This window comes from Papio anubis, chromosome 16 (assembly GCF_008728515.1).
Source record: "Papio anubis isolate 15944 chromosome 16, Panubis1.0, whole genome shotgun sequence".
NCBI classification, from domain to species: Eukaryota; Metazoa; Chordata; class Mammalia; order Primates; family Cercopithecidae; genus Papio; species Papio anubis.
Genome location: NC_044991.1, coordinates 7,755,411 through 7,897,872, shown reverse-complemented (window position 1 = coordinate 7,897,872; position 142,462 = coordinate 7,755,411). Strand labels below are relative to the sequence as shown.

Below are 142,462 nucleotides of genomic sequence, written 5' to 3'. Positions count from 1 at the left end.
GGTGTGCAGCCTCAAACACTGGTCCCGCTGTTTGTGAGATGTTGATGGGTGGGGACCAGTCTCTAGGCCTGAGCCTGCTCAGTGCCACCCAAGGCCACCTCAGCCACACCCCGATCATGCGGTTTTGTTCTCAGGGATAGCTCACTGCCTCTCACTTCCTTTTCTAGTATTAGCATCATCAGCGAGGGAAGCTGAAGAGTGGGGAGGCTGCTGGGCCTCCACAGTTTCCTAGAGAGGCTGCGCTCCCAACCGCTCCCCCAGCTGCTCCCCCGGCCACCTCCTGCCCGGCCCAGTTCCCCGCCAGCCACACTGTGGGGCTTGCTGCAGACGTTTCTCTGCTCTGAGAGAAGTCCATGAATCCCAGTGACTCTCCTGACACTGGCGGGGCCCTTGCGGGGGCTGCTGGGCAGTGGGCCCCAGGGACAGGGACTTTGTGACTGTGAGTCCCCATAGATGCCAGACCCCCACGCTTCCTTGTGTTTTGTTTGTTTGTTTTTTGTCTGAGCTGGAGTCTCATTCTGTCACCCAGGCTGGAGTGAAGTGGTGCAGTCTCGGCTCACTGCAGCCTCTGCCTCTCAGATTCAAGCGATGCTTGTGCCTCAGCCTCCCGAGTAGCTGGGATTACAGGCGGGTTGCCACCACGCTCGGCTAAATTTTTGGTGTTTTTAATAGAGACAAGGTTTCACCATCTTGGCCAGGTGCCTCAAGCCTGTAATCCCAGCACTTTGGGAGGCCGAGGCAGGCGGATCACCTGAGGTCAGGAGTTCAAGACCAGCCTGGCCAACATGGCAAAATCTCGTCTCTGCTAAAAATATGAAAATTAGCCAGGCATTGTGGCGTGAACCTATAATCCCAGCTACTCGGGAGGCTGAGGCAGGAGAATGGCTTGAACCTGGGAGGTGGAGGTTGCAGTGAGCCGAGATCGCACCATTGCACTCCAGCCTGAGCAACAAGGAGAGACTGAGAAAAAGGAAGGGAGGAAGGAAGGAAGGGAGAAAGGGAGGGAGGGATAAAATATTGATACAATGGCCAGGTGCAGTGGCTTACGCCTGTAATCCCACACTTTTAGGAGGCTGAGGCAGGAGGATTGCTTGAACCCAGGAGGTCGAAACCAGGCTGGGCAACATAGTTAGACACTTTCTCTGTCAAAAAAAAGAAAATAAAACAAGAAGAAAATACTGACGCAATGTTTAAAAAACAATAATGATAATTTTCTTTCTTTCTTTTTTTTTTTTTTTTTTTTTAGACAGAGTCTTGCTCTGTCACCCAGGCTGGAGTACAGTGGTGCGATCTTGGCTCATTGCAACCTCCACCTCCTGGGTTCAAGTGATTCTCCTGCCTCAGCTTTCACAGTAGCTGGAATTACAGGCATGCGTCACCACGCCCGGCTAATTTTTTTGTATTTTTAGTAGAACCAGCGTTTCACCATGTTGGTCAGGCTGGTCTTGAACTTCTGACCTCAAATGATCCGCCCACCTCGGACTCCCAAAGTGCTAGGATTACAGGTGTGAGCCACCATGCCCAGCCATTTTTCTTTTGTTGGTTTTTAAAGACTAGTCAAGTGCAGTAGTCAGAAGGGGGAAGGAGCTGGATCTGTAACTGACTGTGAAGAATCGATTGAGATAACTTGCTACCTTCGGACCAATAATAATTTTTAGCCAACCATGCTAGCGAAAGGCTGAATTATTCTTCTATTCTTTCAGTGGAAAATGATATTACAAAACTGGTTGTCTTTTCAAAAGATGATCTGAGAGTATTTAGGGGAGAAACGTAAAATACAAAGTACTGGCCGGGCGCGTTGGCTCACGCCTGTAATCCCAACACTTTGGGAGGCCGAGGTGGGTAGATCACCTGAGGTCAGGAGTTCGAGACCAGCCTGGCCAACATGGTGAAACTCCGTCTCTACTAAAAATACAAAAATTAGCCGGGCGTGGTGGTGAGCACCCGTAATCCTAGCTACTCGGGAGGCTGAGGCAGGAGAATTGCTTGAACTTGGGAAGTGGAGGTTGCAGTGAGCCAAGATCATGCTGCTGCACTCCAGCCTGGGTGACAGACTGAGACTCTATCTCAAACAAATAAACAAACAAAAAAGCATAAAGTACTTCAGGGGTGCATCAGGCAGTTCTCTAAGAGAAATATTATGTTAATTTATTGGATCTTATTATGCTTATGCTGCTTATTGGCTTTTTACATTTTTGCAGTTTGTTGTGATTTATTTACTTTGTAAAAATAGAGATGGGGTCTCGCTCTATTGCCCAGGCAGGTCTTGGACTCCTGGGCTCAAGTGATCCTCCCACCTCAGATTCCCAAAGTGCTGGGATTACAGTTGTGAGCCAGTGAGTGTGACCTATTTGCTCTTTTTTTTTTTTTTTTGAGATGGAGTCTCACTCTGTCGCCCAGGCTAGAGTGCAGTGGTACGATCTTGGCTCACTGCAACCTCTGCCCCCTGGGTTCAAGAGATTCTCCTGCCTCCTGAGTAGCTGGGATTACAGGCACGCACCACCATGCCCAGCTAATTTTTGTATTTTTAGTAGAGAGAGGGTTTCACCATGTTGTCCAGGCTGGTCTCATACACCCGACCTCAGGTGGTCTGCCCGCCTTGGCCTCCCAAAGTGCTGGGATTATAGGCATGAGCCACCGTGCCCGGCCCTATTTACTCTTAATATTCACTTTTATGCATAATTTTATAATCATAGTTTCCTGTTTTTCTCTACAAAGAGGCCCTGAGAATGCCACACATCTCCAGCGGTGTCTCATCTGGAGGTGGCCCTGCAGGCTGGGGCTGGCTTCCCTGGGCAATGGAGGGCATGCCAGGCCCCCCGGATCATGTGGGCTCCGTTGCCACCTCATTGGCAGTCACTGGAAGGGTTTGCTTTGACTCAGAGCCCAGGGCCTGATTCAATGCACGATGCAGTGGGGTACTGTCCATGAGCTGAAAAACCCCATCAACCCTGTGACCCGGGCCCGGTCAGCCTCGCTGAGGTGGACCCCGCCCCCTGCCCCCCACACCTGGCTGCAGGACTCACTCCCTACACCCCAGAGACACAGGGCAGGTGGGGAGGTGGGAGTGGACCCCCACTCTGCCTGCTCCCAGCTCCGCCACCTTCCAGTGCTTGACCTTGGGCACCGCCCCGTGCCTCAGTTTCCCCATTTATGAAAGCAAGGAATAATGTACCTGTCCCACAGAGCAGCTGTGAGGATGCACTGGACCAGTCATGGCTGCTGCTCTGTAAAGCTTGGTCAGTACATAGGGTGCCTGGGAGCTGCTCTTATTATCTGCTCTGCAAAGAGATGGGACTTTTTGGAAGGTTTTCTGGACAGATGTGGGGAGAACCGTGTTACACCCACCCACCGCCCCACGGGCCATGGGCCAGCTCCTCCATCGGCACCTGCCTGTCTCTCCAGAGCTCTGCTCTCGAATTTCTTTCTCTGTTTGGTCTCCTCTTCCCCTCGCATCTCCTCACTCATCTTCCTTCTGAAGGCAGAGAAAGGCTCTGGCATGTCCCACTCTCTGATGCTCCCACCCAAGCCCCCAAGGGCCTCTGATCACTCATGGGAGGACTCCAAACTTCTCTCCTGCACTTCATCCCCGACGCCCATATAACCCAGCCAGGCTCACCCAGCCCCCAGAGCCCATATAACCCAGCCAGGCTCACCCAGCCCCCAGCAGCCCACATGCTCTTAGCCAAGACTCACCCAGCCCCCAGCCCATACTCTTAGGCCAGGCTCACCCAGCCCCCAGCGCCCATATAACCCAGCAGGGCTCACCCAGCCCCCAGCGCCCATATAACCCGGCCAGGCTCACCAGCTGGCCTGCCTGGCCAGGCTCACCCAGCCCCCAGCGCCCATATAACCTGGCCAGGCTCACCCAGCCCCCAGCCCATATGACCCGGCCAGGCTCACCCAGCCCCCAGAACAAGTTTCCCCGCAAAAGCCGGGGACCTGGGCTCCTTTTGACCCCAGATAAGCCCTATCTTCTCCAGCTTCAGTTTCAGTTCATGAAACATGGGGGGAAGCACTCAGATCCCCCCAGTCCTCGGGAAAGGGCAGAAAGAGGTTCTGACACGGAAGTGGGAGGTGAACCCCAGGGAAGCGGATCAGAGCTGACAGGCCGGGGCTTTTCAGGATGGCCACATCACACCCCAAACACAACCGCCCAAACGGTTCATCATCCAGGTCCCCTGAAGAGCTCAGCTCTGGTTGGAGACTCCAAGAAACAGTGACCCGTGGTCCGAGCCAGTGCCCCAGTCCCCAGCCTGGGAGAAGAGCAGGGAGTCACGCAGAGGCCCCATGGCTTCTGATTGGTCAAGGCAGAGCCTGGGTGGGCAAGGAGGTCATCCTTGTGTGACCACGAGCTGGCTCCTTAATAGCTGGGAACCCTGTTATTCACGTGCCTCAGGTCCCGAGTCTCTGCCCCAATGTCGCTCATCAGAGAGGCCCTTCTCTGACCCCTTATAAAGTGCCATCTCTCCCATGCCTTCATCTTTCTTCCTGTCATCCGCAGGAAGACAAGCAATGATCCCGAGTCTTGAAGCAATGTGCCACAGAAGATGGCATATCCATGGGACCGACAGCTGGGCGTGGGGGGTCCCAGCCAGCAGAGAGGCAGCACTGGCCCCACCGCTGTCCCTCCTCCCCACCCCTGAGTTCCCACTGTACCAGGAGTGGGGTTGCTGCTCTCTGGCTCTGGCTCCTGCGTCCCTGCGGTGGAATTTCCTCCCTTCCCCACGGAGGAAGGGGCTCCCTCACCCTGCCCGCACCCCAAGTGGAGCCCAGGGATCCTTCCCTGTGTCCCCTACAAAGCCCAGCCCCTCCCGGGTGGGACTCTTGTGTGCGGTCTCCTCCCACCCCATTCTCTCTGTCAACCAAAGACCCATGCGTGTGACTTGAGGACGCAAGTGGTTTATGCTTCTGTTATAAAAACAGTCCCTGCCCCTTCCCACCCGGTTGTGCGTCCACAAGACTCCCATGCCCTTGTGTTTATTTTCCCAGTGTTTATGTTTCAGGTCAGTCTTTTCATGTCTGCCTTTTTATCCTTAAATAATGTGCTTACAAGGCCGGACGTGGTGGCTTACGCCTGCCATCCCAGCACTTTGGCAGACTGAGGTGGGCGGATCACTTGAGATCAGGAGTTCGAGATCAGCCTGGCCAACATGGTGAAACCCCATCTCTACTAAAAATACAAAAATTAGCCATACCCAGGTGGGAATGCTTGTAATCCCAGCTACTTGGGAGGCTGAGGTGGGAGTATCGCTTGAGCCAGGGAGGCAGAGGTTGCAGTGAGCCGAGATCTCACTACTCCAGCCTGGGCACTGCCACCTCGCCACTGTACTCCAGCCTGGGCAACAGAGTGCGACTCCATCTCAAAAAATAAATTAAAAAGGCTGGGTGCGGTGGTCAGGAGTTCGAGACCAGCTTGGCCAACATGGTGAAACCCCATCTCTACCAAAAATACAAAAATTAGCTGGGCATGGTGGCACACACCTGTAATCCCAGCAACTTGGGAGGCTGAGGCATGAGAATAGCTTGAACCCAGGATGCAGAGTTTGCAGTGGGCTGAGATCGAGCCACTGCCCTCCAGCCTGGGTGACAGAGCAAGACTCCATCTGAAAAATAAATAAATAAATACACACAAATAAATAAAAAAGTAATAAAGTACTTAGGTCGGGCATGGGGGCTTATGTCTATCATCCCAGCACTTTAGGGGGCTGAGGCAGGAGGATCTCTTGAGTCCAGGAGTTGGCAACACAGCAAGACCCCATCTCTACCCTATAATGTGCGGGCACTTCTCAACTTCTCAGTGTTGGACAGGGTCTCCTGATTCTCCGGAGGTGAAGGAGTTAATTCCCTCTCACACACAGAACCCCACAACTGTCCCCACCCCCGACATAATTTTGGTGAGACACATTCAGTATCTACGTTACTATGCGGGTGCAGCTCACGCTGAGCCGTGCAACAGCCTTGGGTTCTTTGTTTTCCCTGGAGGTCATCTGGTTCCCAGGCCGCCTGGGCCCCAGCTTCTTCCTGGGACTGTGACTTCACCTCTGCACTCTCCTTCCGCTGTGTAAACTGCCTCTCCACGTGTTCAGACACATCGGAAATTTCCTCCCGGAGCCTCCTGACCATCCCCTGTGACCTGGTGCCCTGGCCTCTGTCATCTGGCACCCACTCTCTCCTCTCAGTTGGCTCCTGCTGCCTGGGCCCCATCTTCCTCTATGTGGCTGCCCCACATTTTGCTCATGCCCACCCTCCAATACTTCTTCTTTTAAAAAAAATATATAATGAGGACCGGGCACGGTAGCTCATGCCTGTAATTCCAGCACTTCGGGAGGCCAAGGCGGGCGGATCACCTGACTTCAGGAGTTCGAGACCAGCCTGGCCAACATGGAGAAACCCCGTCTCTACTAAACATACACAAATTAACCGGTTGTGGTGGCGGGCACCTATAATTCCAGCTACTTGGGAGGCTGAGGCAGGAGAATCACTTGAACTCGGGAGGCAGAGGTTGCAGTGAGCCGAGATCACGCCATTGCATTCCAGCCTGGGTGACAAAGAGAGACTCTGTCTCAAAAAAAAAAAAAAAAAAGTGGGGTGTGTGTGTATATACACATAGTTTTTTCTTTTTTTTTGCCCATGGCATAGTCCAAGAGGTCTTGAGAACATGTTTCCCTCCATGGCCTTTTTAATTAATTAATTTTTAAATTTATTTTTGAGACACAGTCTTGCTGTTGCCCCGGCCGGAGTGCAGTGGTGAGATCTCGGCTCACTGCAACCTCCCAGGTTCATGAGCCTCCCAGGTTCATGCGATTCTCCTGCCTCAGCCTCCTGAGTAGCTGGGACTACAGGGGCACGCCACCATGCCCAGTTAATTTTTTCACCTTTTTAGTGGAGACAGGGTTTCACTATGTTGGCCAGACTGGGCTCGAACTCCTGACCTCAAGTGAGCTGCCTGCCTCAGCCTCCCAAAGTCCTGGGGCCATAAGCATGAGCCACCGCGCCCAGCCACCTGCTCCTATGTGAGAAAGGGGCTGCGAACAGTGGCTTAGACACCCTGTGCCACGTGCAGGGTTCATGCGTGTGGGACTCACGTCAGGAGCGACCAGCTGGATGGTTTTCCTGGGAGGATTGCTGATGTCACTAACTTGGGGTGTTTTGAGTTGCTTGGATTATTGGAAAAGGATGTTACAAGGCTGTACAGAGGGCAGCTGAGGGGGCAGACCAGGGTCTGGTGGAAGGCGAAGTGGCCCCCAAAGATGTCCCAGCCCTGATCCCTGGTAGCTGGGAAGTTGTTACAAGACAAAAGGAAATTTGCAGATATAATTAAGATTACGAACCTTAAAACAGGGAGGGAGATTATCGTAGATGTGGCTGGAATAGCAGGTCTGGTCCAGTCCCATGAGCCGTAAGAGCAGAGAAGGGCTTTCTCCGGTTGGAAGAGAGACCAGGCTGAATGGGAAGCCAGAGTTTCCAGGTGTGAGGACTGGACAGGCTGCTGCCGGCTCCAAGAGACGGGCCCACGGGCAAGGACAGAGACAGGCCTCTACTTGCTAAGGCTGGGCCCTGGCTGCCAGACAACCAGGGACCAGGGACTTCAGTCCCACAGCCACAGAAACCAGATCCCACTGACCACCAGCATGGACTCAGAAGGCAGCTCACATGCAGAACTTCCGGAAAGCAAACCCACCCAGCAGGCACCAGGCCCCCTCCAGCCACCCTCAGGCGTGCGGGGCTGCAGCTGGAGAGGGGCCCAGGGCCGGGCTCGGGCCTGTCAGACCCTCCCCTCCACAGTCCAAGTGACCTGGCCAGTGGCAGGACGGAGGCCTGAGAGGTGACGTCGTTCAGGGAACTGGGAGGGCTGGGGCGCTGGCTGAAGGTAATGGGTGTGTGTGAGAACCTGAATAGATGAGGGTGCGGTGGAGGCAGCGCCCTCTCCCATTGTTTACTGGGGTGTGACTTGAGCACCTCACAAGCACAAGCAGTGCCTCAGCCGCTTGCTCTGAGGGGCCGACCATGCCCACCAGCCTGCGGCCCGTGGCGGCTGGCCCACTGTGTGCTGGGCACCCTGAGCCCTGCGTTTCCAGTGGCTCCAACTCTTGCACAGGTGACCTGGTGGATGCTGCTGTCCTCCGTGTGAGGGAGGAAGCGAGGGAACTGTCATGGCCCACGAGCCTATTCGCCTCCAGAAGTGGCTCCCAACCCCAGGCTCCTTCCAGCAAACCCTTGGAAAGGTCATAGAGCCTGCCTGCCCCAGGCCTCGAGGGGAAGAGCGTGGGGGGCGGCAGGGTGGACAGGGCCCCTTGGGTCATTCCGAGGGTTCAGGTTCACCTGGGAGGGTCTGCCCTGCGGAGAGGTAGGAGCCCCTGTGGCAGGGGGAAGGGACCCTCAGGGCTCCTAGCCAGGGCCGGGGGAGTGGCTCAAGTCACGTGGAGACCGTGGGCTTGGGATGCTCAGGAGTCAGGGACCGGGAGGGTCTGCAGGCTCACTGGCTGCGGGTGGAAAGTGAGGGCCGTGAGAGTGGCCTGAGCAGCTTGGTGGGGGCCGCAGGGGCCGGGTGGGCCTGGGGTGAGGTGAGGAGGCGACAGGGGATGCAGCTGGAGTGCTGAGCTGCAGGGTTCCATTTGAGGGACACAGGTCCCATGGGAGTGTCCACTGGACTCAGGCGTCCAGGCAGTGATGCCTTGCGCTTGGCTCTAGCCCTGGCTGCCTGGACAAACGGGCCTTTCCAGGCAGGGCGTTGTGGTACAGACAAGGGCAGCCAACTGCGTGACAAAGAGGACAGCCACAGGGCAGCAGAGAGGAAGTGAGAGCTTGTGGGAGAGGTCATGTCTGGTATGGGAGCGAGCAGGGTCCCCACAACCCAGGAGTGGGCCTCAGGGCACAGGGCACAGGTGGGTTCACAGCCTGGCTGGGTGGCACCCTCTCTGCCCAGCGCCCCTGCAGGACCACAGCCGCCCTGGTGGGACCAGCACAGGTGCCCGGCAGAGAGAAGCAGAGGAGCCCCTGATGTCTGGCTGCCGTCGTCCGTCTGTCCATGCTGGGCTGCAGCTGGTGTGACCTCCACTGTGCTCTTGTTTTTGGCGAGACCAATGACTCAGGCAAGCAGAATGATAAGAACCACAAACAGGGAGCGCGGGCGGGAGTGGAAGGGAGCAGAAGGCACGTGGTCCTGTGTAAATCCATCCCGGGACGCAGTGCAAACAACGGTCTCCGAGCCCACGTAATCACGGAGAGCAGGACGTTCCGGGGTCAGTGGGGAGAGTCAGCTCCTTCCCGAGCCAAGCAGCAGCTGCATGGGGGAGGGTCGCAATTATTTGTTTTTGAGACAGTCTCTCCCTCTTGCCCGGGCTGGAGTGCAGAATTACAATCACAGCTCTCTGCAGTCTCAGCCTCCCAGGCTCAAGCAATCATCTGGCTTCAGCCTCCCAAGTAGTTGGGACTATAGGTGCACACTCCCATGCCCAGCTAATTTTTTTCCCCTGTTTTTCATAGAGATGGAGTCTTACTATGTTGTCCAGGCTGGTCTTAGACTTCTGGGCCTAAGGGATCCTCCTGCCTTGGCTTCCCAAAGTGCTGGGATTACAGGCAGGAGTTACCACGCTCAGCTAGGGAGGGTTGCAATTTTTATCTTTACTTTTTTGAGACGGAGTTTCACTCTGTCGCCCAGGCTAGAGTATAGTGAGTGGTATGATCTCAGCTCAGTGCAACCTCTGCCTCCCAGGTTCAAGCGATTCTCGTGCCTCAGTCTCCCGAGTAGTTGGGATTACAGGCGCCCACCACCATGCCCGGCTAATTTTTGTATTTTTAGTAGAGACGGGGTTTTGCCATGTGGCCCAGGCTGGTCTCAAACTCCTGAGCTCAAGCAACCCCCCTGCCTCGGCCTCCCAAAGTGCTGGGATTACAGGCGTGAGTCACCGTGCCCAGCTCTGAGGTAATTTCCTAATGCTGCAATTTAAGAGAGAATTTGTTCCTGGGAAAGGCTGTGTGTGTAAGACTCACCCCGTCTCCCACTTCTCTCTCTTTGCTGACCCGATTCCTCTTGGCACAGAGGTTCAGAAACATCCCCTAGCCCTCACTGGCTTCATCTCAAGAACAAAAGTACAATAAGCACCTTTTCCACGCACCACTGCCTGAGCCCTCAGTCCAGCCTTCACCAGTTTCCACCGGGTCCTTGGATTGTCGTTATCACCATTTTCTTTTTTAATCAATAGATGCAAAATGTGTTTTGTTAAACAAATATTAACTAACATCTTTCATATACGAAGCACTCATGCAAAATGATTACATAATAAAACACAAAAGCTGAAGGACGAATGGGCCAAGAACACACACTAAACACACACACACACATCCGCGCACTCAGGCAGGAGGAATGGGCCACCAGATGGGACCGGCCACCCGCCCTGCGGCTGAGGGAACCTGCCCAGCAGGGTCCGGCACTGGGCCCAGCGTCCTCCCTGAGCCACCTGTGGCTGCTGGGCCCTAAAAGCATCAGATGGAAAGCTCGGGACGGTGTCCCAGTGAGCCTGGGGTTGGACAGTGCTGGGGAAACCCATGTTCACACGTTCGGAGTTAGAGGGAGCCACCTAGGGCTGCCTTGCACTCACCCTCCATGTGAAATGGGAACATAATCTGCTGGGAGAGTTTCTGGAAGAGCGAATGACCACACAGCAACCGGCTGAGTCCAGGCCCCAGCCTGGAGCAGGCTCTCTCAGTGTGGGAAGTTTGTTGATGGTTTTTTTCTGAGACAGGGTCTCACTCTGTTGCCTAGGCTGGAGTGCGATGGCACAATCACAGCTCTTTGCAAGCTCTGCCTTTCTGAGCTCAAAGGATTCTCCTGCCTCAGCCTCCCATGTAGCTGGGACCACCGGCACGTGCCACCATGCCCAGCTAATGTTTGCATTTTTTGTAGAGACAAGGTCTCGCTATGTTGCCCAGGCTGGTCTTGAACCCCTGGGCTCAAGCGATCCGCCTGCCCCAGCCTCCCAAAGTGCTGGGATTACAGGTGTGAGCCACCGTGCCTGGCCCCAGTGTGGGAATTTCCTACGGACACTGCTACAGATGGGACTGTGACATCACCAACCCCATCTTCAATACTCCTATGTTGAAGATGGAATCCCCTGAGTGACTGTATTGGCGATAAGGTGTTAGAAGGCCACAGGGGAGGGCCCTTCCACAGGAAGAGGAAGAGATATGGGAGAGCTCTCTCTTCCCCTCTGCATACACGGAGGAAAGGCCATGCGGGAGGGGGGCCACCTACAAGCCCGGAAGAAAAGCCTCACCAGAAACCAACCGTGATGGCGCCTTCATCTTGGACTTCAGCCTCCAGAACTGAGAGAAAAGAGAAGTCTGTTGCTGAAGCCCCAGTCTGTGGGATCTTGTCATAGCAGCCTCCCCTCCGGGAGACTGACCTGCACATCTTCCCCTCCCGTCCCCTCCCCTCCCATCCCTTCTCCTAGTCTCCCCTCATCTCCCTTCCCTTCCCTTCTCTTCCCTTCCCTTCCCCTTCCCTTCCCTCCCCTCCCCAGGCACAGGCTACCTGAGGCTAGAAATGGGACAGGAGAATGGGGCGAGTGGGAGCAGCCTGTGAGATCCACCGGAGAGGCCTCAGTGGGGCTGAAAGAGGAGCAGAGGTGGGAGTGGGCACAGGGCCCTACATTTATAGGAAAACTCCAGTCTCCTGGCTTGGTTCAGCCGATCCTCTACCCCCAGACCATCAGCAGAGGCCCTCCGGCCCCTCTCATCTCATCTCCTAGGCACTCCAGCTGGCTAAACAACAGCCCTACTCCCAGAGCCGGGCCTTTGCACACACTGCCACCCCCATCCCTGCTCCTCCTGCTGTATTGTGGCAGCCTCTCCCCAAAATGCAACCCCAGGGCCCTGCCCTCAGAAGGCCTCCTGGACCGCCAAGCCCTTATGTGGTCCTGCTCTCCGTCCCTGTAGCCTCCATCCCTGCAGCCTGCACCCTAAGCCCAGCTCTACAAGGATCTGGAGGACAGGACACCACAGGTGACATAACAGAGCCTCCGGTGGCCCCACCCAGGCAGAGGCCTCGGGTCCTGTGGAAGGACAAGGTCCGGAGAGCAGCTCCCCCCCGGGAGGGAACCCTGGGGCAGCTGTGCCTGTCCCCTGTCTACCCCACCCCCCGCAGGGCTGACCCCAGCCTCTGTCACACACTTATCTACTCCTGCCGGCATTGCCTGGCAGCGGCGGGGAACCGGGCAGACACCAGCAGGCACCGTCTGTGTCCACTACACACTCCTGCTGATGTGGTGTGGTGAAGACAAGTCTGCCCAGAAACAACACCACGAGGCAGGGAGACCGGAGGTGGAGGGACCCTGGGGAGGGCGGCCCAGGCCCGGCGGGCACCCGCTTCTGCCGATGCCGCCCTCTGCGGCCTTCGGGCGTGGCTGTTGCTGCTGCTGCCCCTGCTGGAATCCCCAGTTCTAGCCATTCTCATTTCCGGGCCTCCAAGGTCATTCATCAAACATATTTGTCTCCACAATATCCAAGGTTTAATACTCTCTGTATTTGTTTCTAATTTTAGGCATCATAAAATTCTGAACTTGCTATGTAGAATATGAAATTCCTAATAGAAGATTGTTTATTAAAAAAGACTAGAGGCTGGTAGCGGTGGCTCATGCCTATAATCCTGCTAAGGGAGGCGAGGTGGTGAGGATCCACAAGGTCAGGAAGATCAGACCATCCTGGCTAATGCAATGAAACCCATCTGTACTAAAATACAGAAATTGGCTGGGGAGGTGGCCCGAGGGCCTGTAGTCCCAGCTACTGGAGAGCTGAGGCAGGAGAATGGGCGTGAACCGGGAGGCCCGGGCTTACAGTGAGCCGAGATCAAGCCACTGCACTCCAGCCTGAAGGCGACAAGCCGAGACTCATCTCAAAAAAAAAAAAAAAAAAAAAAAAAAAAAAAAGACTAGACTCTTAAAATTTTCTGGTAGGTACTCAAATATTTGTTGAATGAGTGAATGTAAGGACAACAGAATATAATAATTTGGGATCAGATTATTAGGCTGTCTAAAATTTACAATGAATCCAGTTCGGGGAAAAGCGTTATTCAGTGAAATAATTATATTGATTTAACCTCAACTTTAAAAGTCAATCATTGGGTCGGGCATGGTGGCTCATGCCTGTAATCCCTTTGGGAGGCCAAGGCAGTGGATCACCTGAGATCAGGAGTTCGAGACCAGCCTGACCAACACGGAAAAACCCCATCTCTACTGAAAATACAGAATTAGCCGGGCATCGTGACACATGCCTGTAATCCCAGCTACTTAGGAGGCTGAGGCAAGAGAATTGCTTGAACCCAGGAGGTGGAGGTTGCAATGAACCGAGGTTGCACCATTGCACTCCAGCCTGGGCAACAAGAGGGAAACTCTGTCTTAAAAAAAAAAAAAAAAAGTCAATCACTGTTCAACTATCGATGAATTTATCTAAATATTTTCTAATTTATATTATAGTTTCAGACTAGAAATTTTAGAAATAACAATTCTCAAATGTTTATATTATAATGAAAAAATATACTTCTGTTCAAAAACTGCCTTCTTGATATATTACTCATTCCTCCAGTTCGTGGCAGCAGCCGCTCCAGACAGCCTGCCACCGCTGCAGCAGGGAGGTGCCACCAGGACTACACACTGCATGGAGCTGGCAGGAGCCCTGCCCCTTCCGAGTTGCAAGCCTGCAACTTTTGCAGCCACCCAAGTTGTAACTGCAGATCTGAGTCTTCCTGTGGTCTTCCAGGGCAAGCAGGTAGGAGCCCTGCTCTCCCGGGTGCCACTGCAGCCACCGAAACTGTGTCCGCAGCTTCAGGCATCCCTCCACTCTTGGGGGCCTGGGAAGGCCCCCCTGCCCCCACTGCCTGGCTTCTCCCTGCTGTTGGCTGTCAACACCCACTCTGATCTCGGAGCAAAGTTGGGCTGAGCAGGGGCCATGAATGGCAGTGGGAGGCAGATTCCTGGGCAGAAGCCGGCGGGTACCCGATAAGACCCCACTTTCAGACCGGGGAGAGCCTGAAGGCTGAAGGCCGGGCTGCCAGATCCACAGACCAGAGTGGGGACTTGTGGTACCTTTTCTGGGTGCCCATGCACCAATCGGCATGCATTTCCTCCTCTCTGAGGTCCACAAACACCCCAGGTTCAACCAGAGCAAGGCAGAGGATGGAGAAGCAACCGGAGACTGGATGACCAGCTGCAGAGGAGCTACCCTCTCTGCTGAGAGCTGGGAAGTCAACAGGGACCTGCCTGCAGAGTGGAGCCACCCACTCCAGGGCCACCGGGGCCTCCTCTCTACAGAGAGCTGAACGCTGGAGGAGATGACCTGCCTACAGAGAGGAACTGCCCACTGTGGGCAGTTCCTCCGAGCTGTCCTAAGATTCAATAAAGCTTTTCTTTGTCTTGCTCACTCTCCATTTGTCTGTGTGCCTCATTCTTCCTGGACACAGGACAAGAACTCAGGCAAAGGTTGGGATTACAGGCGTGAGCCACTGCGCCCGGCCCAATACCTTGACTTTGCTGCAATGTATTCTACTTCCTGTATCATTTATTTTTATTTTTATTTTATTATTATTTTTTGAGACAGAGTCTCACTCTGTCCCCCAGGCTGGAGTACAGTGGTGCAATATTGGCTCACTGCAACCTCCGCCTCCTGAGTTCAAACAGTTCTCCTGCCTCAGCCTCCCAAGTAGCTGGGACTACAGGTACACGCCACCATGCCCAGCTAATTTTTGTGTTTTCAGTAGAGACTGGGTTTCGCCATGTTGGCCAGGATGGTCTTGAACTCCTGATCTCAAGTAATCCACCTGCCTTGGCCTCCCAAAGTGTTGAGATTACTGGCGTGAGCCACCATGCCTGGCCCAGTACCTTGACTTTGATGCAATGCATTCAACTTCCTGTATCATTTAAATGTAGTGGAATTGTTATGAAGATGAATGTTATACCTCTTAGTTTTCTGGATAATGTTCTCCATAAGTTTTATACGTTGACCACAATGCCAATTATAGTTAAAGGCAAGCTTGTTTCTCATAAACTATGTGACTTCAAGTTAATTACTTGGCTTCTTTGAGCCCCAGAGCCTGAATTTGTTATATGATAGGGTCAGAATCCTCTGTCTCTGAAATTCTTTTCAACTCTAGTTGTGGTCATTCTATATTTTAGTCAACGGTTAAATTATCCATAAAAATGACATATTTCTTCTAAAGCCAAAATAGAAAATCGGCCTCTTAAGAGCACCCTGGCCAGGCCGTGGCTCACACCTGTAATCCTGTGCACTTTGGGAGGCCAAGGCTGGTGGATCACCTGACGCCAGAAGCCCAAGACCAGCCTGGCCAGCATAAATAACTCCTGTCTCTACTAAAATACAAAAAATAAGCCAATTGTGGTGGCCTGCATTCTTGTGCAATCCCAGCTACCTCGAGGCTGAGGCAGGAGAATTGGCTTCTGAACCCAGGAGTGGAGTTTGCAGTGAGGTGAGATCGTGCCATTGCACTCCAGTCTGAGCAACAGGAGTGAAACTCCATCTCAAAATAAATAAATAAATAAATGCAGAAGGAATAATAAAATTAGAAAATTACTATTTTTTTCAAAACTTTTATGAAATGATGAACCTAAGTAATAATCACCAGTGTTTTGTTTTGTTTTGTTTTGAGATGGAGTCTCAATCTGTCGCCAGGCTGGAGTGCAGTGGTGCCACCTTGGCTCACTGCAACCTCCACCTCCTGGGTTCTAAGCAGTTCTCCTGCCTCAGCCTCCCAAGTAGCTGGGACTACAGGCGCATGCCACAACACCTAGCTTATTTTTATATTTTTAGTAGAGACAGGGTTTCACCATGTTATCCAGAATGGTCTTGATCTCTTTGGATCTTGGTGGATCTCTGCCCGGCCGGGCCTAAAAGTGCTGGGATTACAGACATACCACCAGGCCTGGCCAATCATCAGTGGTTTCTAAAACCACTGGGTGAAAGATAGATCTTATTACTGTATCTATTGATGAATCAGGCCAACCACATTGGAACCACATTTGATTAATTGATAACAAGACATTATGTGCCTCTTGATATGGTACCATAGGAAATATATAGAGGATAGAGTATACATATATAAAGTGGCTGGAAGCAGTGGCTCATGACTGTAATCCCAGCACTTTGGGAGGCCGGGCAGGATTGAGGTCAGAGTTCGAGACCAGCCTGGAAAGCCAGCATGGTGAAATTCCTGTCTATACTAAAAATATAAAAATTAGCTGGGGCCAGTGGTGCCACTTCGTAGACTCTGAAGCTGCAGCAGGAGAATCACTTCTGAATCTGGGGAGGCAGAGCCTGGCAGTGAGCCAAGATCATGTTGACTCCAGCCTGGGTGACAGAGCTGAGATAAGTTTTCAAAAAAAAAATAGAGTATATATATATAAAATATCCTTTTTTTTTGAGACGAGTCTCTGTCCCCTAGGCTGGAGGCAGTGGCCGGATCTCAGCTCACTGCAAGCTCCGGGCCTCGGGTTCACGCCATTCTCCTGCCTCAGCCTCCCGAGTAGCTGGGACTACAGGCACTTCAAGCACCTCACCGGCTAAGTTTTGTATTTTAGTAGAGACGGGTTTCACAAAGTAGCCAGATGGTCTCTGATCTCCCTGACCTCGGATCCGCCTGCCTCGGCCTCCCAAAGTGCTGGGATTACATTTGAGCCACCGCTACTCGCCTTAAAATATCCTTACCTAAATAAATAATTTTTTTTTTTTTGAGACGGAGTTTTTGGTTTTGTTGCCCGCTAGAATGCAATAGTGCGATCTCAGCTTGCCACAATCTCCACCTCCCGGGTTCAAGCAATTCTCCTGCCTCAGCCTCCCGAGTATCTAGGATTACAGGCACCTGCCACCACGCTTGACTAATTTTTGTGTTTTTAGTAGAGACGAGGTTTTACCATGTTGGCCAGGCTGGTCTCGAACTCTCATTCTCAGGTGATCCGCCCGCCTTGGCCTCCCAAAGTGCTGGGATTACCGGCGTGAGCCACCGCGTCCGGCCTAAATAAATACATTTTAAAAACAGAATCAGAAACACGCCTCTAAATCTTTTTTTTTTTTTTTTGAGACAGAATTTTGCTCTTGTTGCCCAGGCTGGAGTGCAGTGGCGCGATTTCAGCTCACCGCAACCTCTGTTTCCTGGGTTCAAGCAATTCTCCTGCTTCAGCCTCCCAAGTAGCTGGGATTACAGGCATGTGCCACCATACCCAGCTAATTTTGTATTTTTAGTAGAGACAGGGTTTCTCCATGTTGATCAGGCTGGTCTCGAACTCCCGACCTCAGGTGATCCACCACCCACCTCAGCCTCCCAAAGTGCTGGGATTAGAGGTGTGAGCCACTGGGCCCAGCAACAAGCCTCTAAATCTGACTATCAGTTTATAAGAAATACTATGCTGTATTCATTAAAATGAGAAAACTTAGTGAGTCTGACCTTAGTAAGCTTAGTGACAAGGTAGAACACTGTAAACTCTGCCAGGTACGGTCGCTCACACCTATAATCTCTCTCACACCTATAATCCCAGCACTCTGGGAGGCTAAGGTGGGAGGATCACCTGAGGTCAGGAGTTTGAAACCAGCCTGGCCAACATGGTGAAACCCCGTCTCTACTAAAAATGTAAAAATTAGTCAGGTGTGGTGGCAGGCGCCTGTAATCCCAGCTACTCGGGAGGCTGAGGCAGGAGAATTGCTTGAACCTGGGAGGTGGAGGTTGCAGTGAGCCGAGATTGCGCCCCCACACTCCAGCCTGGGCGACAGAGTGAAACTGCATCTCAAAAATCAAAACAAAACAAAAGAAAAAAACACACAAAAAACAAAAACATTGGCAGCTCTCACACCCTGCTGATAGCAATGCAAATTGTCCTACACAGTCTGAATCTGACGACACATACAAAATGGGAAAAATTATCCCCTTGCCACTAGATGGTGCTTACTGGCTTTGGAGTACTTTATCCTATATATTGTCTTCTGCTACATTGCTGCCTTCCTCTTTTCACTTCTGATGGATCACTGGAGGAAGGGGCTGGGCACTAGGGCTTAGAGCCTCCCAAAAATGCTGTAATCTGGATCCCAACAGCCATATCTGCTGTGGAACCATGTTGCCCCTGGGCACACATCTCTGAGAGTTTCTGTCTCCCCTAGCCACTTACATTATTCAGTTCCTTAGCAATATCTATCTGTGATACTGTGTTAAGGGTCTTTTTCTGAAGAATATATATTTTAATACATCTGATTAATTATTGCACATAACATCTGTGCTATTTAACTTTTCTCTTTATTATTATATTTATTTATTTATTTATTTTGAAACAAAGTCTTGCTCTGTTGCCCAGGCTGGAGTGCAGTGGCACAATCTTGGCTCACTGCAACCTCTGCCTCCTGGGTTCAAGTGATTCTCCTGCCTCAGCCTCCCAAGTAGCTGGGATTACAGGCATGCGCTACTAAGCCTGGTTAATTTTGTATTTTTAGTAGAGACAGGGTTTCTTCATGTTGGTCAGGCTGGTCTCGAACTCCTGACCTCAGGTGATCCGCCCACCTCAGCCTCCCAAAATGCTGGGATTATAGACATGAGCCACCACACCCCGCCTAGTGAAGCATTCTATTCAAAATATTCCTATTCTTTTTCAAAAATATTAATTACCCATCCCTGGGGTAATATCAGACTTCCCTGCCCCACAGAAATCAGGTTTGGAGACATACTTTGTTTTAGCCAATACTATATGGGCAGAAGTTATGTTTGTCACTTCTAAGCAGAAGCTTCAAGAGCCAGAATGTGACTTGCTGTGGGGTTTTTGGTTTGCTTTTCTCTTTCCCTGCTATGAGATCAGTCATGTTCTAGAGGCTGCTCCATCAGCTTGGGTCCCAACGTGAAAATATTGGCCCTCTGCAGTGGACATGAATGAGAGGTAAACCTTTATTTTTGTAAGCTGCTGAGACATTGGAGCCATTTGTTACTGCAGCATAATGTATTGTATCCTGACTGATATACTGGCCATTTCTTAAACATTCTTTCAGACTAGTCATGACCTCTATCAGGGTCTGCACATGCATGCCTGCCTAATAGTTAATGATACAAATAAACATTTTGTCTGGGTGATGTGGATTGGGTCTGTGTCCCCACCCAAGTCTCATGATCTGTTGTAATCCCCAGTGTTGGAGGTCGAGGTCGGGCTCAGGGGAAGGCCACTGGACATGGGGCAGAGTTCTCATGAATGGATTAGTACCATCCCTCTTGGTACTGGATAGTGAGTTCTCACGAGATCTGGCTGTTTAAAAGTGGATAACACCTCCTCTGTCTCTCTCTCAGTCCTGTGCCTGCCATGGAAGACTCGTACTCCCACTTGCCTTCTGCCTTCTACTTTGAAGCTCCTTGAGGCCTCCCCAGAAGCAGAAGCCACTATACTTTCTGTACAGCCTGCAGAACCATGAGCCAGTTAAAGCTCTTTTCCTTATAAATTACCCAGTCTCAGGTATTTCTTTATAGCAGTTCAAGAACTGATGAATACATTTGGGAAGGCTCCATTCCATGACTTTACTATTATTAGTTTTTTGAGACAGAGTTTCACTCTTGTTGCCCAGGCTGGAGTGCAGTGGTGCAATCTCGGCTCACTGCAACCTCCGCCTCCTGGGTTCAAGCAATTCTCCTGCCTTAGCCTCCTGAGTAGCTGAGATTACAGGTGCCCACCACCACGCCTGGCTAATTTTTGTATTTTTAGTAGAGACGGGGTTTCACCATATTGGTCAAGCTGGTCTCGAACTCCCGACCTCAGGTGATCCACCTGCCTCGGCCTCCCAAAGTGCTGGGATTACAGGCATGAGCCACCGCGCCCGGCCCATTGCATGACTTTTGGCAAAAAAACAGGTTCTGCCCCTGACTAAGGAAGCCAAAAAGAGCAGATATTTGCTCTCCTAGAGTCCTCACAGCTAGAGAAGTGCCACGTGACTCCTGTGCACTTCAGCTTGGGCGACAAAGTGAGACTCTGTCTCAAAAAAAAAGAAAAAAAAAATCAGAAAATAAAAAATGAGAGTCCATGAAAAGATTATTTCAAATTCATCATTGCCAGGAATTTAAATTGTTCTCCTCCATCTAGATTGTTGTGAAAACACATTACTATTATTTTCTTTTTTTTTTTTTCTTTTTCCCTGGTACGGGAGGAGGGAATAGAAAATCACTTCTATCCTACCTGTCTCTGTGCATTGACTCACACTCTGCTTTTTGGATCATTTTCTTTGGAAAAAGTTTCTCATAGTGTGTCTTGACTTTTTAAAAAGCTGTGTATTAAAAGCACTTAAACGCGGCCAGGCGAGGTCAGAGGCTGAGGCGGTGGATCACCTGAGGTCAGGAGTTCAAGACCAGCCTGAACAACATGGCAAAACCCTGTCTCTACTAAAAATACAAAAATCAGCCAGTTGTGGTGGCTCACACCTGTAGTTCCAGTTACTTGGGAGGCTGAGGCACAAGAATTTCTTGAACCCAGGAGACAGAAGTTGCAGTGAGCCAAGATCATGCCACTGCACTCCAGTCTGGGTGACGGAGTGAGACTGTGTCTCAAAAAACAAAAACAAAAAAAAGGACTTAAACACACTGACAGATACTGAAGAATGCAGAAAATGGTATGAATGTGAATATCTGCCTTTATACCGTGTACTAGTGGCAGCAAACCCAAACAAAACCGAAATGCCTTGTTTTGCTCACATTTGTTGAGTTTCAGATGTCAATTGGGAACTGCTTTGGCTTGTGTTTGCAGCTTTTCCTCTGTCGCCTCTTCCACCCTTAGCTTAATAGCAGCGATCCAGTCCTATTAAACCTGCGTTGGACTCATGCCACGACTGACTTGCTTTGGCTTTTCTAGTGCCGTATTTGCCTTGCCTACAATATCCTGCCTGCTATATCTGATTCCTTCTCTTAAGACCCATACTCAGGCCAGGTGCAGTGGCTCACTCCTGTATTCCCAGCACTTTGGGAGGCCAAGGTGAGCAGATCACCTAAGGTTAGTTCAAGACTAGCCTGGACAATATGGCAAAACCCCATCTCTACTGAAAATACAAAAATTAGCCAGACATGGTGGTGGGCGCCTGTCATCTCAGCTACTCGGGAGGCTGAGGCAGGAGAATCACTTGCGTCCGTGGCAGTGAGGCACCTTCTCTCCTGCATGGCCCCCTAACCCCCTGCTCTGTCATATGACAGATGCCCAAAGACCATGCTGCTTCTCCGCAGTCATCTGATGACACTGTGTTACCTGGCAGTGTCCCTTCCCCCGGTGCCAGTCTCACTAGCATGGCGGCACCTCAGGTTGGTGCCTCCTCCCCCTCTGCCCACTGCCCTCCTGTACTTACTATGGATTCTCCTCTCCTTTCACAGGCAGCTTGTTCCGTAATGCAAAGTGCTCCTCCTGGGACCGGGCTGGTGGAAGGCTCAGACTGGGCTTTTCTTGAGGTCTGGGGAGATGGAAGATTGTTGGAATGAGCTCAGGAGCTTGGCTCGCCCCGTCCTGGGTGATTGTTACCAGAAATTGAATATGTTTCTTCCCACACAGAATCACGATGTTGACACCGGCCTCAATCTCATGGATGAAACCAAGTGTCTCCTATCAGGGCAGCCGTCTCTAGGCCGAGGGAGTCAGGGAAGTCACTGCCCATGACCTTCTTTCCCATCGAGCCACCTGCACCCTTCACCCCTGTGTCTCCACCTCTAGGACTTTCTCATTGCCCGAGAGCCTGTGACAACTCTCCCAACAGCTCAATGGTCTTGTATGTGAAGTACCTCGGAAATTGAGGAGGGTGCGGGGGGAAGGAAAGTGTGACAGAAACCGAGGCAGGGATTCACGAGAGGGGAGATCCTGGGACCAGCCGATTTGCTGGGCAGTGTTGGGGAGGTCGCCTCTTCCCTGAGCCTTCTGCCTGGAAGCTGTTCACAGGGAGGAGCTGGACCGCGTGGCTGCTTGTACCATTTTATGCTGCTGCAGAAGCACCAGCTGAGAGTTGCTCGGGAGGGAGGGATGGTAGGGAGATAAGAACCATGAGAGACGCTGGCACAAAGGGGTTATGGGATGAAGGGTCCAAGTTAGGCAGAAAAGAAAATGTTGCTAGTTGATGGGGAAGAAAGGAAGTCAGAGGGCTTAGACGCCGGGGCACAGAACATCTCAGGCGCACGCTCCTCTCTCATAGTCAACAATATTTGTCAAACGGGAGGACCCTGCATCATCTGCTAACCTGAAGGGTCTGCAGGTGAGAGTTTCAGGGCCGTGGCCCAGTGTCCCTGCAGCCCAGCCCTCCAACCTCCTCCCAACCTCCTCCCACAGCGGGGACTGGGTGCCTCTCTGCCAGCTGAGACAGCCCACACAATCCCCAACCCTAATGATTGCTGCACCTGTCCCCGAAGTCCTCCTCTACCTCCTCCTCTCTGCATGCCTCTCAGGATGAGAGGCTGCGGGCACAGGAGGAGAAGACGCAGCGGGAGGAGGAGAGGCTGCAGAAACTGGACATAAGGCCGAGCTCTGGGGAGAGCCGGCGAAGGCACGCGTGCAAACCCTGGAGGCCACGCAGACCGAGCTTACCACCGTCAGCTGCGTGCTCTCCCAGAACCACGAGCTCGAGGAGCAGCTGGTCGAGCTGCAGAGCGGCTTTAAGGAGCTGGTGCTCAGCCCCACCTGGGGAGCCTCCCCCTCTCCCTGGCCCTCTGGGTCTTTGTTTCCCCACCTGTGAAATGGGGCGTGTAGTCCTCACATGAAATGGTACTTCTGAAGGCACCTGTGAGCCAGAGCCCTGCTCCGATGGCTGTGGGGGAGGAGGGATGGTTTTTCTCTAACTTGCCTCCACCCTTCCTGGTGCCGTGGGAGGCAGAAGGCAGACACCAAGTTCTGGGGTCTCCAGCTGCAGCGGGTGACCACTGATCGCTTCTCTCTGTCCAGAACAAGGAGAACATAGAGACAGCTGGTCTGCTGCAGTCAGAGCTGCATGGCAAGAAGGAGCTGCAGGAGAAGCTGGGCTGAAGGAGATGGTAACCCTGCCCCATCCAGGAGGTGGGTACCAGCCCCTGGGGAGGGGAGGTGTGAGGCCAGAGGCAGCTCCAGCGTGGGGGACAGTGACCCCAGAACCCTCCAGGGCAGGCCTGTGACTGTTTCTTGCTTCCTGTCCTCTGACTTTTAGAGGCAGGTAGCCCGGGGTCTGGACATCATCATACTGAATAGAGGCATGGAGCTGTCCGGTCATAGGGAAAGAGACAGTGGTATAAGAGGCTCCTTAGATTTGAACTGGATGCCGGCCTCAGCTCCACTGGTCACCATTCAACTACTTTGCATCTCTAAGTCTCGGTTTCATTAGCTTAAAAAGGAAGTTAGCATCTTCCTCGCAGCGGTGCTAAGGATTAAATGGGATAATACGTGGAAAACATTAGGCACGTCGCACACTTAACAGATGGTGGTTGGCTCCCTCTGCATTTCCACCAGTCTGGGGCCTACAGTTCAAATGGTGGGAAGAAGGCTGTGAGATCTGAGGCTGGGGAAGGAGGCATGGGCCTGTAGGCAAGGGAAGCAGTCACTGAGGCCTAGAGCCTGGGGCCAGGGGCCTGGGGAGGTGAGAGAGTCCCACAGAGCCCTTGCTACCTTATTTATGGGCCCAGAATCTGGAGGCCAGCCACCACCTGCCCTTACGCCCAGGGTCTTCCTGCAGGAAGAGCCTGGAGGCTCAGAGTCTGCAGCGAGACCAGTACCTGGGACACCTGTATTAGTAACCAAGGGCACTGACTTCCATCCAGCCCAGGCGTCTTCCATTCCGTCCCCCTGCCTCCCTCACTGGTCTGTGCCTCCGGAGTGCGGGCTGCCCCGCAGGCTCCCTCCAGGCTGAGTTCGTGGCCCTGCCCCGTCGTGGCCAGAGTCGGCTTCACAGGATGAGAGCCAGCTAAGCTCCAGGGACTTTCCAGGAAAAGTGTCCCTTGGAAACAATTTTAAGGCGAAAGGTGTCCCTTTTCACTGCTCCCAACAGTGCCCTAGTAATGGCTTGGCCCTTCCCCTCCCGAGCTCCACGGAGAGCACAACCAGCAGAGGAGACATTCCCTGTCATCCAGAAATGAGTCTGATTCCCAGCCGAGGGACGGCAGGACTGGTAAGAGACTGTCAGGCCACACGGCTGCCTGCACAGAACCCCAATGCTTGGCGGGGGACAGGAGGGGTGGCAGGAGCTGGCTGTCCACAGGCCGGGCGTGGCAGGGAGGCTCACTGGAGGCGGCACATTTTGGAGGGGGATGTCGGGGGACAGCGTTCTCTTGTAGTTGGACCACAAGACTCCACAAGGACAGCGCGGTGGCTGATTCCCAGCGCTAGAGGCGAGGCGGTCAGCCGTGTGTAGGTATGTCTGTATATGAGTGTTGATAGGTATTTATAGAGCAGGGTAGGGCCTACCACGGAGGCACAAGTTTTCCCCAGTGGTCACGCCTGGATGTGTCAGCTCACCATGACCGCAGACGAAGTCACAGATGAAGGGGGCTGGCTTTGGGGCTGGGGCAGCCACTGTTAAGTCACAGAACAACCGTCCAGGCAGGCTTGGAAAGGGAGGTCCCCGAGAAGAGGAGGGATCTGTTTAGAGGTCGAAGGGCCGGGGGCTCTCAGGAGGGGAAGGACTTGCCTGACCCGATCGATTAGCTGGCAGTTGGAGGAAAAGCAAAGAGAAAATGGGAGAGAAAAAAAAGAGGAGAGCTGGTAAGGCAAGTGCAGCACACGACCAGCCACGCCGCAGCAGTGGTGGGAGGGCCGGGGAGGGGAGGGTGCAGGTGCGGGTGTGGCAAGGTTCCTGGAAAGGAGAGGCTGGAAGAGAAAGGGGAGGTGATGGAGGGAGGAGCCGGACCTTCACAGGTAGCGCCTGGGGGCTGTAGCGGCCCTCCCCAACCCCACACATGCTGGCCTTTCCCACGGCACCCAGGCAGCGCACCCACAGTTCAGACCGATCTCAGTTCCCTCGGGCTTCCCTCTTCTCTGGTCACCCTGTCTTCCAACCCACTGGCTCAGGGCCAGCCCTCGCCTTGGAGAGCCCCATGCAACAGCCAACAGGCCTGCTAGAGAAAGAACACTGCTTTGAACCAGGAGGGTGAAGCTAAAAGGGGTCAGAAAGCCCAAGACCCTCTGAAAGGACCCTGGGGGAGGCAGGGAGGGAAGGCAGCCGGACGCCAGTGGCCATAGACTTGTAAGTCTAAGCGGGGAGCCTCAGCTGGTGGGGGGGGGGGGGGGGGGGGGCTGCAGGTGAGGCTGGGCCCTTCCTGCTGGGAAAAGCGGAAGAGTGAGAGTCAGTGGCTGGGGAAGTGGGCGGGCTCAGTGGGCAGAGCTCAGCCGGGCCAGCAGGCACTGTGCTCCCCTTGGCTGAATAGCATAGGCAGCTCCTTTGAGCAACAGGCCTAGGTACGTGAGCCCACTGGCTGGCTACGGTCCTTCTGCTGGGGCCAGGGACACTGCCTTCAGTCACATGCTAGTAGGTATGTCGGTACCAGGAGGGAGGCAAGACCCCATTTCTATAAAAAAAATAAATAAAGAAAGCTGGGCACAGTGGCTCACACCTGTAATCTTAGCACTTTAGGAGGTTGAGGCAGGTGGATCGCAAGGTCAGGAGTTTGAGACAAGCCTGGCCAACATGGTGAAACCCCATCTCTACTAAAAATAGAAACATTGGCTGGGCATGGTGGTGCGCACCTGTAATCCCAGCTACTCAGGAGGCTGAGGCAGGAGAATTGCTTGAATCCGGGAGGCGGAGGTTGCAGTGAGCCAAGATCGCACCATTGCACTCCAGCCTGGGCAACAAGAGCAAAACTCCGTCTCAAAAAATATAAAAAATAAAAGAAGGTAAATTAGCCCGGTGTGGTGGTGCACACCTGTGGTTCCAACTACTTAGGAGGCTGAGGCTCCTGCGGGCCATGATTGTGCCACTGCACTTCAGCCTGGGCAACAGAGCAAGGCCATGCCTCAAAAAACAAAACAAAACAAAACAGGAAAGACAAGGAGGAGGGAGATTACATCTTGCTTTTTTCCCCCTACACTTTAATTAAAATTCAGCATTTCTTTCCATGGTGAATGTTGCTGGGAACAAACCTCATTAGTGTTAGCAGCACCTGTTACCTTGTTACCAATAGAAATCAGATATTTTCATGTTAACTGCAGCTGTTGCAGACATCTTGAGATACCATTTTTGCTCATTACCTCAAAATTATGGTAATTAGACCCAACTCTGGATCTTGTCATTTAACATGCCAGTAAAACATATCATGTAATATCACAAATATTTTCATAAACTCTATTTCTATATGATTTATATCTATCACACTCCGTATTTTATTTCGTGCACTTAAAATAAAAATCTGAGGCCAGGCCAGGCGCGGTGGCTCACGCCTGTAATCCCAGCACTTTGGGAGGCTGAGGTGGGTGAATCACGAGGTCAGATCGAGACCATTCTGGCCAAGATGATGAAACCCCATCTCTACTAAAAATACAAAAATTAGCCCAGCATGGCGGTGGGCTCCTGTAATCCCAGCTACTCAGGAGGCTGAGGCCAGGAGAATCGCTTGATCCCAAGAGGCGGAGGTTGCAGTGAGCTGAGATCGCCCCATTGCATTCCAGCCTGGGCGACAAGAGGGAGACTCTGTCTCAAAGAAAATAAAAAGAATCCCAGCTCCCCTGCTTGTTGTTCCTGTGACTTCACTGTGTCTGTTTCTCCGTCTATAAAGACAGAAGAGAGAAAAGATACCTACCTGGTAGGTTTCGGCAATTCTAGAGCTAATCTGTGTGGTGTGGTGGCCAGGAGGCTCCGTGCACACGCAATCAGTATCAACAGCCATCATGATTCACCCACAGCTGCAAGTCATCCCCAGCACTGGGAAGTCCTCAGAACTCAAAGTCCCTGTCCTTAGCAGAATTTCCCTGTCCTAGGTTCTCATCTCTCAAGAGACTGCTTTTCCTATAGCGCATAGATGGTAAGTTATCCCACAAATGACTCTCTACTGCAGGTGCTCAGCCTGGCTTGCCTTTTCAGGAAGCAGGTTGAGGTTTCTCCAGAAAGCTGCTCAGAGGTAGTGTCTCTCCCGCTGTTGCGACGATGGCCGGCTGAACGTGCCCTAACCCAGCACTGACTCTCTTGCTTCTTTTGAGCCTGTGCAGCAGCCGTGTTCGTTGCCAAGTGCTGCCGGCAGAGCTTGGTGGCGGAACGCCAAAGTGTGTGTTTCAGTAAATGCTTGTTGCGTGCCCGCGTTAGTCTATGCACACTACATTTTCGTAGCCCCAAGTTATTTCATTAATAGGCCTGAACTAGTTCTATAATATTGGGGAGTGAAGAATGAATGATCCTATTTCTTTTTTCTCAGTTTGTCTTTCTCATTTTTCCACTGTGTCCTGTGCCTAGAATAGTGCTTGGCACAGGTAGATGCTTAGTAGCTATATTTTATTTTATTTTTTATTTTTATTTTTGAGACAGAGTCTTGTTTTATCGCCCACGCTGGAGTGCAGTGGCGTGATCTCGGCTCACTGTAACCTCCGCCTCCTGGGTTTAAGTGATTCTCCTGCCTCAGCCTCCTGAGTGGGACTACAGGCGCCCACCACCACGCCCAGCTACTTTTTGTAGTTTTTGTAGAGAGAGAGTTGTGCCATGTTGGCCAGGCTGAGCTGGGGCAATGCTCCTCCCACCTCATGGAGCCTCCACCCACCACGGCTGTTGGTTTCCCGTAATCCTAGGAACTCCCGCCCCGAGGGAGGCAGGATAGACAGCGCCTGTGTCCCACTCTGCTCATTTTCAGATGAGGAAACAGTCACCAAGGTCCCGTGCAAACTCCCCGCCCACCCAGCAGCCCACACCCCTTGCCTTGTTCCAGCTTCCCGCTCGCCAGCTGGCGTTCCTGGCAGCCAGCAGGTCCACCAGGGCTCCGCCTCGGCCAGGCTGGGGCCAGGGGCTGGGCCTCAGGGACTCTGCTGTTGGGGTTGTCCCAAGCTGGTGTAGATAGAAGCCCAGAGCTCAGCGGCACCTCAGGGCTGAGGGGCTCAGGCTGGTCCTTGGGTCCTGGGCTCTAGGCAGTCACCCAGGGTGTGTGCCTGAGGCCAATCAGGGTTGTGGGGAGGAAGGTCCCTGGCACTGCCACAGTCTGCAGGCCCCATGAGCCTGGTCCTGGGGTTGGGAAGGTGGGAGTCTCTGGCTCCAGGAGGCTGTCCCTGCCCTTAATCTCTGGCAGAGTGCCCATGGGAGGAGGGGGAGGAGCCTCAGCTCACTGTCCACAGGCCCCAGGCCGCCCTCCAGAGCTGGCTTCCAGGCTACAGTCCCTCCTGTCCACAGCTCCACTATGTCAGGACCACGAAAGGAGTGGGTGCTGCCAACAGGACAGAGGGCAGCGTGGGGCTGGGCCTCTGGGGCAGGTGGGGTGCTGCGTGGCCCACGGGTTCCTCCTCATCCTTGGAAACCTCATTGGTCCTGTCCCACAATGGAGGGGGCAGCTGGCTCTGGCTGTCCTAGCTGACTAGGAAGTCATTTTGGCTCCAGGGGCAGCAGGCGTCTGCGTGCCATCAACAGAAACCCTGGGCCAGGGCGGGCTGGAGAGCCCAAGGTCTGGAGCCTCTATAGGGGCGTCTTCCTCTGGCAGGAAATTGACCAGAGGGTTCCCAGGGGTCTGCTCTGAAGGTGGGGCTGGGAAGTGGTTGGCCTGGCTGGGCCAAGGGCTAGCGGACCAGGGTCCCAGTACCCCCTCCTCCTCAGCTGCAGGAGGCCCTGTGGCAGGCATGGGGCTGCCAGTGGAGGGCGCAGCAGGACGGCTGCGCAGTGGGGGTGTTCAGTCCCCTGTCCCTGCCAGGTCTAGATCAGGCCCGTTGAAGGGCCCATAGCACAGATCCTCATGGAGGTGAATGAAATTGTAGTCGTACTATAAGTTGTATACAAACATACGCCCCAGCGGGCCCAGCTCTGGGGCCTCCTCCTCAATGGCATTGCCATGCTGGCTGGTTCGGGTGATGAGGTGGGTGAAGGGCGTGGGGCCAAGAGGCACGGGATGAAGTCAGCCTCGCTGAAGAGCTCGTGGCTGGAGGAGCCGCTGCCTGAGTCTTCAGGGTCCAGTGTGTCCAGAGGCCGCCAACAGGGTGGCAGACAGCAGGTGACTGCGCTGGCTGGCTGCTGGGCCTCATCACAGGGACACTGGTATCATCGGTGCAGAGGACACTTCGGTGCTGAATGCTCTCCCCGCATGTCACTGAGCACTGCAGGGAAGCCAGGGGAGGGGCTCAGGCTGGGAGGCAGGCTGCCAGGGGACGCTGGGGCAAGGCTGGGTAACCTGTCCACTGCCCGATGTCAGAGCGGCAGAGACCCCAGCCAGCCCCCTCTTTGGCCGTGCCCAGCTCAAGGCCACGGCTGTGGCCACAGCTTGCCAGCAGCTTCCTGACCCTCAGGCTCTGGAGTCAGAGTCTGGACCTTGGAATCCCCCAGGCTCCCTCCCACCCATGGTACCAGGCAATAAAGGCTCCAGGAAGGCTGTCTACCTCCCTGCAGCCCAAGACCAAGGGTGGAACTGGAGGCGGGCCCCTTCCCATCCTGAGACCAGTTCCCCGCAGCCCAGGTGGCCCAGGGAACATGGTGGTTGCAAGGGGTTTCAGCAGGAGACTGGGGATGGTGTTCACAGGCGGGTGGCTCCAGGGGGCTCTGCTCATCCAGCCCCACACTGGGATGCAGAGCACTGCCCAGCGGGAGAGGCCCCTGCCCACCTGGCAAGGGCACACAGGTGGCATCAGCAGGCTCACCAGCAGGGAGGGCCAAGCCAGGCTCCCAGACCCTCAGGGTTTGGGCAGAGCTGGGACTGAGGCCAGTCGATGATTCTCTAGAGCTCCAAGCCCAGGTCGGTGTCCTGCCTCCAAAGCCTGGTTACACGGCACAGTCCCTCCACTCCCGCAACCCTCTCCTCAGGGGAACTGAGGGCGACTGGAGGCCTATTTCCACATCCAGGGACCCAAAGAGGAGGACCACAGGTGTCCAGGCTGGCCCAGGCTGGGGTAAGCAGCAACCCAGGGCTAGGACTTCAGCCTTAGGAAGAGTGAAAGCCCAGCTCCCTCTGCTCCTCTCCAGGGCCTCCGGGGACCCAGATGTAGGGGCCTGTGGCAGACCCAGTACATCTAGGGGTAGGGATTTGGTGGGTGTGTGCTTAGGGGAGACTGAGGGGCAGGGTGGAGACCAAGGGGCAGCAGGGAGCGGCATGGGGGGATACTGAGGGGCAGGGCAGAGACCGAGGGGCAGCGGGGAGGGGCATGGTGGGGAAACCGAGGGGCAGCAGGGAAGGGGAGGGGCAGTGGGGAGGGGCATGGAAGGCACATCATAGGTACCCTCAGCTAAGGCTCTGGGAGTGGGGAGTCAATCCCCTCCTTCCCTCCCAATTTTTTTTTTTTTTTTTTTTTTTTTTGGGGGACAGGGTCTTGCTCTGTCATCCAGGCTGCAGTGCAGTGTTGAGATCATAGCTCACTGCAGCCTTGACCTCCTGGGCTCAAGGGATCCTCCTGCTGCAGCCTCCCAAGTAGTTGGAATTACAGGCACATGCCATTGTACCTGGCTGAATTTTTTGTTTTTTTGGTAGAGGCAGGGTCTTGCTATGTTGTCCAGGTTGGTTTCAAATTCCTGGGCTCAGGCAATCCTCCTACCCCAGCCTCCCGAAGTGCTAGGATTACAGGTGTGAGCTGCCGCACCTGGCCCAACGTCATTTTCAACCAGGACACTCCACCTTGCTCCTGTGCTACGAACAACATCCCAATTCATCACAACTGCACATCAGGCCCCAAACGCACATTAAATCCATGTCCATCTACAGTTACCACAATTCAAATGTCCATCAATGTTATACCACAAACTCTGACTTACAATGACTTATTACCAAAGCTTTCAGGAAAAAATGTAGGCAACGCCATCCGCTGCAAGTGTTTATTCTATTTAGAAGTCTACAAATTTGAGCTTTTAAGAAAGATTCACAAAATATTCATTCAAAACCACATTTTTGGCTTATCAGATTTCAAATATATTTTACTGTGCTGAACAATATATTCTAATGCTGTCTAAAACACAGCTAAATTATTTTTCTTTATTCGTTTATACACATTCTGTAATTTTTGAAAAGCAAGGTTTAAAAATATTAACAAAACTACCCAATTACAATGACTGTTCTCCCATACATGGAACTATTCTCTGTAGCTGTATCTTCTTACCTCACTCCATTTTAATTCTGTATACCACATCGATTTATAAACACCCTTAGGGAGTTCTCATCTTCCATTTCTCATCAATTCAAACAGCAACACCTTTTACAAGATAACATTAATCCCCTTGGCAAGGCAGCTTACATTTGTTAAAAGCACTCACTGAAAAATATTTTTAAATTTATAGGTCATAGAAAATAATTTACAAAGAGACAGATGACTTCAAATATTATTTGGCAGTCACCTTACTATGTAGAAACATAAATGAAGCAACCTGTCACAGGAGACACCCGTCACTTTGGTCTTTTGAAGGACATGTGTGTGGTGAGCGTTGTTTCTGCAGGTCCATCTGGCATCTTTTGATTCTGGCAGCCCTGAGCCCACGTGTCACATGGAGACCTCTCCTCCTCCCCCACGTGAAGCCTCCTGGTTCAGGAGCAGGAGGAGCCGATGTCTCCAGGCCCTCAGTGTTGAAACCAAAGTTTCCAAGAAAATAAAGCAAGGATATATGTGGAGACGCCAAAGGAGGGTGTGGCAGGAAGGAACACGAAACAGAAATCACAGTAAAGCTCCTACTACATCAGAACTCAGAATTTCTCAAAAGAAATATTAAAAATCAGAAACATATACCATATGAAAAAGTAGCAAAACAATCCGCAAAACTATCTGGTCTTCACTGCCACCTGTTGCGTGGTCACTGGTTCATTTACAGAGGAATTTCTCCAGGAAATACATATCACGACTTCAGTATTAAGAACCATAGCGATCCTGAAGAGAGAACCAAAACGGAAGTTTACGACCATTCAGCAGCGATCCCTGACTCCTGCGCCCTGAATATTCAGCATCACCAAGACTGACACTGCAGCCGGTGTCGGGCATGTGACATGAACACTACACCGCGAGGGTGTGCTCATCTGGAAGCAGCCACTGCTGCAGCTTCAAGGCTGAGGGCAGGTGTGGGCTTCAGAAGCCAACAGGATTCACATCCTGTCTCTGGCATCCATGGCCACAGTCCCGGGATCGGGAGGCAGGGAGCAAAGTGTCTGGGAGGGAGGATGCTCAGTGGGCCGGAGGCTACTTGCTGAGCCCTCTGGGAAACAAGTGTGATGGGCAGGACAGAGGAACACACTTGGTGTTTGAAGCCCTGAAATTTCGGCTCAGCTGGTCATCTTGCAGAAGTGACCTAACCTGTGCCTCAATTCCTTCACCTGTAAAATGGGGATATAAAAGGGAGTCATCTCTAAAACGGGGATGACCATCTATAAAATAGGGATGTTACCTATATGGAGACTGATGTGGGCTTAGCTGACCTAAGGGACGTGAAAGAACTCTGTGAATTTTAACTTCAGAGTCAAATGAAAGGGAAGACTGTGCTATTCACAGTGTGAAAACAGCTACATCAAGAGTCCTGGGACTAAGGGAACTCTCCAGAACGGGAGGCACCTCCATGCCCTCCTTAACCTGCAGCCAGAGCAGCATCTGCCTGGGGCCAGGAACCCCCTTTAGAGGCACCACAGTCCACATGGTTCCAGTCCTACTTCCTTTAGCAGCGTCTTACATTAATAGAATCCTTCTTCAATGGCCTGATGTAAACAAGAAGGTACAAAGAAACGAGCCATTCATATCGTCAGAGATGGCCTCGACTCTTATGTGCAAGTATGTGCCATCCTTGGCTTATGTTTTCACTCGATAGAATGTGGTTTTAGAAAAACTTCTGATGACATGGAAATGCTCCTAACATCACAGAGAAAAAGCGAGATATAAAACCCTACATACAATATAATCCCTTTTTGATTTTAAAAAGATATGTATATCCTTTTTATCTATGAATAGAAAAATATCCTTAGAAATCTAGAGCTAAAAATATACCAAAATATTAAGAGGTTATCCCTGTGATGTGGCATTACAGATAATTTCAATTTTCTTAATACTTCTCTGTTCCAATCTAGGAAAAAAAAAACTGCATAATGGTCATGACAATTCTTCTAACAATTCCCAGAGAGTCATACATTAGAAAATATTAAATATAAAATTATAATTTCTGGTTTTCATAATGTCCTGGGTTATACTGTAGCAAACATATCGATCCAATAATATATAATTGAATTTTCCAGCAGTTGAAGATTGAAGTAGGTCTCATTTTCAAACTGCTGAATCTACTACCATCATAGCCAGTGAGCACCGCCCCATTCCACTGACCTGAATTGAAGTCACGACTCCATTAGCAAAGACGGAGAGTTTTCCAGCAACGGACCTCACTCCCTGCTTGAATTGCGCCATGTCGGGGGCGCTGGGCAGCACGTTGGACAGGCTGTAGTTCCCTGCACACACACAGAAGCTGGCTCATTACTGCCATGGCCATGGCTGCGGCAAACCCTGTGCCCAGAGTGCTCAACGGCTTCAGAGAACCTGGATGTCTCCCCTCCTGCCGCCTCACAAGGAGCCCAGCAGTGGGATGGAGACTCGGGCTGAGAGAATCCACATGAGAGAAGATGTAGTATGGGGGACTTAACACCACCATGAGTTCAAATCCTGGCACTGCCACTTCCAGGCTATGTGCCTCTGGAGAATTTAGTTCCTTGCTCTCTCTGGGCCCCTTTCCTCAAGGTGCTTAACATAGCCCTGGCAGGTAAGTACCCAGCAAAAGGCAGATGGGCTAACACGGATGGCCTCTTTCACATCGCCTCCTCCCTCTTTTGGTAACAGTACTCCTCCCTTCCTCCGGGAACCACCTCTCCCTTCTACCCTGTCCACAGGCATGGGCTCATGACTCAGGCCTGACCAATCAGAGCCTTCCCTGGGATGCACGTATCCTCAAATGAGAGGAGCCATTTGCTTGTTCTGGGGTTACTGGCAGGGACGAAGCAAAGCAGCAGCCATCTGTGACTAGGACTGCCCCTCCCACTCGCTTGGGGGATGGAGGAAGCTTGTTTCCTCCCCCGGGAGGTGAGCCACATGGATACATCACTGATGCTCTCTGACTGTGACTTAGAAGCTAAGCTCCACTGCCAGTCTTCCCAGGTACAGAAGTTGACACTTCCACCCTCTCTGCTAGGACCGGTGTTAGTGGGTTACTGTTGCTTAAGTTTTGGTTGCCCTGACATAAACATCACCATAATTGCTACCAATGTGGGTGAAGTTCATCAGGGTTATCACACATAAAGGAGGTCTGACCACACTCCTAGAGCTGACAATCAGGGGTTCATAAACTTCTGTGTCACAATTGTAATAAGACGCTGCAGGGGCTCAGTGAGCTGAACGCAAACCCTGCAGGTCCTCAGGAGTAGCCACACCTAGCTATGCCCTAAGCCCCACATGACACCACCTGTTCCTTACAAAACAGAAACCCACCGGACACAGTGGCTCACGCCTGTAATCCCAGCACTTTGGGAGGCTGAGGTGGGTGGATCACTTGAGGTCAGGAGTTCCAAGACCAGCCTGGCCAACATGGTGAAACCCCATCTCTACTAAAAATACAAAAAATTAGCTGGGCATGGTGGCGGGCACCTGTAACCCTAGCTACTCAGGAGGCTGAGGCAGGAGAATCACTTGAACTGGGGAGGTGGAGGTTGCAGTGAGCCAAGATTGTGCCACCCCACTACAGCCTGGGTGACAGAGTGAGACCCCATCTCAAAAACAAAAACAAAATAGAAATCCTTGGTCAAGTCCCTCTCTGAGAACAAAACAGAACTGACAAGTTACCCTGCAATGTGTCCCTTGGAAGAGACACTGCATTTGCCCACAGCACTGTTCTCATGCCTACCACAGATGCAGGTCCTGCCATCTCCATCACCAGCTGACTGTGTAAAATCTTGTAGGCCTTCGCCAATGACAGAGTGGAATTCCAACACAGTGACGGGACTGGGGTGCTGTGTCTCCTCTGAGGGCTGCCTGGGCAGGCTGGAGGGGCCAGGTGGCCATGGTCAAAGACAGCCCTAGTGTGCTCAGGTTACACAATGAGCTCCAGGAAATGACAGCTCCAGCCACCTGCTCAGGAAAAGCGTCCTTGACCCAGGGAATCTCTCGTCCCTATCTGTTCTCAGAACACCCACAGTGAGTACTGAGGACACCACCACAGACCCGCTTTTCCACAGCTCACCACCTACTAAGGAAAGCAGACAATTAACTGATAACACCACTAAAGTGTGACCTGTGTCATGTGGAAGGGACACAGAGCAAACTCAGGTGAACAGCTTGGAGGTGGCTGCAGGGGTCCAGGTGCATGGGGCGGTACCTGAGCCTGAGCAGGTAGCAGTGGGGATCGAGAGGGAACGGGCTGAGCGTCCTCAGGAGGCAGGTGTCAAGAGACACACTGACGCCGAGGCAGGCTGGGAGGCAGGCGGATTAAGGATATTTCCCAGGTTTCTGCTTGAGCAGCCAGGAAGAAGACAGCGGCTCCCCTCTCTGAGACAAAGGGGACGCTGAGCTACACAGTGGTCCGTGGTTGCGGCAAATGCCCTGGATGAGTCAGGACAGGACAGGTGACGCTGAGCTAACAACCACCCACAACTGATGTTCGCTGTGCCCAGTGCAGGTGGGCAGGGGGTTCTGCACATCACAGCCACTTGCGGTCCAAGCCCACGGGGCCACCTAATTCCAGCTTCCTTGCCTACTATGACAAGGAACGAAACATGGCAACATGCACACAGCTCTCAAGGCTTGTGCTGGAGGCGGAACACATCACCACTGCAGCCTGGCACTGGCCATGGGACACGGGAGGTAGTGGGAGGCGTGTTCCTATGCTGGCCGGCGGGCAGGCGCTCAGACTCAGCAAGCTCCTGGGGTCATTCATCATCCCTCCACCCATTCATCCTCAAACACCTGCAGAGGGCTTCCTCTGCCAGGCTCTGTCAGGTGCCAAGGGCACAGAAAGGAGAACTGACGGTCCGCTGGGGGAGATGGTCATCACATGGTCTTGCCCTCGGTGTAAGGCACAAGAGTGGTGCAGGGGGCACTAACCAGGCCCCCAGGGTAAATACGGGTTGGGGGGCTGTCTGGGGGAATGGGGAAGAAAAGCATTCTGGGCTGGGGGCTCCACAGGCTCAACACCGCTGGAGCGAGTCACAGCAATAAATCATGAGAAACGAGGCTGGAAAGGCCAATGGAACCATGGTCCTGGAGGTGAGTATTGGGTGGGGAGCTGTGCTTCAAGCTCTCGAGGGCAGGATTTTCAGCACGGATGACTGTGTTTCAAAACATCATTGTGGGAGGAGTGAGGAGAGGGGTGAGCAGCAGCCAAGACCGGAGCAGGAGGACCAAGCAGGGGGTTGTGGCCACGCTTCAGGTCTGGGGTCACCCAGGAGAGACTCCGATCATATGGGTCTATGGTGGGACGAGGGAGGTGGAAGGTTCCAGGACAACTCCCAGGCTCCTCAAAATAAGATTTTTTTTTTTTTTGGACAGAGTCTTGTTCTGTCGCCCAGGCTGGAGTGCAGTGGCACAATCTCAGTTCACTGCAAGCTCCACCTCCTGGGTTCACGCCATTCTCCTGCCTCAGCCTCCCGAGTAGCTGGGACTACACGTGCCCGCCACCACATTCGGCTTTTTTTTTTTTTTTTAAATTTTTTAGTAGAGACGGGGTTTCACTGTGTTAGCCGGGATGGATGGTCTCAATCTCCCCACCTTGTGATCCATCTGCCTCAGGTTCCCAAAATGCTGGGATTACAGGTGTGAGCCACCGCGCCCGGCCCAAAATAATAATTTTTTTTTCTTTTCTTTGAGACGGAGTCTCGCTCTGTTGCCCAGGCTGGAGTGCAGTGGTGCGATCTTGGCTCACTGCAAGCTCCGCCTCCCAGGTTCACGCCATTCTCCTGCCTCAGTCTCCGGAGTTGCTGGGACTACAGGCGCCCGCCACCACGCCCAGCTAATTTTTTGTATTTTTAGTAGAGATGGGGTTTCACCGTGTTGGCTAGGATGGTCTCGATCTCCTGTCCTCATGATCTGCCCACCTCAGCCTCCCAAAGTGCTGGGATTACAGGCGTGAGCCACCGCGCCCGGCCCAAAATAAGAATTTTTAAAGGAATACCATGTTCTAATCTCTCTGCTTCGTGGAGACAAATGAAGAGAAAAAGTAATTCCAAGATTATAAGAACAAGTTTGGGCATTGTTTGTTTGTTTGAGACAGGGACTCACTCTGTTGCCCAGGTTGGAGTACAGTGGTGTGATCACGGCTCACTACAGCCTCAATCTTTTGGGCTCAAGTGATCCTCCTGTCTTAGCCTCCTGAGCAATTGGCACTACAGGCGTGAACCATCACACCTAGCTAATTTTTCTATTTTTTAAATTTTTTATAGAGATGGGGGTCCCACTATGTTTTCCAGGCTGGTCTGGAACTCCTGGGCTCAAGCAATCCTACTTTGGCCTCCCGAAGTGTTGGGATTACAGGTGGGGTATCACTGTGCCTAGCCAAACAATGAGTTTAACAACAAAAACTGCTCCAATGGCTACTTCTCAGATAGGCGTAACAGATGCCACTTTGCTAAATACATGCCACTCTGGTTTAACTGAATCTCTGTTGGCAATGCCACTGCACAGCTATACTGTCTGACAAGCACATGTGGCAATAACCAAACCGGACTGCCTGACTGCGGACTGAGGGTAGTGCTTTTGAGGCCACACTCCCAGATCCTGGGCCGGAGCAAGGAGAAAAGGAGACAGTGGTCAAGGGACCCCGCAAACAACCTGCCACTTGACCCCACGATGCACACAAGGAAGGGTGCAGGTGTCTGCACTGCCACGCAGACGTGCTCTCATTCAAACAATCAGAATTGGCTTTCTGGAAAGAGACAAGCTGAGGGGACAGCTGGGTTTGAAGCTTTTTGTTGTATCCTGGCTCTCACACGCTGCCTCCACTCTGTCATCTGGTGTCTGAGTGCCTCACACCTGCCCGAGGCAGTGCCCAGTTGATGGCAGTCCCCCAGCTCCAATGACCCTGTCCTATGGGTGTGGCCACAGGGACTGCTGCTGTGCCAGGTCAGGTTGGCTGCGGGCGCTTACATGTGCTTCCCACTCAATCCTTCAGCTACAGTGAAATAGAGTGCCTGTAAGAACGGCCACAGGGTTCCTGAGCTAGACACAGCCCCGGAAAGTAGCTTACCTCACCAGAAGCATTTCAAATGTGGAAATTAAGATAAGGAATACAGAATGGCTTCTTTTTTCTTTCTTTCTTTTTTTTTTTGATACAAGGCCTGGCTCTATTGCCCAGGCTGGAGTGCAGTGGCACGATCTCAGATCACTGCAACCTCTGCCTCCCGGCCTCAAGTCATCCTCCCACCTTAGCCTCCGGAGTAGCTGGGACTACAGGCATGCACCACCACGCCTGGCTAATTTCTGTATTTTTTGTAGAGACACAGTTTTGCCATGTTGCCCAGGCTGGTCTGGAACTCCTGAGCTCAAGTGATGCATCCTCCTCAGCCTCTCAAAGTGCTGGATTACAGAGGTGAGGCAACATGCAGAATAGTGTCTTTTTTCTTTTCTTTTTTTCTTTCTTTCTTTTTTTTTTTTTTTTTGAAACAGAATCTCATTCTATTGCCCAGGCTGGAGTGCAGTGGTGCAATCTCGGCCACTGCAACTTCCCCCTCCAGGGTTCAAGCAATTCTTGTGCCTCAGCCTCCTGAGCGGCTGGGATTACAGGCACCTACCACCATGCCTGGCTATTTTATTTATTTATTTTTTTGAGACGGAGTCTTGCTCTGTCGCCAGGCTGGAGTGTAGTGGTACGATCTCGGCGCACTGCAACCCCCGCCTCCCAGGTTCAAGCAATTCTCCTGCCTCAGCCTCCCAAGTAGCTGGGACTACAGGCACGTGCCACCACGCCCAGCTAATTTTTGTATTTTTAGTAGAGATGGGGTTTCACCATGTTGGCCAGGCTGGTCTCGATCTCTTGACCTCATGATCCACCCGCCTCGGCCTCCCAAAGTGCTGGGATTATAGGCGTGAGCCACTGTGACCGGCCTAATTTTTGTATTTTTAGAAGGGATGGGGTTTCACCATGTTAGCCAGGCTGATCTTGAACTCCCGACCTCAGGTGATTCACCTACCTCGGCGTCCCAAAGTGTTGGGATTATAGGTGTGAGTCACCGTGCCTTGCCCAGAACAAGTTTTAAGAACTTGTTTTCTTAAAACAAACTTTTAGTTCAATAACAAAGTATTAAAGACAAAATAAAAGAAAAAAATTTTATAAAAGAAAACAAGCTTTACGGAGGCAGAACACATAAAGCTCTTTGTTGAAATATGCTCTAAATAATGAAAAATAAACATTTAATAAAAGTTGCTGGTGCCTGTAATCCCAGCTTCTTGGGAGGCTGAGGAGGGAGGTTTGCTTAAGGCCCAGAGTTTGAGACCAGCCTGGGCAACACAGTGAGACCCCAGTGGGGGCAGGGGGGTGAAGGTTTCTGGGTGGCCTCTCACCCCAGGGTGCACCTTACAATGACCACGAGGTGCCAGGGATCAGGGTTGGTTTGGCACCTACACAGGCTCAAGAAAATTTAATGGATCTTTGTTCTCTGAAAGGGAACAGGAAAGTAAACACAGGCTGGCCACTATTTTGTTTCAGTAACTGGAAAGGCTGCTCTCATTTGATCTCCAATTTTTTTTTTTTTTAAAACAAACAATGCTTCAGAGAAAAACTTCTACTGACTTAAATTACAAAAACATTCATTGCAGGGAGTCGGGGGACTGAATAATGCAGGTCTCTGGACTGGCCTGCTGGCTGTGCCAGGGCCCCTACAAGGCGACCCAGCACTGACCTGTGGGGGCAGCAAGGCTGGGGTTGCTGGAGGCCTCCAAAGGTGGCTGGAGAGCCTCTCTGCCAGGGATGGTCACAAAACGAAGTTGCCCTGACAAAAGGCCAGGATACTGAAAGTCTGGAGATGGAACAAGCCAATGAGCCTCACCTGCCCCCACCAAGACTCACTGCCAGGAAATGCCCAGTCAGCAAGTAACTGCCTGAGGGAAACGCGCCCCTCTGCTGAGTCTGGGGTGAGGCACAGGGTGTGCTGTTGCCCAGAGAGTGGCTCGTGGGAGCCGCAGCCCTGGCTGCCCACCCCCAGGCACTGCCACACCCTCACTGGCAGTGGATGTGCTGGGGCTTGTCCACTCTGGCCATGGCCTCTGGCTCCTTGGTATGCCTGGCTCTCTGCCAGCACAACCCTTGGCTCACTTGGTGCCACCTGGCTAGGTGTGCTCCCTCCACCGCAGCACAGCAACTTGGTAGTGCCCACTGCACCCCGAGGGCCACAGTGTGTCTCTGTAACATTCCCAAACCGCAACCCAGAATGTCCCTGACACTCAGACCTTCTCTGTCGAGCTATTTCTCTTTGGACTCTGAAAACAGCTGTTCTCTGTGGCTGTAAGGCCAAGTGTTTGCCCAGGTTGGTCACCTAGAGCCACACCCAGTTCCTCTAGGCCTAGAAATGAGGGGTGCTGAGGGTGCCAGGCCTGGAATGCCTGGCTCCTGAGAGTCCTCCCTCCCCTTGGCTCTCCTGTTGATAAATGGGTTCCTGAAATGACCTCAGAGGACGCTGCCCCTTTCATGTTAACCACAGGGCCCCCTCCTCCCCACTGTGGCTTGGCAGAGGCCTTTGTAGGGTACTCTTGCAAGGCATCCCTCAGTCAGGGGGATATGGAAGTTGAAGCAGAGGGGCCGGCGCTCTGAAGCCCACCACTGGGCTCCCAGGCTGCCCCATCCTAGGTCATCCCAGCCCTGGGAGGACCAGACACCTCTTTGCTGGGGTCTGAACCCTGAAGACGGATACGGGAGACAGGCAATTCCCCTCCGCTTGCTCACTCCCAAAGTTGTGTTCTGTCTTCTCTGGAAGACAGATGCTGGTAGAGCCACATGCTTCTCTCTGCCTCTGCCCACCCCTGGGGCCTGCTGTGTGCCAGACACTTGGTGGCACTTCATATTTCTCATTTAAGCCTCATGAAAACCTTGAGAGGTAGTTTTATCCACCCACGTTACGGAGAAGGAGACTGAGGCTAAAGGCGCCATGACATACTCAAGGACTCACAGCTAGAGGGTGGTTAGGATCACATGGGAGCCCAGGGCTGTCCACCTCTAAGGCTAAGACACCACATGGTATTTCATAGCACATCCGCACTCAGCTAGAAAACATTCCTCTATGACAGTGTTTAGAAGGATGATTGCCAGGCAATGTTGGGGATGATGCTTTAATTTCATGACTTCGTCTCCTCACATGTGAAGCCTGGAATAGTAACTTCTACTCTACCTGACTTACGGCAGAGATCAGAGCATCAAATAATGGTTGCTAAAATATCTTGGAAACAGTCCTATCTAGATGAAATGTGTTCATACCATAGGCATGACAGAGACCAGCTCTTGTTCAGTGACCCCCTACCTGATGCCTGCTTCCTCTGCTCCTCGAACAGATCAGCCGAGCTTATGGAGGAACTCGCCGACAGCCTCTCTAGGCGGGCCCTGGTCTCATACTAGAGAAGACAAGGAAAAGGAAACGTTAGGCTCCAAAGATCGTGGGCAGTTTTGCAAGAAGAATCACCGAAGAGCTGTCATTTCAAAGTGTTTGTCCCCCAGGCTCTCTCTCTCCAACAGTTACTGAATGCCACTGCCAAGGCCGGGTCCTGCGGGACAGCACAAAGCTCATGTTCTGCATGGGAAGCAGGTCACAGGCCAACCGATCAACATACAGCACCTCAGCCAAGACGGCCAGTGCGGAGGCAGTCAGAGGGAGGGAGGGAGAGCAGCATCTCTCTCCTGCTGCTGCTTCTAGCCAGCGGTCAGCAAAGGCCACTCTAAGAGGCTCTTTTCCAAGCCCCATGACACTATTTTAAAACTGAACTTGAATGTCAACTTTGAAGCAAGGCAGATATTATGGACCGTGGGAAAAGCGAGGGGCAATTCTACTTTTGAAACGATGGCAAAAAGTTTGAACTTCTGCAAAATACATTCAGCACATTTTAGGGAACCATCGTCCAAACAGTCAGAGGCACACTAGCCATTCAGGATGAGAGGGAACATGTAAACCTCCCCACTTCCACGTGAGTCTTACAGCTTAGCAAGACTTCACTCTGATGAGTTCATTAACATTTCTTTTTTTTTTTTTGGAGACAGAGTCTCACTCTGTCACCCAGGCTGGAATGCAGTGATGTGATCTTGGCTCACTGTAACCTCTGCTTCTGGGTTCAAGTGATTCTCTGCCTCAGCCTCCCAAGGAGCTGGACTACAGGCGCGCACCACCACACCCAGCTAATTTTTGTATTTTTTGTAGAGATGGAGTTTCGTCATGTTGGCCAGGCTGGTCTCGAACTCCTGGCCTCAAGTGATCCACCTGCCTCAGCCTCCGAAAGTGCTAGGATTAAGGTGTGAGCTACAGTGCCTGGCCAAGTTCATTAACATTTCTGAGAAAAGCCAACAACCTGAAAATAAATATATGCACTCCCCAGAAACATATCTGGCCAGGCATGGTGGTTCACGCCTGTAATCCTAGCACTTTGGGAAGCCAAGGCAGGCAGATCACCTGAGGTCAGGAGTTCAAGACCAGCCTAGCCAATATGGTGAAACCTCATCTCTACTAAAAATACAAAAATTAGCCAGGTGTAGTGGTGCATGCCTGTAGTCCCAGCTACTTGGGAGGCTGAAGCAGGAGAATTGCTTGAACCTGGGAGGTGGAGGTTGCAGTGAGCTGAAATTGTGCCACTGCACTCCAGCCTGGGTGACAGGGAGGCCCCGTCTCAAAAAAAAAAAAAAAAAAAAAAAGAAACATATCTATGTGCTTTATTTCACTATGTTTAAAAGTTATTAAGTAAACTACAGCTGCATCAACAATTGTTTGAAATACATTCAAAAGATACTGGATAATGGCTATTCAAAACACCGAGAGAGGAATAAGAGAACTGTGAGGTAAGTCCTTGTCTTGTAAACACTCCTCTTGCTGAGGCGGCAAGCACACGATCAGTTACACAGACCTGGGTTCAAGTCCCGACTCCAGCACTTTCAGGCTGGAGGGCATCTGGCAGCCTGAGTCTAGCTCACTCAGGATCTCCTCCCCAGTGCCCACACCCACACTTCTTTCCTGCATTATGGGGCACCCAAAGAAACTCTCTGGACCCTTACATCAGCCTGGGCTTGTCTTCCAAAGTACATATCTGATGAAATGGCCTTGACATTGCCAAACTTCTTCTGGGCCTCATCTGTATTTTCAACTGGCTCATAATCTGGCTTGCGGCGAGCAGTAGGTCTGCAATTAAAAACAGCCAACATTAGGTTAACTAATTTGAGGTGAAGCAAATGTGTTTCATACTCATTTTATTTTTTAAAATGCCAACAGCAGTAAATTTTGTAAAAGGATTTTAGGCCATTTTTAAAAGCCTGAAAATTCTAATAAAAAAAAAAAAAGAATATCCAAATGATACAACATTTGAAGGAATTTCTGTTTAAAATGGGGTCTGTTGTTTCACATTTCAGATCAACTGGTAAACATTGACTACATTGTTTGGAATGTCCATAGGACACTGCTCTTTTTACATTGTATAGGATATAAAATGTCCCAGTTACCTGGGACAATTTCAAGTCACACCTGTTGTCCCAACATATTAGTAGTGCCCCTTTGCATTCTCACAAGTTCTCTGGTTGGAAAATAAATTCATTCATAATCACCAAAAACTGGAGACAGTCCTTCACTAGGTGAATGGATAAACTTGGCAATTAAGAGGAATGAACACAAGAATGAATGAGTCTTGACCAAGTGTACTAAGAAAAGTTAAACCAGAGTAGGAAGGCCAATTGCTACATGACTCCACTTTTATGACATCTGGGAAAGGCAAAATTGTAAGGCCAGAAAACAGACCTGGGGTGACCAGGGGCCAGGGGCAGGGGACGGGGGACTACAAAGAGCATGGGGAAAATTTGGGGGTGACGGGAACTGTTCTGTTCCTTGGTTTTGGTGGTAATTACATGAACGTATGTGCTTGTCAGAACAGTAAGTTTAAAAAGATGAATTTTACTATATGTAAATAATATCTTAAAATTGGGGGAAAAAAGGCCGGGTGCGGTGGCTCATGCCTGTAATCCCAGCACTTTGGGAGGCTGAGACGGGCGGATCATGAGGTCAGGAGATTGAGACCATCCTGGCTAACACAGCGAAACCCCATCTCTCCTAAAAATACCAAAAAATTAGCCAGGCATGGTGGCCAGCACCTGTAGTCCCAGCTACTTGGGAGGCTGAGGCAGGAGAATGATGTGCACCCTGGAGGCAGAGCTTGCAGTGAGCCGAGATTGAGCCACTGCACTCCAGCCTGGGCGACAGAGTGAGACTCAATCTAAAAAACAAAAAATTGGGGAAAAAGGTGAAATCTTCCTGGCCTAGGCCACCCCTGACCCATGGATCAGAATCTTCAGGGAAAAGGCCTCCAACACACACTTTTATTTCAAGGTCCACAGAGGATTCTGATGTGCACCTCCTATTTAGAATCTGTAATTTAAAATCAAAACAGGCCACGCATGGTGGCTCACACCTGTAATCCCAGCACTTTGGGAGGCCGAGGCAGGCAGATCCATTTGAGGTCAGGAGTTTGAGACCAGCCTGCCCAACATGGTGAGACCCTATCTCTACTAAAAATACAAAAATTACCCCAGCATGATGGTGCGCACCTGTAGTCCCAGCTACTCGGGAGGCTGAGGCAGGAGAATTGCTTGAACCTGGGAGACAGAGGCTGCAGTAAGCTGAGATTGCACCACTGTACTCCAGCCTGGGCAACAGAGTGAGACTCCGTCTCAAAAAAAAAAAAAAAAAAATCAAAACAATATTCCTGAAATAGTAGAACAAAATCAGTCACTAGTCTTACAAAAGGTTTCAAAAGGTTTTCTTTTTTGAGTGGGGACAAGGTCTTATTCTGTTGACCAGGCTGGAGTACAGTGGCACGATCATAGCTCACTGCAGCCTTGTATTCCTGGGCTCAAGTGATCCTTCGACCTCGGCCTCTTAAAGTGCTGGGATTATGGGAATGAGCCTCCGTGCCCAGGCCCTTACAAAGGTTTTCATGTCATCATGTTATCAGCAATTTTTTCCCAGAAATGCATGGATTCACTACTACAACCCCACAGTTTTGCATTCATACCTGTCTGAATAGCCTGTGGTTTTCAGAATGGTTTCAGTATCTTTGCTGGTCTCTTTTTTCCAGTAGGAATCTGAACTGTCATCCCAGCTAGAGAAAGAACTGCTCCTTAACTCCACTGCCTCGTCAAAGTACCTGTGTGAACAAGAGTACAACAGTGACTTTGGAGGTCCTTGCTGACACTCGTTCTGGGCCCTCTCACTTCCACGGACGTGGGGGATGCCTCCTTGAAGTTAATGGCAGTCACGTTATTAGGTCTAGCCAATGAGACAGGAGCAGACGCGAGGTGTGTCATTTCCAAGGCCTTTCAAGTACCTGTGTTCAACCTTGCCCAGTCCTCTCTTCCCAAGCTACATGGAAGAGACTGTGTTCCAGGTGCTACAGTCTCAGGTAGGTAAAACCTCCATCAGTCTGGACAATCAAAGTGACACATGGAGGACAGGTACCCTAGAGAACCATCTGCACCCTCAGCTGAGTTTATGTGAAAAAGAAATCAACTGCCATTGTGTTCAGCCCTTGAGATCTGGGGGATGTTTGTTACCTTAGTATTACTTGGCCTATCCAGACAACACAGGGCATCTTTAAATGGTATCCACCACAGGTTACACATTTCACTCTCTTTAGGTCTTACTCCGCCTGGTTAGGCAGTCACAAATAACACCGCTGGGCCTAGAGAACCGACTCCATACAGGAAGCTTCTTGTTGGCAATCCCTTCCATGTTAAGTACATTCAATGAAAATGATGTAAATGACGCTAATTAACCTCCTCCTGGAGTTGGATACAAAGCTACGGATCATTGATCACTGGACCATTCTGTGGATACTCTTTCAGCCTGGAGCCTGCAGTAAACTTGATCTGATTTGCAAGCATCTCAGGAGAGCCTGGTCTTCGGATCAGTTTACACTTTAATTAACCAATTATCACTGAGCAGGGCATTGCTCAGAGAGCAGCACTCAGTGGCAGCCTTTTGTCCTGTGTGATTAGAGAAAAATCTTTGACCAAGAGCAGCAAGGTCTGCCTGGAACAGGAGCGACTGACAGGCAAGGTGGATGTGCCAAAGCCTTGAGAAAAAGTGACCATCAACCAGCCAGGCACGGTTTCTCACACCTGTAATCCCAGCACTTTGGAACGCCAAGGCAGGTGGACTGCTTGAGCCTGGGAGTTCCAGACCAGCCTGGGCAACATGGCAAAGCCCCATCTTGACAAAAAATGCAAAATAAATAAATAAACAAATAAAATAACTGTTTCCTGATCATCTCTGGGGATTAAAAGAAAAAAATTAATGGGGCATGGTGGCACACCTATAGTCCCAGCTACTTGGGAGGCTCACCTAAGCCTGGGAGGCCGAGACTGCAGTGAGCTGTGATGACGCCACTGCACTCCAGCCTGGGTGACAGGATCACCTGAGCATGGGAGGCTGAGGCTGAGATGAGCCGTAATCATGCCACTGCACTCCAGACGGGGTGATAAAGTGAGATACTGTCTCAAAACAAAAAGTGACTGTGCTATGCCAGAATTCACAACAGCTTAGGATGGAAAAGCAGTCTGGCCAGATATACACACCTCATGAAGGCAGTCCAAGAAGTTCAGAGGAGAGAGGCAGATCCCAGGGAGGTCTTAGGAAAGGAAGGGTGACAGAAGAGAATACAGAGGCCTTAACAGACATCATCCAGGCTTTCTCCAGAGAGTAAGGACAGGAAGCACACTGGAAACAAGGTGAGCACCAAGCTCCGTGCTATAAGGAGTTGCACAAAAGATGGAGATCATAGGTCAGATGGGCCAGTAACCAAAGGCCAATGTAAGAGGAAAGCAAGAACCCCTAAGAGCAAAGAGGCCAGGACCTCAGTGAACTAAGATCTGGGTGGGGGAAATGCTAAGAACAAATTTACTCTTTCTTGGCAGAAAACAAAACAAAACAAAAAAAGGGACAGAGTTTGATAAACCTGCTGTTTGGAGCAGATGGTATGATATTACATCCTTAATAGACAAAGTAGAATTTCTAAATGTGGCTTCTGTCTTCTCTGGCAAGAAGGTCATTAAGAACAAATCTCATGACACTAGCATCTTCTCCTTAGGAAGGAAAACGCGGTGTTCAAAGTGTATCTGGATTTCAGCTAGAAACCGACCAGCCTTTCCCCATGGTGGATGAGTGGATCTGTACTGCACCCAGGCTCTGCCTGGAGGAAGAGATGACCGATTCCCCTTCAGAGAAGAGAGATCAGGACACTGAAGGAACCAGAAGTTACATCAGAGGAAGGTTCAAAAGATGTGGGATGTGTGCTGGCCTGGAAGGTGATAGATATTCACATGTTTGAGGGACTTATTTTAAGGGACCATGAAAAAACTAAGACCAATTCAATGAGGAATTTTTAAACTACTTAATAAGCACCTATGAGCAGTCAGGCACTCTGCTAGAGGAAGACACAGGGCAAGAAGACACATTCAGCTCCTGCCCTCATGAGGCTTGTGAACTGGCTTATGGAACGGAGGCTGACTTGAGCACAGAAGCCTCAGAAGCTGTGTTAATGAAAGGGAGAGTTTCTCACGGAGCTGCCCTGGGACCAAATGGCTGCCTTGAGGAGAAGGAAGGGTACAGTAGAGGCTGGATGGCCCTATAGTGGGAAGAGGGGGGTCAGCACTGGACTGGTGCAGGGTGAGGGTGAACTTCCAGGTTCTTCATGACTCTGTGATACTAAATTTTGTAGACTGAGCAACACTCTAAGTAAATAATATTCTTCATTCTTTTTTTTTTTTTTTTTTTTTTTTTTTTTTGAGACGGAGTCTCGCTCTGTCCCCCAGGTTGGAGTGCAGTGGCGCGATCTCGGCTCACTGCAAGCTCCGCCTCCCAGGTTCACGCCATTCTCCTGCCTCAGCCTCCTGAGTAGCTGGGACTACAGGTGCCCACCACCGCGCCTGGCTAATTTTTTGTATTTTTAGTAGAGACGGGGTTTCATTGTGGTCTCGATCTCCTGACCTTGTGATCTGCCCGCCTCGGCCTCCCAAAGTGCTGGGATTACAGGCGTGAGCCACCGCGCCCAGCCACATTCTTCATTCTTAGAAGCCAATGTGCTTATCCTGAAATGTTGGGGAATTCGATTACTTTTAAGTGACTTAACTATTCAGAAGTCAAAGGAGAGAGACAGCCATTGGCTTGGGTCCCCCTGACCAGCATAAGCCTGTGAGGCAGCAGTCTGTGCGTGGGCTGGATGGCGCCTTCCTCTGTCTTCCAGTCACCCATGAGAGGCTCTCTGTGCTCATGCTAAGCAGGAGCAACTCAGCAGGAGGACCGGCAACTCACTAAGGGGATGGACAGACCACCAGTCAGGCCTCCAGCTGACCCTTGGAAGGACAGGGTGAGTGGGACCACTAACGGCCACTAGTCCCTGCTCAGAAACAAACAGACTTTCCTTCCTCATTGCCAAACCTTCATTGGCTTTCTAATGCTTTTGACTGTAGCTCTCAATGCTTTTTTACTTTTATTTTTGCCCTCCCACTGTCTTTACCCAATCTTGAAAACATTCCTTAAAATCCCTTGATAAGAGCATCCTAATATCACATTCTCTCTGATTTAGAGCTATAGACAGTTGTCTATTCTAATGAAGGCCATGCTGGCTTTATAAGGCTGAGCAAATTGTTCTAGTTTCATTATCTTGTACTCAATATATAATTATACTGTTTATATCCTGGAAATAATGGAACTCAATAATAGTAATAAAAAAAACCAAGGACAAGTTTTATCTTATTTTTAACAGAAACAGAACTCTTTCATAATTCATAATATTCAAGTTCTAATGGGCTAATGAATAATTTGAAAGCAGTAAGAGCTCTTCATCGAACTATTATATTTGCTTTCAGAGTCCATGTTTATTTTACCTCAGTTGCCAAAGTACCTAATAGTACCCTCGTTCTACTAATGGTGGTCACCCTACCAAGGAGGACTAGAGAAGGCATTTATGTTCCTATTAGACAATCTGCAGGGCGTGATAAACAATACAGCAAGGTCTCTCTGGCAAGAGTCCAGGAGGCATGGTCTATATAAATATGCCATCTGCTCCCAGGTTTCAAACTGTAACAGTTTCACAGTAACAGTGGCTTCTGGGGCTAACCCTTTTGATTAAGCCTTGGAAGGAGGGGAAGTCTGAAAGGTCCCTGAAGCCCTTACAAGGCAGAAAGGCCCCACAGGGGCCTGTCAGTGACCTGGAGCCAGTGAGGGTCTCTGAAGTTCCCATTAGGCAACCTCACTTAGAGTTCTCTTAGCAACCCGGCTACCAAGCAATAGTACTGATTTAACTTAAATTGTCTCTTTTTTTTGAGACAGAATCTTCCTCTGTTGCCCTGGCTGGAGTGCAGTGATGCAATCTAATCTCACGGCAACCTCTACCTCCCAGGTTCAAGTGATCCTCCCACCTCAGCCTCCCAAGTAGCTACGACTACAGGCATGTGCCGCCATGCTTGGCTAATATTTTTGAAACTTTTTGTAAATATGAGGTCTCACTATATTTCCCAGTCTGGTCTTGAACTCCTGGGCTCGAGTGATCCTCCTGCCTTGGCCTCCCAAAGTGCTGGGATTATAGGTGTGAGCCACCATGCCTAGCCTAAACTTTCTTTACTATCATCTGTAGAAGTTGCCAATAAGCAGTGAAATAATCAAAGATGTTGTGAGAAGCCACACAGGCAAATACAGACCCGTATTGCCAAGTGTTTCCTCTGACCCAGACTTAGTCCATCATTTAATATTCATATCTGAAATGATTTGACACGCATGCAGTTTCCAAATCAAATTACGCATTTAATTTTATTCTGTGTAAAAATCTATTTACATACCTTTAAAAGGCATGATTTGGGTATCACTTCTGAGTAAAGTGAAACTTGATGCATTATACAAGCTGCAAAGGATAGGCAAATATAAAACCACCCAAGTCTCTGAAAATACCACCATGGAACACCACTAAACTACTACCTTTTTTTTTTTTTTTTTTTTGGTAAAATTCCTGGACTTGAAATAATTTGGAGCTATACTTGAGACATTTTTTAAGGATAGTATTCTTTATACAATTCCTTGTCTATAAACATTGATAGGAAAATATACAATTTCACAATTAGATTCTAGGTAATAAATTTATATCTGTTCTATATATGAAGTGTGTGTGTGTGTGTATATATATACATATGTATATATATACACACACACACATATCTTTTATACATATGAAAACACTTCAAACCTATAAATGGCCAGACAACTCTAATGCCCTCCGAGATGTAAGTGATGGAGCCTTCTGGTAAGCAACCATCCATTACTGACAGGCACACCTTCAGTTTTCATGAACTGCTAACCCAAAGGTGGTCCTCAATGTGGTTAGTTTAACTACCTAACAATAGTTATTAAACATTTAGGCTGGGCATGGAGGCTCATGCCTGTAATCCCAGCACTTTGGGAGGCTGAGGCCAGCAGATCATTTGAAGTCAAGGGTTTGAGACCAGCCTGGCCAACATGGCAAAAACCCATCTCTACTAAAAATACAAAAAATTAGCCGGGTATGGTGGCACACGCCTGTAGTCCCAGCTACTCAAGAGGCTGAGGCAGGAGAATCGCTTGAACCTGGGAGGTGGAGGTTGCAGTGAGCCAAGATCATGCTACTGCACTCCAGCCTGGGTGACAGAGTGAGACTCTATCTCATAAACAAACAAACAAAAAACATTTAGACTGAATCACACGTCTCTTAAACTGAGTTTCTACATTATCATATAGCAGCTAAACATAGTAAGAGCCAAGCACCATTCTAAACGTGCTATAGTATTCGCAGTATCTCATTTGATCCTCACACAACCCTATCAGGTAGGTACTACTAGAGTCCCTAATTTACAGATGAGGAAGCTATAGCACAAAGAAGTTAAATAACTTGGCCCAGGTCACACATAAGTGAAAGCCAGGATTCAAATCCATGCCATCTGGCCCCTGGGCCCATATTCTTACCCCTCTGTTCCTGAGCTGTGCCCTCTCCAGTGAAATCACAGGTTCATTTGGTACTTTTTTAGCAGACCTCTCCCTGGGCTGGGCAGGTCCTTACAAAATGAACTGACTCAAGTTTAAACTTGTTCTTTTGCTCTGGCAGGCCACTTGACCGTGCACTGATCTCCACAGTCAACTTCACACTAGAGTTACGCATTTTGTCTCAATCAGATAGTGAGTGCTGAAGGAGAGAAACCTGGGCTTTACTCTGGGATCCCCTCAAGGTGCAATCATGTTCCTCATTAATAAATACACACACTCATAGAGTTTATTTAATGTACGGGTGTACCAATTGGAGTTTTCTGAAGCTGGCATTCTGAAGCACAGAAATCTGCTGAAGCCCTGAGAAAGAGCTGTGAAATATTCCAACTGCTGGACTAAAACTAAACAACACACACCTTCAGGATTTTGCAGTTTTCTCCAATTTCATAATTTAAATAAACTCTCTCCTACCTTTAACTCACAGTTGCTGATTTTACTATCAAACATTTTAATGTTAGCAAACATTGTCCTTTCACAAATGTTTCTCTAATTTTTATTTCAAAGAATACCTTTGGCTTCAGTCAAAGCTTTTAAAAACAGTGAAGTAAACTGATTTGTAATTTCTTCTAATGCAAATAAACTAATCAATCCATACTAATCACTACTTTTCAAAATGACACTTTAACGATGATTTGTCATAGAGTACCTTGAGCTGGAAGTAAAATATGAATCGTCACTGTCATCGTTATACTTTTTTCTTGGTTTTGCCATGATGGGTGATTCCTGTTCTATGGTCTGCATATCTGAAGTCACTGAATGTGAAATACCACTTGAGAAAACAGAAAAATATATATATTAGTAAGTTCACAAACTTTTGTTTCACCAAAATAAACAAAGCTTTAATTTATATTTTGAACAAAGACAAATTTATTAGAAGGGTTAAAAACATAAGCAATAAAACAATTTTTTTTTCTGGTGCAAGCTTTCAAAAATGTTAAAATTTTGTGAGGACTGTGTCTACACAAATACAGTCACAAATATTGGTTATGGGCCGGGCGCGGTGGCTCACGCCTGTAATCCCAGCACTTTGGGAGGCCGAGGTGGGCGGATCACGAGGTCAGGAGATCAAGACCATCCTGGCTAACACGGTGAAACCCTGGGCGGCGGGCGCCTGTAGTCCCAGCTACTCGGGAGGCTGAGGCAGGAGAATGGCATGAGCCAGGGAGGCGGAGCTTGCAGTGAGCCAAGATTGCACCACTGCACTCCAGGCTCAGGCGACAGAGTGAGACTCCGTCTCAAAAAAAGAGGCCGGTAGCGGTGGCTCAAGCCTGTAATCCCAGCACTTTGGGAGGCGGGTGGATCGAGGTCAGGAGAGATGAGACCATCCCTGGCTAGCATGGTGAAACCCGTCTCACCAAAAATACAAAAACTAGCAGGCGTGGTGGCCGAGGCGCCTGAATCCCAGCACTTGGAGGCTGAATGCGTGAACCAGGCCCGAGGAGCTTGCAGTGAGCGAATCGGCGCCACTGCCTCAACCTAGAGGCTGACAAGGCGAGACTCCGTCCTCAAGAAAGAAAAGAGAAAACTCTTGGTTATGTCTATGGCTTCCTCTCCAGTAGGTGCTTCATGAAGAGCCAGACCTTTTTCCTTCTTTTAAAGAGCCAAATTTGAAATTTTTCATGTTATAGTGAATACCAGAGCAAAGCAAAAATAATTAGAGAAGTTAATGAATAACAAAAAAAAACCCTCTAAAGTTGAAACTAACACAGTCCAAGAAAAATCCACCGATGATTGGCACACTGTTTTAAATTCTAACTTCAAGAAAGCACTCTCACATACCTTCTGCAATTTCCAAATCCCATGCCGAGTCTGTCTGAGTCAACATTTTTTTTGCCACTAATGTTCAACTTTTCATCTTTCTTCATTTGAATTTCAAGATCCTTATAGGCTAATCGTAATGATGAAACACTGCCAGAAAAACCAAATACTCCTTAATTTAGCTTTAATCCTTTGTTCTTACATTAAAATAGCAAGCAAAATTAAACATGTAATTTATACTTTTAGCTCCATGATTCTTTCCATAATTAACAATTATGAAGGCAAGTTGGCGTTTTTTCTACCTGCCTTTTTTGAATAGACGTTTAAGAAAATTTGAGGCCGGGCGCGGTGGCTCAAGCCTGTAATCCCAGCACTTTGGGAGGCCGAGACGGGCGGATCACGAGGTCAGGAGATCGAGACCATCCTGGCTAACACGGTGAAACCTCGTCTCTACTAAAAATACAAAAACTTAGCCGGGCGAGGTCGCAGGCGCCTGTAGTCCCAGCTACTCGGGAGGCTGAGGCAGGAGAATGGCGTGAACCCGGGAGGCGGAGCTTGCAGTGAGCTGAGATCCGGCCACTGCACTCCAGCCTGGGTGACAGAGCGAGACTCCGTCTCAAAAAAAAAAAAAAAAAAAAAAAAAAAAGAAAATTTGAATGAGCTTACAGCTCCTTTCTCACTGCTGCTCAACCTATGCCACTGTTCAAGTTTAGTTCACATTACCTATTATTGTATAATAACATAATGTATACCTAATCACTTCTATATGGGATAGTGAAAAGCAGGATTTCTTACTTGGATTAACATTTTATTACACTTCCACATTACATAACAAAGCATGAGGTTAGTCTCACTAGTTTATCTTAAGATAAAGAAATGTATAAATTTGACTTTACAAATAGATCAAAGAAGGGGCTGTTACTTAATTGTAAAAGGATCCTTCCATTTACAAAATAATTTCTTGTAGGGTATCTCCATGCAATCAGGCTTCTGAGTGTTTAAAATGGCATAGTCACTCATCAGCTAATAGACTCTTTAGCACTACTAGTCAGTCATATACCACGCTTCTATTTAAAATCAAGTATCTGCCACAAGCAGGATACCAAAGGGGTAAAAAGGTGTACAAAACATTGTCCTTGCTCTCAGATTTCTAAAAATGCAATAATGACTTAATTTTTCATAAAAAAACCTATGCCTATATAGCAAGAACAGCAGTTTGCATCATATTTTAGTGAGACAGCAACATTTCAGGGCCCTGAAAAATGATCTATCTACCTTACAAGGATTTCTAAGTTACCATCCACTTTACAAAAACATGTAAAATGTCACGAATTCCTGGCAAAAGAGGCATTGTATGAATTCCTAGTAATATAAATAAATTTCTGTGTAGTAACAGGGAAGGACAACAGAATTTCTTTCTGTTTTTTGAGATAGTCTCGCTCTGTCGCCCACGCTGGAGTACAGTAGTGCAACTTCCACCCACCAGGTTCAAGTGATTCTCCTGCCTCAGCCTCCTGAGTAGCTGGGATTACAGGTGCCTGCCACCATACCCAGCTAATTTTTGTATTTTTAGTAGAGACAAGGTTTCACCATGTTGGCCCGGCTGGTCTCAAACTCCTGACCTCAGGCAATCTGCCCGCCTCTGCCTCAAAGAGTCCTAGGATTACAGGCATGAGCCACCGTGCTCGGCACAGAATTTCTTACTAGGAAAAAGTAATCTTGCTTTTGCTGTTTCTTTTCTTTAATGAGTCAAGCAAGATTTCTTTGGTTTTCTTTTTTTTTTTTTTTTTTTTTTTTTTTTTTTTTGAGACAGAGTCTCGCTCTGTCGCCCAGGCTGGAGTGCAGTGGCGCGATCTCGGCTCACTGCAAGCTCCGCCTCCCGGGTTCACGCCATTCTCCTGCCTCAGCCTCCCGAGTAGCTGGGACTACAGGCGCCCACAACCGCGCCCGGCTAATTTTTTGTATTTTTAGTAGAGACGGGGTTTCACCGTGGTCTCGATCTCCTGACCTTGTGATCCGCCCGCCTCGGCCTCCCAAAGTGCTGGGATTACAGGCGTGAGCCACCGCGCCCGGCCTGATTTCTTTGGTTTTCACGTGGCAGTCTGTTTTCCTTACTCTTCCTACAGAACAGGTTATGGCTATTTTACTCCTTAACAAATAAATACTACTCTTTCTTTAGGAGGAAAACAATAGCTCTGTTTAAAATCATGAATACATATAATTACAGCAACAGATTCCTCTGGAGAAGATGCATGGGGATGAAAAGGTTCTACTAGAAAGATAAGAGATGGAAAAGTTTTCCTTCCTAGGTAATCTGGTCACTCACTAAAAGCATGCACTTTGATATCCAAGCTTACGAGAACACCTCTCTGGAAGAACCAGCAGAGTTAAGTCAGAACACGCGTTTCTCAGAACTTCAGGAGCGCTTACGGGTACTGGCTCAAGGGAAGACGACAGGACACAGATCAAACAAGCGAAGTAGCTCGAGGCAGCTCTGCCTCTTCCTTCCTTCCTACCAAGTGGGCACACAGAGAGCCTCTGAGGATGGGCTGGGAAACTGCTAGAAGGAGACCAGGACACTGCATGGGCCGTTTAGTTTCACACCCTGACAGTACAAGAAACAGCACTGCTCTGACAGTTTACTGAGCTGAAATAACTTTATTTACAGCCATTAAAAAAACTAACTTGCAAAATAACACTCATATATTAAGGATAAAACACCTGTACTTTCTACGGGTTTGAGTGGCAGTGGTGGTCATTAAGGCATAGTTATGTGGTTGTTCTGAACAAGGCCATGAAAGTTGCCAAATTGGCTTCCCAAATCAAATTCATAAATCTTCCGATCTGCATCTTTGTTTTTGTGATGTATCAAACACTCCTAATGAAAGATACAAGTGAAGGCTGGTTGTTGCTTCCTGTTTTCAGGAAGATTAGCATGTTAATATTAGAAGTAACAACCAGACTTCACTCCACCCAGTTTACCTGCAGCTTCTCCACCCAGTTTACCTGCAGGAAGGGAGTTGATCAGGGCCCGATTTTATACACGCTCTGGGAAAACCTCAAGCATGAGTAATCTGGACAGAACCTACTCCCAAATACCAAGAGAAGCCATGGAAACACTTAAATCTAACCTTTCCCTTTGCCAGGATCAAAAACTTAGCTTAGTAAGAGAAATTAAAGTCTGCGACAAGTCAATGTAAATTTTTTTTTTTTTTTTGAGACGGAGTCTCGCTCTGTCACCCAGGCTGGAGTGCAGTGGCCGGATCTCAGCTCACTGCAAGCTCTGCCTCCCGGGTTCACGCCATTCTCCTGCCTCAGCCTCCTGAGTAGCTGGGACTACAGGCGCCCGCCACCTCGCCCGGCTAGTTTTTTGTATTTTTTAGTAGAGACGGGGTTTCACCGGGTTCGCCAGGATGGTATCGATCTCCTGACCTTGTGATCCGCCCGTCTCGGCCTCCCAAAGTGCTGGGATTACAGGCTTGAGCCACCGCGCCCGGCCCAATGTAAATTTTTACACAAAGCATTTCAAACCATATTCAACCTAAATACAGTTCAGTGCTGCCCCCTAAGTTCTGTGAGTTAAATGACAAGGAGAAATAACTATCAACTTCAAATTATTTGGGTTTACCTTATAAACTCCACCTTAGCAAACTGTCAGTATGAACAGTAAGATGGTATGAAAAGTAGTTGTGGCCGGGCACGGTGGCTCAAGCCTGTAATCCCAGCACTTTGGGAGGCCGAGATGGGCGGATCACGAGGTCAGGAGATCGAGACCATGCTGGCTAACACGGTGAAACCCCGTCTCTACTAAAAAATACAAAAAATTAGCCTGGCGAGGTGGCGGGCGCCTGTGGTCCCAGCTACTCGGGAGGCTGAGGCGGGAGAATAGCGTGAACCCAGGAGGCGGAGCTTGCAGTGAGCTGAGATCCGGCCACTGCACTCCAGCCTGGGCGACAGAGCGAGACTCCGTCTAAAAAAAAAAAAAAAAAAAAAAAAAAGAAAAGTAGTTGCATTTATTGAGCACCTACTGTGTGCCAGGTACTGTCTGATGCACTTCAATGAGCATTTAAGCTATTAAACTAATCCTTAAAACCACCTCATAAAATAGGTATTATTTTCTTCATCATACAGTCCATAGTAACTCAAGCTAAAACAGATAAAATACACATGAAAGTAAGAGAAAACACCATTAAAAAACACATGCATAAAAAATAGGGATCCAGGTTACTTTTCCTTTCTGTGTGGCATGCACCCCCTGCCCTTCTTCTCTCCTGATCTTTCGTACACACAGTTACAGTTTCTGGATGGCCATCTTTCTCTTCTGATTTCAACACAAATGAAAACCTCTCAAGAGCCTTACAAATGTCTACAGAAAACCAGTCTCTTCACTGGCTTCCTGGCTTCCAGTTTCCTCCCCTCTTCCTGGCCTGGATATCACTACCAAACTCACTTTCTCGAGATGCCCCTTCATCACAGCACTGCTGAAGGAGCTGTTTCTGACTCTTGGGTAAGTGGACAACCACAGCCTGACTTTAAGGTGCTCCACATTATCGTTCCAACTCCTCCACTTCAGGCAGGCCCCCGACACACATGATCATTCCACCTTCTTCATTCTCTGAAACTCTTCCTTCTCCCTCTCCAAGATCCAGGCTCAGAACCTCTGGAGACACCACCAGAGCCATAGTCTTCCATCATGTATTTAGAATTTAGTCACAGAGTCCAACAGGGCTTCAGATTATAAATACTTTTTTCATTATGGAGATATAATTCACATACTGTAAAACTCACCCTATTAAAGTACAGGATTCAGTGGTTTTAGCACATTCACAAAGTTGTACCACCAACACCACTAACTCCAGAACATTTTCAGCAGTCCTGAAAGCAGGCCTGGACCCTTTAGCAGCCACTCTCCATTCTCTCCTCCTCCCGGGCCCTGGTAACCAGTAAGTTGCTTTCTGTCTCTATGGATTTGCCTATTTCAAACATTGCATATAGACAGAATCATGTCATACGATCTTTTATGACTGGCTTCTTTCTTATCATAAACTTTTCAAGGTTTATCCATGTTGTGGCACATATCAGGACTATATTCCTTTTTGTGGCCAATAGTCCATTGTATGGACATACCACATTTTGTTTCTCATTTATCAGTTGGTAGACATTTAGGTTATTTCTACTTTTTGGCTATCAGGATTAATGCCACTATGAACATTCACGCACAAGTTTTTGTGTGGTTACACAGATGTAAGTTTAATTTCTCTTGAGTATATACTTAGGAGTAGATTTGCTGGGTCACATGGACACTTCACATTTAACTTTCTGAAGGACTGCCAAACTGTTTTTCACAATAGTGGCACCATTTCACACTGCCATCAGCAATGTACAAGCGTTCAAATTTCTCCACATTCTAGCCAACACTTGTTATTGTCTGTTTTTTTAATTATAGCTTCCCTAGAGGGTACACAGTAGTATCTTATTGTGGCTTTGATTTGCATTTCCCTAACTCTAATAATGTGAAGCATGTTTCATATGTAAACACCTCAATGCATCTCTGTCTTTCCCTTCTCACTGACACCACCCCAGTCCTGCCCTTACAGCGTCAACAGAAAGTGTTGCTGCCCCCATCATCTCTTTCCCTTCCAATCCAGATGCCAATGCAATATCAGTTTTCTTAAAACTAAATTTTGCAGTACCCTCCCCTCCCCTCCCCCACAAAAATACTGGCATTTGGAAAGCAAATCTTGGAGTTAATAGTTTTATTCCCTGCAAACATATTAATATAATGAAATTAAACTTACATTGATTCTTCTTTAGGTGCCGCCTTGGCCAGGTCTTCCTGCTCCTTCATTTTATCCGCAGCTTGAGCTTGTTTTTCAATTTCATTAAAGCATGTATTTGCCAGTTTCTGAGCTCCCAAACTTCCTTTTTTGGCCCCAAGCTAGAAGATATATAAGACTATAGTCTACACGAGCTGTTCGAAAGCTTTTGGGACTACAGCTAACATTTCCTAAGGGTTAGGACCTGCCAGGCACTGTCACAAGCACTTTACATTTATTCTCTGGCTTAGTCCTCAGAACTCTGTGAAGCTGGTATTATCTCAGGAGTCCCTCAGCATGGGGGGATTGGTTTCAGGACCCTGTGGATAACAAAATCTGCGATGATCAAGTCCCTTATATAAAATGGCATAGTATCTGCATTTAACCTACACATACCCTCCAGTATACTTTCAATCATCTCTAGATTACTTATTATATCTAAATAATGTAAATGCTATGAAAATAGTTACTAATTCTGTGTTTTTATTTGTATTGTTTTTACTGTTGTATTCTTACTTTTCATTTTACTTTACTTTTTTTGAGACAGGGTCTCACGCTGTTGACCAGGCTGGAGTATAGTGGCACAATCTCAGCTCACTGCAACCTCTGCCTCCTGGGGTAATGCGATCCTCCCACCATAGTATCCCGAGTAGCTGGGACTGTAGGCACAGGCCACCAAATCCGGCTACTTTTTGTAATTTTTGAAGAGATGGGATTTCGCCAAGTTGCCCAGGCTGGTCTTGAACTCCGGGGCTTAAGTGATCCACTTGCCTCAGCCTCCCAAAGTGCTGGGATTACAAGCGTGAGTCACCAACGCCTGGCCTATTGTGGTTTTTTTCCCCCAAATATTTTTGATCTGCAGTTGGTTGAATCCCAGGATGCAGAACCCCTGGATACAGAGGGCTGAGGAAAGTAAAGCTCATGTAAGTTAAGCAATGTGGCCAAGATCACACAGCCAATAAATGGCAAGGCCAGGATTCAATCCCTGCACCTGCCTCCAGAGCTGGTGCTCTGCAACGCATCGCTGTATCTAAAAGTTCACCAGACGACTACCCTCTAAGCCTCACAAGATGTCACTGCTTATTGATCTACGCAAGCAGGAGAGAAATTCCCAGGGGACCTTTGTTAATTTTTTCAGAATTTTGTCATAGACAGAAAAAATGTTAAATCATTCTAGAAAAAATTCAGTAAGTATAACATTAATCTCTTTGAACAAGCCACATTTATTACAAGATGGTTCAAAAGAATAAAACTAAAATGACAAAGTAGCTTTTTAGTTTTAAAGCTTAACTACCAGATTTTTATATATAAAGTACATAATACTCACGCCTTTTTTAGCTTGATTTGGTTTCTTTTTTATGATAGAGGAAACCTCTGCCAAAAAATAAAAATTAAAAAGTCAGACCAATAGAAATAATTTTTCTTTTTTAGTGTGTCTTTTAAAATTCTAACACACAGCACTTTATTATTTAAGAGATAACATTTTTCATATTAGTTTGTCATTCAGAAGACTCAAGTTGATGAGCATATTTTAGACTGACAGAGCTTTGTTGAAATGGAATCCTCAGTATTTCCATGCAGTCTCCAAACTCAGAGAAAATGCCTTTTTTTTTTTTAACAGCACATTGAAGAGAAACAGAGCCTGAGCTTGCCCCACTCAGTACTTTCTTCAGGAGCATTTTAAAAAGTATATTACAACAACTTTTTTTTTTTGAGACAGGGACTTGCTCTGTCGCCTAAGCTGAGTGCAGTGGCATTACCTCCCAGATCAAGGGATCCTTCCACTTCAGCCTCCTGAGTAGTTAGGATCACAGGTGCGCACCACCACATCTGGCGTTTTTTTTTTTTAGGAGATGGGGGTCTCGCTATGTTGCCCAGACTGGTCTTGGACTCCTGGGCTCAAGTGATGCTCCTGCCTCAGCCTCTCAAAGTGTGAAAATAAGTATGAGCCACCATGCCGCAACTCTTTTGTTAAGCTCTGCTCTTCAAAAACTTTAAAAAAATCTAACAATCTTTTAGAGTTGTTCTCACTCCATTACCTAGGCTGGAGTATAGTAGTGTGATCAGAGCTCACTGCAGCATTGAACTCCTGTATTCAAGTGATCCTCTTGTCTCAGCCTCCCTAGTAGCTGGGACTACATGCATATGCCACCATGCTTGGCTTTCTTTTTTTTGTAGAGATGGGGGGATCTCACTATATTGCCTGGTCTGGTCTCAAACTCCTGGCCTCAAGTGATCCTCCCACCTTGGCTTTCTAAAGTGCTGGGATTATAGGTATGAACTATCATGCCCACCCCAAAAGCTTTAAAAATCATTATAATTTTCCATTTATATTTTAGACTCAGGGAGTACATGTGCAGTTTTGTTACATGGGTATATTGTGTGGTGCTGAGGTTTGGGCTTCTCTTGATCCCATCACCCAGACAGTGAGCACAGTATCCAACAGGAAGTGTTTCAGCTCTTGCTCCCCTCTCTCCCTCCCTCCCTCCCTCCCTTCGGAGTCCTCAGTGTCTACTCTTCCCATCTTTATGTTCGTATGAACCCAAGATTTAGCTCCTGCTCATAAGTGAAAACATGTGATATTTGGTTTTCTGTTTCTGCATTAGTTTGTTTAGGACAATGGCCTCCAGCCATGTTGCTGGAAAGGACATGATTATTCTTTTTTATGGTTGCACAAAACTTATTTGAAAATATAAAGTTAGCAGCCTGGACAACAAAGGGAGACTCCATCTCTACAAACAAACAAACAAACAAACAAACAAACAAAATTAGCCCAGTGTGATGGCATGCACCTGTGGTCCCAGTTACTTGGGAGGCTGAGGTGGGAGAATCCCTTGGGCCAGGCTGCAGTGAACTGTGATAGAACCCATTGCACTCTAGCATGGGCAATAAAGCGAGACTCTATCTCAAAAAAGTAATAACAATAATAAAAATAAAGTTAGCTAGGCATTATGTATACAACTAAAGCAGCCAGTGACGTGCTTTTTCACCTTGGCTTATATATATATTTTATCACATTAGCCAAAATAAACATAAAGCATTCTCGGCCAGGCATGGTGACTCACGCCTGTAATCCCAGCACTTTGGGAGGCCAAGGCGGGCGGATCACCCGAGGTCAGGAGTTTGAGAACAGCTTGGATAATATGGTGAAACCTAGTCTCCACTAAAAATACAAAAAGTTTGCTGGGCGTGGTGGTGCACACCTGTAATCCCAGCTACTTGGGAGGCTGAGGCATGAGAATCGCTTGAACCCAGGAGGCGCCAGGAGGCAGAGGAGGCAGTGAGCCGAGATCGTGCCACTGTACTCCAGGCTGGGTGACAGAGTGAGACTCTGTCTCCAAAAAACAAAACAAAAAAAGAAGAAATATAAAGCATTCTCTTATTTTAATAACAGTACTTTCTAAATTGCACAAAAATACTTTTAGAGAAAGTTTCTTAAAAATCATTTTCTAAGTACATTTTACTTGTAGGTTATATATTGTTTTTAGAATTATGTTTAAGAAATCCAGCAAAATTAAAGTCTTAATTTTTTCATATTAAGATAAGAACGTGCTTTGATAGGAAAAGATAGCACAAAACCACAAACAGCAAAATATTACAATCTTTAGCCGTGAGTGCAGAATAGCATCATTACATTTCAAGTGTGAAAAAGATGCTCGTGGGAGTTTTCCTTTTCATCACTTTGTTTTTAGATTTGTATTGTAGTAGTCACATCACCTGCTCCCAACTTCTTTTTTTTTTTTTTTTTTTTTTTTGAGGCGGGGTCTCGCTCTGTCGCCCAGGCTGGAGTGCAGTGGCCAGATCTCAGCTCACTGCAAGCTCCGCCTCCTGGGTTTACGCCATTCTCCTGCCTGAGCCTCCCGAGTAGCTGGGACTACAGGTGCCCGCCACCTCGCCCGGCTAGTTTTTTGTATTTTTAGTAGAGACGGGGTTTCACTGTGTTAGCCACGATGGTCTCGATCTCCTGACCTCGTGATCCGCCCGTCTCGGCCTCCCAAAGTGCTGGGATTACAGGCTTGAGCCACCGCGCCCAGCCACTTTTTTTTTTTTTTTAGAGAGACAAGGTTTCGCCATGCTGCCCAAGCTGGTCTCGAACTCCTGGGCTCAAGCAATCTGACCACCTCGGCTTCATAAAGCGTTAGGATTACAGGCGTAAGCCACTGCCCCCAGCCACAATGCTGCACTTTATATCATCAAGCTGGTTAAAATGTAGCATCTTTGTTGGAAGCTTGAGAGATGAATAAAAAAGATATATATATACACACACACATATATATATGACGATATATACATATATATGACGATATATATGGCACCTTTTGCTTAATAAAATATTATTAACAGATTCAGTCATGATGCTATTACTCCATCAGGTGAGACGCCTAGGCCAAATGCAAGAGGATTTACTTTTTTCTTAATGAGTCATACACTTTAAATCAGAATGTGAAGATTTTACCTAAAGCAGCCTTTGATGGTACATTAAGACCTTCCACACTTGGTCCTTGCTCTTGTCCACCTGAAAATTCAAAACATTGATATTAGTGCAGAAAATATACTCAGCTAACTTGCTTTTGAATGTATAATAATTCAACTTGCTCAGTGCTACATATTTTATCCAATTTTGTCAATGATCACCTACCTTTTTAGCTGTATATTCTATTTTACGGTTATAAGAATTTTGACTTAAAAGTCCATTAAAGTAGAAATGTATTTTTCATCCAATGGATTTATCGAATAAAAATGTTAGTGGTCTCTTCAACTAATATAATTCAAAATTCTGCCTTATGATCTGGTGATTTAATGTGACCTGTCATAAGATACTTAGTACCTCTGTGGACTATACATACCCAATGTATGTTAATATGTGGAAATTTTTTTTTTCCTTCTTTTGGAGACGGAATTTCTTTCTTTTTACCCAAGCTGGAGTGCAGTGGCACGATCTTGGCTCACCGCAACCTCCACCTCCCGGGTTCAAGCGATTCTCCTGCCTCAGCCTCTCGAGTAGCTGGGATTACAGGCATGCACCACCATGCCCAGTTAATTTTGTATTTTTAGTAGAGACAGGGTTTCTCCATATTGGTCAGGCTGGTCTTGAACTCCTGACCTCAGGTGATCCACCCGCCTCGGCCTCCCGAAGTGCTGGGATTACAGGCGTGAGCCACCGCGCCCGGCCTAATATGTGGAAATTCCAATTACATCAATGATGGAAATCGAAATTTTCAGTTGCCAAGAAATCTGTCTTGTTTATTCTATTTTACCTAAAAAGTCATTCTGGTTAGCAACTCTGTGAACACAGCCTTCATTAAAAGCCAGGCACAGTGGCTCACACCTGTAATCCCAGAACTTTGGGAGGCCAAGTTGGGCCGACTGCTTGAGTTCAGGAGTTTGAGATCTCCCACCTTGGCCTCCTAAAGTGCTGGTATTATAGGTGTGAGCTACGGTGCCCAACCATACTTAATTTTATTTATTACTTTAAAAATAGGTAAAGTGTAGGCTGGGCACGTGGTGGCTTATGCCTATAATCCCAGCACTTTGGGAGGTTGAGGCGGGTGGATTACTTGAGGTGAGGAGTTTGAGATCAGCCTGACCAACATGGTGAAACCCCGTCTCCACTAAAAAATACAAAGATGAGGGCTGGGCATGGTGGCGTGACCCAGAACTTTGGGAGGCTGAGGGGGATGGATCACAAGGTCAAGAGTTCAAGACCAGCCTGGTCAACATGGTGAAACCCCGTCTCAACTAAAAATACAAAAATTAGCTGGGTGTGGTGGCAGGTACCTGTAATCCCAGCTACTAGGGGCAGGAGAATTGCTTGAACCTGGAAGACGAAGTATGCAGTGAGCTGAGATCATGCCACTGCACTCCAGCCTGGGTGACACAGCAAGACTCCATCTCAAAAAACAAAAAACAAAACAAAACAAAAAATTAGCTGGGCATGGTGATGCAAGCCTGTAATGCCAGCTACTTGGGAGGCTGAGGCAGGAGAGTATCTTGAACTCGGGAGGCTGAGGTTGCAGTAAGCCAAGATCGCACCACTGCACTCCAGCCTGAGCAACAGAGCGAGACCCCCATCTCAAAAAAAAAAAAAAAAAAAAAATCTATATCTATATCTATATCTATATATCTATAGCCATTCAACAGAGTATTATTTAACTATAAAAAGGAATGAAGGCGGGTGGATCACTTGAGGTCAAGAGTCCGAGACCAGCCTGGCCAACATGGTGAAACCCTCTCTCTACTAAAAATACAAAAAAGTAGCCAGGCGTGGTGGCGCATGCCTGTGATCCCAGCTACTTGGGAGGCTGAGGCAGGAGAATTGCTTGAACCTGGGAGGTGGAGGTTGTGGTGAGCCGAGATCACACCATTGCACTCCAGCCTGGGCAACATCTTGTTCTGTGTTAGTTACTGGGGTTTCTGTTAAAACAAAACTGAGACATCCAGACTTCAGAGATTACATGTATCTCGTGGGGCTAACTCTCAATCTCAAAATCCCTGGCCCTTTTTTTTTTTTCAGAGCCCTGCTCCGTTGCCCAGGCTGGAGTGTAGTGGCACAAACTCGGCACACTGCAACCTCTGCCTCCCAGGTTCAAAGAATTCTCCTGCCTCAGCCTCCCGAGTAGCTGGGATTACAGGTATGCACCACCATGCCTGGCTAATTTTTGTATTTTTAGTAGAGATAGGGTTCTGCAATGTTGGCCAGGCTGGCCTTGAACCCCTGGCCTCAAGTGATCCACCCACCTCAGCCATCCAAAGTGTTGGGATTAACAGGCGATAGCCACTGCGCCTGGCCTCAAAGCCCTTTTATGCTAATAAATTATAATAATAGAAATAGTTAAATTATCATTTGTACTTTCACAAAAGATACGTAAGTCACTGTTCCTGTTTGTTAGGAGATTACGGGAATTCTTTCTTCTCTCTGATAACGGTAAATCAATCAATGGCTCAGGTAGATTTCTCATCTTAAAAAAGAATCTCTCTCTGGAGGAGCTCACAGCTCAGCAGAGGGGACACACAGTGGGCATGCAAACTAACAGACGCAGTAATTTCCAGAACTGGTGTTTGCTATGCTATGAGGAAGAAAAAATGCACAAACGCAGTTGTGACTGGGAGTGCTCGCCAGCTGGTCTTAAAAGCTGAATCCCAATAAAGAGGGAGCCCATGCCAATCAAGGCAGAGCCACACTCCAAGCAAAACAGAAAGCAAACGCAGGCAGAGAAACACCCAAGGGCCACTGCGGCTTCAGTGTAGTGTAAGGCTAAGAAATCAAAAAACTAAACCCCAGTTAGAGGTGTATAAATGTCTTCTTTGCAGGCATCTTCGGTCATATGCCTAAAAAAAGAATGTGGAAAAAAATGACAGGGTGCAAATCATCCACAAAATCACCACATCAGAGTTCTTTGCATAGTAAGGAAACAAGCCGCTTTTGTCTACATATGAATTGCAAATGTTTATCATTTGTCTTCACTTTAAAGTACTTTTTCGGAACAGAAATGTTACATTTTTATGTCATCAGATTTATTAACCTTTTCCTTTTATGAGATTTGAATATGCATAGAAGGGATTGCCCAATACAGGATAATAAAAAAAAGCTTTACCCAGGTTTTCTTCTAGGATAATCATATTTTCAAGTAAATCTTTGAAATACCTGAATTTAGCCTGGTGTGTAAAGAGTAAAGAAGGAATTCTACTTTGTTTTATTATTTGTTTCTAAAATGCCAGACACTAGTCCAAATTCCATTAATCAAATAACCCATTGTTACCTAGGATATGAAATGTTCTTATCCTGATTCACTGATACACCTACTCCTATACCAGTAAAATGAAAAACCAGCAGTCTATTGTTTGATGGAAATCTCAAGACATTCCCACCCTTATACCTATAACAATACAAAGGAAGTGACTCCTTTTCTTTCTTTTTCTTATTTTTTTTTTAGAGTCAGGGTCTCTCTCTTTCACCCAGGCTGGAGAGTGCAGTGGTGCAATCAGAGCTCACTGTAGCCTCAAACTCACAGGCTTAAGAGATCTGCCCGCCTCAGTCTCCCTAGTAGCTGGGATCACAGGCATGCACAACCACGCCTGGCTATGCGACTCCTTTTCTTTACAACATGACTCCACTCTGGGATAGAGCCAAGTGTCTCTCTCTCCTAGGACTACTTTCTTGATAAATACCACTTACTCTCCTACCCTCCAGCAAAATCCTTGCCAGAAATTTTCTCAATACTATCACCCAACCCATGGTTGGTGACTGCTTCATCTTTCCTGTCATGCCATGATACTTAGAATTGGTCAAGGCTCAGTTTATACAAGCCAGCACTTCTTATGGTATCAAAACCCATGAGCTCACTGCTTAGTTGTCCAAAGTTACATTTTTGTTGTTAATTTACACTAACATTCTGGCCTAACAAAGGACGCACTTTTAAAACAGAAAGAGCTGATTACTCATGTCACAAGTGATTTGTAATATGTAAGCAACTGATATATTTACAATAAGTGTAATCCTATAAGAAAGTCACCAAATGTGAATCATTATGTATCAACTATTTTTGTAAGTTTTAAAATTGAAATTTTGTTTTTGATTATAAAAGTAACCCATACTTATTATAAAAGTTCAGATACTTCAACACTGTATCAAGCAAGAACTAAACATCCTCAGTAACTTCATTCCCTATTTAACAATTTGCTGTGTGCTTTCCAGGATGTTTTTGGTATGTTTTTCTTTTTTTACAAAAATGATTATTATATTCCATGTTCAGTAATGTTGTTCCTCCACTTTATAGTCTGTTACGAATATTTCTTCCTGTTAAGACAGAAGGGTCGACCAGGAGTGGTGGCTCACGCCTGTAACCCCGATACTTTGGAAGGCCAAGGCGGGTGGATCACCTGAGGTCAGGAGTTCAAGACCAGCATGAACAACATGGTGAAACCATGTTGCAAAAATTAACCAGGCGTGGGGTGCACGTCTGTAATCCCAGCTTCTAGGGAGGCTGAGGCAGGAGAATTGCTTGAACCCAGGAGGCAAAGGTTGCAGTGAGCCAAGACCGTGCCATTGCACTCCAGCTTGGGTGACAAAGCAAGACTTTGTCTCAAAAAAAGAAAAAAAAAAAAAAAAAAAAGAGACAGAAGGATCTACATTTTAATTTTTTTAGGTTTCAGGTGTTTTTTTTTTGTTTTTTGTATTTTCTGGTAGAGATGGGGACTATGTTGCCCACGCTGGTCTCTGATTCCTGGGCTCAGGTGATCCTCCCGCCTCAGCCTCACGAAGTTCTGGAATTACAGGCATGAGCCACTGTGCCTGGCCCACCTTAATTTTTAATAGTTTCATAGCATGCCACTGAACCACAGAATACTATTACATGACAGTTATAAGGACTCCACCTTCATTATTTTCCAAAGTGGTTTCCACAGGCCTTGATGTTAAAGAAGATGGTTCTGCTATTGCTGATGCCCATGCTGTGTCACTCACCTGAAACAAAGTGAGAAAAGTCATTAGCAGACAAAGCAAGAAAACAGCCATAAAAAAAAATCAAAGCACGGGAAAAACCTAACAATTTAAACAGCCACATTCTGAGTCCCTGTTAATGGAAAGGAAGGCATATCTATTTTTTTCTTGCTTTCTTTTTTTATAGAGATGGGGTCTTGCTCTATTTCCCAGGCAGGAGTGCAGAAGCACAATCATAGCTCACTGCATCCTTGACCTCCCAGGCTCAAGTGATGCTTCCACCTCAGCCTCCTGAGTAGCTGAGATTGCAGGCATGTGCCACCACACCCAGCTAAAGTTTAAATTTTTTGTAGAGAAGGGGTCTATGTTGCCCAGGCTCGTCTCAAACTCCTGGGCTCAAGTTATCCTCCCACCTTGGCTTCCCAAAGTGCTGAGACTACAGGCATGAGCCACCATGCCTGGCCTGTTCTCCTCTTTCTTGATAACCTTTTTGGGTAACTACTGACTGTGACAATGCTAATAAGTATGTGCAAATTATAATAGCAACAACAACAACAACAACAAAACAAGGTTTAACAACTTGTATGACTTTACATAGTTTTGAACTGAAAATTAAAGAATAAGCTGGGCACAGTGGCTCACATCTGTAATCCCAGCACTTTGGGAGGCTGAGGCATGCAGATCATCTGAGGTCAGGAGTTCGAGACCAGACTGGTCAATATGGTGAAACCGTGTCTCTACTAAAATTACAAAAAAATTAGCCGGGTGTGGTGGTGTGGGGAGGCTGAGGCAGGAGAATCACCTGAACCTGGCAGGCAGAGGTTGCAGTGAGCCGAGATTGTGCCAGTGCACTCCAGCCTAGGCGACAGAGCCAGACTCCATCTCAAAATAAAAAAAAATAAAATAAAAAAAAAAGAAAGGAAATTAAAGAATAGATTGAGCAAGAGTTCACCAAATCATGCTCCTTACCCAAGGGGACTGGGTGAAGCTAGGGTAGCTGGCAGAACATATGACATTCCAAGACAGAGGTAGGCACATGTTACCTTAAAGGGCTAAACAGTAGGCGGGGGCATGGTGGCTCACGCCTATAATCCCAGCACTTTAGGAGGCCGAAGCAGGTGGATCACCTGAGGTCAGGAGTTCGAGACAAGCCTGACCAACATGGCGAAATCCTGTCTCTACTAAAAACACAAAATTAGCCAGGTGTGGTGGCGCATGCCTATAATCCCAGCTACTCGGGAGGCTGAGGCAGGAGAATCTCTTGAACCCGGGAGGCAGAGGTTGCAGTGAGGTGAGATCACGCCACTGCACTCCAGCCTGGGCAACAAGAGCAAAAACTCCATCAAAAAAAAAAAAAAAAAAAGAAAAGGAAGAAAAGAAAGAGCCAAATAGTAAATATTGTGGCTTTTGAGGCTTTACTTTCCCTAGATCTAAGTGATCTGAGGAGAGGCCACAGAAGTACTATGGATTGCTGTCACTGTTGCTATCAGGTCACAAAGATGAAGAGTGTGATATTTAGAGCACTTATTGAAGGCTTACTTTGTGCCAGGTACTAAGTACTTTTACCAGTACTATTAACTCATGCAACAGCTTTGAGATATGTAAACAGCAAAACTGGGGCACTGAGAATGAAGCCCCTATTAAAAATGTCTTCATTTTTTGTCAGTTTCAGAGCTCTGAACTGTGACACAGTATTAGTAATAAATTCTCAGTTCTCCCTGGCAGCTAGATAAGACATGCAACTAAATTCCAGCTCATAAGACATTAAGCAGAAGGGATGGGAGCTACCTCTAGACTTTTTCTGTAAAACAATAGGGCATTTGTGGCAGGGTAAGGTGGCTCACACTTATAATCCCAGAACTTTGGGTGGCCAAGGTGGGTGGATCACCTGAGGTCAGGAGTTCGAGACCAGCCTGGCCAATATGGTGAAACCTCGTCTCTACTACAAATACAAAAATTAGCTGGGCGTGGTGGCACACACCTGTAGTCCCAGCTACTCGGGAGGCTGAGGCAAGAGAATCGCTTGAACCCAGGAGGTGGAGATTGCAGTGAGCCAAGATCATGCCATTGCACTCCAGCCTAGGCGACAAGAGCAAAACTCCATCTCAAAAAAAAAGTTACCTGGGTGTGTTGGTGCACACCTGTAATTCCAGCTACTCGGAGGCTGAGGCTGGAGAATCGTTTACCCAGGGGGCAGAGACTATAATGAGCTGAGATCGTGCCACTCCACTCCAGCTCGGGCAACAGAGCCAGATTCGGTCCCCCAAAAAATAAAGAAAGAAATAAAAGAATAGGGCATTAGCTCTCAAGGATGCTTGTCCTCTTCTCTTAAGCTGGGAGAGTCTTAAACTGAAGCAGCTGCTTTAGACCCTGAGATGGAAGCCACACGTTGAGAACAGCAAAGTCCATCAGTCAACGGCAGATAGCCTAACCTTAGAATTGTTGATAATGTCATTTCTCTCTTCAGTAGTTACGTTTCAGGACTTCTTGTTACAACAGCATAGCCTACATCCTAACATTTTAAATATGTACCTTTTGTTAACTGTCAGAGTAAGCACACTTTAAAAAGAGGTAAAGCATAATACATACCTCAGGAGAAACGTGAGAGGCAAAAAAATCTTCCTCCTTTGGTGGAGGGGACAAAGGTGGAATCACACAACTATCAAGCCACAGCTAGAACAAAAACACAACGCAGGGCTGAGCATTTCGTCCGGCCTGTAAAGGATTTTATTTGATACCCTTCACTTCCCTTATAGAGACCTGTTTCCTAAAGATTGGTGCTTTCCATTCTTATAAAATCAGTAACATCCCTACAGAGGACCTCTGAGCGCACTTTAGTAATCTATCATCCAGTAAATTTTGCTTCCAAACCTTGAGGAAGTCAAGTACCTCAAATACACAAACCATTTCTGAAAAGGAAACATCAAAGACTTCATATCTAAATGCAGGTTCCCAACGATAATCAATCCTCGTTATTCACGGATTCCATATTTATGAATTTACCTACTTGCTAAAATTTACTTTTAACCCAAACTCAGTCCTCGTGGTGTTTTTATTTTTATTTATTTATTTATTTATTTTTTTTTTTTTGAGGCGGAGTCTCGCTCTGTCGCCCAGGCTGGAGTGCAGTGGCGCGATCTCGGCTCACTGCAAGCTCCGCCTCCCGGGTTTACGCCATTCTCCTGCCTCAGCCTCCCGAGGAGCTGGGACTACAGGCGCCGCCACCACGCCCGGCTAATTTTTTGTATTTTTAGTAGAGACGGGGTTTCACTGTGTTAGCCAGGATGGTCTCGATCTCCTGACCTCGTGATCCGCCCGTCTCGGCCTCCCAAAGTGCTGGGATTACAGGCTTGAGCCACCGCGCCCGGCCTCTCGTGGTGTTTTTAGTCATTTGGAGAATAGTGCAGCAAAAAATGAGTTGCCTGAGAACCACATTCTCAGCTGAGGTAAACAAGACACACTACTCTGGCCTTCTTGTTTCAGTTCTCATAACAAATGTCCTTTCTGTAGCTTATTTCGTGCTACGTTCTTCATATTTCCGTGCTTTTTATTGAGGATATCACTTTTTAAGATGCCTCTCAAGTGCAGTACTGAAGGGCTAGCTAATGTTCTGAAGCACATGAAGGCTGTGATGTGCCTCATGCGGAGAAAATCCAGGCATTAAATAAGCTTCATTCAGGGCTCAGTTACAGTCCTTGGCTGTGAGTTCAACATTCATGAGCCATCAATATATATTTAAAAAGGTGTCTCTAAATAGAAACACATGTTAAATAAGGTTATGTATTGATCAGTTGACAAAAATGAGACCAGAGCTCATAGGAACCTAATCCTGTATTTCTCCTAGGAGCAATGTTTTAGTATTCGCTAATCCAGTACTTATGATGAATTTACAGAACATAACTACTTCAAATAGTAAGAATCTATTGTACACTAATTCCTTGTAAGACAACTCAGGTAGAAAAGTTTTACTATTCAGGATAAAAATCACTTTTTCTACTAAGTGAACATGTATCTAAAGGAGACAATGCAGCCTCTAGTGACTTACGTCAGTGCCATGCTTCCGTGTTGCTTGAGAGGCAAGCGATTTGATTTTCTCCCTGTAAAGCTGAGCAGCGCGACTGTTATACTTGGCATTGGTGTCACTGGTGGAACACCCATGTTGATGAAAAAAGGAAGACTACGGAGAAAAGCATGCAGATTAATATTTTGGTAAAACTAGTTATGGCCAGGTGCGGTGGCTTACACCTGTAATCCCAGTACTTTGGGAGGCCAAGGCAGGTGGATCACGAGGTTGAGAGATCAAGATCATCCTGGCTAACACGGTGAAATCCCACCTCTACTAAAAATACAAAAAATTAGCCAAGCATGGTGGCAGGTGCCTGTAATCCCAGCTACTTGGGAGGCTGAGGCAGGAGAATGGTGAACCCAGGAGGCGGAGCTTGTAGTGAGCTGAGATCGTGCCACTGCACTCCAGTCTGGGAAACACAGCAAGACTCCGTCTCAGAAAACAAACAAACAAACAAACAAACAAAAAACAAACCAAAAACTAGCTATGAGACTTGCATTCAAAACGAAATAACTAGTCCTCATTTGTCCATTAAACCACCTCTGTCATTGTGAACTTTATTTGGGGAGAAGCTTTCTTCTCAGGACTACTTTTAATTCATGAGCAATCCATTTCTTTTCTTTTCTTTTTTCTTTTGAGACAGAGTCTTGCTCTATTACCCAGGCTGGAATGGAGTGGCTCCATCTCGGTTCACTGCAACCTCCACCTCCTGGGCTCAAGCGATCCCACCACCTCAGTCTCCCAAGTAGCTGGGACTACAGATGTGTGCCACCACGCCTGGCTAATTTCTGTACTTTTTGTAGAGATGGGGTCTTGCTATGTTGTCCAGGCTAGTCTTGAACTCCTGAGCTTAAAGAATCCACCTGCCTTGGCCTCACAAAGTGCTGGATTACAGGCGCGAGCCACCGCTCCTGGCCCTTTTCTTTGTTTCTTGAGATGGTCTGACTCTGTCACCCAGGCTGGAATGTAGTGTGGCATGAGCATGGCTCACTGCAGCCTCCAACTCCTGGATTCAAGCAGTCCTCTCACCTTGGCTTCCCAAAGTGCTGGGATTAGAAGTATGAGCCACCATGCCCAGTCCACAATTGATCTCAAAATGGATTCCAGTAAATCAGAATTTTTGACAAATTAGTGAGGAGCTACATTAACATTTACCTTGTTTAACACTATTCTGTCATTAACAGAGACTACAATATAAGTAAGACGATAAAACAGGTATTTAAACAATTACAAGAAACTGCCTTTACCCACTTCATGAGGATCCATGTACAGACATGAATTATAGAATTCATATCTTAATTAAAACAGGTCTTCTAAAAACCTATACAAGTGATCCTTTGATGAACCTGATTTGACTGATGATGATATTGGTCACCCACATGTTTCAGATCCTGTCGTGAGTGGTTCATGGGCATCATCGCATTCAATCCTCATGGCAACACTATCAGTCAGTCAGTCACTACTCCTGTCTACACTTTACAGATGGGGACAATGAAGCACAGAGAGGTTCAACAACGTGCCCCAGATCACATGGGTAGCAAGGGACAGAGTTAGGATTCAAATACAAAAGGATGGTTCCAAGCCCATAACTTAGAGCTCCACTGGGTAAACTGAATGACCACTCATCTGAGCCTTCCCTCCCCATGTTCCCTGACCCCTGCTGGCTTGAGATGTCCCCTGACTCCTGCTGGCTTGAGATGTCCCCTGACTCCTGCTGGCTTGAGATGCGAAAGCTCCTTTCTGGAGTTTGGAGGGTGACTCTGCAACCTTGGGAAGGCTTAGAAATAAGGACAGGTAAGTCAAACCAACAGGGCTAAGTTTAGGAACAAGTTTGTGAACGTCATGATAATGGGCAAAGGTTTCTAAAAAGATGCTTGAGGCTGGGCACAGTGGCTCATGCCTGTAATCCTAGCACTTTGGGAAGCCAAAGCAGGAGGATTGCTTGAGGCCAGGAATTTGAGACCGACCTGGGAACCAAAATGAAATCACGTCTCTACAAACACCCAGAAAATTAATAAAAAATTAATAAGAAACACTGGCCGGGTCCGGCAGCTCATGCCTGTAATCCCAGCATTTTGGGTGGCCAAAGTAGGCAGATCACTTGAGCCTAGGAGTTCGAGACCAGACTGGCAAACATGGCAAAACCCTGTCTCTACTAAAAATGTAAAAAACTTGCTGTGCCTGGTGGTACTTGCCTGTAGTCCCAGCTACTTGGGAGGCTGAGTGAATCACCTGAGCCCAGGAAGTTGAGGCTGCAGTGAGCTATGATTTTGCCACTGTACTCCAGCCTAGGCAATAGGAGTGAGACTCTATCTCAAAAAATAAGCTTGAAACATCTAAGGTATACTTTTTTCTTTTTTTTTTTTGAGATGGTCTTGCTCAATTACCTAGGCTGGAGTGCAGTGGCACGGTGAACACTGTTCACTACAGCGTCAACCTCCTGGACTCAAGTAATTCTTCTGCCTCAGACTCCCAAGTGGCTGGGACTACAGGCATGCACCACTATGCCTGGCTAATTAAAATTTTTTTTTTTTAGACTTTGTTGTCCAGGCTGGTCTTGAACTCATGAGCTCAAGTGGTCCTCCCGCCTCGGCCTCCCAAAGTTCTGGGATTACAGGTGTCAGCCACCATGTCTGGCTAGGGATATATTTTTAATTAAGAGGGGCAAAAATTGTTTCTTGAAAAGTGAAAAAAAAAAATCTTAGTTATTACAATGGTTTATGGCCTTCCAAAGATCACCTCTACCTGACAAAACTGTATTCCTTAGTATTTAATTTATCTCATTAGGGAAACGTCGGATCCAATTTAAATGGAAAATTAATTAATTGATTTTTATGCTTAGGGACAATGAAGAAAAAAGATTGAGAAACTAGCATTTTTGTAACTGCTATTATAGACTTCTGACTTTATTTGATACACACACACACACACACACATATATATACATATATATATATATATTTTTTTTCTTTTTGAGACAGGGTCTTGTTCTGTCACCCAGGCTGGAGTGCAATGGCATAATCACAGCTCACTGCAGCCTGGAACTCCTGGGTTCAAGTGATCCTCCCACCTCAGCCTCCTGAGTAGCTGAGGCTATAGGCAGGTTCCACTATGCCTTGCTAATTTTTAAGTCTTTTGTACAGATGAGGTCTCACTAAGTTGCCCAGGCTGGTCTTACACTCCTGGGCTCAAGCGATCCTCTTGCCTCAGCCTCCCAAAGTGTTTGGATTCCCGGCATGAGTCACCATGCCTGGTCATAATTTTTATTTGAAATGCATACAAATTTGATTTCTTATACTTTAGCATATAAGAAACACCTAAAGGAATTCCATTTACTCAATCTACACCATTTTGTCCTGATAAATAGGCTACCAGTGCTGTGCAAGATTTGGCTGGCTAGATTTGTGAGGCTGCCAGTTCAGTGTTTGAGATAATCAAATATGCTGAATTTGTAAATAAAGTTTACAATGTTTGAAAATCCTTAATTAGGTTTGTAAATGAGGTTAGGAAATCAGTTCTTTTAAAATTATAAATTAATTTAATATTTTAAGGTTGTTTTTTCACAAAACTTAACACACAATATTTATATTTGTGTTTAGAAATTAACACACAATATTTGCTATATTTAAAGACATGAAGAATGGGTTTTTTGGCCAGGCGCGGTGGTTCACGCCTGTAATTCCAGCACTTTGGGAGGCCAGGGCAGGCGGATCACTTGAGGTCAGGAGTTCGAGACCAGCCTGGCCAACATGGTGAAACCCTGTCTCTCCTAAAAATACCAAAAAACCCAGGTGTGGTCAGTGCGCCTGTAGTCCAGCTACTCAGGAGGCTGAGGCAAGAGAAACTTTTGAACCCGGGAGGTGGAGGTTGCAGCGAGCCGAAACAGTGCCACTGCACTCCAGGTTAGGCAACAGAGCCAGACTCCGTCTCAAAAAAAAAAAGAACGGGTTTTGTAATTTATAGTTACGAAGTTAAATATTAATTCAAATACAAGCATTCCATCCTAACCACAAAAGTCACCCCAGTTATTAAAAAACTATTGTCATAAAGAAGCCTCCAGTTTCTCTGTACCCTTGCTTCCTGTTTTAATTTTCTTAAAGCACTTATCACTGCCTGTTATTTTCCTGTGAACATATTTCTTTGATCACTCTCTGACTGCCTCTGTCTATAAGAGGGGATCTTGGTTATTTTTACGTAGTATTTTGAGACAAGGTCTCACTCTATCACCCAGGCTGGAGCACAATGGCACCATCTCAGCTCACTGCAATCTCTTACCTCCCAGGCTCAAGAGATCCTCCCACCTCAGCCTCCCGAGTAGCTGGGACTACAGGTATGCACCACCATGCTTTCCTAATTTTTGTATTTTTTGTAGAAACGGGCTTTTGCCATGTTGTCCAGGCTGGTCTTATATTCATGGGCTCAAGGTGATCTGCCTGCCTCAGCCTCCCAAAGTTCTAGGATGACAAGCATGAGCCACTGTGCCCAGTTGGGGATCTTGTTTGTCTTGTCTGTCACTGCATCCCCAGCACCTAGCCAACGTTTCCATTTTATTAGGTGTTTAACAGATTTTTCAATAAACAAGTCAACTGGGTCTGTCCAACTCCAAAACCCATCAGGCTCTCTGCTTCATCTCATAGGGCCTCCCAAACTTACAAGTATTGAACTCTTTTTGTTTGTTTTTTGGGGTGGAGTCTTGCTCTGTCACCCAGGCTGGAGTGCAGTGGTCTGATCTCGGCTCACTGCAACCTCTGCCTCCCAGGTTCATGCAATTCTCCCGTCTCAGCCTCCCGAGTAGCTGGGATTACAGGTGTGCACCACCATGCCTGGCTAATTTTTGTAATTTTTTTTTTTTTTTAGTGGAGACGGGGTTCCTCCATGTTGGCCAGGCTGGTCTCGAACTCCTGACCTCAAGTGATCCGCCCACCTCAGCCTCCCAAAGTGTTGGGGTTACAGGCGTGAACCACTGCGCCCGACCTGTTTGTTTTTTATAAATAGAGGGTCTTGCCATGTTGCACAGGGTGGTCTTGAACTCCTGGGCTCCAGTGATCCTCCATCTCAGTCTCCCAAACGGCTGAGATTACAGGCGTGAGCCACTGCACCTAGCCTGAGCTTCTTTACTATTATAGCATAACAAATATTTAAACAAGAAGGAAAATGATGAGTTTGAGATGAACTTACTGCATTAGTGTTTCCTCCAACTTGCATGCATCGCAACTGAAACCATGACCAGTTAGAATCCAACTCTGTAGATCTAAATGGAAAGAATATTACTAAACGTTAATTTTTTTTTTTTTTTTTTTTTGAGACGGAGTCTCGCTGTATCTCCCAGGCTGGAGTGCAGTGGTGCGATCTCGGCTCACTGCAAGCTCCGCCTCCCGGGTTCACGCCATTCTCCCGCCTCAGCCTCCCAAGTAGCTGAGACTACAGGCGCCCGCCACCACGCCCGGCTAGTTTTTTGTATTTTTAGTAGAGACGGGGTTTCACCATGTTAGCCAGGATAGTCTCGATCTCCTGACCTCGTGATCCACCCGCCTCGGCCTCCCAAAGTGCTGGGATTACAGGCTTGAGGCACCGCGCCCGGCCACGTTAATATTTTTTATCCCCAGGATCAAAATCAGTGAGCTTTTGAGAACAAGGTTTCCTTTTTAGGATCCTAAAGAATTCTAAGTTTGTGTCAACAAGGACCCACACTTTTGGGATGCCAGGACTCCAGAGTAGATGATGGCTGGTGCGAGCAACCCCTGGCTCCTCTCGTCCTTGCTGGAATGCAGGGCACGGGGACATGACAAGTGTCCGCAGGCTGCTGGAACAACACCAACCCTTTGCCTCCTATCCTTGATTGGGTATGATTTAAAATTTGTTAATGCGTCTCTACTCGAAACAGATGCACTGTTTGGATGTTTTCATGTCGGTGATCTACTTGTCCAGTTTGATCCCTACCAGAAGCTTGGAGGATGCTCATTCTCTCATCACAAGGTAGAAGAGACCTACCCACCATCACGACCGGCAGGGAGAGGAGAAAACACAAGATTTCATGCTCCTAAAGTGAAAGCTACAAGCACTTCCTGCCCCTGCCACACCTTATGCCTGACTTCTCTCCACTGTAAGATCAAATCTGAAACAATGCATTGAGTATAGCTTCAACAATGCACATTCACCAAGGGGTCGACTGTAAAGCAACAATGTTAGAATCTTTATACTGAATCCACAGAAATGAGCAAAAAGCAGAGGCTTTTATTCAGTAATAGCTTGCCTTACACTAACTGTAAAGGAATGTGGATATTTTAGAATGGGTATACGTAGAATACCTTTTACAAAACGGGCAAGGAAAAAAGAAAAGAAGCTTGAGGTGCACCAAAACTTTCCTTTGTGCTGCCCTTATATTTACTAATTTCTTTCTTTCTTTTTGAGACAGGGTCTCACTCCGTCACCCAGGAATGTAGTAGTGTGATCACAGCTCACTGCAGCCTCAACCAGGATTGCTCAAGAAATCCTCCTGTCTCAGCCTCCCAAGTAGATGGTAGCCACCATCCCTGGCTTTTTTTTTTTTTGAGACGGAGTTTTGCTCTTGTTGCTCAGGCTGGAGTACAATGGTGCGATCTTGGCTCACTGCAACCTCCACCTCCTGGGTTCAAGCGATTCTCTTGCCTCAGCCTCCCAAGTAGCTGGGATAACAGGCATGTGTCACCACGCCTGGTTAATTTGTGTATTTTTAGCAGAGACAGGGTTTTTCCATGTTGGTCAGGTTGGTCTTGAACTCCCGACCTTAGGTGATCCACTTGCCTTGGCCTCCCAAAGTACTGTGATTACAGGCATGAGCCACCGTGTCCGGCCTTTTTTGTTTGTTTGTTCTTTGTTGTTTTTTAATAGAGATAGGGTCTTGTGTTGCCCAAGCTTGTCTAGAACTTCTGAGCTCAAGCAATCCTCCCACCTCAGCCTCTCAGTGTTGGGATTACAGGTGTGAGCCACCATGCCCAGTGAACCATACCTTTTATTTTTTTTGACACAGAGTCTCTGTCGCCCAGGCTAGAGTGCAGTGATGCGATTTCAGCTCATTGTAACCTCTGCCTTCTGGATTCAAGCAATTCTTGTGCCCCAGCCTCCAGAGGTAGCTGGGAATAGAGGCGTGCGGAACCACACCTGGCTAATTTTCATAATTTTAGTAGAGACGGGGTTTCGCCATGTTGGCCAGGCTAGTCTCGAACTGCTAGCCTTAAGCAATCCCCTCATTTCAGCCTCCCAAAGTGCATACCACTATTAATCTAGAGTTTTACTGATAGACAAGCTCAGTAACTACTTCCCAGCAGCCCTTTGTTTATAATTTGTTTGATTAACTCTATAAGGTCATGAACCTGGGAGACAGAGGTTGCAGTAAGCCAAGATCACACCACTGCACTCCAGCCTGGGTGACAGAGCGTCTCTACTAAAGATCCTTTCTACACTAACATCATAAAAAGATTCTCCCCAGTGTCCACCGAGCAGGAGCCCAGATTCTGCCCTGGTCATCATCAACGTGTTCTAGGGCTCACCATGTGCCAGGCTTTATGGGACTCTCTTGCTCACTCCTGCCAACACCCTATATGGCAGGTCCTAGTATTCTTACCCTCACTTTCAAGAGAAGGAAAGTAAGACATTCAGAGGTAAGGAACACACACCCAAGGCCAGGAAAGGACAGCTCAGATTTGCCCTCCCCCACCGCCCTGCCCCACCGCATCCCAGCTCCTGCATCCTCAGCCTGGGTCCTCACCTCTTCCTGACGTTGTCTCCTGCTCTGCCCAGGCTGAGTCAGCCTCCCTGCATGCCTCACCCCTCCAGGGCCTCAGGAGTGAAGTATTAGTTCCCAGCCCGGCAGCTAAAGAGCTCCACAATATGACACAGATCCTCTCCTTTAACCCTTACTTCTCTTTATTTTCCTATGCATACAAAAACTTACTATGAGGCATTTCGCTTTTTCCTACTTCTATAACTGAAGGTCCGAGCACTGACCTCAATATTCCCTCCCTTGTCTCCATTATCTTTTTTTGTTGTTGTAGAGATGAGGTCTCACTATGTTGCCCAGGCTGGTCTTAAACTCCTGGGCTCAAACTATCTTCCTACCTCGGCCTCCCAAGTGCTGGGATTACAGGCGCAAGCCACCATGCCCAGCCTTGTCTCCATTATCAAAACCTCACCAAACCTTCCAAGTTCATCGCAAACGTTACCTCTTTTAAACTTGCCCTAATTTTCCAACCAGAAGTGGGCACAGGACTTAAGTTTCCAACTCTGATGCATAACTTTGCAGTCCATCTTCTTATTTACGTTGTATTTAAGCCTGTCCCAAACCCCATGCCAACGAGATAGATGCAGGGATCCCACTCACCTTTAATAAGCTCATGAAATACATAACGGCAAACTTGAGAAGAAACCAAGCTAGAGGAGAAGAGCAGCCTGAAACATGGAGATCCCAGCAATGGAGGTGAAAAGGGGCAGAGGTCAGTTCAATCAGGTCCACTGTGGGAGCAGTCAGCAACCAATGCAGCTTGCCCTCTCCATATATTCTTAATCTGCCTTCCCCCTTTTGCTTGGCAAAAGCCATAACTTATAAATTATTTTTCCTCTGTAAATTTATTGACTTGAAATTCTAGTTAAAGAAAAAAAAACTCCACTTAAACATGTACACCACCTATGCTACACAGGAAGCTGTGTGTGTGTGTGTGTGTGTGTGTGTGTGTGTGTGTGTGTGTGTGTCTGGCAGTGGGAGGGGAAGAAGAGGGGGAAAGTATTCTAGAGGAGACACTTCATATTTTGGGACTGCTTGGATTTTTTCCCAGTTAGCTAGTGGTGTTTTTTTATTTTTTATTTATTTTATTTTATTGAGTCAGGGTCTTTGTTCTGTCACCTAGACTGAAGTGAAGTAGTAAGATCATAGCTCACTACAGCCTCAAACCCCCAGGCTCGGCCAGGTGCTGTGGCTCATGCCTGTAATCCCAGCACTTTGGGAGGCTGAGGCGGGTGGATCACATGACGTCAGGAGTCCATGACCAGCCTGGCCAACATGGTGAAACCTCGTCTCTACTAAAAATACAAAAATTAGCTGAGTGTGGTGGCGCACACCTGTAATCCCAGCTACTCAGGAGGCTGAGGCAGGAGAATCACTTGAACCCAGGAGGTGGAGACTGCAACGAGCTGAGATCGTACCATTGCACTCCACCCTGGGCGACAGAATGAGGCTGTCTACAAGAAAAAGATAAAAAACAAAATAAACAAGCAAATAAAAAAAACAAAAAAAATCCTAATCTCAAGTGATCCTTCCACCTTGGCCTCCCAAAGTGCTGGGATTACACGTGTGAGCCACTGTGTCCGGCCCCCTAATTTTTTTAGGAATAAAAAATTTAAAGAATAGCTCTTCAGTCACATGCTGTGGCTCAAGCCTGTAATCCCAGCACTTTGGGAGGCCGAGGCGGGTGGGATCACTTAGGTCAGGAGATCGAGACCATCCTGGCTAACATGGTGAAACCCCGCCTCTACTAAAAATACAAAAAACTAGCCGGGCGGGTGGCGGGCTTCTGTAGTCCCAGCTACTGGAGGCTGAGGGCGGAGAATGGCGTGAACCCGGGAGGCGGAGCTTGCAGTGAGCTGAGATCGCCAGCCACTGCACTCCAGCCTGGGCGACACAGCAAGACTGGCCTCAAAAAAAAAAAAAAAAAAAAAAAAAAAAGAATAGCTCTTTCTCTGCCTTAAAAATAACAAAAACCATACTCATTACCTTCTCATCCTTGACTTTCTCTTGCCCAAATCCTAGACTCCTGCCCTAAGATTGTATCATGAATTTTAATTGTTGTTTTTGAATCATTTACAAGCATTGTGATTCATACAGTTCTATTTATCTGACTTTTAAAAGGTCAGTGATTAAACCTGCAATAGCCCAAACAGATCCTGCTGTACCACCCTCAGGCTCTAGCTCAGTCCTGCCTCAGGGATGAACACATCATAAAACCACCCAATTTCCTGGAATGGCTTAAACCAGAAGTACTTTTTTTTTTTTTTTTTGAGACAGAGTCTGTTTCTGTCCCCAGGCTGGAGTGCAGTGGCTTCTAATCTCAGCTCACTGCAAGCTCCGGCCTCCCGGTTTACTGCACGCCATTCTCCCAGCCTCAGCCTCCCCGAAAGTAGCTGGGACTACAGGCTACCGCCACCTCAGCCTCGCTAGTTTTTGTATTTTTAGTAGAGACGGGGTTTCACCGTCTTAGCCAGGGTGGTCTCGATCTCCTGACCCTGTGATCCGCCCGTCTCGGCCTCTCAAAGTGCTGGGATTACAGGCTTGAGCCACCACGCCCGGCCTCAGAAGTATTCTTAAGTGATGAGGAAGAAGGAGAGCCAGATTATAATGGGCGAGACTTAGCAGAAAGGAGGAGGGAAAGAACACAGTAAAGACAGAAGGAAGAGAAGCGACTAGGTATTGGAGTCTAGTCTTCACCTGCTCTGGGCAGGGAAGGTTACCATAAGTTAACTGGTAATGATCAATCTGGAAAACAAAGTACACTAAAAACAAGCTTCAGCCGGGGTAATCCCAGAACTTTGGGAGGCTGAGGTGGGCGGATCACCTGAGGTCAGGAGTTCAAGACCAACCTGGCCAACATGGAGAAACTCTTGTCTCTACTGAAAATACAAAAATTAGCCAGACGTGGTGGCACATGCCTGTAATCCCAGCTACTCAGGAGGCTGAGGCAGGAGAATCACTTGAGTCTGGAAAGCAGAGGTTGCAGTGAGCTGAGATCGGGCCACTGCACTCCAGCCTGGGTGACAGAGTGAGACTCCGTCTCAAACAAACAAACAAACAAACAAAGAATTATAATAGATTTTATCTTATAGGAACAAATGCTCCTTCTTAATAATCATGTTGTATCAATATTTCAATATTCCTTAAGTCATAATATAAGATTGCTTGCCACAATTCCAAATGGGCAGCCTAACTGGTTCCTTCCCTAGAAAAGATGCAGTAGGGAAATCTCTGGATTGTCTGAGGAAGGCAGCAATGACTAAGCCATGGCTGTTTGAGGGTGCCCTGCAGAAGCTGTCCCGGCAAGGGCCTGTGGCAGCTGACATGCAGGCCTTGCTTGGCTTCCAAGCCCTGGGGATCTTTCCATTATTTCTTTTATTATTTCAATTTATTTCACTTCACAAATAGTCCTGCCTCCCACTGGCCTGTGGGGTTATCCCATCAGACTGTCTGTCCAAAGTGGTGTCTTCTGATGCTTTGCATAGGCCCCATATGGGCTATTGCTGTAAAGTATCAGAAGTAGAAGATGGTTTACTCACCACAGGGGCCAATGTAACCCAAGTCTTCAGATAAAAGGAGAAAAAAGACCTTCATGTTATATACATTTGAAACTGCCACTAAAAATCATTCACTCAGGCTTTGTGATATTAGTGTCCTTGGAAGCCAGAGCTGTAAGATTACGCTGGAAGTGAAGCCCTGATGCAAGGAGAGTGTCTCATCATTGACATAAACTCTCCACTTTGGTGGACATAGGACAGACCCACAGCACCTGATTCCCCTTCTCCCATGGGTTGGTACTTCGTACTGCTGAATTATTAGAAGATAAATTGTCATAAATTGGTTTTCCATTGCTTGTAACACAATTCCTGAAACTGGGTAATTTATAAAGAAAAGAAGTTGATTTCTTACAGTTAAGGAGGCTGAGAAGTCCAAGGTCAAGGGGCTACATCTGGTGAGAACCTTCTTTTTTTTGAGACGGAGTCTCGCTCTGTCACCCAGGCTGAGTGCAGTGGCGCAGATCTCGCTCACTGCAGCTCCCCGGGTTCACGCCTTCATTCTCCTGCCTCAGCCTCCCAGCTGGGACTACAGGCGTACCGGGGCCCACCACGCCATAATTTTTGTGCATTTTTAGTAGAGATGGGGTTTCACCTTATGTTAGCCAGGATGGTCTGGATCTCCTGACCTCGCGGATCCACCCTCAGCCTCCCAAAGTGCTGGGATTACAGGCATGAGCCACCGCGCCCGGCCCGGTGAGAACCTTGCTGGCTGGACTCTGCAGAGTCCAGAGGCAGCACAGGCCATCAACTAGTGAGAACGCTGAGCATGCTAGTTTCAGGGTCTCTCTCTCTTTTCCTTTCCTATAAAGTCCGCTCACATGATAGTCCATTAATCCAGGAATGGATTAATCCATCCATGAGTCAATCACTTCTTAAAGGCCTCACTTTGCCGGCACGTGTGGCTCACGCCTGTAAACCCAGCACTTTGGGAGTGTCGGTGACGGGCGGATCACGCAGGTCAGGAGATCGCAGACCATCCTGGCAAACATGGTGAAACCGCCTCTACTAAAAAATACACAAAAAATTAGCCGGCATGGTGGCGTGGGAAGCCTGCAACCCCAGCTACTCAGGAGGCTGAGCTTGTGAGGAACGGGCGCTGGAACCCGGAAGGAACTGGCAGGAGCCGAGATCGCACTACACTGCATCTCCAGCCTGGGCTTTGCACAGAGCAAGACTCGTCTCAAAAAAAAAAAACAAAAAAAAGGCCTCACCTTAATATCGTGGGCGGCAAACACTGAAATCGTTTTTTGAGCTGGGAAGCTCGCTCGGGGATTCAGCATCTTTTGGGAGTAGTCGAGACGGGAGGGACGAAGTCGAGACGGGACATCTGAAGCAAGGGAAACTCCTCGCTCTGCTGTATCGGCTGGGGTCTGAACAGGTGGTATTTCAGAAGTCTACAGTTACTGGCTGAGGAAGGAGGTCCGGAGGGCGGAGCTTGCCGCAGAGGCCCGCAAGCCACCCCGCACTCCGTGCTCGGGTGACACAGCGAGACCTCGCCTCAGAAAATCAAATTTCTTTCTTTTCTTTTTTTTGAGACTGAGTTCGGCTCTGTCAGCCCAGGCTGGAGTGCGGTGGCCGATCTCAGCTCACTGCAAGCCCGCCTCCCGGTTCACGCATTCTCCTGCCTCAGCTCCCGAGTAGCTGGGACTACAGGCGCCTCACCACTCCTCGGCCTCGCTAAGTTTTTGTATTTTTTAGTAGAGACGGGTTTCACCTTGTTAGCTAGATGGTCTCGGATCTCCTGACTCGTGATCCGCCTGCCTCGGCCTCCCAAAGTGCTGGGATTACAGGTTTGAGCCACCGCTACCGCCTCTTTTCTTTTTTAAGAGACAGGGTCTCACTCTGTTGCCCAGGCTGGAATGCAGCAGCATGATCATAGTTCACTGTGCCTTGACTCCTGGGCTTAAGTGGGATCCTCCCACTCTTCAGCCTCCCCGGTAATCAGGACTACAAAGCTATACATCATCACACCACAACATTTTTTTATTTTTTGTAGAGGCTGGGAGCCTCTGAGCCCAGTGAGCTATGTGATGGCACTTACCGTAGTTAAAGGTGACAGGTGACAAGGCAAGACCCTTGGTCTCAAAAAAGAAAAGAAAAAGGGGAAAAACACCCATGTAACAATGTAATCACTTACCCCAATGAGAGAAGATTCACTTACCGAATAAAATTAAGTGAACACTAAGTGACCGTGGACCCGGAGCAATCAATGCAAAGGAACACTCCATAGGTTATGCTCGCCCAGCTGGGATTTCAAGCACCACAATCAAAACACACCTGAAAAAAAAGCTAAATTCAGTTACTAATTTATGTTAGCCAAATAAAATTCATCCTATAAGATACAGTAAAATGACTTAGCTTGAAAAACTGCTTAACCTTTATAATGTAAACTTTGGGCATTGTAATATTAGGAAAGTGGTATCTCATCTAGGTTTTTGAAAGGCCTCATATTTCATGTTCTTTATTATTATATGTAATTATATTAATTATACCAGTAGAGTTAATTACTATATTATGTATTTTTAATTTGGAGACAGAGTCTCGCCTGTCACCCAGGCTGGAGTGCAGTGGTGCATCTCGGCTCACCATAACTCCTCTGCTTCTGGGTTCACCTTCGATTCTCCTGCCTCAGCCTCCGAGTAGCTGGGACCACAGGCTCCCGCACCACTATACCCACTAATTTAGTATATTTTCAGTAGAGATGGGCTCTTACCATGTTGGCCAGGTTGGTCTCAACTCCCCTGACCTCAGGTGATCTGACAGCCTCGGCCTCCCATAGTGCCGGGGATTACAGGCATGAGCCACCGTGCCCAGTTTAAGATTTATAGAAAGCCGGAGCGTGGCTCTGCCTGGGATTCAGTGAGGCCTTTGGGAGGCCGAGATGGATGATCACGGTGTCAGAGATCGAGACATCCGGTTAACACGTGAAACCTCGCCTCATTAAAAATACAAAAACTAGTCGCGAGGAGGAGCGGGCCAGGTAGTCCCATATTGAGGCTGAGGCAGGAGAACATGGGAACTCGGGAGGCGGAGCTTGCAGTGAAGCTGAGATCCACACAGCATTCCAGCTCATGACAGAGTTAAGACTACTTCAAAAAAAAAAAAAAAAAAGATTTATATAGTATTACAGATTATTATATATATTTATTTATTTTTATTTATTTATTTTTTTTTTTGAGATGGAGTCTCGCTCTGTTGCCCAGGCTGGAGTGCAGCAGCACGATTTCGACTCACTGCAACCTCTGCCTCCCAGGTTCATGCCATTCTCCTGCCTCAGCCTCCTGAGTAGCTAAGACTACAGGCACCCGCCATCACAACCGGCTAATTTTTTGTATATTTAGTAGATACGGAGTTTCACCGTGTTAGCCAGGATAGTCTCAATCTACTGACCTCATGATCTGCCCACCTCGGCCTCCCAAAGTGCTGGGATTACAGGCGTGAGCCACCCCGCCTGGCCTATCATGTATATATTTTTAAAACGGACACTATACATAGTGAAGAGAATTTAGGTTTGTGTACCATCTCAAACACATGCCTTATCCTTGAGGCTTCAGCAGGATCCTACCAGTCATGTAAAGGAATGCTAGTGAGGGAACAGCCCTGCCTGGGAACACTCTAGCCCTACCATCCTTCCTGGCACTGGCTATACCAGATGGTAGGCTGTTGCACATATTTCTTCTCTCCCCAGCCCGAGGAAGAAGTTGTGGCAGCCAGACTCCAAGATGGCCCCAATGAAACCCACCTCCTGGTATTCACGTCCTGTATAATCTCCATCCTCACTTTACCAAGGTGATCTGTGTGTCTGTGTGTGTGTATGGCAGAAATGACCATGTCATTTTTGAGACTGGGTTACAAATGACACTATGGCTTTTTCTTCTCTCCCCCACTCTTTTTCTCTCCCCCTGCTCCCTCCCCACCTTGGATCACGAGCTCTAGAGGAAGCCAGGTGCCATGTCTTGAGGACACTCAGCTAGCTCTGTGGAGAGGGTGAAGTGCTGAGGAACTGAGGCCCTCGGTCCAACTGCCAGCGAGGAGAGGAGGCCTGCAACCACCATGTAAGCTCCCAGATGACCTCAGCCCTGGCCAACAGCTTGACTGCAGCCTCATGAAAGACCCTGGGTCAGAAGCAGCCAGCTAAGTCACCCAAATTCCTGACCCTCAGAACTATCTGTTGTTTTATATACTAAGCTGGGGGCGATCTGATACGCAGCAATAGATAACTAATAGAGAGAGAGATTCCTTTATGAAATGCTGTGCCCTTCTCTACCTCCACCACCTCACTCTGTCCAGGTCACTTTGATAACTCTTAGATGCATGTTCATAACCGAGGACTATGTCCCCTGCCCACTGAGGGCCCTGAGAGCTCTTACAGGGGTAAAATCTTTCCCTTTCGCCAATCTTTACGGTTTTTGTTGTTTTTTTTTTAAAGTGACAAGGTCTGGCTCTCACTTAGGCGGGAATGCAGTGGCATGGTCCTAGTTTGCTGCTTTATGGCTTTTCCTGGCTCTGTCACCTAGGCTGGAGTGCAGTGGCATGGTCCTACTTTGCTGCTTTATGGCTTTTCTTGGCTCTGTCACCTAGGCTGGAGTGCAGGGGCACGGTCCTAGCTCACTGCAGTCTCGAACTCTTGAGCTTGAGCCATCCTCCCACCTCAGCCTCCTAAGCAGTTAGGACAAGTGTACGCCACCACGCCCAGCTAATTTTTTTTTTCTTTTGTAGAGACAGGGGTCTTGCTATGTTGCCTAAGCTGGTCTTGAACTCCTAGGCTCAAGCAATTTGGGCCCTCTCGGCCTCCCAAAATGCTAGGATTACAGGTGTGAGCCACCACATCCGGCCCGTCATGTCACCTTGTTTTCCTGTCTACTAGCACAGAACCTGCACATGGTAAATGCACAATAAGTGTTTGCTGAATAGCTGTGTACTTTTAAATCTCACACACAGTCTGAAAAACAGGCTTACCCATGGTATGGTAAGCATTCAGTAAATATTTGTTAATCAAAAGAAAAACTTTAAAAACTTATTGCCAGCTCAAAAATTATTACTCGCCCCTTCAACACTGACACTGAAGCCCAACATTCTTCACCAACAGAAGCATAAAAGTACTTTAAAATACACAGTGCTAACTAGCAGAGTCACACATGGGAAGTGTGCTGGGCCCATAAAATACACAGTGCTTGCTGTGGAAAGTAGTATTTATAACTCATTAAACTCAGAATAGGAAAAAAAAATCCTCCAATAGAATTGTTTTTAATCTTTCTGCAGGAAAAAAAAAAAAATGTATTAGATAATTAGATATATAGGCTGGGTTCAGTGGCTGACACCTGTAATCCTAGCACTTTGGAGGCCAAGGCAGGTAGATTGCTTGAGTTCAGGAGTTTGAGACCAGCCTGGGCAACGTGGCGAAACCCTGCCTCTACCAAAAAAACAAAAAAAAAATTAGCCAGCGTGGTGGAACACGCCTGTAGTCCCAGCTACTCAGGAGTTTGAGGTGAGAGGATCGCTTGAGCCTGGGAGGCAGAGGATGCAATGAGCTGAGATCACTCCACTGCACTCCAGCCTCAGCAACAGTGAGACCTTGCTATAAAAAATTTAAAAATGTAAAAAAAGATAATTTATAGGCAGAACCACTTATGTGAAGGCTGTCCAACCTATCACTATCAAGCAAGATCTGGCTTCTGGTCTTTTGAGGGCAATACAAGAGAAGAAACACGAGTGGGTTTTCTTTTTTTTTTTTTTTTTTTTGAGACGGAGTCTCGCTCTGTCGCCCAGGCTGGAGTACAGTGGCCGGATCTCAGCTCACTGCAAGCTCCGCCTCCCGGGTTTACACCATTCTCCTGCCTCAGCCTCCCGAGTAGCTGGGACTACAGGCGCCCGCCACTTCGTCCGGCTAGTTTTTTGTATTTTTTAGTAGAGACGGGGTTTCACTGGGTTAGCCAGGATGGTCTCGATCTCCTGACCTTGTGATCCGCCCGTCTCGGCCTCCCAAAGTGCTGGGATTACAGGCTTGAGCCACCGCGCCCGGCCTACGAGTGGGTTTTCTAAAGCCCCTCACCACGATATGCTCACACTGATGGCACATTGAATAATGGGGGTGGAGTGACAACTGACACAAAAAGAGGCCAGGGGATTCACTTCGGTGTTTACTGATTACCTGCTGTATGTCAGACATGTGGCAGTTGATGAGGTATGAAAAAGTAGCAGTGCAAATACTAGCGGAACCCCTACTGGTGCCAGTCTTTAAAGAGCTCACTGAGAAGTGGGGAAGACACGCAAATTCAAATGCCCTGTGGTGATGGCCATTAGGGGAACCCTCTTCTATGGGGCATCAAACAACACGACAGACTCTGCCAAAAGATGCTGTTCTTCCCCATCAGGCTGTTTGTAATTTCTCACCTAGTCACTCAACTACCAGTTGCTGTGCACTTACTGTCAAGTGTACCTGGCACATACCAAGTGGACATACCAGCATGGTTCAGGAAGTCTGCCCACATGGAGCCCACAGTCTAGCAGTCCAGTGGGCAAGACAACTGGTTACAAGATTGTTTCCTAGTAAGCAAGGACAGGATGCAAAGGGTTTTTGGTAGAGGTGATGGCAGAGATTTTGGGTACACAGCCCAGAGCGGGCCAAGTTTGAGAATCACTTCTAAGGTGGTCACCAGACTGGCTACAAGAAGAGAGCAGTGAGGTTCCTAATGAGGGAGGCAGCTTTGGCATCCTCCTGACCCATCACCTAAGCTAAAGGATTGCTAAAATGTAGCCCCATGAGGAGGGGCCACGTCTACCTTATTCACTTGAACTTGGCACCATGCCTGGCACAACACAGGTGCTCACTAAATGCAAATGCACATGGTGGAGCAGTTTGTAGGGGTAGAGGAGCTAACAAGTGGAGACTGGGACATGTGGAGGTCAGAAGTGGTGAGAAATACAGGTCTGGCTCCCATAAATGCTGCCTTGATCCTCCTGCTATACCAGGAGGCTATGCTTTGGAAGCAGGGACTGTGCTTTGATTTGATATGCAATCCCAAACCAAAGTCAAGATGTGGCTTTTGAAGCAGAACATCAGTTCTTATGGTGATGAATAAGAAATAGCTTTTGACTGACAATTTGTTTTGCCTAATGATGAGAATAATTAGTATACAAATAGTAATAGCTAATACTGAGTGTTTAAGTCAGGCACTATTGTTGGCACTTTAGCCAGTTTCATCTTCCTAACAACGCTTTCGTTAGTAGGGTTACTAGTAGAAGGTACTATTGTCATCCCCATCGGGGCCAGCTTCCTGGTCATGTGTGTGATCTATGCAGTCGCAGAGGGCCCCACACTTAGAAGAAAAGAGCGTGTAATTGGCTTAATGCTCTGCTGTCTCATCTTGAAATTCTTTTTTTTTTTTTTTCTTTTTTGAGACAGGGTCTCACGCTGTTACCCATGCTAGAGTATATGGTATGATCTCGACTCACTTCAACCTCTGCCTTCTGAGCTCAGGCAATCCTCCCACCTCAGCCTCCTGAGCAGCTGGGACCACAGGCTTGCGCCACCATGCATGGCTAATTTTATTTTTTTTGGTAGAGATGGGATTTCACCATGTTGCTCAGGCTGGTGTCAAACTTCTGAGCTCAAGCTATTCATCCACCTTGGCCTCCCAAAGTGCTCGGAATACAGGTGCCACCGCACCCAGCCTCATCTTGAAATTATTATTATTTTTTTTAGATAGGGTCTTGCTCTGTCGCCCAGGCTTGAGTGCAGTAGCATGATCTTGGTTCACTGCAACCTCCGCCTCCTGGGTTCAAGCAACTCTCCTGTTTCAGCCTCCCGATTAGTTGGGATTACAGGCACATGTCACCACGCCCAGCTAATTTTTTGTATTTTTAGTAGAGACAGGGTTTCACCATGTTGCCCAGGCTGGTCTCGAACTCCTGAGCTCAAATGATCCACCCACCTCAGCCTCCCAAAGTGCTAGGATTATAGGAGTGAGCGACTGTATTGGTGGAAACTTTTTTTTTTTTTTTGAGACGGAGTCTTGCTCTGTTGCCCAGGCTGGAGTACAGTGGCCAGATCTCAGCTCACTGCAAGCTCTGCCTCCCAGGTTTACACCATTCTCCTGCCTCAGCCTCCCGAGTAGCTGGGACTACAGGCGCCCGCCACCTCGCCTGGCTAGTTTTTTTGTATTTTTTAGTAGAGACGGGGTTTCACCGTGTTAGCCAGGATGGTCTCGATCTCCTGACCTTGTGATCCACCCGTCTTGGCCTCCCAAAGTGCTGGGATTACAGGCTTGAGCCACCGCGCCCGGCCCGAAACTCTTAATACTGTTCAAACAAGTATTTTCATTTTGTACATTTTACAAATTATGTAGCTAGTCTTCATCTCCATTTTATTTATTTTTTATTTTTATTTTATTTTATTTTATTTGTGTGTGTGTGTGAGATGGAGTTGCTCTCTGTCCCCCAGGCTGGAGTGCAGGGGTGTGATCTGGCTCACTGCAACTTCTGCCTCCTGGGTTCAAGCGATTCTCCTGCCTCAGCCTCCCAAATAGCTGGGATTACAGGCACTTGCCATCATGCCCAGCTAATTTTTGTATTTTTGTAGAGAAGGGGTTTCATCATGTTGGCCAGGTTGGTCTTGAACTCCTGACCTCTGGTGATCCACCCACCTCAGCCTCCCAAGGTGTTGGGATTACAGGCGTGAGCCACCACGCCTGGCCTATTTGTTTTTTAAATCAAAGAACATTTTCTTAATTCTGATTCTTTTTATCATGTGCTTTCTTACACAAAGAACTTTCTTTTTTTTTTTTTTTTTTTTTTTTTGAGACGGAGTCTCGCTGTGTCGCTCAGGCTGGAGTGCAGTGGCGCGATCTCGGCTCACTGCAAGCTCCGCCTCCTGGGTTCACGCCATTCTCCCGCCTCAGCCTCCGAGTAGCTGGGACTACAGGCGCCCGCCACCTCGCCCGGCTAGTTTTTTGTATTTTTAGTAGAGACGGGGTTTCACCATGTTAGCCAGGATGATCTCGATCTCCTGACCTCGTGATCCACCCGCCTCGGCCTCCCAAAGTGCTGGGATTACAGGCTTGAGCCACCGCACCCGGCCCACAAAGAACTTTCACATAAATTATCTTACAATAAGAGTTTCTTTCTGATTCAGTTTAAAAATGACAATAGCATTCGTGGTGCCCAAGTTAGAATTATACCAAAATTACCATATGTCAGCATGTACAATCATCCCACTGGTGGCCGGAAAATTGGCTTAAGGGAGTGTCTGTCACTCAGACGAGCCATCACCCTTGGTGGGCACATGGTGGAGATGAGGGAAGGCCGGACTAGAAGAAAACTGGGTCTTTCGGATCGTCTCTACTTCTTTTTCACTTCTTCACCATTCTCCCCACTGAGCTTGAACACAGGAATCTGCTGGCAATCCTTGGGCTCAAGGAAGACCTCATCAAGGTGCCACCTCTGAAAGGTGCACTTCTGGATGAGCTGATGTGGAGACGGCTCTCTGACTTGGATCCAGAGCTAGGAATCTTCAACTTGGCATCAGCAATGTCCACGAAGTTGTGCTTGTTGGTGAGTTTGAGATAGTGAATGTTGAGAAGAGGGCCCAGAGCACCCTGTGCCTTGGGATGGCTATGCACCTGCTCCAATGCCAACTGGTAACACGAAGCCCTGGAAAAGTCTTTTGTATGAGGTAATACACAAGGGCCAAGCCCCCAGTACCGAACACATTGCCGAAAAGGACCATTTTTTCCTTGAGGCACTGGCATCCTGCTTCCTGGATACTTTTGCTACCTCACAGCACAACTCTCTTGAAAATCATCAAAGGCAAGTTGTTCTATAAGCGACAGAAGCACCATGCTGCAGAGAGCATGAGGAGTCCTTCCGGGCGTGGGATGGCGGCAGTAAATCTTGATCTCCATTTTAGAGAAAACTAAGGAATTACTTAATTAAGTATGACAGATAAGAAGTGGCCACTTCTTAGTAATTCCTTAGTGGACATGTCCACAGTGGGGACTGGATCCCACACAGTCTGTTCCCCGAGCCACTCTTCCCACTCCACCACACTGTGCTTCAGAGCAGAAAACACACCACCTGCTGTCCTGCATCTGCCCTTCATCCATCCACTAGACTGTAAGCTCCCAGAGGACAGGAACATACCATCAGTGTACATACCTTTAATGCTATACACAGTGCCCAGCATACCATAGGGGCTTGAGGAATACTTGTTGAATGAATACCCCAATCTATATAAAAGTAAGGAATGGTATAGCAACAAAGGAGGATTTCACAAACTAGAAAATTGACCCTTGGCCAGGTGCAGTGGCTCACGCCTGTAATCACAACACTTTGGAGGCTGAGATAGGCGGATCACTTGAGGTCAGGACTTTGAGGCCAGCCTAGCCAATATGGTGAAACTCCATTTCTACTAAAAATACAAAAATTAGCCATGCTTGATGGCACACGCCTGTGGTCCCAGCTACTCAGGAGGCTGATGCAAGAGAATCTCTTGAACCTGGGAGGAGGAGGTTGCAGTGTGCCAAGATGGCACCATGGCACTCCAGACTGGACAACAAAGCTAGACTGTCTCAAAAAAAAAGAAAAAGAAAATTGACCCTCATGACCTTTCATCCAGAGTAAGTCATCACACATGAGAGGAAGAAATTGGATACCACATTCTAAAAGTAAGCCAACTTGTTTTTCTTTGATTACCTCTCTCGGCTCATGTATCTTAGAGTTCTCTTTTATAACCCCAATTTTAAAACGCTATTGTTGTCTTTTAGGTAAGGGTTTCAAACCAGTGATCAAATACAAGGTCTCAACCAAGAAATATAGCACATTACTGGAAAACATTACCAGAAAACATTTCTGATCACTGCTTTTATTAATCTTATTACAGAATATAAACTTTTTCATAGGTGTGTTCTTCATAATAAAAACAGTTGCCATTTATTGAAGACTATTATATGCAGTTCCTACCCTTAAGTGTTTTCCTTGGATTATTCCATTTAATCTTCACAATCACCCTCTGATTTAGGTCCAGTTCATGCCCCATTTTCAGATGAGGAAAAAAGGGACAAAGTGGTCAAGTAACCTGTCCAAGGGTGACATACCTAGAAAGTAGCAGTTTGGACCATACAAGCCTGTCTCTCAAAAGCCTCTTGATATAAAGACATTGACTTATTTAAAATTATCTTTGAATTAAATCAAAGAGAATACATGTTGATGTTTCTGAGATAAAGGTGACAAAAAATATATCGTTTACACATTGCTAACCGCAGATCCTAATCTTGTCTAGTTATACAGGACCCACTCTTCATAAACACATCAATATAAATTTAAAAACCAAGGCTGGGCACGGTGGCTCACGCCTGTAATCCCAGCACTTTAGGAGGCCAAGGCGGGTGGATCACTTGAGGCCAGGAGTTTGAGACCAGACTGGCCGACATGGTGAAACCTCGTCTCTACTAAAAATACAAAAAGTAGCTGGGTGTAGTGGTGGATGCCTGTAATTCTGGTGACTCAGGAGGCTGCGGCTGAATTCCTTGAACCCAGGAGGCAGAGGTTGCAGTGAGCTGAGATCGCACCACTGCACTCCAGCCTAAGCGACAGAGCAAGGCTCTGTCTCAAAAAAGTTAAAATTAAAACATTAAAAAAATAAAGAAAGAAAGAAAATTAAGGCCAGTATGGTGGCTCATGCCTATAATCCTAGCACTCTGGGAGGCCAAGGCAGGGGGAGGCAGGAGGACTGCTTGAGCCCAGGAATTTGAGACCAGCCTGGGCAACATACCAAGACCCTGTCTCTACAAAAATAAATTAATTAATTAATAATAAAAATTAGCTGGGCATGGTGGTGCAGCCCTGGGGTCTCAGCCTCATCAGGAGGCTGGGAAGAAAGGATGGCTTGGGCTGGGTAGGTCAAGGCTGCAGTGAACTAGGATCAAGACACTTCACTTCACTTCAGCCTGGGTGACGGGGTGAGACCCTGTCTGTAAAAAAATAAATACATAAAAATGTGAAAATCAAGAAAACAATGAAGAAATGGACACTGGAGAATTCCTGGAGCCTTTCTCTTAACTTTCCCACATCCATCAGACATCACCCCCAATAAACTGTTTCCTTCCTCACCTAGGCTGGAAAAAATATGGGCTCCCCTGTACCATCAAGACTTAAAACCAACAGAAACACTTATAACACTTTCTATGCCAGCATGTTGAGGTTCAGGACCATGCTCAGTAACAGCTGTTCCCTTCGGAAATGACAGTGGGGACCAGACAAAACTCGTGTCACCGGAGGGGCGGGGAGAGTCCACGCTGACGCAACAGCCCTTTGCACTCTCCAGGTCCCTCTCCGACCCGACTTGTCACCTTAGCCCCCTGCGTCACCCCAACACCTCCAGCCAGCTGCGCAAAGCTGTAAAAGTTCCAGGGAGAGAACAGTCTCTGGAGACAAAAAAAAAAGAAAACCCCCATCTCCAAAGAGAGCCGAGGGGAGGGAGGAGGCTGTGGTGAACCTCCCTGGCCAAAGCGACAAAAGCTGGAAGCCAGAGCGGAGACTACTCGGCAGCTTTATCAGAAGAGAAACTGAGGCAGGCACCGCAAGGCCCGAGGAGTCTAGCCGGCTCCAACAGGCGGGGTCGAGCTCCAGGGTGGCGCCGGGGGAGCCGCGCTTTCCCCGCATCCGGCGCCAGCAGCCGGGGTTTCTGAGCCGGGAGCCCCCTCCTCGCAGCGCCCCCAGGAAGACCCCGCCCCCGCTGAGAGCCCCCGGTGCTCGCCCCCCCGCCAAGAGCTCGCTGGGGGGTGTGCCCGCGCCGCCGCCCCGGGAACGCTCCCTGGCCCGCGTGAGGACCCCCGCGCTCCGGTCTCCCGCTCGGGCCTCCCAGCTGCCCGGGCCCGCCCGCCCCGTCCCGGCCAGGCTGCCGCGGCCCCACAGTGCGACGTGTCACAGGCCGCGCCGGCCCCGCCTCCCACGCCACGGCCACTGGCGCCCGCAGGGGCCGCCCGCCGGTTCCCGCAAGGATGGCAGGCAGGCCCGCACTAGCTCACGGCCGCTACCTTGTTAGTGGGCACCGAGCGGAGGCGCTTGAAGATGGTCAAGATGTCCTGCTTGCTGGGGTCCCCCATCGTCAGCTGAGAGCCGGGCACTGCTGGCCCAGCCAACCGGTAAGGACGGACGAAGAGCGGTTGCCGCCTCAGCAAGAGCGACGAGGCCGCGGGGGCGGCGCTGCGCGTGACGGTCAGGCTCCGCCCCAAGCCCCGCCCACGACTGGGCCCGCTCACCGCCGGGGCGCAGGCGCCGCTCGCTTTCCCTCCCCGCCCTCGCTTCAGCCGCGCGGCTGGCCGGACCCCGGACGCTGCACGCGCGTGCGCAGGAGGCTCACGCGCCATTCGCGGCGCGGCTCCACGCCCCTAGCGCTGGGCGAAGCCGGTCCCGGGTGTGGCTGGCTGCCACGCGCACTGCGATAGGATCCGCCAACCTTTAGTCTGGCCGATCGCCATTTCGCCTAACCGGCTGCTTCCATGGAAATATCAGAGGCAGGGGAAGGGGCCCACGCACCATCTTTTGGCACGAGACGGATGGAGGGCTTGCGCGTCTTGACGCCGGACGTTAGCTGGTCGCCTTCCTTTTTTTTTTTTTTTTTGAGACGGAGCCTCGCTCTGTCCCCCAGGCTGGAGTGCAGTGGCGTGATTGCGGCTCCCTGCAACCTCCGCCTCCCGGGTTCAAGCAATTCTCCTGCCTCAGCCTCCCCAGTAGCTAGGATTACAGGCGCCCACCACCACGCCCGGCTAATTTTTGTATTTTTAGTAGAGACGGGGGTTTCGCCATGTTGCCCAGGCTGGTCTCTAACTCCTGACTTCAGGTGATTCACCCACCTCGGCCTTCCAAAGTGCTGGGATTACAGACGTGAGCCACCGCGCCCGACTCTCTTTGTTCTTGCCCTCAGCTCACTCCAGGCCCTGGGTGGAAAGCTTTCTTTGCCTGGAAACTGGCTTTCTGAAACCAAGGGTTTTTGTGTCACGTTCATGGAGAGGTAGCGGTGCGGGTTGAGGCAGAAGTGCTCAGTCAGAACTAATGAGTCCAGATGAGAAGCTTGACTTTTAACCCCAGCCCTCGGGGCTGCACCCTACTCACGGAAACAATTCCGGCCAGAAGAGTTTACACTCAACAGAAGGTGCCTCTGTCACCACAATGGGTGTGGAGCCACTGGGAAGAGGTTGGGTGATAGTGAGGAAGGATAGCAGGTTTTGGCATCAAAGACAGTACCTTGGCCTCGATCCCAGTTCAGCCAGCTGCTTCCTAGCTCTGTGGCCTTGGTCAAGACACTTACCTTCCCTAAAGCATGGTTTATTTGTAGGCTCAGTGGCTCATGCCTATGATCCCAGCACTTTGGGAGGCTGAGGTGGGAGGATCACTTTAGCTCAGGCGTTCAAGACCAGATTGGGCAATATGGTGAAACCCCGTCTCTACAAAAAAATGCAAAAATTAGCTGGGCATGCTGGCATGGGCCTGTAGTCCTAGCTACTGGGGAGGCTGAGGTGGGAGGATCGCTTTAGCCCAGAAGATCGAGGCTGCAGTGAGCCAAGATCACGCCACTGCACTCCAGCATGGGCGACAGAGCAAGACCCTGTCTCAAAAAATAAAATAAAATAAAGCATGGTTTATTCATCTGTACGAAGAAATTAAAGAATCAGTGCTGAGTAGCACAGGCAAGCAGCTTCCTAGGGCTGTCCTGAAGAGCCTTTGGTGGAGCCTTTCTACTGTTAGAAGTCAGGAAATGTACACTCCACCCTTCTGCTTAGATACCCTCAGGGGCAGTTGGGAGCTTGCAAACAATGTAACTTATAAACCAAAAGCTGCAACTTTTCCAAGAAAGGGAAGTCGATTACCTTCCAGAAAAGTACATTACTTTTGCAGGCAGCTCTGACGGTTTGAAAGTTCTTCCTGTATTGAGTCGAAGTATAACACCTGTGCTTTGTGTCCACCAGGTCCTAGTTTGGCCTTATACAGAATACCTGGCATGTTTATGAGCAGCAGTCCTATCCTTCCTGATGGGAATGGGAATGACGGTCCCATTTACTACTTGGAGCTGAAATCTTACTAAGTTCTATTAACAGAGTAGGCAGTCTAGCCCGTTCTCCACCATAGAGATCCGAGGAGGTCGGGATGGCCTGTAATCCCAGCACCTGCCGAGACGGGTGTGGGATCATGAGGTCGAGACGAGATCATCCTTACAATCACGAAACCCCGCCCTCTACTAAAATATTAAACTAGCCGGGCAGGGTGTGGTCTCAGTTAATGGGAGGCTGAGGCAGAGAATGGCGTGACTGGAGGCGGAGAAATGATCTGGCCACCGCACTCCAGCCTGCGACAGATCCCTGAGGAGAGGAGAAAAAAAAAGCAGTAAATTATAGACAGTATCTGCATGAATAGGGGAGGAAGGGGTAGGAGGTACCATTTATACACTATGGTTGCTTAAGTGTTCTTCATAGAATTTAGCATCTAATACTATACTATATAATATTCTATCTCTCTGTATCTCGCTCTCAATTGAATACATACTTCTGGCCAGGTGTAGTGCCTCACACTTGTAATCCCAGCACTTTGGGAAGTCGAGGTGGGTGGATTATGAGGTCCAGAGTTCGAGACCATCCTGACCAACATGGTGAAACCCCGTCTCTACTAAAAATACAAAAATTAGCCAGGCGTGGTGGTGGCCACCTGTAATCCCAAGTACTCAGGAGGCTGAAGCAGGAGAATCACTTGAACCTGAGAGGCAGAGGTTGCAGTGGGCTGAGAACACACCACTGCACTCCAGCCTAGGCGACAGAGCAAGACTCTGTCTCAAAAACAAAAACAAACAAACAAACAAAATATATATATAGAAATCAAATCTGTGTTTTCTACTTTTTTTTGTTTTTTGAGAAGGAGTCTCACTGGAGTGCAGTGGTGTGATCCTGGCTCACTGCAACCTCTGCCTCCTGGATTCAAGCAATTCTCCTGCCTCATCCTCCCGAGTAGCTGGGATTACAGGCGCATGCCACCACACTTGGCTAATTTTTGTATTTTTAGTAGAGATGGAGTTTCACCATGTTGTCCAGACTGGTCTCGAACTCCTGACCTCAGGTAGTGTGCCCACCTTGGCCTCCCAAAGAGCTGGGATTACAGGCATGGGCCACCGCACCTGGCCAATACACTATAGTTGTCTTATCTGTCAGTTGCTTAAGTGTTCTTCATAGAACTTATTAGCATCTAATATTATAAAATATAATATTCTACCTATTTGTATCTGCCTCTCCTCAATTGAATATAAATTTCTTTTTTTTTTTTTAGACGGAGTCTCGCTCTGTCGCCCGGGCTGGAGTGCAGTGGCCGGATCTCAGCTCACTGCAAGCTCCGCCTCCCGGGTTCACGCCATTCTCCGGCCTCAGCCTCCCGAGTAGCTGGGACTACAGACGCCCGCCACCTCGCCCGGCTAGTTTTTTGTATTTCTTAATAGAGACGGGGTTTCACCATGTTAGCCAGGATGGTCTCGATCTCCTGACCTCGTGATCCACCCGTCTCGGCCTCCCAAAGTGCTGGGATTACAGGCTTGAGCCACCGCGCCCGGCCTGAATATAAATTTCTTGAAATCAGATCTATTTTTTCTACTTTTTTTTTTTTTTGAGACAGTCTTGCTTTGTCACCCAGGCTGGAGTGCAGTGGCGCAATCTCAGCTCACTGCAACCTCTGCCTTTTGGATTCAAGCACTTATCCTGCCTCAGTCTCCTGAGTAGCTGAACTACAGGTGCCTGCCGCCACACCTGGCTAATTTTTGTATTTTTAGTAGAGACGGGGTTTTACCACGTTGGTCAGGCTGGTCTCAAACTCCTTCAAGTGATCCACCCACCTTGACCTCCTAGTGTGCTGGGATTACACGTGTGAGCCACTGTGCTCAGCCTGTTTTTTCTACTTCTTTATCCCCAGCACCTAGAATGCCTGGCACATAGTATGCATTCAGTAAAGATTTGTGGAATGGGCTTAGAATGTAGAAAGCTACAAAGGCTATCACTCCCAATATCATAATGAGAAAAGCTGGATAATCTACCAAATTGTAACTTCTGCTGAGCCCATCAGAAAGCCGAGGTTGCAAGGCAACCAACTAACCTCAATGCCAAAGAGAGAGAGACAAGAGAAGCCTCTCCAAAGACAGAACACAAGAACGCCTTCACCTTTGGCAGAGCACAGGAGAAAGAGGTTACTGCCAAACTAGTTGGCAACAGGAAATCCGCTATAATTTTAATTAAGTCTTAAAGGCCAAGTATAGGTTGGCATGTGAGTTTGGACTAGCTGGGGGCCTCAGATACAAAGGGAGTTCACACTCATTCATAAGCCCTTTTTAATAAACCTCCACCAGCAACCGTACTGGAAGATGGGGACTGGCAAAGAGCCTGGAGAGAGGCCTTTCTGTGGGGTAGGCATCTAGCTGCTCAGGAACAGGCGCAGACCCCACCTGCTTCCTCTGGACCCTTCTCTTCTAAAAAAGCAGGCCAGGTGCGGTGGCTCATGGCTGTAATCCCAGCACTTTGGGAGGCCAAGGCAGGCAGATCATCTGAGGCCAGGAATTGGAGACCAGCCTGGTCAACATGGTGAAACTCTGTCTCTACTAAAAACACAAAATTAGCTGGGTGTGGTGGCGCACACCTATAGTCCCAGCTACTTGGGGGCTGAGGCAGGAGAATTGCTTGAACCTGGGAGGCAAAGGCTGCGGTGAGCCAGGATCAAGCCAGTGCACTCCAGCCTGGGCAACAGAGGGAGACTCGCCGCTAAAAAAAAAAAGAGAGAGAGAGAGAAAGAAAAAAAGAAAGAAAGCAAGCAAAAGCAGTAAATTCCCTCTGTCTCAGGGAATGGGCAAAGATCCATTGCTGCCAGGGGAAGGGTAGAAACAAAACCCAGTAATCCAAATTCAAATGCAAAAAAGGAGGAGAAAGAGAAGCAGAATCCCTCTACGATCCAGGGGTTTGCCATGAGGATGGTGGGAATGTTGAGAAAGCCCCATGCTTCAGCATCCTGGGCTACACATTTTTTTTTTTTTCTTCAAGACGGCTGTGTCATCCAGTACAGTGGGCATGATCTCAGCTCACTGCAACCTCTGCCTCCTGGGTTCAAGCAGTTCTCCTGCCTCAGCCTCCCAAGTAGCTGGGATTACAGGCACCCGCCACCACACCCAGCTGATTTTTGCATTTTTAGTAGAGATGGGGTTTCACCGTGTTGTCCAGGGTGGTCTGGAACTCCTGACCTCAAGTGATCCGCCTGCCTCGGCCTCCCACTGTGCTGGGATTACAGGGGTGAGCCACCACCCGGCCCAGTATTATCCCTCTTGTAGAGTATTTGAATTCTAACTCTGTGCTGTTCGTCTTTCATGAAGAGATCCTGACATAGCGATGGCCAAGTGAAGCAGCATTGTGTTTATTTAGTTCATTTACAGTTTAATAGGAGCTTGCTGAAAGCCAAATGCCACCCTAAAGAGAAACCAGACACGGCTACATAGTCATATGATGAATCACAAGCGAGAATACGCACAGATCCTGTCCCTTGCCCCGGAAGACAACACTGGTGGACTTTGCTTAGTGCCAAGTGAAAACAAGTGAATGTTATCTCTTTATCATGTTCTTTCTGTATAGGTCAGATACATTTGAAATGAATTTACTGGGACCGGGCGTGGTGGCTCATGCCTGTAATCTCAGCACTTTGGGAGGCTGAGGCAGAACGACGGATTCTGGCCAGGAGTTTGAGACCACCCTGGGCAACATAGCAAGATCCCATCTCTACAAAAAAGTAAAAAATTAGCGGGGCATGGTGGCACGTGCCTGTAGTCCCAGCTACTCAGGAGGCTGAGGCAGGAGGATCACTTGAGCCCGGGAGTTCAAGGCTGCAGTGAGCTATGATTGCATCACTGCACTCCAGCCTGGGTGACAGAACGAGACACTGTCAAAAAATAAAAATAAAAAATAAAAAAACAAAAGAAGGCCAGGCACAGTGGCTCACGCCTGGAATTCCAGCACTTTGGGAGACCAAAGTGGGAGGATGACTTGAAGCCAGGAGTTTGAGACCAGCCTGGCCAACATGGGAAAACCCCATCTCTGCTAAAAATACAAAAATTAGCCGGGCGTGGTGGTGCGTGGCTGTAATTCCAGCTACTCAGGCAGCTGAGGCATGAGAATCGCATGAACCCGGGAGGCAGAGGTTGAAGTGAGGAGGGATCGTACCACTGTACTCCACCCTGGGTGACAGAGGGAGACCCTGTCTCAAAAAAAAAAAAAAAAAAAAGGAGAAGAAGAAGGAATTAAAATACTGACATATGAAACCACATAGATGAATCTCAGAGGAGTCATGTGAAGTGAAAAAAGACAAGGCTACATATTGCATGGTTCCATTCATATGGCATTCTGGAAAAGGTAAAACTATAGAAACAGAAAACATATCAGTGGTTTCTAGGGACTGGGGGTGTAAGGAGGGGTTGACTACAAAGGGTCCACCTGTTGGGGAGGTGATGGAAGAGTGGTGATGGTTACATGATACGGTTTAGCTGTGTCCCACTCAAATCTCATCTTGACTTGTAGTTCCCATAATCCTCATGTGTCATGAAAGGAACCTGGTGTGAGGTAACTGAATCGTGGGGGCAGTTACCCCCAAGCTGTTCTCGATAGTGAGTAAATTCTCATGAGTTCTTATGGTTTTATAAGAGGTTTTCCCGCCTTTGCTCAGCATGTCTCTTTCCTGCTGCCATGTGAAGAAGGACATGTTTGCTGCCCCTTCTGCCATGATTATCAGTTTCCTGAGGCTTCCTCAGCCATGCAGATGTGTGAGTCAATTAAACCTTTTTCCTTTATAAATTACCCAGTCTTGAGCAATTCTTTATGGCAGCATGAGAATGGACTAATACGTTACATAACTGTATACATTCATCAAAACTTCAAGAACTGTACACTAAAAGGAGTGTATTTGGCCTGGCACAGTGGCTCACGCCTGTAATCCCAGCATTTTGGGAGGCTGAGGCAGGTGGATCACGAGGTCAGGAGTTTGAGACCGGCCTGACCAACATGGTGAAACCCCCTCTCTACTAAAAATACAAAAATTAGCTGGGCATGGTGGTCAGCTACTTGTCCAGCCTGTAGTCCAGCTACTTGAGAGGTTGAGGCAGGAGAATCGCTTGAACCCAGGAGGCGGAGGTTGCAGTGAGCCAAGATGGTGCCACTGCACTCCAGCCTGGGCAACAGAGGGAGACTCCATCTATAAAAAAAAAAAAAAAAAAAAAAGAATGTATTCACTGTACATAAATTATACCTTAAGAACTGAGAAAAATGGGAAACAAAGCAAATGGTAAGCAACATGGGACTTACAGTGTGAATATCATTCAGCCACTAAGCAGTACACATCACACATGAACAACCTGGGCTCGAACTACATGAATCCACTTACATGTGGATTTTTTTTTTTTTTTTTGAGACTGAGTCTGGCTCTGTCGCCCAGGCTGGAGTGCAGTGGCCGGATCTCAGCTCACTGCAAGCTCCGCCTCCCGGGTTTACGCCATTCTCCTGCCTCAGCCTCCGGAGTAGCTGGGACCACAGGCGCCCGCCACCTCGCCCGGCTAGTTTTTTGTATTTTTTAGTAGAGACGGGGTTTCACCGTGTTAGCCAGGATGGTCTCGATCTCCTGACCTTGTGATCCGCCCGTCTCAGCCTCCCAAAGTGCTGGGATTACAGGCTTGAGCCACCGCGCCCGGCCACATGTGGATTTTTTTCTTTTCTCTTTTCTTTTTTCTTTTCTTTTCTTCTTCTTTTTTTTTTTTTTTTTTTTTTCCCTGAGACAGAGTCTTGCTCTGTCACCCAGGCTGGAGTTTGGTAGCACGATCTCAGCTCACTGCAACCTCCACCTCCCAGGTTCTAGCAATTCTCCTGCCTCAGCCTCCCGAGTAGCTGGGACTACAGGTGTGCGCTACCATGCCTGGCTAATTTTTTTTTTTTAATTTTTGATAGAGACAGGGTGTCCCTGTGTTGCCCAAGCTGGATTTGAACTCCTGGGCTCAAGTGATCCTCCTGCCTTGGCCTCCCAAAGTGCTGGCATTAGAGGTATGAGCCATTGTGTCTCGTGTTTATTTTTAATTGAAGTATATTTAGGACATGAGGAAATGCTCATGATCAAATGGTAGGAGAACGAAGTAGGGCACAAGACTATATTTACAGTACGATCCTAGTTTTGTAAGACACACACACACATTGATGATGATGATGATGACAAGAAAACAGCACATGTGACCAGGCGTGGTGGCTCATGCCTGTAATCCCAGCTACTTGGGAGGCTGAGGCAGGAGAATTGCTTGAACCTGACAGGTGGAGGGCAGAGGGAGCTGAGATTGCACCATTGCACTCCAGCCTGGACAACAAGAGTGAAGTTCTGCCTCAAAAAAAAAAAAAAAAAAAAAGAAAAGAAAAGAAAAAATGGCACATGTGCATATATATGATATATGTTAGGAAAACGATTAGAAAAAAATGCACCCCATTGTTAGCAATGTAACCTGTGGAAGTCAGGATCACAGATAACTAATGTTTTTCTGAATACCTTTACTAAATTTCCAAATTTTCATCTGAGCCTTTGTTCCTTTTACAATCAGGAAAAAATAATTAAGATTGCTATTGGAAAATACTGTAAAGGGGCAGGGCCGCCTGGCTGTCTTTGCCCAGAAGCGGCCAGTGACTGCATACAGTTCATGTGCCCTGAGGCGGCTGCCTTGGTGATCCGAATGCTGTTGAGCTTGGGGTCTTTTAGGTCCTGGTACCCTAACCCTAACCCTAAGGCGCTCTGGGTTTCTGCAACCTTCGGCAGGTCTAGCACCTAATATTCCGCTCACGTCTGAGTTTTAGTCCACCGACAGTGCTGGTGTCCTTTCCCCCAAAAGAGTGACGTCAGTTATTTAGTTCATTTCTTCCTTCCTTCCTTTCCTAGCCCTTTCCACAAAGGATTTGGAGATGCCTAAAACAATATAATCTGGATTTCATAGGATGGTCCTAGATTTGTTGCATTTTTTTTTTTTTTTTGGTTTAGCGCCACAAACATGGGCCAGAGGGAAGATGAACACTGTGGTTCCTCTGACCCTCTGCCTGGTGGTGGTCATGCCTGGCCAGAAATGAGCCTTGCACCTCAACTGCAGGCCAGGCCAGATTTTACTCAGCCTGGGCACATCCTCCCAGGTGTGGTGGAGCCACCTCCATCCTGACCCTGGTTCTTTTCACTGGCTGGCCCCTGGAGCTGACTCCATCCTGGCCTGAGGGCCCCTCTGCTTGCTGCCACCACAGGGGCCACAGGGATGCAGCCCATTTATTCGTAAAACCGAGGCCCAGAGAGTGGCCTGTGTCTTCCACAGGTGACTGGGGAAGGACTGGGGAGGGGCACAGACCTTCCCTGCCTCAGAGGAGGCTTAAGGAAGGGTGGGCAAGGGAGGGGAGCAGATCGGGCAGCCACTACTCTGGGGGGACCTTGGACTGTGAAAAGGGGTGGGGGAAGGAAAGCTTACAGGGCACCCATAGGCTGGGGTGCCCACCTGGCAGGATCTCTTGGCTTCTGAGCACCCCTTAAATTATCCTCACTTGATCATCCCTATTTTATTGTTGTTGTTTTGAGACAGTTTTGCTCTTATTGCCCAGGCTGGAGTGCAATGGGGCGATCTTGGCTCACCGCAACCTCCACCTCAAGGGTTCATGCAATTCTCTTGCCTCAGCCTCCCAAGTAGCTGTGATTATAGGCGCCCACCACCACGCCTGGCCAATTTTTTGTATTTTTAGTAGAAACGGGGTTTCACCATGTTGGCCAGGCTGGTCTCCCACTCCTGATCTCAGGTGATCCACCCGCCTCAGCCTCCCAAAGTGCTGGGATTACAGGCATGAGCCACTGCGTCCCGCCAATCATCCCTACTTTTCAGCAAACGAAGCTCAGGCATTTTCCGTTTGTCTGTGGTCCAGCCTCCCATCCAGGTGGGGACTCAGGGACACCTCCTACAGGAAGTCAGGGAACGGCTCAAGGATTGAGCAGTGCTCTCTGATCTCTGAGGCCTTGGAGCCTGGGTTGGGAGGCCTGAGACTTCTAAAACCCACCACACATTCTCAGAAGACAACTCTGGCCCTTTGTCTCTGGCTGTCCCATCATGGTGTCAGAATAACGCAGGTCGTTCTCTGAGCCTACCAGAGTTTCCCAAGGGCAAGATTGGTTTCTCTTCATGTTTGTCCTGGCACAGCTGAGTCTCACATACAGTATGTGCTCAATAAATGCATGGTGAATGAATGATGGCCCAGTGGATACATAAGGAGAGCCAGCTGATGCCCCACCAGGCTGGGCCACTCAGGGGTCAGGCCTTGCTCAGCTTCCCAAAGCATGTGCTCTGAGCCCACGGGGAAGTCACTGCGTCCTCTCACTTGTCCCCTCTCCCTATGAACTATGGGGGGATTGGTCAGGTGGTCCACACGAGTCCTTCCCAACCTCCCCCATCCCGACTGGGCCTTCGCTGCCTGTGTCTGAGTGGACCAGGATCTGGCATCAGGGCCCAGGATGCAGAGGCCAGCCCTGTTCTCCACCTGCAGGGACCTCCGAAGGTCCAGTTTTGGCACAGGCTGCAGCAGAGCCAGATCCCTACTCCTGTCACTTGGCAGCACTTGCTCACCCTCCCGACATTTCTGGGGTGTGAGAAGGGTGGAGAGGGATGATGAAATACCCCCGTCCTGAGGTCCAGGGAGCTTTGGCCCAGGAGAGGGCTCTGGGGCTAACGCTCCCCCTAGTGTCAACTCAGGGGCCTTAGGGACCTGAAGAGATGTGGACAGCTGGTGGCAGCACTGATCCAGGGTGGTGGCTGTGGGAGGTGGGAAGGGCAGCCGTGGACGGCAGAGAACCCTGGGCCCCGGCCTATGGTGTCACTCGTAATCATGACAGTGACCGGCTCATGAGTGCCTGTGGCCTTTTTCTTTTTTTCTTTTTCTTTTTTTTTTTTTTTTGAGTCTTTCTCTGTCGCCCAGGCTGGAGTGCAGTGGTGCGATCTCGGCTCACTGCAAGCTCCACTTCCCGGGTTCATGCCATTCTCCTGCCTCAGCCTCCCGAGTAGCTGGGACTACAGGCGCCCGCCACCACACCCGGCTAGTTTTTTGTATTTTTTTAGTAGAGACGGGGTTTCACCGTGTTAGCCAGGATGGTCTCGATCTCCTGACCTCGTGATCCGCCCGTCTTGGCCTCCCAAAGTGCTGGGATTACAGGCTTGAGCCACTGCACCTGGCTTGTGTTTTGTTTTTTAGAGACAGAGTCTTGCTCTGTTGCCCAGGCTGGAGTGCAATGGCCGGATCTCAGCTCACTGCAAGCTCCTCCTCCCGGGTTTACGCCATTCTCCTGCCTCAGCCTCCCGAGTAGCTGGGACTACAGGCGCCTGCCACCTCGCCCGGCTAGTTTTTTTGTATTTTTTAGTAGAGATGGGGTTTCACCGTGTTCGCCAGGATGGTCTCGATCTCCTGACCTCATGATCCACCCACCTTGGCCTCCCAAAGTGCTGGGATTACAGGCATGAGCAACTGTGTCTGGCCTTTTTCTTTTTTTGAGACAGTGTCTCGAGGGCTCTGTTGTCTAGGCTGGAGAGCAGTGGTGCAATCATGGCTCACTGCAGCCTCAAACTCCCGTGCTCAAGCAATCCTCCTGCCTCAGCCTCCCAAGTAGTTGGGACTAGATGCATGCACCACCACACTCAACCAATTTTTGAACTTTTTGTAGAGGCAGGGTCTCACTATGTTGCCCAGGCCACCTTTTCTTCTTGCTCTAACTCTCCAACTGGAAAAATATCACTTCTACTTGGGGAAACTGAGGCCCAGAGATGAGGTCAAGTTTGCAAGCTGGCCTCTGAGGGCAGGGTAGGAGAGGGGAGGTGGGCAGTTAAGAGGCCCTGCCAGATCCCTCATCGGGGGGCTGTGTGATCTGGTCTTAGAGTGGAGGTTGCTTCATCCAGCTCAGCGGGGGCCACGGTCTTGCCACGGTGTTTGGGCAGTGACTGAGGCCAGGGGCACCAGGAGCCTCCTTGTGACCCACCACCTCCCCTCCCAACCCCGTTCTGCCTGTTTGCAGCCTGGGGCTGTGGTTGGCCAAGCTGGGCGTCCGCCCCAGGCTGCAGGGTTCCAGCTCCTCAGAAGCTAGGAGCAGGGGACCCGCCACCCCTCAGACAAGGAGGCTGGGTGACAAGGACCCGTCCCCTACCCTTGCTGAGCCGGGACAAAGCCACACTGCAGGGGAAGCTGCCTGCTCACTCCTCCCGGGTGCTCTGTGAGGCCCCATGCCCAGCTGGCGTGCTTTTCTGGGCAGCCTTCCCAGGGCTTGGTGAGCATGGCCACAGCCGCCCTCATGTCTTGCTTCTCTCCCATCTTCAAGCCAGCCAAGGCTGCCAAGCCAGGCCTCCTCCCTCCTCAGTTTCTCCAGCGAGGGAAGGGGTTCCTCAGGGATTTCGCTCAGTGCCTTGGGCTGGCTGAGACTCCTCAAAAAACCCTGGCTGGCTCTTGGAGCCTCTGTTTCCTTGGCTGTAGAATGGAAATGGGGGAGACTTGCCCATACCCCATGGAGATGTTTGGAGATGCACTTGCAGATAATGTAAGTAAAAGTGGACAGCACACGGTAGGTGCTCAGGAAAATGTGCTCAGAGGAGAGTTATGGGTGACACCAGTCTTGTCCTGCTGTTTGGGCTGGGGCAATAGAGAGGCGCCAGCCAATGCCCGCACCGTGGGGAAGCCCAGGTCAAACAGCAGCAGGTCTCGGGGAGAAGGGAACCCCAAAGGGCTCATGTGCCTCAAATCCCCAACCTCTAGTTTGGCAGGGGCAGTGGGCCATGGCCTTTTGGGCAGGGGTCCTGTGCCCTGGATCTTGCCCAGCTCCAAAGCTAGTAAGCCCCAGGGAGGCCACCCCCACCAAGTGAAGTGGGCGTGAAGACAGATGATGGCAAAGGGACTTCCAGATGCACGAGATCAAATGTTTATTGATTTTTTTCCTAAAATACTATACATTTAAAGGAACTCTTCAACTGAAAAGACGACAATTTTTGGTAAATCTGTAGCACAGAAATGAGGATTTCTGCTGGTAAGTTCTCGTGACAGACACAGACACAGGTCCACTTTCCAAGCAAGACATCTGCTCACTGGAAACAGTAAATGCATAGCTCGTGATGGCGGTGGGCACTGCTGAGTTACATAAAATACAGGTTCTCCCCCACCCCCGGCCGCCCCATGTGACCACAGTGTAGCTCTGGCTGCAGCACCTGCTCCCTGGCGACTCTGGGCAGCCGGAGAGACTTGTGCGGTGGGTAAGACCCAGCTTTTGTTTGCACACAAGTAATAGGACGACTGAAATCTGCAACTACTGCAAAGTCGCGGGCACTTTTACAGTGTTCTGCTACGGAACCAGGACAAAGGCCAGTCAGAAGCCGGACCAGCAGTCAGCCGGTGATGACAAGCCTCCCTCCAGCAGGCACCACGTCAGAGAGGCCCCAGGCCCACTGAGCCCAGGAGGAGACCCAGCTGGCCAGCCAGACCTGTGCCCGAATGCCACAGACTTCAAGCAGTTTACAAACGAAACTCACTGTTAAATCTCATTAAAACAGTAGATGAGTGCTTTAGATTCTCTGAATATCAAATAATATATACAGATATACACTGAGACATGACAGTCTAATATAAAGCATCTTTATCTACAGATGCATTTGCTTGAAAAGTTAGTCTTCTTTTTAACTCTGAATCACTGATAAAATTGTTAATTTGCAAAAGAGCATAGTTTTAAGCAAGAATAGAGTGAAAATAATTTTTAAATATGGCGATTTGGGGGAGTTCTACCGAAGGTTCTATCTAAAGCTTCCATTCAGATGCCCAAAAGCACAAAGAGCATTAGCATTCCCAACAGAAACCCGACCATAACCCGGTTCCATCTTCCTGCTACAATCTGTTTCCTCAAACATCATCTGCCACCTGAGGCTAAGCCTACACATGGCATGGCTAACAGGGCATGGGAATAGGGAGATCGCTTCCTCAAGACTGGTGTGCATCAATCTGTGCCATAATTTAAGTAGAAATGAACAGGTGTATAAAAAAGTATAACTGTACATAGCCTTTAAATTAAAAACCTCAAAATCTTCACTCGGAAAATAGGATGTAAGCTTGTTCATTTAAGTTGCAGGTGATGGAGTCGTCAGAGAGAGTAATCAGTGGAACAAGATCAGTGTAACCCACCATTGACTCGGAAAGGAGAGACAAAGTCAAGAACATAGAGATCCATGATAGGCCAATAGGCACAGTGGGCGGGGAGGGGCAGCTATTTCTGTTGTTCTGCGTCTTCCTGCGCTCAGATCCCTCCAGCTGCACTCGGAAAGGTGCCGAGTCCCAGGCGAAATGACCAGCTCATCTGCCTTCCAGGGACACCATGAAGCCAAGAGCAATGGAACCATCATCTCTTGCAGGAAAAGGAGTGGATGCCCACATGGCTGGCTGAAGCTCCTGGGCCCGCCGCCTCCGTCCCCCGCTGGCCTGACCCCTGGCTCATCACTGGATCGCCTCCACATAATTTGCCGGGTACAGGCCAACTTGCCCGTTGTCCAATCGTCCCTTGCACCAGCCCTGCTCATCCTCGTCCTCCATCTTGGTCAGCTCGTCCCCTGTAAGACAAAGAGGGAGCCGTCTCCATGAGAGGGTGTGACACCGATGGTGGGCTAGAGAGCCACATTCACGAGCTTCGGGCCCACAGAGGGAAGGCCGGGGGCCTGCTCATTTCTCTACTAAATGCATTTTAAGTTGCCTCTTTGGTCATGGGCCTCTGACAGATCTAGAGATGACAGTCTCACACAGTAATTTAGAGCAAGCAGCTCTCAGCTGCCACAGTGGCTCCCACTGGGACTGCAGCATCGAGCTCCATAGGGCTGTGCCTTCCTCACCACCCTGGCCAGGTGGCAGGAATTCTCCCTCGGCTGTGCCCCTCCCTCACGCTGGGCCTCTTCTGTCCTCCCCACTGGGGCCCCGGCCGCCTTTCTCCCAGCAGCTGTCTCTGGGGTCTGTCCGCCTTTGTTAATCCCTCTCCTCTGCAACTTCCAGGCTGCGAGAGGGGAAGGGACCACGTCTGACAGTCATACCTGTCATTCTATCCCCAGCATCTGGCTGAGGACTTGTGCACGGTGCCATGTGTCAACCCTTCCTGACACCCTGAGATAGGAGCCCCTGGCACTGTTCTGGAATCTCCCTGTGGCTCTAATGTATTAACGTGGTTCCATTTATCTTCTGCTTGTTCCAGCCTGAAGGACCTCCTACTTCTGGCCAGGCCTCAGGTAGAGGAGGAGATACAGAGATGAGAGGAACTGATGGAGCCTGGTCTCAAGGAGGCAGACTAGGATGGTGAGGAGGAGGTGGCACTAGGGCGGGGCCCCAGGTCTGGCATTTGCCAGGTTAGGGAAGCAGAGCAGCTCAGAGCCCAGGGGTGGGCAGGGCCCATGTGCTTCTGGCTGGTAACTCACTGCAGGGAAGGCCAGTTGGGCCTGCTGGCTCGGACCTCGTCAGGAGCAAGCAATTGGTGGGAAAGAAATAGTCCCAGTGCTGTTTGGCCTTTATTGTTAAGTTTGTAGTTTTGTAACTCTCTTTGGCATTTTTTGGTCCATTTTTCAGAATTAGATGCAGTTTTCCCCCTGGTTTAGCATTTCCCTGATGCTTTGAATTTTGTATGGCAGCAATGCTGGTCAAGATGCCTGCGGAGCTAACGCCTGGGGCTTCCAGTGCTCCCCGGACTGCCTGGGCTCAAATCCCAGAGCCACCACTCACTGGCTGGGAGACCTGGACCAACTGCCTCCACTCCCTGGGCCTGTGGCCCTCATCTGTAGACTGGGGGTGCTGTGAGGATTAAGTGTTAAGACACCAAAGAACCCTGGGAGGGCGGGACACGCGTAAGCACTGGCTCAACCTCCCACTGTCATGCCACTTCTGCCAGAGCAGTGCTCCTGAGGATCTGACCCAGAGGCATCAGGAGCAGACGCAGGGGCCACAGGGCAGCAGCCGTGATGAACCCCTGCTTTGTGCCTTGGGCCCCTGGCGTTTCTTTTGTCCTGTCTTCATGGGCTGCTGTGCTCACAGGCCTGGCTCCAGGCTACCGAGGCTAGGATGAGACCTGTAGCCCCACACTACCATGTGGCAAACAGCCAGAGCACCGCAAGAGACAGACGTAAGTCAAGCCACACCGGTTGGGAGCTAATTTTGCATTGTTAAAAAGCAGGATAACACAGAAAATAGAACGAACAGGAAAGCTTTCACATTGTGCAAATGTGAACTGGTGATTAGAAGGTTCATTTCAATCAGTTTGCTTTTGACAATTTACTTGAATCTGGAAGAAACATTTTAAACCTACAAAATTACTGTCAAACCCAATAGGTAGGATTGAAAAGGAGTTAGAAATTATAAACAAATAAACCAACAAAGTCGGGGGTAACAACCCCAACCAAAGATATCAGAAACTGGATGAAGATGGCTTAAAGGCACATTAAAAAAAAATCCCAAAAAACAAAACCAAAAAAAACCCAACTTCTCAAACTGGGCAGAGGCAGCTAGCTGATAACCAGCCCAGGGGATGAGTGTCTGGGGACAGCAGGGGGGCATTTTGAGTGCTGAGGGAAGGAGGCTGAAGGCTGGTTAGAAGCTAGGCCATTGGGCACAGCCCCCAGGCCCTGGCTTCCCTGCTGAGTGGGGGATTGGGGTGGTGGTGGTAAGGCAGCCTTTCCCACAAGTGTAGCCTAAGGGCAGGGGCACACTTCAGCCTATATGGGTTGAGTTCTGGCCCAGTTTCCCTCTTGGAGTGGCAGATGCTGCTTCTAGGGGAGCTTCACAAAGAGGGCAAGAGAGAGGGAAGAATCTGGGTTGCTGTTGAGTCTGCTTTAGCCCTAGGCCACTCCAGCTTCCTTAGGTGCTACTAAGATAGCAATTTTCCTTTTTTTTTTTTGAGACAGAGTGTCACTCCATCACCCACGCTGGAGTGCAGTGGCATGATCTTGGCTCACTGCAACCTCCACCGCCCAGGTTCAAGTGATTCTCTTGTCTCAGCCTCCCCCGTAGCTGGGATTACAGGTGTGCGCCACCATGCCTGAATAACTTTTTTTTTTTTTTTTTAAAGTAGAGGCGGGGTTTGGCCATGTTCGCCAGCCTGGTCTCAAACTCCTGACCTCAAGTGATCCTTCGGCCTTGGCCTCTCAAAGTGCTGGGATTACAGGTGTGAGCCAACAAAGGTGTGGGCTAGGACTGCATGACTGTACCCCAGCTTGGCTAACAGAGTGAGACCATGTCTCTATTAAGAATAAAAAAAAAAGATTATCATTGAAGACCATTCAAAGAAGAAAAAGACATTGGACAGCAAGTCTTCACAGGTAGAGCACACATAATCAGGATCCAGGCTGTTTCATAAAACTATGGTTCCTGCTCCTGGCAACACAGGTATGTGTGTGGGTTGGTATGTGCATGGTAGGTGGGGGCAGGTAGATATGCACACATACAAGTTACTACCTGAGACAAGGCCCTACCTGGTCCAGAGGCATGCCAAGTGCTACTCCAGGGTCTGGGCAAAGCTGTGGCTTTCCTAAGGGCTTCTCTGACAGTTGGGGACCCCTGGAGAAAAGCTTCCCTCAGGGACCTACAGGGCTAGCAGCTCCCAGAGTACACATGGGGGAACCTGGTGGTCCTGGCCAACAGCTTCTCCAGATGCCCTTCTGCGTGACTAGCCAGTGCCCTGCAGTTCACAGCCTTGGCCCAGCAAGGGGAGGCGTCCAGGCACTGGCTTGGGGGCACCTCACTATTTCTGAGTCTTGGCATTGGGCATCTGCTACTATTTTTTTTCTTTTTTTTTTGAGACCGAGTCTCGCTCTGTCACCCAAGCTGGAGCGCAATGGCACAATCTCAGCTCACCATAAGCTCCACCTCCCAGGTTCAAGTGATTCTCCTGCCTCAGCCTCCCAAGTAGCTGGGACTACAGGCAGCCGCCACTATGCCCTGCTAATTTTTTGTACTTTCAGTAGACAGGGTTTCACCCTGTTAGCCAGGATAGTCTTGATCTCTTGACCTCATGATCCGCCCACCTCAGCCTCCCAAAGTGCTGGGATTACAGGCGTGAGCCACTGTGCCCGGCCTACCTGTTTTTTTTTTGTTTTTTTTTAAGAGATGGGGTCTTGTTCTCTCTTCTAGGCTAGAGTACAGTGGTATGAACATGGCTCACTGCATCCTCTTGGGTTTCAGTGATCCTCCTGCCTTAGCCTCCCAAGCAGCTGGGACTATAGGTATGCATCACCACACCCAGCTAATCTGCTACTTTGGTTTGTTTATTTATTTGAGACAGGGTCTTGCTCTGTTGCCCAGGTTGGAGTATAGTGGTACAATCATGGTTCATTGCAACCTCAATCTACTGGGCTCAGGTGATTCTCCCACCTCAGCCTCCCAGATGGTTGGGACTACAGGCACGTGCCACTAAAATCAGCCCAGCTAATTTTTTCTTTTTTTTTGAGACAAAGTTTTGCTCTGTCACCCACGCTGGGGTGCAGTGGTGCGATCTCAGCTCACTGCAACCTCCGCCTTCCAGGTTCACGTGATTCTCCTGCCTCAGCCTCCTGAGTAGCTGTGATTACAGGCGTCTGCCACACGCCTGGCTCATTTTTGTATTTTTAGTAGAGACAGGGTTTCACCATGTTGGTTAGGCTAGTCTTGAACTCCTGACCTCAAGTGATCTGCCTGCCTCGGCCTCCCAAAGTGCTGAGATTACAGGCACATGTCACCATGCCTGGTCTAATTTTTCGTATTTTTTGTAGAGACAGGTTTCGCCATGTTGCCCAGGCTGGTCTCAAACTCCTGGGCTCAAGCGATCCTTCCACCTCGGCCTCCCAAAGCTCTGGTACTACAGATATGAGCCACAGCATCCAGCCAATTGGCTGCTTTTGACAATGAAGCCAGGGCACTGGGGAAGGGCCTGCAGTGACTCACATGAAACTTTTCCAGACTTAAAAAACAAAAAAGAGCCCCCCACCTGCAGGTGGGAAGCCCTCCTCCCCTGGATGCCGGGGGAGCCCACCTACCAGCCTTGAAGCTCAGCTCATCGTGCTCCTGCCCCTCGTAGTCATACAGGGCCCGGACTCGCACTTCCGTCCCCGAGGTGGCGTCGTCGTCGAATGGATTCGAGTCCCCATTGGCATCCGTGGAGGAGAAGGGGTTGTTAGACTCATCGTCTGACCAGTCGGTGGGATAGCTCTGGGTCTTCTCATAGCTGCTGACACTGCAAGAAAGGGGAGGCCACAGGGCTGTCAGCACAGGGCTGGCAGAGGGTGTGAGGCCCCCGCCCCTGCAAGGGGAGGGCACTGGAGCCTTGGGGCTCAGGGCTGAGGGCTCCTTCCGAAGGAGCACAGGTAGAGCCAGTGCTAGTGCGAGTTCATGCCATCCACACTCATCCTGAGCCACCAACAGGCTTTCCAGGGGCAGGCGGCTGGAGATGCCCACAGCAGAGGCCAACCTGGGGCCTCGCTCTCTAGTCCCCAGCACAGACTGCGTGCTTTTTTGTTTTCCTGTCATGGTGCTGCTGGGGCCTTGAAGGGTTAACAGGACAGAAAAAAAGCAACTGAAGATTGTTAGCTGTGCCCTCCCCGAGGAATGGGGGTGCCAGAGAGCCTGTGCACCAGCAGGCGGTGGGCCTGGGTGCAGCACGCCAGGTGCCCACTTCCTGCAGAGCTTCGTGCATTGCTGAGTGCTCAGGGGTGAGACCCCTGGACAGACAGACAGAGGGAGAAAGACAGAGCGAGCGAGGTGGGACCAGAGGAAGCGTTTGTTCACCAACTTTTTGGCCTTAGTGTCCTCCTTCTCACTGACGGTGCTGCCCGTGTCGTCCTCATCCTCGAAGGGGTTGTAGCTGGACTGTGACTGCGCAGACTGGGCGGGGTTGCTCGGGACATTAAGGGTGCTATGGAGAGAGAGAGCTTTCAGGGGATCCCAGCTCTGCAGGGGCCCATGAGGGTCCTGGCAATTCCTAGCTGCAGGATCTCAAGGGACAGATCAGCTCCTCCTGTGACTGGAGGGGACCATGGTGTTTCAACAGAAAGGTTACTGTGGCAGAATGCGGGCAATAATACTTCAGCTGTGAAACATGGTCCAGGAGCCTAGGAGAGGACTTGGTTTCCCTTTTCCTTCCTTGCACCTGGAGACAGTCCGTCCAGAGCAGGGGCCTTGGGGTGGTGGGTGACAAGCCACAGTTGGAGCAAAAGTGGTTTCCATGTTCAGGGCTTCTCCCCTGTCCTGGCTCCTACCACCGTGAGCTGGGGGGAGGTCAAAGAGCCCCTTGGGGTCTCCTCTGAGAGTGATAGTTTGGGAGGGGCCGGCTCTCATGGATGAGTGGGAGAGGCCTCTGAGCTCTTCAGACCACACGGCCTCCTCCTGACTAGTAAGGGGTTCAAGGCTCACTCTTCTGCTCTGTGGGGCTGGAGCTTCCAAAATCAGGGCCAGGGCCTGCTGCACAGTCTTTTCTAGGCATAAAGAAGGATTCCTTTGGTGCTCCAGAGGGAAAATCCAGTCATGCAACTGCCTACTGTGTGCCAGGCCCAGTGTGGGAGCCAGAGAGATCTGGGCCAAGCTCTGCCTGAGGGCTGGGAGCCGGGAGCTAAGTTACGCACTACGAAGACCACAGGGAGACCGTCAAGCAATCAGACAGGCACCAAGGGCCCTGGAGCCCCACCAAGTAACTGATCCTATGGACCAGGCTACCCTGGCCAGCAGCACCTTCTACTTCCAAGACCAGGGCCTCAGGGCACAGGCCCCCAAAGCACTGGACGGACGGCTCAGCCTGAGCACCCACCACTCCAGAACCAAGGAAGGGAGGCGAGGACATGCCTCCAATGCCACCAGAGTGATCCTGAGTGGCCAGTAACTGCCTCATCCGCTTCAGCCTGGCAAGGGGTACTGGACCTAGGCCTGCTGGAGGCCAATATCCAGGCCACACGTCTGAGCTCACCGGCCCTCCTCCCTCCTTGGCACCTTTCTCTAGCAGACTGTTGTGAGAGGGCACTGGTGGGGGCGGCTGAATTGTGCAGCAGCGCTGGCCAGCCCAGGGTCCCCAGCGTCTCCTCTGAGGCAGTGTTTCTTCTTTCCCATTCCCACCCCCAAGCATTACAGGTGCTGGCCTGATCCCTGCGACAGGCACTTACCGCCGAGCCCACCCGCCCAGACAGTGTGCATAGCAGCAGAATGATGACAGCCACACCTGCTGGGAAGCCTAGCTAGGGGCTTCAGTGCCTGGGGCTGCAGGAAGGCCATGGGAACCTGGGCTGAGCCTTCTTAGGAAGCCCCAGTATGAAATGACTATTACTGACTGTGACATGGAGGCCTCTGGGCAGGTCCTGTAGGAAGACCTCCTCTAGCACACACTTTCCAGAAGGTTCTAATGACCACAGTGCCACCCTTATATCTCTCGTTTTCAGCCAGTGACTAAGTCAGAAATAACTAATGCTCCTAGCGAAGAGGTAATTTGGAAGGGAGATGTCTGGCAGTCCTCTCCTGTCCCTCCCTTGACTGGCGCCTGCACATAATACAGAGTGACCATGAAACTCAGCAGGACCTCGGCTGCCCAAGGGAACCAGGGTGGCACCTCCACCAGTGTCCAGGCAGGGCGGTGCTATCCCTGGAGACATGAATGCCAGCCCTGTCATCAGCTCCTACCCACTCGGGTCTGAAGCTCAGGGCCAAGGCTCCCTCTCTGGATCTGTCAGCAGCTCTGGCACCAGGCAGGAAGATGACCCTCCCCGGAGATGCCCCGGGCCACGGCCCACAGAGCTCGGGAGCCCAGGAACCTCCCAGGTGTCCAGGCTGGGTCATGGTCCACAGAGCTCAGGAGCCCAGGAACCTCCCAGGTGTCCAGGCTGGGGCTCTCCTGGACCATGCAGATTGCCCGGGGGCCCCCCTCCATGGAACGGCCTCTTTTGGATGGAGGTGGCACCCACTCACCTGCTGGGCTTATTCGGCAGAGACTGGTCGCCTGTCTGGTTGATGCCCGTCAGAGTGACGCCGTCAGTGGCCTTCTTCTTCTCTCTCCGGCTGAGGGTTCGATTCAGGTCTGCGGACCACTCCTGGGTAACAGGTGCCAAGGGAGAGAAACCGAAGGTTCACTTGCGGGAAGCCACGTCTGTCCTCCATTCCTACCCAGCAAGCCTGCGGTCCGCTCCGTGCATCTCATGTGTAGACTCGGGGCCCCTGCTCTCCCTGGCTTCCCAAACCTCAGGCTCCCCACGCCCCACTTATGAATCCAAACGACCTGAGTCCCTCCTCACTGTTCAAAGCAGGGGCACTTCTACCACCACCCCTAGGCCATGCTGCCCCCTCCTAGAGGACCAGCGGGGGTGGCGAGGACCAGGGCAAGGTCCTGGGCCTCCTGATCCTGACCCTTCCCACCAAGGTTCTCAGCCCCATCCCCCTCAGGCCAGCATGGGCCCCTGTGGCCTCCCCAGATGTCGTGCTGAGCCTCCTAAAGTAGACATGAGCCAGCCTCTGAGGCACTTGTCCTGAAGTGCTGAAGATCCTTTGCGTCGATGCCCTAAATTGTCCCTGGGCCACAGGGTCAAGACAGCTGGCTTCGGAGACCTGAGCAAGCCTGCCATGTGGAAAAATGGGCCCTGGACTGCAAATAAAACCAGGGCTACGTGGCTACCACCTGACAGAAGGGGCAGGCAAGCAGACTCACAGTCTCCAAGGAGCAGGGCTCTCCCCTGTGTTTTGCTGCCCTGGGATTTTCCTCTGGGACCTGAGCTCATGCTGGGGCTAACGAAGCACAGCACGCTCCTCCCGGAAGCCTCATGAGTTCTCGGGCAGCGAACGGGCTTCACCAGCTGCACGGAAAATGGACTAGGGCAAAATCATGAATGGAGACTGTGTCTTGATTTTCTAGAAGAGTCTGTGCATGCCTGCAGGTGTTTAATGAGCTCTCCTTCACCGACATCTCCACCGGTTACCAGACAACTTTGATTAAAACTTGGTGTGGCTGAGTCCACAGCTCTGCTCACACGTACTTACAGAACTTTTATTTTTTATTTTATTTTTTGAGACGGAGTCTCGCTCTGTCGCCCAGGCTGGAGTGCAGTGGCCGGATCTCAGCTCACTGCAAGCTCTGCCTCCCAGGTTTACGCCATTCTCCCGCCTCAGCCTCCTGAGTAGCTGGGACTACAGACGCCTGCCACCTTACCCGGCTAGTTTTTTGTATTTTTTAGTAGAGACGGGGTTTCACCTTGTTAACCAGGATGGTCTCGATCTCCTGACCTCGTGATCCGCCCGTCTCGGCCTCCCAAAGTGCTGGGATTACAGGCTTGAGCCACCGCGCCCGGCCAGAACTTTTAGGTTGGAAGCCAACTCAGAAGCATCCTGTCTAACCTGTCCATTTGTCAGATGAGGAAACTGAGGCCCAGAAAGGCAACGTGACTTGCCCACGCAGAGGGGGTGGCAGACCTGGGCCCCTGATCCTAAATCTGGGTCACCTTTTTGTCTATTAATTATTTTCTGACTGTAATAGGTTGACTGAGAACTCAATCAGAACCTCAGAGTTCTCCACAGTGACCTCTGAATATAAATTCATCCTGATCAGGCAGCTTCCAAAGGCCAATGGGATCAATACCAAGCTGGTGCTGAAGGGAAGGGCCGGCTTTCAATACCCCTGACAGCAGGGCAGCCTCAGCTGAACTGCTAGGAGCCTGGCAGGGGCAGCACACACACCCATGAGGGCCACAGACACCCTGCACGGCGTATGGCACTCTATGAGTTAGCCGAACGCAGACACTTACTTCATCCTTGTGGCATGAAAAATAAAACAAAGAACTGCATTAGAGAAAGTCAGGCATGGTCCTGTAACAGCTGCAAATGTGCGGACAAGGAACGCACAGGGGCTGGTTCCCAGTCAGTGGACCCACAGAGAGAAGGGCCCCCTGGGCTCTGGCTGGGACACCCTCCAGGAGACAGACTGTCAAATAGTCCTCCCCACTGTGCCCCTCTCTGGGTATAATGGGCACCTCTAAGGTACCCAAGTGAGTTTCACAGGTGGTTTCCTGTGCCACTCCGGGAGCAGCAAATCCTCACTGTGTGAAACCCCAGCTGTGCACAAAACACATCAGCCGAGGCTTCCTGGTGTGTGGCTCCAGAGGAGAGGCTGCGCTTTGTGCTGTCCCCTCTAGGGCCACTTCCACTCGGGAAGGCTCTGGCCCTCCATGCTCTCCCAGTGCCTCTGTGGAAGGGGCACAGCTGCTCTGCAGCCTCCTACTGGGAGCAAGTCCTGGGCTGGCACAGGGGAGTGCTCGGCGGCAGGGCCCATGCTGTCATTTGGAGAAACCTTCCTGTTAAGGGCCACAAAAGAAATGCAGGAGTAAGGACTGATAAAACTGCAGGCTACGAGGCCCCAGGAGGCTTCTGAGGGGTGGGCCTGGGTCAACAGCCCTGCATGGACAAAGTCACCATGTTCCCCAACAGCCCCCGACAGGAGGTGGGTGCTCTTGTCATTCCCATTCCACACGTGGGAAAACCGAGTCACAAAAAGGGTGAATAGTTTGCTCAGCTTCCCATAGGTGGTCAGAGATGAGCAGAATCTGAATGCAGCCCGGGCTCTGGCCGCTGCTGAGTCGGGGAAGCCACGAGGTCCATGCCCACGGCAGAGGTAGTTGCCCTCAGCATCCCCGCTGGGGCAGCTGACGCCACGTGCTTCAGCCTTAGGGGCATCAGGACCTTCACCCACTGCCTTCAGGGTGCCAGGTGGGGCCTGGTGACCAATCCTAGGCCTAGGTGAGTCCTGAGATCCCCAAGTCCTTGCATTTCGAATGTAAAGATAATGAAAGGCTCAGACCCACATGATGGAAAAAGAACGTTCATTTTGAATCAGGATTCACTGAATTTACTGCCTGGAGTAGGGAAAAGTCCTTTGTTGGAAGGGTAAGGAGGGCTGCCCACTGAGACCACCTCCCCTCCCCTGGCCCACTGTGAGGGGGGCACTGTGGCTGCTCCCTTCCCGGCCATTCCACAGGGTGAATCAGGGACCTGAGGTCCTGTGTGCCTGCGGCTCCTGGGACTGACTAGGAAGGAAGGGAATGCCAGTGGCCAAAGAGTGACAGTCAAACATTGCCAACTAGAGAGGACATAACTGCAACTTCCCAAGAGGTTCAGAAGGCCTTTGGTAATGCCTGCAGCCCCCCAGGACTCTATGCCAGAACTTGGTCTGTACTATAGCTATGCCTAAAGACTGCCTGATAAACAGGGCAAACACCAACATAGAGTCTGGAATGAGAATGAGGACATCGTCTACCAACTCTGTGGGCCCAGGTCCTCTTCCAGGCCAACGAGGTCATGGGCACACCCTCCTCTTACCTCAAACTGTGGCCAGTTCATGGCCATGCCTGGCCCGTGATTGGCTCGGAACCACCTCAGGTCCTCCACCGCATCAGCTGCTCTGATGCTCTGCTCCAGGTCATGGTAAACGGCTTTGTAGCTAAATCAGAGGGAAACATGGCTCTTTTAGAAGGCAGGGGCCAGCTACCATTTGTCTCAGCCCAGTGCCAGCCAGAGCAGGTCCCGTGGTCTCTGCCCCGTGAGGTGGTTTCACAGACAGAGCCAGAACACTCCTCCCTTGGCTCGGGCGGAATATCACGGGCCGCCACGTGCACAGATGGCTTCTGACAAATGAGCTTTAAATCAAACCAGCAAAGCAGGTGGCAATGAATGAGCCCTGCTCTGTGTCACATATGCAAAAGGCACCAGCAGGTGGGCTGCGTGGGCCACCACTCTGTGTGCTCCCATTTAACCAGGCCCAGAGTTGAGGAAGAGAAAACTGGAGGGTGTTAGAAAGTAACCCTCCTTCCTCATCTGTCAGAAAGGCTTTATACCCAGACGTGCAAATGCAGAGTGTGAAGATGACCCAGTGCTGAACACACCCACCAAGATGCGGTGGGGGCCGCCTTCCACCTGGCAGCCATCACTGGCTCACCTTCCTAGGAAGCTGCCCTGTGGGGGAAGAGTATGGATCACCGCTGGACCTGATATTTTCACTTATAATCGCTATGGCTGGTGAGTCATGTGCTTTCTCTGGGCTTCGGTTTCCTCCTCTGTTGAGTGGACACAACCATCAAGGGTTGAGTTGTGTCCTTCATAGGAGACATGCTGGAGTCCAAACCCCAGTGCCTCGGAATGTGGCCTTATTTGGAAATAAGGTCTTTATAATCAAGGTAAAATGAGGTCATTAGCAGGAGCCCTAATCCATATGACTGGTGCCTGTATTAAAAGGGGGAAATCCAGACACAGAGACAGACAAGCCTCCGCATGATGGAAGTCACTCCACATGCAGAAGAGGCCGACACAGGCCAGCCCCACCCTGCTCCTGCCAGCAGAGCTGCCTCGGGCAAGTCATTTAATCTCACCCAGCCTCAGCTTCCTCATCGATAAGATGGGGTCAGTGCCACCCACTTTACAAAACTGTCATAAAAATGGAATGGTGGCAGAGCAACAGTGGTGCAATAACTTGCCTTTGATGATTTTTATACAGAGGGAGACAAAAGGAATGTGTTTTTGTGATGCGTCCCTACATGGTTCTGCTAGATGGATGACAGTAGTCCATGCCCTTGAGTTAGCCGGGACCTCTGCCCTGGTGAAGGCATCACAGAAGCAAAGATGAGGAAAGCACAGAACAAACAGCACAGCTTCCATGTCACAATTCAGAGCCATGTCTCAGAGGGTATGTGCTGTCCTGGGGGCTGAGAGCCACTAAGCAGTCAGCTGATCACAAAGGGCCTCAAAGAAAGACTGTCCCAGGCACAACCAGCCCAGAAATGCCAGATTCACCCCCAGTGGATCTTAGATATGCCAGCTGCGGCTGGGCACGGTGGCTCACGCCTGTAATCCCAGCTACTCGGGAGGCTGAGGCAGGAGAATCGCTTGAACCCGGAAGGCAGAGGAGGCTGCAGTGAACGGAGATCACGCCACTGCACACAAGCCTGGCGACAGAGCAAGACTCTGTCAGAAAAGAGAGGAGAGGAGAGAGGGAGAGGAGAGAGGGAGAGGGACAGGGAGAAGGAGAGGGAGAAGGAGAGGGAGAGGAGAGGAAAGAAAAGGAAAAGCAAAGCAAAGCAAAGCAAAGCAAAGTCAGCTGCGTTGGTCCTAGCTGTGGCCCCAGAAAGGGCAATCTCCCTTCCTGCCCAGACCCGTACGTGGAGCTGGCAGAGTGGGCCTGGCCTTATCTGCTTGGGCCAGCAATTGGCTGGGTCAGCCAGGCCTTCCACAGGTCCAGCCAGCCATGCCTGCAGCTGCAGAAACGCTCAGCAGAGGGGCCCTCCCTGCCATGCAGATTACAGAGAAGCAGGAGGCCCTGAGGGTGGTGAGGAGACCTCCTGACAAACGCGCCATCCCAAACCTGGGAGCAGCATCTGTGTTTGCTTCAAAAGCACTTTCCGTTGACTTCAACGACATGTGTGTTTTAGCTCAAAGGAAACTTACCCAGTCACATTGGACAGGTCTAGGTGCTTCTGAACCTCCAGCAGAACCTCCCGGAAGAAGCGCAGGCGTTTCTCCTCGAACTGCTGGCACTGCTCAAACACCTGCTCCATGTTCTCCATGTACTGGGGCGTGCCCTGGTCGAGCTCCTTCAGGGACTTCTCATACTTATCTTTGGTCTAAAGGAAAATCCAGGCACAAGACAAAGGTTCATTTCCATTCGGCCCTTGGCTCACCCCACCCCTGGAGTGTCTCAGGCCTCCCCAGATTCCAATGCAAAGAAAAAACAGGAGCTCTGGCTTCTGACAGACTTCAAGTTCAAGTCCCAGTCCCTCCACCCCTGCAAGGTAAATCACACTCCTGCCATCTGCCCGGTCTCTCAGCTGCAGCAAGGCCCAGAGAGGTAGATGCCGGCAAAGGGCAGTCTCCCCAGAGCCTGGTGTGTGTGGTTTTGAGTGTGCCAAACGCCCATGTCCTCTTTTCCCTGTGGGGAAGGGCTGTGCCTGGCTACCCTCAAGCCTCCCACAGAAAAGGTGGGGCTGGGGCTGAATCCTGCAGCTCTCTTGGAGCCTCACTGTCCTTTATCAGATGAGGACACTCTCTCCTTCACAGTGTTCTGATATGTAAATGATGGGCTGCAGGAAGAAGGCATTCAAAAAGAGTCCTCCTTCCTCTGTCCTTCAGCCCACTCCATCCCCCTCACATAGCTGCTCCCTCCCAGATTGTCCCAAGAAGGGGTTTTGCAAGGCAGGAAATGTTAAAAGCAGGTGTGGCCTATCTCAAGAGTATCGAGGGGCAGCTAGAAAATGTGTGAAATTCTGAAGATGTGGCTAAAGTGGGCACATTCATCTGGTGGGGATGTGCCTCGAGGTCAATGGCCTCCCTTCACCCCTCATCTTGGGGGCAGGGCCACCAGTTTGGTGACCAGGTGGTTTTGTTAGTTGGTGGGATCATGGTCGTGTTGGGCCCCCTGGGGTGGGTGAGCGATAGCAGGGCTGGGGCCACCTATTTATTGCAATTCTTTCTACTATGGGGGTAGTCACGGGCTCCACTCGAGTCTAAGCTTTGCTGTCCCTAACAACATATGCAGGGCCTTCTGAGGAAGGAAGGAAGGATGAGGAAGGATGGAGTGCTTCCTGAGCCACTGCAAGCCTATGGGGCACCCGCTCTGCCCCCAGCTGGGACTGAGTCTACCCTGCCCATGAGGCTCCCCTCCTCCCCTCCCAGATGCTCGCCTCTGACTCATGTGGCTCAGGGCCCTGGGAGACTCCGCTTCAGGCTCCAAAGCAACTCCTCTCCTTGAAGCCTTCCGCAGTCTCCTGAGACCAGGTCCCACCCCGCCCTCTAGGGCCCTGACTCCTGCCCCTTTCTCCTCTCCTGGTATCCGGGTCCTTGCTCTGCTTCTCAGCCTCCTCAGATGGCTGGGCTTGGGTCCTCTGTGCCTACAGGAAAAGGCCACCCCTGCCAGGGCTGGGGCATGCCCAGCAGAAAGAGAGCTCCACAGCGCTGTGGTGATTCCTATTCCCCACCGCCATTGACATTGCCCGTGCCCACTACCTGGCAGCCCTGCAATGGGAGCCTAGCTCAGAAGCCCAAGACACACAGCTGTGGGTTCAGCGCCCGGCATCTGGAGGATACTGCTTAAGTGACACAGCAGTCCCATCTCAGGAGCCTTCAAGACACAGTAGCCTCCCAGAAGCTCTCAGGGTACTAGTGGCAACAAGATGCTCCACCTCTGGACTACCCCTGCCCTCAGCCTGTGCCGACCCTGCTGGCCCCAAGTCCTGCCCCCAGCACAGGCCAGGTACTGAGCAGGGTCATCACTGTTCTGGAAACCCCCTTGCAGGGCATAGAAAGTTCTCAACGAATACCCATGGAGTAAAACAAAAGGTGGCCTTCACCCTTAGGTGGATTGTAATATTTTCGCACTAAATGCAAAAAGTTCTTTTCTGATGGATGCTCCAAGACGTAGTTGATGGCTGATAAGAAACATGAAAGTACATGTGCATCCAGTCAGCAGTGGTATGTATGTATGTATGTATGTATGTATGTATGTATGTATGTACCTACCTACCTACTTACCTACCTACCTACCTACTTTAGAGATGGGGTCTCACTCTGTCACCCAGGCTGGAGTGCAGTGGTGTGACCACAGCTCGCAGCAGCCTCGAACTCCTGGGCTCAAGCAATCCTCCCACCTCAGTCTCTGAAGTAGCTGGGACTACAGGCACATGCCTCCACACCCAACTAAATTTTTAAATTTTTTGTAGAGATGAGGTCTCACTACGTTGCCCAGGCTGTGTGCTGGATTTTGGAAACTGCGTCAAGAAGGGTGCTGGGGAGGGACTGGCCTCCTCTCCAGAGCTCTAGGCCCACAAGGACCTCTCACATCCTGCAGTTACTGGCCAGACCACAGAGGCAGGGAGGGCCCCAGGAGGGAACCCACCGCAAAGTGTCCCATTCATCCTGCCAGATGCTTATGTCCAACCTCGCGCCCTGGGCCTGTTCTGCAAAGCCTGAGTTGATGTTCTGGGTGGCTGTCAAACATGAAAGGCCTCTCTTCCTCTCCATCTCCGTCTCCCTTTCTCTCACACAGGCACGGCCCCGCCCAACATGGAGAAGCCCCATCTTTCTTCTAGGCACCTTTTTGGGCACCTGATTCCCTGGGATTCTAGCAAAGGCCGGAGAGTTCTCCGGGACCTTGTGCTTCTTGAGCCCACGTGCCCCGCACTCAGTAGTTGGTTCCAGGCTCTTCACCTGATCCCACCATGGAGGCACCTGGGCTGCTTCAAAAGCCCAGATTCCTGGCTCCAGCAATGGGAGTGAGAGGGGTTTCCCAGAGGATTCTGACGCTCAGTCGGAGTGATGAACGTGTAGATGACGGGTTCCCCTTGCTATGCCGACAGCATAGCAGTGAGGAACAGTGGAGAAAGGGCATAGGCATATGTATGGGCTTGAGGTCAGAAGTTCCTGCTCTCACCTGCTGGATGGCACGACTTAACCTCTCTGATCTTGGTTTTCTCATTCACAAAAAAGGGATGCCACCACCTAACTGACAGGGGCTGGGAAAGGTTAGTGGGTGGTGAAACCAGCTTAGGCCTCCTGCCTCCCTTTTGCCCATGTCCTCTTCCTGGAGTGCAGCCTCTCTCTACCTCATTCCGTCTCTCTCTGCAAATCCTGGTGGGGAATTTCATCTCCAAACACTGAGGCAGGGCAGGCCCTCGGCAACCGCACCCCCCCAGCCCTCACCTGTCATGGCTGAGCAAAGGAGGGGAGGTGGGGCCGAGGGCTGAGCCCTCCCTTCCTGTGAACTATTAAATCACAAGACGATGACGCTGTCTGGTTTTAAGTCCTGTGACTCCAGGACCTTCTAGGCAGAATCACTGTCGACATCTGCGGAGCACTTCATAGTTGACACAGTGATTTCTCACTCACCCACCGGGGCGGAAAATCTCCCCTTCACAACAGCAATGGAAGGGCACCCAGGATGCCACAGTGCCTGGTCACGGTCTCTCGTGGGCCAGAGACCACCCTTCTGCCACCCCTGGCTCCATAACCTCTGCCTCACTCTTGCGGCCTGTCACTGTGGAGACTGCGGGGCACCTCCATCCCCCCTCCCACCTGGCTCCCCAGACAAGTGCTCCCAGCCTACAGTCCCTCCCCCAGGTCTCTGCCTCCAGCCCCTCTCCCTACACAAGCAGAGCAAACCTTCTAAACCATCTCACCCTCCTCACCTCCTCCCTGACCCCACCCAGGCTCAGGCCTTCCTCAGTGGCTCCTGGTCAGCAGCATCCTAAGCTCCTTACTCAGCCTGGCTGTCCAGGCCACTGGCGATTTGGTCCTCGTAACCCTCCATGACAGCTCACACCACACCCATTCGCACCCACCATTGGCCACAACCATTCACACTCATCACTGGCCATGCCCATTCACACTGACCACTGGCCATGCCCATGTTGGCACAAGCAGTTCCCTGCAGCAATCCCAGCTGTCCTTGTGTCTCTGAGCACAAAGAGCTGTCTCTTTCCCTCAGCTTGCCCAGAGCTTGGCTCTGCCCCTCAACTGAGCAGGTACAGTGGCTATGGTGAGGTGAGGTGCTAGGGCACTCACCTGTGGCCTTCTTGAGGACAGGGGTGTGTTTCATTGGTTCTTTATCCCTCTATCCACCCAATCACCCAAGCAGTTACAGAAGGCTTACTATGTGCCAGACATGTGATCAACTGACACGGTGACACTCGACGTGTAAAAACAAGTGTACAATTTACCTTAAGAACATCTTGCTTGCACTTTTCTATTTTGTCTTGCAATTTCTTGAGCTGTTCAGGGTTGAGGGATGGGTCTGCCTTGCTGTTGGCTTCTCGTGAGATAGCCAGCTTCTCCTCTTTGCACGCTGCATGGTGGGCTTTCTTTGCTGCTTCTACCTACAGGGATAATGAGTTCCTGAATGCCATGTCGCTGGGAGTTCCGGATCTCACTAGAGGTTACACAGACCATGGGAATGCTTGTGCTACCAAGAGGGGAGGAAAAGGCAGGTACAAAATTGTATGTATACTATCATAGCAACTAGTCACAACAGGAATGCACTCAACACATATTCACGGAGCACTTGCTTGCCCCGTGAATGGTTCGAGGCACCAGGGATACAGCAAGAAACACAAGAGCCCAGGCCTTTGTGAAGCTTTCATTTGAGTTGTGGGAGGCAGATACAGTACAGGAAAAGTTACATGCCAGAGTCAATTGGAGGGCATTAAGTGTTGGGGAGGACAACAGAGACGGAGCATGGGGTGGGTGGAGAAAGCCACTGAGATGACATGGAACATGCACATGGAGGGGTTATGGACATCCCAGGAAGACCATGCCAGGCTGCTGGATCAGCGAATACAAAGAAAGTTCCAAGGAGGAACCTAGCATGAGCGAGAGGACTATACTGGGTGGTTGTGGGGAGGGGGCGCAGGGTGATCGGCCACATTTCCTCTGGTTTTAATGGCTATTTTACACACACACACACACACACACAGACACACACACACTCTCTCTCTCTCTCCCCCCTCTCTCTCTCTCTCTCTCTCAATAGATCCTTCCTTATTTGAGCCAAAGCCACAGATTTCATTCTAGAGGGAAGGAGGAGTTTACAGCAAAGGCCTCATGAGACATAGACAGTTTCATTATGAATGGGGCCAGGGACAAAACAGAAGAGAAAGGAGATGCGACAAAAGCTGAAACACAGAAAAGGAGACACAGAGAAAACCATCCGGAAAGACAGAGGCATGTTCTGGATGATTCTGAGGAGGAGGAAGGCAGTGCAGGGCCAGAGAACAGCTGGGTGTTGGGGGTGGCACATCTACCGTCTAGCCCATTCCAGCAGGGAATGGGGGCGAGGCTGCAGGCAGGGGCGGGGCACACAAGCGGAGGGCTGGGGTGGACAGATGACAGCCTCCAATTAGCCAAGGCTCAACAAAACTCTGGTTTTGGTTGCTACTTTTAGAAAAACAGGTATCAATGTTACTTGAAATTTTAGGAGAAAAACCTAAAATGGCCTCCTGTGCCTAGAGCCAGTAGCAGAAAGTCCTGGGTGCAGGAGGGGGTGCTGCTGGTGAGGTGCCAGGCAGAGCGAGGCCGGGCAAGGAAGCCTGCAGGACAGATGTACCTCTTTCAGCTTCTTGGCCCAGGGCTTCTGTGCCTTCCGAAAGCCGTCCTCGGCTTCCTTGGTCTCCTTGAAGCTGCCCATCATCTGCTTGTGAAAGGCTTCCTTCTGCCAGTTCTTGATCTTCTCGAAGTCATCGTTCATTAGCGAGGCCTTCACCTCGAGGTGCAGCTCACTCACCCTCTCTGCCTCGGACATGAAGGCCATCCAGGCCTTCTCCACGGTCCCGTACTGGGGCCCTGCACAGGGGAGAAAAGCTGTGGGTCACTCAGCGCGGGGCATGGTGGGGTCTCCTCTGCTCACACCTTGGCTGTTCCATGTGGGCATTTAGACCACAGAGGGTTTCCTTTCGGGGTTTCAGATATTTTTCTCTCAGGGACTCTGTGCCTTTTTCAGTTCCTGAAGCTGAATTTGCTTTGCCACTCGTGTTAGGAAAATTGGGGTATTACATCCCTTTCCTTTATTTTTATTTTTATTTTTTGAGATGGAGTTTTGCTCTTGTTGCCCCGGCTGGAGTGCAGTGGCGCGATCTTGGCTCACTGCAAACTCTGTCTCCCGGGTTCAAGTGATTCTCCTGCCTCAGCCTCCCAAGTAGGGGATTACAGGCGCCCGCCGCCATGCCCGGCTAAATTTTTGTATTTTTAGCAGAGACGGGGTTTCACCATGTTGGCCAGGCTGATCTCAAACTCCTGACCTCAGGTGATCCACTCGCCTCAGCCTCCCAAAGTGCAGGGATTACAGGCGTGAGCCACTGCGTCTGGCCATGCCTTTCCTTTATTTAAAGCCACTGAACTCTTTAAAAACTCCAATTTCCACATCTTAGAAGTCTTAATTTACTTAACAGTGGCCAAAGAAGGGGGGACCTTCTGAAGTGAGCAGACGCTTCTCCCAGGTTTTGGGCACCCATCCACATCATGCCAACGCTTCTCCTGGCGTGGCTCCTATCTGCCCTGCTTGGCCCTTGGCTAGACCTGTGCTGCCTCCCTTTGCAGGACCGCGTTCATTCACTCCCAGAAAGAGCCTGGCTCTGAGCACAAGCTCGAGAACACTGGAATGAAGACTGTCCCCTCAGCAGAATGGAAGCCCATCCTGCAGGAGGCAGGAGAGGAGGAAGCAGGAGCCTGCTCTGGACCAGAGCTTTGTAAACCTCAAGCTCTAACTGACAGCTGGATCCCGGGAGAGGGGCTGGAGCAGGTGGAAATGAAATGATGACAGTGCCACCGACCGAGGGAGCAGACCTACCCCAGGCCCCTCCTCCACCACGTGCCTGCTCCACAGCCTGGGCACACACCCTGCCCTAAGGACTAGGCTAAGCCCACACACACAACCCGTGTCAGCATGACGGGAAAGGACAGGCAACTGGACTAGACCTGGTTCGCCTGGGGCCTGGCTCCCCAGTTGGCTCGTGAGGACAGCTGGTCAGCACAGGAGAGCCTGCCCCAAAACACACCTTGAGAAACCCGTGCTGCTCTGCTTCTGTGCCGGAAAGCCTGTAATCAGTCAAGCTCCCCCTTCACTGCTGGGAAGTGTGTTCTAAACACGGCCCCTGTCCACACAACAGTGGCAGTGATGAAGATGCAGAAGCTTCTGAGCTTTTCGGTGGGGACAGAAGGGGTGAAACCTCCGCCATATAGCACCTATAATTATTCCCTTAAAATTTAAACTCAGAAAGACTGCCAGGTGTTGCCAGCTAGTCTTATCTGACCTGCTACATGGCCAAGTTTAAAAATAAATGGCTCTCTGTGTTAGAAACCAAGGTGCCGAGCAGCAAGGCCTCCCACAGGATAGGAACTTACCCGAGCTCTCAGTTAACTCGGCAAGGGCAAGTGTATCCTATGGATGACAAGGGCTGTAGTCCTGTGTCCCCGAGGAAAGCGGACAAAAGTTCACGGAGCCTGTGCCTGCTGGTGATGGACACTAATGCTCCCCATAAAAATCACACCCTGCTCTGGAACTGGGAAATGCACTCTTGCCCCAATCTTAAAGGACGGAAAACTGGCATAGAGAGGGTCACAACGTGCCCAGAGCCCGTAGCTGGGGCATAGCTGCCTCCAGGCCACAGGACCTGTGCCGGGGCCTCCCTACCCTTCTCCACAAGCTGCCTCCAGCGCCGGGCCCACTCAGTGAGCTGCTGCGCGTACGCCTTCTCGATGCGTGCCCGCTCATGCAGGCAGTTCATGAGGTCGCTGCACAGGCGGTGGCCATCGTCGATCCGCTTCACAGTCCGCTTGTAGTTCCCGACCTAGGAGACACAACTAGCTGGGAGGCAGGGGGCTTGGGGCAGCCTGTCCTTGGCTGCTGCACAAATGGCCTCCATGCCAACCAGGCCCTGATGTGCCCCTGGGGTCACGTTTACCACAACCCACTCCCAGAGTTTGAAAGGCAGCCCGTGTAGTTAATCAACCTCTCTATTTTTATTATTAATGAGATCATACACATCAGGGAACGGGGGCTTCTCAATGTTCTTTAGGTTGGGTACCAAGCAGAAACTGGGCCGTGGGTCAGGAAGGGAGGCTGACTGGCTCAGGAAGGGCTATCATGGAAGAAGGGGCGGGGCTGAGGATACCTATAAGAGCACCTCATGCAGACTGAGAAGCTGGGTCCGGCTTCCTGGAGTAGGTGACATCTAACCAAAGCCTTCTGCTTTGATGTCATCCATCCTGTGCTGGGTTATTACTTCCCAATCATAGCCGTAAAAACTTTTCCACTTCCTGAGCACCTACCATGTGCCAGGCAACCTGCTAGGTGTTTTATACCCCCAAATATTGTCTCCCCAACCTAGTAGGAATAAGTGTCCCCATTTTACAGATGAGGAAACAAAGGCTTAGAGAAGTTACATGGTTAGTCAAGATCCTGCAGCCACAGTGGCTAGGCTCGAGTTGAAGGCATTTGTGTTTTTTTTTTTTTGAGACAGTCTCACTGTCATCAGGCTGGAGTGCAGTGGCGCGATCTCGGCTCACTGCAACCTCCGCCTCCCAGGTTCAAGCGATTCTTCTGTCTCAGTCTCCTGCCTCCTGAGTAGCTGGGACTACAGGCACGCATGCCATCACACCCAGCTAATTTTTGTATTTTTAATGGAGACAGGGTTTCACCATGTTGGCCAGGATGGTCTCCATCTCCTGACCTTGTGATCCGCCTGCGTCAGCTTCCCAAAACGCTGGAATTACAGGTGTGAGCCACCACGCTCGGCCCAAAGGCAGTTTTTCAAAGCGTTCCAGGTAGGACTGTCTTGATGGCAAAGGTTTTGCAGGGCTAAGCTGAGTTTTGACTGCCTTTTTTCGCATATGAAAAGAGAAACTAGTTCATCTAAGTTATAAGTATTAAAAGAGTAACTGAGGAAATGTTAATGGCTAATTTGGGGTGAAAATGAAAATGTTTGCTATGTTTCATTCTTTGAGCTGCTGGCTTGAAAGGATACAGTCACTGATAACTTGAGCACCCAAAGGAAATATGACAGAAAGATGATCTCTTTTCAGCCTTTTTCTCCCATTGCCTTCAAAAATCTTAGTCAACCCCTTGTCAGTTTTACCTTTTCTAAAATCTCTTTGCCTGGCCCTGCAGAGATGGGTAAGGGGAGGGAAAGGGGCTGCAGCATCTGGAGGAAGGGCTGTCCCTGAGGCTGAGCTAGATGGGCTGAGAACCAGAATCCTTGTGAACAGTAAAGACCCCTGGAAGGTGGTTAGCCTGGGCAGCCTTCTACAGAGGCAGATGAGACTTCCGGCTCTGCTCATTCCCTCCGAAGACCTCCCCCGGCAAGGCTGGCAGCTCGTCTGCTCGTCAAAACACGAGCTGAACCTGAGCGTCCACTCCATACTCGAGCAGCTCCTATGAGGAAGTCGAAAGCGAGCATTTTCACAGCTCACTGGAAGTGACATTATGTGGTAGCTTCCCTTAAAATGAGGCCTTACTGTCATTTTGAAATTGACAGCAGGACGAAAAAAAATACCCAACAAGCGACTTAGTATCGCCGAGCTGGTGGTAGAAGGAGCTGAGGTAACACAGCCCTAACTTAGCCTTGACAGTTGACATGAAGCCACGACCCAGAGCTGGTTTTCATCTGTCTATTACCAACAGTATTCAAATTGGTAATCAACATCAAATCATGTATTTTGGCTCTCTTGAAACCTGCTTACCTCTCTGATTTTCAGAACCCTTGGTTAAAGCTTTAGGGAAAAGAAAAGGATATTTCTTAACAAGTCACATGTTGGTACCACCCATCGGCACACACAGGAGCTGCAACACACATTTACACGACAACTCTTGAAACCTGGAAAGCCGCGATGAATACAGGAAGAATGTTTCCGTAAGTACACATCTTAGGTTTCCATGTAAGCTCCCAGTTGGTCCTAGAGGCTGCAGAGGAGGCTGTGCTGGTCCTGTGACCACTGCTGGGGACAAGAGGCAAGCTCTGAGCACAGAGCCAATGGGAGAAGGGGAGTATGCCAAACAGCTGGGATCAAGGCACCCCAGCAACACCGGCCGTGCTGTCCTGTTAATGAAACGGCTGTGTGGTGGCTCGTGACAGGCCATCACTGCAAGTCTCTATCGCCATAAACCACCAGGGACAGAGCAATGTGGCCTTCCCACTTCCCTGGGCAAAGCACTGCAGTCATCCCGGGAGCAGAGTTACTGCCGGCTGTTTCTCTAGGTTGACATGGAATCTACACACAGGCAAAACTGCCCACTACAGGGTACACTTAGATGAGTGTGAACAAACATACACCACTGTCTACCGTCTCCACAGCAAGGAACAGGACACTTCCATCTCTCATGCAGTGCCTTTGTACCCCCTTGCAGCCCCATCGCCTCCCCACACAGCCCCCAGCAACCACAGACATGATTTCTGCCCCTTTTCCAGGATGGCAAGGATATTTGGAATACACAGTATGCAGCCTGGCTTTTGAGACTGGCCTCTGTTACCCACCATAATGCTTCTGAGACTGATCCATGTTGCTGTCTATGTTAGAAGTTCATTCTTTCTTACTGCTAAGCAGTATCCTATTGTGTAGTTATACCACTATTTTGTTTATCCATTCTTCCTGTTAAAGGCTGCTTGGGTCATTTTCAGTTTGGGGTAATTATGAATAAAGAAGCTATAACGTTCATCTATTGGTCTTTTGTGGGGACATATACTTTCATGTCTCTTGGGTGAATACCTAGGAGTGGAAATGTCACATGGCACATGTACGTTTAACCAAAGTGCCAAACTGCTATCCAAAGTGACTGTGCCACTGTGCATTGCCATCAGCAACGTATGAGAGTTCCCCATCCTGCATGCTTCCAGCACTTAGTATTGTCAGGGTATTTTGTTCTGTTATTTTTAGCCATTCTACTTAGTGTAGCAATATTGCATTGTGATTTTAATTTGCATCTTTTTAAAGTCTAATAATACTGAAAATCTTTTCTTATGACTATTTGCCATCTGTATGCCTTCTTGACTAAAGTTTGTTCCTTTTTTTTCTGAGACAGGGTCTTGCTTTGTTGCCCAGGCTAGAGTGCAATGCCACAATCATGGCTCACTGCAGCCTTAACCTCCCAGGCTCAAGTGATCCTCCCACCTCAGCCTCCAGAGTAGCTGGAACTACAGGTGCGCACCACCACACCTGGCTAATTTTTGTAATTTTTGCAGAGATGGGGTTTTGCCATGTTGCCCAGGCTGGTCTTGAATTCCTGGGCTCAAGCGATCCTCCCACCTTGGCCTCCCAAAGTGTTGGGATTACATGTGTAAGCCACAGCGCCTGGCCTGTTTCCTTTTTAATACATTTTTTTAAAAAATCAAAGGTATAACAATGACTTGTTTTTAAAATGCAAGAAAATTAATTTTCAAATATTTAACAAATCAATCATACATTAAAATCAGCACATATATAGTTAACTATTTCTGCTCTATCAGTTTTGTAATTAAAGAGCTCTCTTCTACTTTTTCAAAACATGAGCTTGTTTTGGGACAGCCAAATAGCAGAAAACTTTAGGTAGAAACTGAATATAAGCATGCTTTCTTCCAAACATATTAATTGTGATATTAATGGCTTCATTCACAAAATCCTCATTTTTGAACCAGGTATGAAGCTATGTATCTAACTTCCTCTAAATTCAGGCTCACTCCACTCAGAAACTAAGCTACTAAAGACAAATGCTCAGCATACATGTGTCTGGACGTCCCTTCACTCCCCTGAGGGACTGCCTGGCAGACGGAGGGCCAAGCATGTTCCTACTGAGGGACTCAGCGCTTGGGCACAGGGCACTGGAACTAGGGCACTGGGAGGAGGGGGTGAGAGGTATCCTGAAGGCAATATCCAAAGGGCATCTTCAAGGACAGGTAGGAGGCTGCCCAGATTAAAGGTGAGGCCAGGGAAATAATTCCAGGCACAGGGAATAGCACCGGCAAAAGGAAGGTGTGTCCACATGGCGACCCTGGGGCCCTGAGAGAAGTCGGCTGGGAATGGAACACAGAACACAGGGAGCGACCGGCAATGAGGGAGGGCAGACGCTGAGAAACTGGGAGGGTTAGGCCTGCATCCTGAAAGGCATCAGGCTTGGGGACTGGTGGGGCTCAGAAGGCTGGCAGGGGTGGGGACATCCTGGAAGGAAGGATTGGGAGCAGCCTCCAAAGAATGGGGCTGCCCAGTGGAACCCAGGGCAGGCGAGCCAAAAAAGGGAGCTGCCCACTCTCCAGGTGGCGGATGTGGGGACAGAGGTCGTGGGATCCCTGGCTCCCAGACAGGCTTCTCTGCATACAACATCCCCGCCTTCTCCAGGTTGTGCCCACCTTGGGAAAGAGAACCTCCTTTCTTTTTTTTTTTTTTCTTAAGACAGAGTTTCACTCTTATTGCCCAGGCTGGAGTACAATGGTGCGATCTCAGCTCACCACAACCTCTGCCTCCTCAGTTCAAGCGATTCTCCTGCCTCAGCCTCCCAAGTAGCTGGGATTACAGACATGTGCCACCACGCCCGGCTAATTTTGTATTTTTAGTAGAGACGGGGTTTCTCCATGTTGGTCAGGCTGGTCTCAAACTTCCAACCTCAGGTGATCTGCCCACCTCAGCCTCCCAAAGTGCTGGGATTACAGGCGTGAGGCACTGTGCCCGGCCAAGAACCTCCTTTCTAGGGTACTCCGGAGGCCGCTCTCCTGCCTCCCAGGGATGGGCCTTGGGGGCCACATCTCTCACAATCGAGCTCTGCCTCCAAGGAATCCACTCCCTTCCCCATGCCCTTCCCTGAGCCCAGGACTCGCCCTGCTGCCTGCCCTCCTCCAGGCCGCACTCACAACCTCTCAGTGAGCCCGGCTTCTAATCGTTCCTCTGAGAACCCAGTGTCAGCCAAGCCTCAGTTTTAAAGTCAGCTAGGATGAGGTGGGGGCTGGAATCTCAACCATCCCTGTGCAGAAACATCCGTGCAATCAGGAGCAGAGAAAGGGGCTCTACCTGAAACCCAGTGGCTTGTCACAGGCATGCTGAGGGGACTATCCGAAGAGGCCACGTCAGCTCCTCCATCCTGCATGCATCTGTTGTGAAGAGTCCAGAGGTGCCTTTCACAAGGATGCTGGGGAAAGTCTGCTGTGCAGACACAGGACCATGCCAAGCTCTGTGGTGCTCTCAACCCCTAACACCTTCAGACTCTGGGCCCTAAGAGGGTGTGGACCTGTGTCTTTCTAATCCACCACTCTTTCTCCATTGCTTTCCACAGGATCTACCACACAGCAGGCACCCCATAAAAATGTGAGGTAAAGCCATAACATGACCAGAAGAAAATGTACGTGAATACCTTTGTGACTTAGGGTGGGGCTCCTTCAACAAAACTGTTCTTTTTCTTTTTTTTTGAGACGGAGTCTAGCTCTGTTGCCCAAGCTGGAGTACAGTGGTGCGATCTCGGCTCACTGCAACCTCTGCCTCCCGGGTTCAAGCAATTTTCCTGCCTCAGCCTCCCGAGTAGCTGGGATGACAGCACGAAGGGCACACAGAGATGTCCCGTACGTGGGTACCCAGAGGCACGCGCCTGAGAACAGCAAGGCAGCTCTATGCCTGTAGACTGCAGTCATTAGAGAGTGGGAAAGGCCAAGTGTGGGCAGAGGTGGGTGTACAGCACCCTTTACTGGATATCCTGGTGGAAGAGACTGGGCAGGCCTCTATGCACAACCAGGCAGCCATTCAGCCATGAAGCATGCACGCGCCCTACAATGACCCGGCAGCTTCATTCCGGGCTTACATCCCCACAGAAATGTTCCTTTGGGTCCCAGGACAGGTAGGGGGCCTCTCCCTGGGGGATGCACAGGTAAGCACAGGGCCCAGCAGTGCAGGAGAAAGAAGGATGTGCACGACTACGCCGACACACTGACCCAGAACAGAATGATGTGGGGCATGATGCCATTTACATCAATTAAGAATGTGTGCACATGAAGTAGGGGTGCGAAGTTTATGACAGCAGATGCTAACAAAAGCTGTAACATTAGAAATGGGGAGGGGGCCTAGGTATCAACTGCAGGTGGAGAAATGGAAACAGGAACGGTATTGATGAGCAAGTCCCCCTCCTACCTGCCCCCATCCCAGCTCTCTGTGAAGTCCTGGCTCCTTTTCCCCACGGAGGCTTCCCTGATGCAGCCTGTCCTTGCTGGAGCACCAGCGTGGAGCACCAACCCAGTTTACACCATCCGCACCCACAGACAGGGGAGACTCGTCTGAGGACTCCTGCCATCTGGTCCAGCTGGGGGCCATGATGGCCCTTCCGAATACCGTCCCCATGCCCCTCGGGTCACAGCTCGTCTCAAAATTGCCTCGAGCACATTAGCCTCACTTCCCTGGCTAGACTGCAAGCCTCCCGGCAACAGGTATCACACACTGAGTGATTTTCACTAGCGACGGCATCCTAATAGAGCATGCCCACACTTGGCCAGGCAGGGTACTGACAGTTTTACATGCCACCCCACTTAATCTTGTGACAGTGCTGGCCAGGGGATACTATTAATGTCTATTTTTAAAAATTAAATTAAATTTTATTATTTGAGAGAAGGGTCTCACTCTATTGCCCAGGCTGGAGTGCAGTGGCACATCACAGAGGCGCGACCTTCCTGTCTAAAGCGATCCTCCTGCCTCAGCCTCTGAGTAGGTGGGACCACAGGTATGTACCACTACACCTGGCTAATTTTTTCTATTTTTTGTAGAGACAGGTTCTTACTATGTTGCCAGGGCTGATTTCAAACTCCTAGGCTCAAGCAATCCTCCCAACATGACCTCCCAAAGTGCTGGGATTACAAGCATGAGCCACTGCACCTGACCTAGTGTCCCTATTTTACAGAAAAGGAAACTGGAGTTTGAAGAGATGCAGTCACTCATGGTCATGCAATAGAAAGAGAGGCCACCTGCCCAAACCTCCCTCAGGCCAGGATCAGAGCTGGTGTAAACTGAGACTTATCAGGTCAACATGAGATGGTGCATGTGCTTCCAGCCAGCCCTGTGGACTCCAGCAAGTCACAAACAGAATTCCAGACTCCAAGCAGCACACACAGGCCCTGCTCCTGTCCCCACTATATGCCAACGAAGTTCCCAGGAACCCCAAGCCTGTAAACTACTAGGACCGGTTGCCGAGGATGAGCTTGATTTTAACCTCAGGATGATCTTCCCCTTTAATCTGTGGCCCTGAAGGCCCAAAAGCACCACAATTGCTCCCTCTGCACCCTGGAGAGGAAGGGCCAAGGGTGGCCAGCTGTGCCAAGCTGACGTACAGAAGAGCTCCTGGGCCGGGCGCGGTGGCTCAAGCCTGTAATCCCAGCACTTTGGGAGGCCGAGACGGGCGGATCACAAGGTCAGGAGATCGAGACCATCCTGGCTAACACGGTGAAACCCCGTCTCTACTAAAAATACAAGAAAAATTAGCCGGGCGAGGTGGCGGGCGCCTGTAGTCCCAGCTACTCGGGAGGCTGAGGCAGGAGAATGGCGTGAACCCGGGGGGGCGGAGCTTGCAGTGAGCCGAGATCGCGCTACTGCACTCCAGCCTGGGGCACAGAGCAAGACTCCGTCTCAAAAAAAAAAAAAAAAAAAAAGAAGAGCTCCTGGTGGCACCCCTCTCCAGGCAAGAACCAGAGTCAAATGTTTTATCCAAAACTGACCAAGTATGCCAAGAAGCTCTAGCATCTCCTCTGCCAGCCTGGCAGACAAGGACGAGGCAACTCTTTAGGAATTCCTTAATTCCAATTCTGTAGCTGGCAACAAGACGGGCAAAATGCTTTCAATATCTTGTTCAAATCCATCAGATTTCCCAGCCCTAACAAGACCTCCTTCCCTTCACTTGCTCTCATGAGGGAAGCAGCACAGATCTGGCCCTGCCCCGAAATGTGTAACTTTGTACAAGTCCCTCTCCATATATTTCTGTCCTTTCAGTTGTCAGGCAGAGTCAGAGCTATTCCTGTGAGGACCAAATGGCCCAGGATAGGAGGAGTTCACACTGCAGGGTAGGTTTCTTCCTAGCCAGCTGTGCTCTCCACCTGCCACGGCGATCGCCTGACAAGACCGAACTTCTTGCTCAGCCATTTCTTCATCCTGTCTGGGGGTTGGGGTGGGGGGTGAGGTGAGCCTTCACAATTCCAGGGTTTCTGATTGAAGATGATGTTGACGGTTCCTGGCACATCTGAGCAGCTCTGGGTCAAATATTTGACTCTGGTGCCATGGGCTTGCCTACAGGGGCACCACCAGGGCTTCCTCCTTCCCTGGCTCAGCTCAGACCAGCTGGCTCGCCCCCGGCCCTTCCTCTCCAGGGTGCAGAGGGAGCAGTTTCCAGTCTGTTGATGCCACCAGCTGCCTGGCTCCCCACTGAAGCATTCATCACTCCATTTCTGAGGGTCTGGCAACACCCTCTTGCCACTGAGAGGTATTTAAGGAACATCCACTGTGTGTGAAGGGCCACGAGGCCTTAGGGATATAGTGGTGAACAAACTGCCATTGGACTGTCCCTCATGGAACTTCTGGCCAGAAAAATAATGCAATGAGGCAGTGACACTTTCTGAGAAGGAACACTCTGGGTGGTCAGGGCTGCCTGGAGGAAACGATGTTTGAGGCAGTAGCTGAAGGCAGCTCTGAGGCAAGGCCGCTTTCTCACAGCTGAGGAAAATGCCATGAGGCCCACGGAGAGCAAGATGGGGGCTCTGCTGCCCTGGGACACCTCCCCCACAGCTCACCCCTCTCCCGGTGAACATGTGCTGTTCCATGCCAAAATGCGTCAAAATAGTGGGTTCTGAGGGCAACTACTATGTCTCTATATGTCTCCATCATCCATGCCAGGCAGAGAGAGGACACCCTATCTTCTCAGAGCCCCAATGGTGCTGGGAGATGGGATTTCCATTCCCCCTGGAAAGGAAGGGACTGAGAAGTTGCTGAGACCTCAGAGGCACGGCCAACGAAACAACTCATGATCCTTTATCTATCAGTTCTTTTTTTTTTTTGAGACGGAGTCTTGCTCTGTCGTCCAGGCTGGAGTTCAGTGGTGCATCTCGGCTCACTGCAACCTCCGCCTCCTGGGTTCAAGTGATTCTCCTGCCTCAGCCTCCCAAGTAGCTGGGATTACAGGTGTGCGCCACCATGCCTGGCTAATTTTTGTATTTTTAGTAGAGACAGGGCTTCGCCATGTTGGCCAGGCTGCTCTTAAACTCCTGACCTCAAGTGATCCACTGGCCTCAGTCTCCCAGTGTTGGATTACAGGCGTGAGCCACCACGCCCAGGCTATTTATCAGTTCTTAATCCTGCGAGTCACACGAGCTCTCTCCATGGTAGCTAAAAGGAATCAACTCTCAGCGTGTCATCAGCCAGTAACTTCATGGCCAGCAGAAGAGCAGCTCCCGGCGCTTCTGCCACATTCCTGAGAGAGTCACGTAAGCACAGGCAGCTGCAGGAACTCACCGGGCCTTCACTGCAGCTACAAAGCTTTCAGGGAAATCCAGGGCCTGAGTTAGTTTATCCCTAAGCAACCCGTGCCCCAGGCAGCTAGCGGGGGCTCCTGGACTGAGTCCCTTCTCCTCAGGACTGTGCCTTGCAGAGTCACTACCTCTCACCCACCTTCCCTGGGGAGGGTGTGCGTGTGCCTGGCAAATGTTTTATCCTGTACACAACTGGAGGCGTCCCCATGGTGACAGCTTCAGGCAACTTTCTTCCAACCTATCCTAACCCCTATGCTGAGTCCTCCTTTCCAAACGGGGATGACTGTTGATATTAGGGTTGTGAAATCTATGATGTGTGTTTGAAAACACCAAAGAGTAACAGGTGTCCTTGAAATATTATCAAGTCTGTGCCTTGCTTTCAGGTGCCAAACTGCAATTTCCACATCCTCATTTCTATGGGATTCCACTCGTCCTGGTCCCCAAACTTCCTACCAGCTCGTCCACCACTGGACTCCCAACTTGTCTCAGCCCTGGAATGTAGGCCCTAGGAATTCCATACTTCGGTGCTACCTTGAACCACAAGCTCAGACTAACATCTAACCTCACTGGGGATCCCCATCTGCAAATGAGGTGATGCTATTTACCTTGCAGGCCCCAAGAGGGTTAGAGATTCAGAATCGCCTTGAGTCTGATCTGCAAT

At 49.6% G+C, this 142,462-nt stretch overlaps 2 protein-coding genes, 2 long non-coding RNA genes and 1 pseudogene across 12 annotated transcripts in view; 1 reads left to right on the top strand and 4 right to left on the bottom strand.

The window, feature by feature from the left end:
- Window positions 1–7,303: 7,303 nt before the first annotated feature.
- Window positions 7,304–11,431, bottom strand: LOC108580761. Its single transcript, XR_002515407.2, has 3 exons — window positions 11,280–11,431; window positions 10,109–10,192; window positions 7,304–9,286 (listed from the first exon to the last, which is right to left on the bottom strand). It is a non-coding gene; the product is annotated as an uncharacterized LOC108580761 (long non-coding RNA).
- Window positions 11,432–13,518: 2,087 nt separating this feature from the next.
- On the top strand, window positions 13,519–14,421 carry LOC108580762. Its single transcript, XR_001892313.3, has 2 exons — window positions 13,519–13,767; window positions 14,135–14,421. It is a non-coding gene; the product is annotated as an uncharacterized LOC108580762 (long non-coding RNA).
- A 16,465-nt stretch (window positions 14,422–30,886) lies between these two features.
- Window positions 30,887–97,249, bottom strand: ARFGAP3 (ADP ribosylation factor GTPase activating protein 3). Its single transcript, XM_031656227.1, is given in 16 exon segments — window positions 30,887–31,967; window positions 33,399–33,520; window positions 41,558–41,648; window positions 43,291–43,414; window positions 45,294–45,425; window positions 51,993–52,115; window positions 53,126–53,254; window positions 58,903–59,042; window positions 60,248–60,294; window positions 63,377–63,436; window positions 68,296–68,383; window positions 70,949–71,032; window positions 72,405–72,536; window positions 77,604–77,676; window positions 85,903–86,018; window positions 96,776–97,249. Coding segments are annotated over 16 exon segments (1,812 nt in total). The 5' UTR covers window positions 97,109–97,249; the 3' UTR covers window positions 30,887–31,949.
- LOC116270726 lies at window positions 92,727–94,111 on the bottom strand (annotated as a pseudogene).
- Window positions 97,250–109,726: 12,477 nt separating the features above from the next.
- Window positions 109,727–142,462, bottom strand: part of PACSIN2 (protein kinase C and casein kinase substrate in neurons 2) — a 146,797-nt gene continuing 114,061 nt past the window's right edge. For 4 of the 9 annotated variants that reach the window (XM_009217430.4, XM_009217428.4, XM_009217429.4 and 1 more), the window contains 10 exons: window positions 131,985–132,141; window positions 129,903–130,138; window positions 128,521–128,676; window positions 124,259–124,434; window positions 122,141–122,261; window positions 120,574–120,579; window positions 118,751–118,872; window positions 116,595–116,717; window positions 115,843–116,039; window positions 109,727–111,411 (listed from right to left, as the gene is read on the bottom strand). In XM_009217430.4, coding sequence (XP_009215694.1) covers window positions 111,299–111,411; window positions 115,843–116,039; window positions 116,595–116,717; window positions 118,751–118,872; window positions 120,574–120,579; window positions 122,141–122,261; window positions 124,259–124,434; window positions 128,521–128,676; window positions 129,903–130,138; window positions 131,985–132,141 — 1,407 coding nt within the window. In that variant the 3' untranslated portion in view covers window positions 109,727–111,298. The remainder of the gene's footprint in view (window positions 111,412–115,842; window positions 116,040–116,594; window positions 116,718–118,750; window positions 118,873–120,573; window positions 120,580–122,140; window positions 122,262–124,258; window positions 124,435–128,520; window positions 128,677–129,902; window positions 130,139–131,984; window positions 132,142–142,462) is intronic. The other 5 variants (XM_009217432.4, XM_021921642.2, XM_009217433.4 and 2 more) reach the window with 3 other exon arrangements.